The sequence below is a fragment of the Sphaerodactylus townsendi genome, linkage group LG13 (assembly GCF_021028975.2).
Source record: "Sphaerodactylus townsendi isolate TG3544 linkage group LG13, MPM_Stown_v2.3, whole genome shotgun sequence".
In the NCBI taxonomy this organism is placed as follows: domain Eukaryota; kingdom Metazoa; phylum Chordata; class Lepidosauria; order Squamata; family Sphaerodactylidae; genus Sphaerodactylus; species Sphaerodactylus townsendi.
Window position 1 is genome coordinate 35,660,786 of NC_059437.1, and position 110,322 is coordinate 35,771,107.

A 110,322-nucleotide genomic window follows, 5' to 3' on the forward strand; every position below is an offset into this window, starting at 1 on the left:
CAAAGGAAGCAATAGGCCTAGGTCTAACCCGACATGCAAGCCCATGTCCCTGTTCCCTCTATTTCACACTTCGAAAAAATGCAATTTACAGAAAAGTTCTGAGTGGTGACAGAGGAGGAAAAAAAGTAAAGGTAAACAATAGAATTTGGATTAGCACAACAACCCAGCTGGAACTGCTATGTAAGCAAGAAAAGCAGGAGCTGGAGGAGTTGGTTCCACTAAACATTAAGCTGCAAGAACGCTCTCCTGTTTATGCATATCTGGAGAAAAGGACAGTCTCTTCCCGCCCAGCATAAGACAAAGATACAGCAGACAATACAGGACAAAATCCAGATGCAAAAAGGGAAGATTCTGCCTTTAAATGTTCTGTTGGTTTTTAGAGCAAGAGGGCAGGACAAAGAGGTCTTCAGCCGTATCCCAGGGGCACCTGTTTGAGCAGGAATTAAAAAGCTTTAGCATTTACCTAGTTTGCTCTTGGTTTCTTCAATGACTTCCTGGGCAGAAGTCAAATTGCTCATGTCAGCCACAACATACTGTGCAGAGCTGGCCCCCAATTTCAGACATTTCTGGACCACCTGGACAGAAACACGGAAAGGAGAGCAAGACAACTGAAAAATATAGTTTTGCTAGATAATCCCGAAGTAAAGGTATTTTGGCAGTCCCTAAGCAAGGACGTTTAAGATTGAAAGGAATGCTGGATGTGGGGAGGGGGGACAAGGAATATGTGGGCTGTATGTGTGCAGGTTAGGGGTAAGTTAGGGACCGAGAATGCTTGAGAATCTCTGAAATTTTTACTCACTGGATTCACAACTTACCTTCTCAAGCAGGTTCTCCCTCCTTGCTGTTACCACTAGGTTAGCCCCCATCCGTGCAAACTCATAAGCGATTTGTTCCCCAATCCCCGTGCTTGACCCTGTCACCAGGACACGCTTTCCTTTCACCATTTCTGCAGGCATAGATGGAGCTAGTCAAAATGGATTCCTTCCACTGAGCGTTTGCTATATAGAAAGCAGTTCATAGACCTACCTGTGGTGTGGTTCTTTCACTGAGAACTGACATGGTACAGACTGAGACATTGGCTTGGAAGAAGATCTCTGCTGGAATCCACACTCAGTCATGAAGCTCTGAGTAGGCTTGCCAGCCCCACTCCCCAGGTCCCCTGAGTGCAGTGGGGGGAGGGAAGGTAGGATTGCCAGATCCAGGTTGAGAAATTCCTGGAGATCTGGGGAGGACAGAGACCTCAGTTGGGAACAGAGGTCCACTCCTGAAGCATCCATTTTCTCCAGGGAAACTGACGTCTGTAGTCTAGAGATAAGCTGTAATTCCAGGGGACTCCACAGGTCTTACCTGGAAATTGGTATCCCTAGTTCTGCATAATAGGCGTTACTAATGGTCTGACAGCCTACTTCACAGGACTATTTAACCCCCTACCCTATAACCTGGCTTGAGTTTCCAGCATTGTTGAGGGGAATTTGGACCGGATTTCACAAAGGGTAGCTTCTCACCCTACTGGTTACTCAGCCAAGCACATACACAGCATTTATTTTCTTCATTTAGCCTTTTTCCATTTTGGGAATCAAAGCATTTATTTTCTTCATTTAGCCTTTTTCAATTTTGGGAATCAAAGCAGCTTACATCGTTCTCCTGTCCTCAATTTTATCCTTGGATGAAAGTATATGACTGGCGCAAGGAGACCCAGAAAGCTTCCATGGCAGAGAGAAGATTCAAAATTGGGTTTCTTAGATCTTTGGTTGACACCCTAGTCACTATTCCACACTGGCTCTCTATTATGTTTCCTTCAAAGTGTACCACTTCTGCATATCAGAAACCAAATCTGATAAATGAAAAGTAGATTGTTATTCCATACCTGTATGAACTGATTCTGGCTTGTTATAGGGTGTGTGAGCTCAGTTAACAACCCTGTGGTTGCATCAGCAAAGTGCTGGCATGCCTTGCACCAAAAGCAAAAAACTCTTGTGATACACATGAACCATTTTCAGAGGCTGTCTGTGTGACTGCATGATACAATGGTGTTTAAACTGTGTTTGAAGGAAGAAATTCTGGGATTCCTCCAAACCCTCTCATAGGCCCATTACTGAGAATATGGTGGACAGGCTCCCCTGGCCTATTGCTTATAACTGATCTTTGCAATACACAATTAAAGAGGAATGTTACAATTATCCTATTTATTTAAGTCTTTAAAGCATCTTACAAACATAATTTAAAACACTCTTCATTAGGTTTTCAAGAGGATACTCACAGGAGAAACATCTTCTCCACTCTTTGAAAGAGGCACAAGAACATAAAAATATATCAAGCCAGCATCCTGTTTCACACGGTTATCAACCAGTTGGCCAGAATGACCAACAAATAGCATAGAGGCCAATATCTTTCTACTTTGAACAGGTATTCAAAGATTTATGGCCTGTTGATGCCTTGAGTCATTAAGGCCTCATTACGGTTAATGGCCACAGCTCCTCGAGTCTGTCTGATTCACTTTTACAGTCATCTATGCTAATGGCTGACATTACATCCACTGGTAGCAAATGCTACAACTTAATTACATATTGAGCAGAGGAGGATTTCTTTTTGTCCTCTGTGAATTAATTGCACATCAGTTTCTAATCAAGTGGCCAATGGGGGGCGGGAGAGGAGAGGTGTTTCCCTGTGTTGTCTTCCAGGTATTCTTGTTGCTGTTAATTTTAGGAGGATGTTATCAAGTAGGGAGCATTCTTAGTTTCTTCCAAGGGACACTGATGCCTAATGATCTCTACTTGCATAAACTCAGTTTGTGCCGCAGAAGACTTTTTGAGTAACAAGGCTGATGCAGCAAATGCAATTGCATGTTGCAGGTTTCATTGGGATTTGTGTTCTCACAAACACTTTCACCTTCACCTGCCTGATCCTAAGTTTCTGCCATTTTTATGCAACTTTTCAATCTCTGCCATTTTTATGCAACTTCAAGTTCTCAATGTCTGGGTAAGACTGAGAACCAAATTTCTGCAACTTGTTTCTGCACCATTGTATCCTCACATGGAATATACCTAGCAATCTTTCTAAGCAGGAAGAAACAGACCTCCAGGTCTGCCCACCTTTGCAGCCAGTACAGCGCCTGGATTGGCAGATTTAAAGCACTCACTGCTAAGCCAATCAGCAAGTCCTCTCGCCACCCACCATGAAAAGGAAGGGGAAACTTTCTCCTGCTCCCAATTTAGCCCCAGGTGATTCCAGGGCTGCAGTTTGTCAATATGTCTAAAAAGTGAGGAGATTTTATATAAATAAAATGCCTCTGATGAAGTGGCAAGTCACCTCAAATTCAGACACTCTACTAATGCTTTGTGTGAAAGAGGCATTGGAATAGCTTTCCTGCGTTACCTCTCAGCAATTGGCCAGCTAGTCTTGTGCACTTGCAGCCAAATGCAGGATTTGCTGTGCCTCTACAATCCTGCAGCCAAAAGTGCATTACCCTCTTATGTGATCAGATCAAAAGGTAGCAGAATACAAATCTTGTCTTCAGGCTACTACAACCTAACAAGGCAGCTTGATGCCTCCACAGAGATTTTTGCTTACCTGCAGAGAAGGATTCTGGGCTATAGAAATAGTAAGCACCAAGGCCAATGAGGAGAGGCACAAGGATCTTGAGGACAGCCATTGTTGCCTCCTGGATCTGTTGTTCACTTCAGGACTGCTCTGCTTCACCTGCGTGCTAAAAACAGACAGATCACAAGTCCAGTTTCAACATGTGCTGTTCAAACTGTGGAGCAATCTTTCCTGGGGTTGGACCTGCTCCAGCTGAGTTCAGTTTCATTATGGCTGTGGGTGTGGTCACAAGAAGAGCCAAGTTCTTGTTCTGCCAGTTCGTGTCCCAGAGGGCAGCATTCTCTTGGAAGTCACTGATGTTGTAGATCTGGTACAGATAACATGAAAAGAGTCCAGAAGAAAGCCAACAGGAAAGGAAACAACAGACATGCCCAAGAAACTATGTGTTTACCTCAGAACTTATAAGCAGGTCCTCAGCATTAACTATACTTGCATCCAGATGGTAACGATTCTCCATTTCACTGTCATTGCTACCATGACTGCAAAGGCATTTGCGCTAGAAGTGGAGCATCCACAGAGTTTTATGCACACAGGAGTTTCAGTTGCATCATCCCTACATGTTTGTGATTAAATTCCTTGATGTGTAATTTTTACTACAAAAAATATTCATGTGCATGGTGGGGCAGTCTGTTATGGATAAGGAATGCAGATGTAGGACAGGAGGTTAACTCTGCCTCCCTTTGCCATTCCCTGATTTAAAAATGGACATTCTGCTCCAGCTGTCTGAAGCCGAACGAGGGGTGGATGCCAATCTACTGGGGCTTAAAGCAGGCCGGGGGTGGGTGGGGGTGGTACACATGGGGAAAGAGAGATGCCACCTCCCCGGCCTCACTCTGTATCATTCGTTCCACATATGAAGCTGACTTAAACTGAATCAGATAATCAGTCCATCAAAGTCAGCTGTGTCTACTCAGATTGGCAGTGGATCTCCAGGGTCAGGCAGAGGTCTTTCACATCACCTGCTACTTTTAAGAAAGTACAATTTATGGTTATTCATAAAACATAACAACATAAACACAAGTAGATCTTTCATTACTTCATGTTTTTCTTTCTGATATGTTTCTCTCAAATATGATAGCTTTTCTGCCATATATAATTTTATATATAATATACCTGCCTCCAAATAATGCATCTCTAATTTAATTATTATTTGTCTTGGGTGTTTAATCCAATCTGTAATCCAAACCTGGCTGGCTGCCCGTAATAGAGCCTAATATTCGAGGCCTCCTCTTTTCTTTTCATCTTGTAAAACTCTGGATCTGATTCCGGTTTTTTTATGATTGTAGATGAATGCATTTAAATGTGATTGTCAATCCCTTAATGTTTTGTCTGAAATAAATATTGGTAGCATTTCAAACAAACAAAAAATTAGTTTCAGCAAAATGTTTATTTTAATCAATACTACTCTTCCAGACCAAGATAGTTTTAATTTCGACCATCTTTGTATGTCTTAAGTTGCTCCTTTAACCCAAAAGTCAATTTTGGGTAAACCCAGAGTCCTTTAGGGGGAGTTAGAGCTCAGATTTCCCATATAAGGCTCTATTTCCTGATGTTTGTTAGAGGCCTGCACCTGGAGCCAATCTACTTCAGAGGGCTCAGCTGTTATGAACTATTGTCTGATATTTCAGGGCTACTCTTGAAGGCTTGGCTCCTCTATTCCTTATTGAACTGTGGATTTTGCTCTGAGCAGATCTATCCCTTGTGTTATACCTGGGCTTCAGGTCCCTCTATTCCTCATTGAACTGTGCATTTTGCTCTGAGCACATCCATCCCTGGGCTTCAGGAGAGAGGGCTTAGTAAAGAAATGCAAAAATGCAAGTCCATCAGTGGTGCTACAGGACCCAGCTAGAGAGAACTGTAAAGGACCGAGACTCTGCTAGTCTTTTTTGCACAACAGGTGAGAACTATTATATGTTGATCATTGTTTCTATATTAGTTTGCCATATTTCATTGTTGTACTGCACGTTATTGTTTTTGAAATAGAGAACATATTTAAAGTTTATTTTTGTTGTATGACTGGTGGATGTTAAGGGTCACAAGGTGGGATCACACTGTCAAAAGACTTGAACTCCTTTTCCATTAATGATAATATCCCTCTTAAAATCTAAAGCCAGCGTGGTGTAGTGGTTAAGAGTGGGTGCACTCTAATCTGGAAAGTCAGGTGTAATTCCCCGCTCTGCCACTTAAGCTGTGGAGGTTTATCTGGGGAGCCAAATTAGTTGTGCACCCCAACACATGCCTGCTGGGTGACCTTGGGCTAGTCACAGTTCTTTGGAGCTCTCTCAGCCACCCCTACTTCACAGAGTGTTTGTTGTGAGGGAGGAAGGGAAAGGAGTTTGTAAGCCCCTTTAAGTCTCCTTACAGGAAAGAAGGGGGGATACATAAATACAACTCTTCTTTTAAGTTGGGTTACAGAAACAAGGCTGCCTGCAGCCTCAAAAAGGCTGTGGAGACCCGAGCCTAGAGTATGTCTTATAGTCTGGCTTACACCTCAAAAGCCATATTTTCAAAAGATAATAAGTGCATGAAAGGCTAGTAGGAAAGGAAATGGAATGGGAGAGGAACAAAATGTCATGGTGGAATGATGCAGTCCACCATAGCCTTTGTAGTTACAGTAAACGAGAGACTGAGGAGAGCTGGGTTCAAATTCCCACTCCATCATGAAATTTACTGGGTGACCTTGGCTGTTCATTCTCACTTTATTTTATTTTATTGGATTTATATCCTGCCCTATCCCCAAAGGGCTCAGTGCCGGTTACGAGCAATGAAAAAAAAGCAAGGACAGGCAGGAGGCTTAAAATGAATAAATGTGGCATGAAATATTTGGAACAGATGTTGCAAAAATTAAAACTGAAGTGAAACAGAGGGATTTAAAAAAACATGGGATATGGAGCCTGTGTGTGAGGTTTTTTTTAAAGGGGAGCTTTTTAAAAAAGGCGGGAAAATGCCAGATGCATTCCTGAGGCATTCCAATCTTGCCCCTTTACCATGCAGGGAAGGCAGCCTCATAAAAGCAGTCCTGTTTATCATGGGAATAGAACTGAAGAGGGGAGGTGTAGAAAATAGCAGTTTGACAAGTGTTTGGGGACCATCTTGACCTGGATAGTCCAGGCTAACCTAATCTTGTCAGAATTTAGAAATCAAGCAAGATCAGTCTTGGTTAGTATATGGGTGGGAGGCTACTGAGGAGATCAGGGGTCACTATAGAAAGGAGGGCAATGGGAAACCACTTCTGGAATGTCTCTTGTGTTGAAAAACTTGAGTCAATTGTAACTTGATAGGGAATTTTTTTTAAAATTTTGTTGTTGTTGCTGCTTGATCCCTGAAACAGTGCAAGATGAAATGCACTGAGCCAGTCATCTATGGCAGGGAAAGGTAGCCAAATGTTGACAAAAATATTCTGTACGTGAATTTGCTTGTTCTGATTTCACTGCTGTGTCAACAGGAATGTATTTTTTTCCTGATGTAATCGTTCCTTTTCGTTTTACCTGGGCTACAGGCCCATCTATTCCATATTTAACTGAATTTTGCTCACAGAGCAGACCCATCCCTTGTGTTTTATCTGGTCTACAGGCCAATCTATTTCTTATTTAACTGTGAAAAAAGCAACAACCAAAACGTGCTGAATTAGTCTTGTAGTTACCAAATGTGGGGAAAGCTATAACATTTCTCAATGTAGTGAGTTTTCAAACTTCTGGCTTCAAGGATTTGTCCTGCTATCAACTGTCAATTTTTATATTACAGCATTTAAAACACTCCAGCCTCTTCTTTGGAAAATAGAGTCTTCAAGGGTGAGACCCAGGTAATGAGTTGATCCAGTTCAATATTCTCCCTCAAATAACAGCCCAGCCTGGCTTTAAACAGCTGTGCCTCTCCTTATGTATTTTTACCATTTGGGCAAGCATGGATGTTTGATATAATTTGCTACTAGCATTCCCTATATAAATGGCAAACACAAAATTGCAACTTTGTCAGTAAACCTGAGAGTATCATAGAAACTCAAAATAAGAGGTATTAATTGACTCAGAAATAATGGTGCCAATCAGATCCCCCCCCACCCCCCAAATATAACTTAACCTTGCTGTCCAATGCAGTGTTAGGCTACGGTAGTCTTTATCCATTAATTTTTCACTGCAGAAATTCTGTATAGAATTGCATTGGAAGAGGTTTGGCAGGGGAATTTCTGTTCCAACCAGGCAACCATTTTAAACCAAAAACTGAAAGCTGAAGACTTACTTTTGAATCTTGAGTTTTAAATCAAACTGCTATAACTCTGACACACACAGATGGCATTTGATGTTTTAAATGCCATAGTAAACAGTTTGCACTAAATGCTCAAAAATACATTTTCCTGATTTTTTGCAAAGACCATCACTGCATTAGAGGTGTTTGGAAGTCATCTATGAACTGTGGCCTCTGTTCTGCCTCTTAAGCAGTCTGGGTGAGAGTTCTGAGAGAACTGTGACTTGCCCAGGGTCACCCAGCTGGAATGTAGAAGTGGGGAAACAAATCCAGTTCACCAGATAAGAGTCCACCGCTCATGTGGAGGAGTGGGGAATAATTTTTGTGGCCCATTTTTGTGCCTGGAGGGAAAAGAGTGCAAATCTTTGGCCCCTTCCACACATGCAGAATAATACACTTAAAAAAATTAAATACATTTTTCTTAATTTCCAAATGAAATAACAATATAAACTTACATAATAACAGTGCACTATTTGTTCTACAAATGGGGGCAGTATATTACATATTCTATCTTACATTTCTTAATTTCCCATTTTATACAACAGTATAGTGAACTTTGAAAGAGAGTGTATATATAAGGTTCTACCATTGTACATAAAACATTCAAAAATAATAAAAAGGCCCCATGGGCACATGCAGAATAATGCACTTTCAATCTGTTTCAATGCACTTTGCAGCTGGATTTTACTGTGAGGAATAGCAAAACCCACTTGCAAACAATTGTGAAAGTGCATTATTCCGCATGTGCAGATGGGGCCTTGGAGTGGAAGCCCACAGCATGGCATTTGCCATACCTTTCCTGATGTTTTTAGGAAGTGGGAGGGGCTTCTGCCCAATTGGGCTTCTGATTGGCTTTAAAAAGTTGCTTTGGTTGCAGCTGCTCTCATAGCTCAAAGACCTTTGTGGCGTGACTGGAAGCTTTGTTGTGTGTTTGCCAGAAAACGTTATGAAAACAATATTGTTTCTTTTCAACAGTAGTGGAGCTACAAGGGGCAGGAAGGGGTGCACATTGCACCATGCGCGCGCCGGGGGGAAATCGCCCCCTGACCCTTCCCCCTTCTCCCCAAGCCGCCCCGCCCCATGTCCCCACGCCCCCTCACCCCTTTGCGCCCCCTTCCACTTACCTTAGTTCAGGCTGAAAAAGTTCAGGCTGAAAATCGGACTGAAAAGGGCCTTTGAGGGAACTACACTACCCAGGAGACCTTGTGAGCCCCAAGGTCTCCTGGGTAGTGTAGTTCCTACCAAGGGTTTTTTCAGCCTGAACTGAATAGGCCCGAAGTTTTTCAGCCTGAACTAAGGTAAAAGGTGGGGGGGGGGGGGGTGCTATGGAGTGTGTGGAAAACATAGAATTTGCTCTTTGTGCAGATTCTTGAGGTCTGGGGAGGGAGGAAATGGGACTTGCCCTGGACTTGGCTAGATCCTTCTTAACTGGATTCTCCCTTTCTTTCCAGCAGCAGCATGAGGGATCATGGAAGGACAGTGTTTTGCAAAGTCTCCTGGACAGCAAGATACGGTCAGTCTGGTCCATGAAGGTGGCGGGTGTCAATGTATGCAGATATGGGTGGGTTTACATCTGGTCTCCCTCAGGCTGAACTAGAAACCAAGATTTCTGTGCTTGCATATTTCTGTTCCATGAAGGGTTCCAGCTTTTCTCTCTCTCTTCTTTTGAAAGAGAGCAGCAATTTAGAATATTTCTCTCTCCACCCTTTTTATATGGTGATAATAATTTGGCCCTTCTTTAACAGATTTTTTTGGCGGGTGGGGGAGATTCTTTATTCTGCTGCATAAGACTTGTATGAGAAGCACTGCGTTCAGATTTTGGATTTGGTGGGTTTACGTTTCAAATTTTGGGTTTGGTGGGTTTATGTTTGGCGGGTGGGGGAGATTCTTTATTCTGCTGCACAAGACTTGTATGATGAGAAGCACCTGCTTTCAGATTTTGGATTTGGTGGGTTTGTGTTTGGTGGGTGGGGGAGATACTTTATTCTGTTGCATAAGACTTGTATGATGAGAAGCACCTGCTTTCAGATTTTGGATTTGGTGGGTTTACGTCTGGCGGGTGGGGGAGATTGTTTATTCTGCTGCATAAGACTTGTATGAGACTTGTATTCTGCTGCATAAGAACTGTATTCAGATTTTGGATTCGGTGGGTTTACGTTTCAGATTTTGGATTCGGTGGGTTTACGTTTTAGATTTTGGATTATGTGCGTTTACATTGGGCGGGTGGAGGAGATTCTTTATTCTGCTGCATAAGACTTGTATGATGAGAAGCACTGCTTTCAGTTTTTGGATTTGGTGTGTTTACATCTGGCGGGTGGGGGAGATTCCTTATTCTGCTGCTTAAGAATTGTATGAGACTTGTATTCTGCTGCATAAGACCTGTATTCAGATTTTGGATTTGGTGTATTTACATTTCAGATTTTGGATTTGGTGTATTTACATTTCAGATTTTGGATTCGGTGGGTTTACATTTCAGATTTTGGATTCGGTGGGTTTACGTTTCAGATTTTGGATTATGTGCATTTATATTTGGCGGGTGGGGGAGATTCTTTATTCTGCTGCTTAAGACTTGTATGATGAGAAGCACTGCTTTCAGATTTTGGATTTGGTGGGTTTACATCTGGCGGGTGGGGGAGATTCTTTATTCTGCTGCATAAGACCTGTATTCAGATTTTGGATTTGGTGTGTTTGCGTTTCAGATTTTGGATTTGGTGGGTTTACGTTTGGCGGGTGGGGAAGATTCTTTATTCTACTGCATATGACTTGCATGATGAGAAGCACTGCCTTCAGATTTTGGATTTGGTGCCTTGAAATTTCTATTTTAAAACGCAATTTCTGTTCATGAGTTTATGGCTTTAGTCTTAATGGTAGCTGCAGTGAGCCATTTTGCATGCACATCCAGCACACAGACCATTACTTGAGGCCTAAAATAAATAAAATGGGTATTTAATTTTTGGAGGTTGTATGCAAACTCTCCTAAGTATAACCTGGATGGGCATAAACTCTGGATACAGTACAAACACCTGAAAGTTAATAGGCATGTGCTTTTGTCCTATGGAGAGGCCTCTCAGAGGAAAAGCTCATCTCTTTCCTCTCTGCACTGGAAGCATCATTCCTTTGAGCCAGTGATGGCAAACCTATGACACTTGTGTCAAAGGTGAAACACCACAGTGTTTTGGGTGACACACTAGTGTTCATCAACACATGACAATCCTCCCTGCTTGAGTTTCAGGCATTTTGGAATTATTTGACTTTTAAAAAATAAAGCAGATACCACACATGAATGGATTGCTGTTGTTTTTAAATAAATGAATTTGTAAAAAAAACTGTGTCTTTTTATTTGGGTGATGGGTGACATGGGAGCGGAGTCATATTAAGCCTTTTTCAAATTTTTGGCACCCCAAGCCCAAACAATTTGCCATCACTGTGCTAGGCAGCAGTGACTCCTTGTGGGGCAAAGAGCCTCTTATCAAAGTCCCCACACAAGGCTTTGCTTCTTCTGAAAGGGATCAGGATCACAGGTGGTTTTTGAACGGGGATAGGCAAATTGATGTCAGAGAAGCCCACCAATGCCTACTAGCCATAGTGTGCTTAGGTAATCTTTACATACACGCACATAGCAAATATCTGAAACATAGGGCTTTCATGCAGAATCAGGGGAAGGTCTTTGTGTCCATTGAGGAGAGCTGTCCCCTTGAAGGGAGCTGAACTAGATGGATGAACATGATCCAGAAGGACTCTTCGTGTTGTGTGCTGGACCTTGCAGAAGTGCAGGTTGTAGAGGTAAGTGGTGATTCCCATGGTATACATACGCAAAACCTTTAATGCTTATGAAATGTGTTGCAGTAGTGCAGGTTGTAAGGCTCAGTGGTGATTTCCATTGTATACACACGCAAAACCATTAATGCTTATGAAATTTGTTGCAGTAGTGCAGATTGTAGAACTCAGTGGTGACTTCCATTGTATACACACGCAAAATCCTTTAATGCTTATGAACTTTGTTGCAGTAGAGGTAAATGGTGCAGTAGAGGTAAACGTTATAGAGGTAAATGGTGATTTCCATTGTATACACACACAAATTTTAATTTAAATGTATTTTAACTGGATTAGATTTTAATTTTATCATTGTTTTAAGTGCGTTAAATGTTCATCAAATTTTATGCTATTTACTACTGTAAGCGGCTCTGAGCCCTTATGGGGCGTACAAATTGAAATAAAAAATTTAATAGAGGAATCTCCCCTGACTTCCACATGGCTTCATGCCTTTCCATTCCCCGATTTCTAGGTTCATATGCATTTCATAGAGGAATCTCTCTTCACTCCCACCTGGGCTCAAACCTTTCCAGTTCTGCATTTCTCCACTTGTATGCATTTCATAGAGGAATCTCCTTTGACTCCCTCCTTGGATTCTTGCCTTTCCATTCCCAGATTTCTCTGTGAAATACCATCTCATGGAGAAACCTCTTGCCTGGGCATCATGCCTTTCCAGGTCCGGATTTCTCTGTTCATATGAATTTCATAGAGGAATTTCCCTTCACTCCCACATTGACATCTTTCCTTATATTACCCGATTTCTCTTTGAACATACATGTCAAAGAAACTCTCTTTATTCTTTCTCTGCTTCAAGCACTTCCATTCCTAGATTTCTCTATGAATTTGTTTCTTGGAGAAGACCATACACTTGACGCCCAGGTGGGCTTCAAGCCCTTCCATTTCAGATTGGTTTGGGAATTATGATCTTAGAGAAGACTTGATTTGTCCCTGGGCTACATACTGATCCTGGACTTCATACCAGAGCATACCGATCCCTTGAGTATTGGGCTACAGGCCTGTCTATTTAACAGTGAATGTTGCTCAGAGCAGACCCATCCGTAGTGTTATACCGGGACTACAGGCCCCTCTGTTCCTCATTGAACTGTGAATTTTGCTCTGAGCAGATCCATCCCTAGTGTTATACCTGGGCTTCAGGCCCCTCTATTCCTCATTGAACTGAGAATTTTGCTCTGAGCAGATCATCCCTTGTGTAAAACCTGGGCTTCAGGCTCCTCTATTCCTCATTGAAAGGTGAATTTTGCTGTGAGCAGGTCCATCCCTAGTGTTAAACCTGGGCTTCAGGCCCCTCGGTTCCTCACTGAACTGTGACTTTGGCTCTGAGCAGGTCCATCGCTAGTGTTATACCTGGGCTTCAGGCCCCTCTGTTTCTTACTTTACTATGAATTTTGCTCTGGGCAGGTCCATCCCTAGTGTTATACCTGGGCTTCAAGCCCTCTATTCCTCATTGAACTGTGAATTTTGCTCTGGGCAGGTCCATCCCTAGTGTTAAACCTGGGCTTCAGGCCCCTCTCTGAGCAGGTCCATCCCTAGTGTTATACCTGGGCTTCAGGCCCCTCTTTGAGCAGATCCATCCCTAGTGTCCCCCCCCACCCCCACCCCCCCCCCCACCCCAACCCTCACCCCCACCACAACCCCAACCCCCCTCCCCCCCCCCACCCCCCCCCTCCACCCCCCCCCCCCCCCACTCCCCCCCCCCCCCACCCCCCCCCCCCCCCCCCCCCCCCCCCCCCCACCCCCCCCCCCCCCCACCCCCCCCCCCCCCCACCCCCCCCCCCCCCCACCCCCCCCCCCCCCCACCCCCCCCCCCCCCCACCCCCCCCCCCCCCCACCCCCCCCCCCCCCCACCCCCCCCCCCCCCCACCCCCCCCCCCCCCCACCCCCCCCCCCCCCCACCCCCCCCCCCCCCCACCCCCCCCCCCCCCCACCCCCCCCCCCCCCCACCCCCCCCCCCCCCCACCCCCCCCCCCCCCCACCCCCCCCCCCCCCCACCCCCCCCCCCCCCCACCCCCCCCCCCCCCCACCCCCCCCCCCCCCCACCCCCCCCCCCCCCCACCCCCCCCCCCCCCCACCCCCCCCCCCCCCCACCCCCCCCCCCCCCCACCCCCCCCCCCCCCCACCCCCCCCCCCCCCCACCCCCCCCCCCCCCCACCCCCCCCCCCCCCCACCCCCCCCCCCCCCCACCCCCCCCCCCCCCCACCCCCCCCCCCCCCCACCCCCCCCCCCCCCCACCCCCCCCCCCCCCCACCCCCCCCCCCCCCCACCCCCCCCCCCCCCCACCCCCCCCCCCCCCCACCCCCCCCCCCCCCCACCCCCCCCCCCCCCCACCCCCCCCCCCCCCCACCCCCCCCCCCCCCCACCCCCCCCCCCCCCCACCCCCCCCCCCCCCCACCCCCCCCCCCCCCCACCCCCCCCCCCCCCCACCCCCCCCCCCCCCCACCCCCCCCCCCCCCCACCCCCCCCCCCCCCCACCCCCCCCCCCCCCCACCCCCCCCCCCCCCCACCCCCCCCCCCCCCCACCCCCCCCCCCCCCCACCCCCCCCCCCCCCCACCCCCCCCCCCCCCCACCCCCCCCCCCCCCCACCCCCCCCCCCCCCCACCCCCCCCCCCCCCCACCCCCCCCCCCCCCCACCCCCCCCCCCCCCCACCCCCCCCCCCCCCCACCCCCCCCCCCCCCCACCCCCCCCCCCCCCCACCCCCCCCCCCCCCCACCCCCCCCCCCCCCCACCCCCCCCCCCCCCCACCCCCCCCCCCCCCCACCCCCCCCCCCCCCCACCCCCCCCCCCCCCCACCCCCCCCCCCCCCCACCCCCCCCCCCCCCCACCCCCCCCCCCCCCCACCCCCCCCCCCCCCCACCCCCCCCCCCCCCCACCCCCCCCCCCCCCCACCCCCCCCCCCCCCCACCCCCCCCCCCCCCCACCCCCCCCCCCCCCCACCCCCCCCCCCCCCCACCCCCCCCCCCCCCCACCCCCCCCCCCCCCCACCCCCCCCCCCCCCCACCCCCCCCCCCCCCCACCCCCCCCCCCCCCCACCCCCCCCCCCCCCCACCCCCCCCCCCCCCCACCCCCCCCCCCCCCCACCCCCCCCCCCCCCCACCCCCCCCCCCCCCCACCCCCCCCCCCCCCCACCCCCCCCCCCCCCCACCCCCCCCCCCCCCCACCCCCCCCCCCCCCCACCCCCCCCCCCCCCCACCCCCCCCCCCCCCCACCCCCCCCCCCCCCCACCCCCCCCCCCCCCCACCCCCCCCCCCCCCCACCCCCCCCCCCCCCCACCCCCCCCCCCCCCCACCCCCCCCCCCCCCCACCCCCCCCCCCCCCCACCCCCCCCCCCCCCCACCCCCCCCCCCCCCCACCCCCCCCCCCCCCCACCCCCCCCCCCCCCCACCCCCCCCCCCCCCCACCCCCCCCCCCCCCCACCCCCCCCCCCCCCCACCCCCCCCCCCCCCCACCCCCCCCCCCCCCCACCCCCCCCCCCCCCCACCCCCCCCCCCCCCCACCCCCCCCCCCCCCCACCCCCCCCCCCCCCCACCCCCCCCCCCCCCCACCCCCCCCCCCCCCCACCCCCCCCCCCCCCCACCCCCCCCCCCCCCCACCCCCCCCCCCCCCCACCCCCCCCCCCCCCCACCCCCCCCCCCCCCCACCCCCCCCCCCCCCCACCCCCCCCCCCCCCCACCCCCCCCCCCCCCCACCCCCCCCCCCCCCCACCCCCCCCCCCCCCCACCCCCCCCCCCCCCCACCCCCCCCCCCCCCCACCCCCCCCCCCCCCCACCCCCCCCCCCCCCCACCCCCCCCCCCCCCCACCCCCCCCCCCCCCCACCCCCCCCCCCCCCCACCCCCCCCCCCCCCCACCCCCCCCCCCCCCCACCCCCCCCCCCCCCCACCCCCCCCCCCCCCCACCCCCCCCCCCCCCCACCCCCCCCCCCCCCCACCCCCCCCCCCCCCCACCCCCCCCCCCCCCCACCCCCCCCCCCCCCCACCCCCCCCCCCCCCCACCCCCCCCCCCCCCCACCCCCCCCCCCCCCCACCCCCCCCCCCCCCCACCCCCCCCCCCCCCCACCCCCCCCCCCCCCCACCCCCCCCCCCCCCCACCCCCCCCCCCCCCCACCCCCCCCCCCCCCCACCCCCCCCCCCCCCCACCCCCCCCCCCCCCCACCCCCCCCCCCCCCCACCCCCCCCCCCCCCCACCCCCCCCCCCCCCCACCCCCCCCCCCCCCCACCCCCCCCCCCCCCCACCCCCCCCCCCCCCCACCCCCCCCCCCCCCCACCCCCCCCCCCCCCCACCCCCCCCCCCCCCCACCCCCCCCCCCCCCCACCCCCCCCCCCCCCCACCCCCCCCCCCCCCCACCCCCCCCCCCCCCCACCCCCCCCCCCCCCCACCCCCCCCCCCCCCCACCCCCCCCCCCCCCCACCCCCCCCCCCCCCCACCCCCCCCCCCCCCCACCCCCCCCCCCCCCCACCCCCCCCCCCCCCCACCCCCCCCCCCCCCCACCCCCCCCCCCCCCCACCCCCCCCCCCCCCCACCCCCCCCCCCCCCCACCCCCCCCCCCCCCCACCCCCCCCCCCCCCCACCCCCCCCCCCCCCCACCCCCCCCCCCCCCCACCCCCCCCCCCCCCCACCCCCCCCCCCCCCCACCCCCCCCCCCCCCCACCCCCCCCCCCCCCCACCCCCCCCCCCCCCCACCCCCCCCCCCCCCCACCCCCCCCCCCCCCCACCCCCCCCCCCCCCCACCCCCCCCCCCCCCCACCCCCCCCCCCCCCCACCCCCCCCCCCCCCCACCCCCCCCCCCCCCCACCCCCCCCCCCCCCCACCCCCCCCCCCCCCCACCCCCCCCCCCCCCCACCCCCCCCCCCCCCCACCCCCCCCCCCCCCCACCCCCCCCCCCCCCCACCCCCCCCCCCCCCCACCCCCCCCCCCCCCCACCCCCCCCCCCCCCCACCCCCCCCCCCCCCCACCCCCCCCCCCCCCCACCCCCCCCCCCCCCCACCCCCCCCCCCCCCCACCCCCCCCCCCCCCCACCCCCCCCCCCCCCCACCCCCCCCCCCCCCCACCCCCCCCCCCCCCCACCCCCCCCCCCCCCCACCCCCCCCCCCCCCCACCCCCCCCCCCCCCCACCCCCCCCCCCCCCCACCCCCCCCCCCCCCCACCCCCCCCCCCCCCCACCCCCCCCCCCCCCCACCCCCCCCCCCCCCCACCCCCCCCCCCCCCCACCCCCCCCCCCCCCCACCCCCCCCCCCCCCCACCCCCCCCCCCCCCCACCCCCCCCCCCCCCCACCCCCCCCCCCCCCCACCCCCCCCCCCCCCCACCCCCCCCCCCCCCCACCCCCCCCCCCCCCCACCCCCCCCCCCCCCCACCCCCCCCCCCCCCCACCCCCCCCCCCCCCCACCCCCCCCCCCCCCCACCCCCCCCCCCCCCCACCCCCCCCCCCCCCCACCCCCCCCCCCCCCCACCCCCCCCCCCCCCCACCCCCCCCCCCCCCCACCCCCCCCCCCCCCCACCCCCCCCCCCCCCCACCCCCCCCCCCCCCCACCCCCCCCCCCCCCCACCCCCCCCCCCCCCCACCCCCCCCCCCCCCCACCCCCCCCCCCCCCCACCCCCCCCCCCCCCCACCCCCCCCCCCCCCCACCCCCCCCCCCCCCCACCCCCCCCCCCCCCCACCCCCCCCCCCCCCCACCCCCCCCCCCCCCCACCCCCCCCCCCCCCCACCCCCCCCCCCCCCCACCCCCCCCCCCCCCCACCCCCCCCCCCCCCCACCCCCCCCCCCCCCCACCCCCCCCCCCCCCCACCCCCCCCCCCCCCCACCCCCCCCCCCCCCCACCCCCCCCCCCCCCCACCCCCCCCCCCCCCCACCCCCCCCCCCCCCCACCCCCCCCCCCCCCCACCCCCCCCCCCCCCCACCCCCCCCCCCCCCCACCCCCCCCCCCCCCCACCCCCCCCCCCCCCCACCCCCCCCCCCCCCCACCCCCCCCCCCCCCCACCCCCCCCCCCCCCCACCCCCCCCCCCCCCCACCCCCCCCCCCCCCCACCCCCCCCCCCCCCCACCCCCCCCCCCCCCCACCCCCCCCCCCCCCCACCCCCCCCCCCCCCCACCCCCCCCCCCCCCCACCCCCCCCCCCCCCCACCCCCCCCCCCCCCCACCCCCCCCCCCCCCCACCCCCCCCCCCCCCCACCCCCCCCCCCCCCCACCCCCCCCCCCCCCCACCCCCCCCCCCCCCCACCCCCCCCCCCCCCCACCCCCCCCCCCCCCCACCCCCCCCCCCCCCCACCCCCCCCCCCCCCCACCCCCCCCCCCCCCCACCCCCCCCCCCCCCCACCCCCCCCCCCCCCCACCCCCCCCCCCCCCCACCCCCCCCCCCCCCCACCCCCCCCCCCCCCCACCCCCCCCCCCCCCCACCCCCCCCCCCCCCCACCCCCCCCCCCCCCCACCCCCCCCCCCCCCCACCCCCCCCCCCCCCCACCCCCCCCCCCCCCCACCCCCCCCCCCCCCCACCCCCCCCCCCCCCCACCCCCCCCCCCCCCCACCCCCCCCCCCCCCCACCCCCCCCCCCCCCCACCCCCCCCCCCCCCCACCCCCCCCCCCCCCCACCCCCCCCCCCCCCCACCCCCCCCCCCCCCCACCCCCCCCCCCCCCCACCCCCCCCCCCCCCCACCCCCCCCCCCCCCCACCCCCCCCCCCCCCCACCCCCCCCCCCCCCCACCCCCCCCCCCCCCCACCCCCCCCCCCCCCCACCCCCCCCCCCCCCCACCCCCCCCCCCCCCCACCCCCCCCCCCCCCCACCCCCCCCCCCCCCCACCCCCCCCCCCCCCCACCCCCCCCCCCCCCCACCCCCCCCCCCCCCCACCCCCCCCCCCCCCCACCCCCCCCCCCCCCCACCCCCCCCCCCCCCCACCCCCCCCCCCCCCCACCCCCCCCCCCCCCCACCCCCCCCCCCCCCCACCCCCCCCCCCCCCCACCCCCCCCCCCCCCCACCCCCCCCCCCCCCCACCCCCCCCCCCCCCCACCCCCCCCCCCCCCCACCCCCCCCCCCCCCCACCCCCCCCCCCCCCCACCCCCCCCCCCCCCCACCCCCCCCCCCCCCCACCCCCCCCCCCCCCCACCCCCCCCCCCCCCCACCCCCCCCCCCCCCCACCCCCCCCCCCCCCCACCCCCCCCCCCCCCCACCCCCCCCCCCCCCCACCCCCCCCCCCCCCCACCCCCCCCCCCCCCCACCCCCCCCCCCCCCCACCCCCCCCCCCCCCCACCCCCCCCCCCCCCCACCCCCCCCCCCCCCCACCCCCCCCCCCCCCCACCCCCCCCCCCCCCCACCCCCCCCCCCCCCCACCCCCCCCCCCCCCCACCCCCCCCCCCCCCCACCCCCCCCCCCCCCCACCCCCCCCCCCCCCCACCCCCCCCCCCCCCCACCCCCCCCCCCCCCCACCCCCCCCCCCCCCCACCCCCCCCCCCCCCCACCCCCCCCCCCCCCCACCCCCCCCCCCCCCCACCCCCCCCCCCCCCCACCCCCCCCCCCCCCCACCCCCCCCCCCCCCCACCCCCCCCCCCCCCCACCCCCCCCCCCCCCCACCCCCCCCCCCCCCCACCCCCCCCCCCCCCCACCCCCCCCCCCCCCCACCCCCCCCCCCCCCCACCCCCCCCCCCCCCCACCCCCCCCCCCCCCCACCCCCCCCCCCCCCCACCCCCCCCCCCCCCCACCCCCCCCCCCCCCCACCCCCCCCCCCCCCCACCCCCCCCCCCCCCCACCCCCCCCCCCCCCCACCCCCCCCCCCCCCCACCCCCCCCCCCCCCCACCCCCCCCCCCCCCCACCCCCCCCCCCCCCCACCCCCCCCCCCCCCCACCCCCCCCCCCCCCCACCCCCCCCCCCCCCCACCCCCCCCCCCCCCCACCCCCCCCCCCCCCCACCCCCCCCCCCCCCCACCCCCCCCCCCCCCCACCCCCCCCCCCCCCCACCCCCCCCCCCCCCCACCCCCCCCCCCCCCCACCCCCCCCCCCCCCCACCCCCCCCCCCCCCCACCCCCCCCCCCCCCCACCCCCCCCCCCCCCCACCCCCCCCCCCCCCCACCCCCCCCCCCCCCCACCCCCCCCCCCCCCCACCCCCCCCCCCCCCCACCCCCCCCCCCCCCCACCCCCCCCCCCCCCCACCCCCCCCCCCCCCCACCCCCCCCCCCCCCCACCCCCCCCCCCCCCCACCCCCCCCCCCCCCCACCCCCCCCCCCCCCCACCCCCCCCCCCCCCCACCCCCCCCCCCCCCCACCCCCCCCCCCCCCCACCCCCCCCCCCCCCCACCCCCCCCCCCCCCCACCCCCCCCCCCCCCCACCCCCCCCCCCCCCCACCCCCCCCCCCCCCCACCCCCCCCCCCCCCCACCCCCCCCCCCCCCCACCCCCCCCCCCCCCCACCCCCCCCCCCCCCCACCCCCCCCCCCCCCCACCCCCCCCCCCCCCCACCCCCCCCCCCCCCCACCCCCCCCCCCCCCCACCCCCCCCCCCCCCCACCCCCCCCCCCCCCCACCCCCCCCCCCCCCCACCCCCCCCCCCCCCCACCCCCCCCCCCCCCCACCCCCCCCCCCCCCCACCCCCCCCCCCCCCCACCCCCCCCCCCCCCCACCCCCCCCCCCCCCCACCCCCCCCCCCCCCCACCCCCCCCCCCCCCCACCCCCCCCCCCCCCCACCCCCCCCCCCCCCCACCCCCCCCCCCCCCCACCCCCCCCCCCCCCCACCCCCCCCCCCCCCCACCCCCCCCCCCCCCCACCCCCCCCCCCCCCCACCCCCCCCCCCCCCCACCCCCCCCCCCCCCCACCCCCCCCCCCCCCCACCCCCCCCCCCCCCCACCCCCCCCCCCCCCCACCCCCCCCCCCCCCCACCCCCCCCCCCCCCCACCCCCCCCCCCCCCCACCCCCCCCCCCCCCCACCCCCCCCCCCCCCCACCCCCCCCCCCCCCCACCCCCCCCCCCCCCCACCCCCCCCCCCCCCCACCCCCCCCCCCCCCCACCCCCCCCCCCCCCCACCCCCCCCCCCCCCCACCCCCCCCCCCCCCCACCCCCCCCCCCCCCCACCCCCCCCCCCCCCCACCCCCCCCCCCCCCCACCCCCCCCCCCCCCCACCCCCCCCCCCCCCCACCCCCCCCCCCCCCCACCCCCCCCCCCCCCCACCCCCCCCCCCCCCCACCCCCCCCCCCCCCCACCCCCCCCCCCCCCCACCCCCCCCCCCCCCCACCCCCCCCCCCCCCCACCCCCCCCCCCCCCCACCCCCCCCCCCCCCCACCCCCCCCCCCCCCCACCCCCCCCCCCCCCCACCCCCCCCCCCCCCCACCCCCCCCCCCCCCCACCCCCCCCCCCCCCCACCCCCCCCCCCCCCCACCCCCCCCCCCCCCCACCCCCCCCCCCCCCCACCCCCCCCCCCCCCCACCCCCCCCCCCCCCCACCCCCCCCCCCCCCCACCCCCCCCCCCCCCCACCCCCCCCCCCCCCCACCCCCCCCCCCCCCCACCCCCCCCCCCCCCCACCCCCCCCCCCCCCCACCCCCCCCCCCCCCCACCCCCCCCCCCCCCCACCCCCCCCCCCCCCCACCCCCCCCCCCCCCCACCCCCCCCCCCCCCCACCCCCCCCCCCCCCCACCCCCCCCCCCCCCCACCCCCCCCCCCCCCCACCCCCCCCCCCCCCCACCCCCCCCCCCCCCCACCCCCCCCCCCCCCCACCCCCCCCCCCCCCCACCCCCCCCCCCCCCCACCCCCCCCCCCCCCCACCCCCCCCCCCCCCCACCCCCCCCCCCCCCCACCCCCCCCCCCCCCCACCCCCCCCCCCCCCCACCCCCCCCCCCCCCCACCCCCCCCCCCCCCCACCCCCCCCCCCCCCCACCCCCCCCCCCCCCCACCCCCCCCCCCCCCCACCCCCCCCCCCCCCCACCCCCCCCCCCCCCCACCCCCCCCCCCCCCCACCCCCCCCCCCCCCCACCCCCCCCCCCCCCCACCCCCCCCCCCCCCCACCCCCCCCCCCCCCCACCCCCCCCCCCCCCCACCCCCCCCCCCCCCCACCCCCCCCCCCCCCCACCCCCCCCCCCCCCCACCCCCCCCCCCCCCCACCCCCCCCCCCCCCCACCCCCCCCCCCCCCCACCCCCCCCCCCCCCCACCCCCCCCCCCCCCCACCCCCCCCCCCCCCCACCCCCCCCCCCCCCCACCCCCCCCCCCCCCCACCCCCCCCCCCCCCCACCCCCCCCCCCCCCCACCCCCCCCCCCCCCCACCCCCCCCCCCCCCCACCCCCCCCCCCCCCCACCCCCCCCCCCCCCCACCCCCCCCCCCCCCCACCCCCCCCCCCCCCCACCCCCCCCCCCCCCCACCCCCCCCCCCCCCCACCCCCCCCCCCCCCCACCCCCCCCCCCCCCCACCCCCCCCCCCCCCCACCCCCCCCCCCCCCCACCCCCCCCCCCCCCCACCCCCCCCCCCCCCCACCCCCCCCCCCCCCCACCCCCCCCCCCCCCCACCCCCCCCCCCCCCCACCCCCCCCCCCCCCCACCCCCCCCCCCCCCCACCCCCCCCCCCCCCCACCCCCCCCCCCCCCCACCCCCCCCCCCCCCCACCCCCCCCCCCCCCCACCCCCCCCCCCCCCCACCCCCCCCCCCCCCCACCCCCCCCCCCCCCCACCCCCCCCCCCCCCCACCCCCCCCCCCCCCCACCCCCCCCCCCCCCCACCCCCCCCCCCCCCCACCCCCCCCCCCCCCCACCCCCCCCCCCCCCCACCCCCCCCCCCCCCCACCCCCCCCCCCCCCCACCCCCCCCCCCCCCCACCCCCCCCCCCCCCCACCCCCCCCCCCCCCCACCCCCCCCCCCCCCCACCCCCCCCCCCCCCCACCCCCCCCCCCCCCCACCCCCCCCCCCCCCCACCCCCCCCCCCCCCCACCCCCCCCCCCCCCCACCCCCCCCCCCCCCCACCCCCCCCCCCCCCCACCCCCCCCCCCCCCCACCCCCCCCCCCCCCCACCCCCCCCCCCCCCCACCCCCCCCCCCCCCCACCCCCCCCCCCCCCCACCCCCCCCCCCCCCCACCCCCCCCCCCCCCCACCCCCCCCCCCCCCCACCCCCCCCCCCCCCCACCCCCCCCCCCCCCCACCCCCCCCCCCCCCCACCCCCCCCCCCCCCCACCCCCCCCCCCCCCCACCCCCCCCCCCCCCCACCCCCCCCCCCCCCCACCCCCCCCCCCCCCCACCCCCCCCCCCCCCCACCCCCCCCCCCCCCCACCCCCCCCCCCCCCCACCCCCCCCCCCCCCCACCCCCCCCCCCCCCCACCCCCCCCCCCCCCCACCCCCCCCCCCCCCCACCCCCCCCCCCCCCCACCCCCCCCCCCCCCCACCCCCCCCCCCCCCCACCCCCCCCCCCCCCCACCCCCCCCCCCCCCCACCCCCCCCCCCCCCCACCCCCCCCCCCCCCCACCCCCCCCCCCCCCCACCCCCCCCCCCCCCCACCCCCCCCCCCCCCCACCCCCCCCCCCCCCCACCCCCCCCCCCCCCCACCCCCCCCCCCCCCCACCCCCCCCCCCCCCCACCCCCCCCCCCCCCCACCCCCCCCCCCCCCCACCCCCCCCCCCCCCCACCCCCCCCCCCCCCCACCCCCCCCCCCCCCCACCCCCCCCCCCCCCCACCCCCCCCCCCCCCCACCCCCCCCCCCCCCCACCCCCCCCCCCCCCCACCCCCCCCCCCCCCCACCCCCCCCCCCCCCCACCCCCCCCCCCCCCCACCCCCCCCCCCCCCCACCCCCCCCCCCCCCCACCCCCCCCCCCCCCCACCCCCCCCCCCCCCCACCCCCCCCCCCCCCCACCCCCCCCCCCCCCCACCCCCCCCCCCCCCCACCCCCCCCCCCCCCCACCCCCCCCCCCCCCCACCCCCCCCCCCCCCCACCCCCCCCCCCCCCCACCCCCCCCCCCCCCCACCCCCCCCCCCCCCCACCCCCCCCCCCCCCCACCCCCCCCCCCCCCCACCCCCCCCCCCCCCCACCCCCCCCCCCCCCCACCCCCCCCCCCCCCCACCCCCCCCCCCCCCCACCCCCCCCCCCCCCCACCCCCCCCCCCCCCCACCCCCCCCCCCCCCCACCCCCCCCCCCCCCCACCCCCCCCCCCCCCCACCCCCCCCCCCCCCCACCCCCCCCCCCCCCCACCCCCCCCCCCCCCCACCCCCCCCCCCCCCCACCCCCCCCCCCCCCCACCCCCCCCCCCCCCCACCCCCCCCCCCCCCCACCCCCCCCCCCCCCCACCCCCCCCCCCCCCCACCCCCCCCCCCCCCCACCCCCCCCCCCCCCCACCCCCCCCCCCCCCCACCCCCCCCCCCCCCCACCCCCCCCCCCCCCCACCCCCCCCCCCCCCCACCCCCCCCCCCCCCCACCCCCCCCCCCCCCCACCCCCCCCCCCCCCCACCCCCCCCCCCCCCCACCCCCCCCCCCCCCCACCCCCCCCCCCCCCCACCCCCCCCCCCCCCCACCCCCCCCCCCCCCCACCCCCCCCCCCCCCCACCCCCCCCCCCCCCCACCCCCCCCCCCCCCCACCCCCCCCCCCCCCCACCCCCCCCCCCCCCCACCCCCCCCCCCCCCCACCCCCCCCCCCCCCCACCCCCCCCCCCCCCCACCCCCCCCCCCCCCCACCCCCCCCCCCCCCCACCCCCCCCCCCCCCCACCCCCCCCCCCCCCCACCCCCCCCCCCCCCCACCCCCCCCCCCCCCCACCCCCCCCCCCCCCCACCCCCCCCCCCCCCCACCCCCCCCCCCCCCCACCCCCCCCCCCCCCCACCCCCCCCCCCCCCCACCCCCCCCCCCCCCCACCCCCCCCCCCCCCCACCCCCCCCCCCCCCCACCCCCCCCCCCCCCCACCCCCCCCCCCCCCCACCCCCCCCCCCCCCCACCCCCCCCCCCCCCCACCCCCCCCCCCCCCCACCCCCCCCCCCCCCCACCCCCCCCCCCCCCCACCCCCCCCCCCCCCCACCCCCCCCCCCCCCCACCCCCCCCCCCCCCCACCCCCCCCCCCCCCCACCCCCCCCCCCCCCCACCCCCCCCCCCCCCCACCCCCCCCCCCCCCCACCCCCCCCCCCCCCCACCCCCCCCCCCCCCCACCCCCCCCCCCCCCCACCCCCCCCCCCCCCCACCCCCCCCCCCCCCCACCCCCCCCCCCCCCCACCCCCCCCCCCCCCCACCCCCCCCCCCCCCCACCCCCCCCCCCCCCCACCCCCCCCCCCCCCCACCCCCCCCCCCCCCCACCCCCCCCCCCCCCCACCCCCCCCCCCCCCCACCCCCCCCCCCCCCCACCCCCCCCCCCCCCCACCCCCCCCCCCCCCCACCCCCCCCCCCCCCCACCCCCCCCCCCCCCCACCCCCCCCCCCCCCCACCCCCCCCCCCCCCCACCCCCCCCCCCCCCCACCCCCCCCCCCCCCCACCCCCCCCCCCCCCCACCCCCCCCCCCCCCCACCCCCCCCCCCCCCCACCCCCCCCCCCCCCCACCCCCCCCCCCCCCCACCCCCCCCCCCCCCCACCCCCCCCCCCCCCCACCCCCCCCCCCCCCCACCCCCCCCCCCCCCCACCCCCCCCCCCCCCCACCCCCCCCCCCCCCCACCCCCCCCCCCCCCCACCCCCCCCCCCCCCCACCCCCCCCCCCCCCCACCCCCCCCCCCCCCCACCCCCCCCCCCCCCCACCCCCCCCCCCCCCCACCCCCCCCCCCCCCCACCCCCCCCCCCCCCCACCCCCCCCCCCCCCCACCCCCCCCCCCCCCCACCCCCCCCCCCCCCCACCCCCCCCCCCCCCCACCCCCCCCCCCCCCCACCCCCCCCCCCCCCCACCCCCCCCCCCCCCCACCCCCCCCCCCCCCCACCCCCCCCCCCCCCCACCCCCCCCCCCCCCCACCCCCCCCCCCCCCCACCCCCCCCCCCCCCCACCCCCCCCCCCCCCCACCCCCCCCCCCCCCCACCCCCCCCCCCCCCCACCCCCCCCCCCCCCCACCCCCCCCCCCCCCCACCCCCCCCCCCCCCCACCCCCCCCCCCCCCCACCCCCCCCCCCCCCCACCCCCCCCCCCCCCCACCCCCCCCCCCCCCCACCCCCCCCCCCCCCCACCCCCCCCCCCCCCCACCCCCCCCCCCCCCCACCCCCCCCCCCCCCCACCCCCCCCCCCCCCCACCCCCCCCCCCCCCCACCCCCCCCCCCCCCCACCCCCCCCCCCCCCCACCCCCCCCCCCCCCCACCCCCCCCCCCCCCCACCCCCCCCCCCCCCCACCCCCCCCCCCCCCCACCCCCCCCCCCCCCCACCCCCCCCCCCCCCCACCCCCCCCCCCCCCCACCCCCCCCCCCCCCCACCCCCCCCCCCCCCCACCCCCCCCCCCCCCCACCCCCCCCCCCCCCCACCCCCCCCCCCCCCCACCCCCCCCCCCCCCCACCCCCCCCCCCCCCCACCCCCCCCCCCCCCCACCCCCCCCCCCCCCCACCCCCCCCCCCCCCCACCCCCCCCCCCCCCCACCCCCCCCCCCCCCCACCCCCCCCCCCCCCCACCCCCCCCCCCCCCCACCCCCCCCCCCCCCCACCCCCCCCCCCCCCCACCCCCCCCCCCCCCCACCCCCCCCCCCCCCCACCCCCCCCCCCCCCCACCCCCCCCCCCCCCCACCCCCCCCCCCCCCCACCCCCCCCCCCCCCCACCCCCCCCCCCCCCCACCCCCCCCCCCCCCCACCCCCCCCCCCCCCCACCCCCCCCCCCCCCCACCCCCCCCCCCCCCCACCCCCCCCCCCCCCCACCCCCCCCCCCCCCCACCCCCCCCCCCCCCCACCCCCCCCCCCCCCCACCCCCCCCCCCCCCCACCCCCCCCCCCCCCCACCCCCCCCCCCCCCCACCCCCCCCCCCCCCCACCCCCCCCCCCCCCCACCCCCCCCCCCCCCCACCCCCCCCCCCCCCCACCCCCCCCCCCCCCCACCCCCCCCCCCCCCCACCCCCCCCCCCCCCCACCCCCCCCCCCCCCCACCCCCCCCCCCCCCCACCCCCCCCCCCCCCCACCCCCCCCCCCCCCCACCCCCCCCCCCCCCCACCCCCCCCCCCCCCCACCCCCCCCCCCCCCCACCCCCCCCCCCCCCCACCCCCCCCCCCCCCCACCCCCCCCCCCCCCCACCCCCCCCCCCCCCCACCCCCCCCCCCCCCCACCCCCCCCCCCCCCCACCCCCCCCCCCCCCCACCCCCCCCCCCCCCCACCCCCCCCCCCCCCCACCCCCCCCCCCCCCCACCCCCCCCCCCCCCCACCCCCCCCCCCCCCCACCCCCCCCCCCCCCCACCCCCCCCCCCCCCCACCCCCCCCCCCCCCCACCCCCCCCCCCCCCCACCCCCCCCCCCCCCCACCCCCCCCCCCCCCCACCCCCCCCCCCCCCCACCCCCCCCCCCCCCCACCCCCCCCCCCCCCCACCCCCCCCCCCCCCCACCCCCCCCCCCCCCCACCCCCCCCCCCCCCCACCCCCCCCCCCCCCCACCCCCCCCCCCCCCCACCCCCCCCCCCCCCCACCCCCCCCCCCCCCCACCCCCCCCCCCCCCCACCCCCCCCCCCCCCCACCCCCCCCCCCCCCCACCCCCCCCCCCCCCCACCCCCCCCCCCCCCCACCCCCCCCCCCCCCCACCCCCCCCCCCCCCCACCCCCCCCCCCCCCCACCCCCCCCCCCCCCCACCCCCCCCCCCCCCCACCCCCCCCCCCCCCCACCCCCCCCCCCCCCCACCCCCCCCCCCCCCCACCCCCCCCCCCCCCCACCCCCCCCCCCCCCCACCCCCCCCCCCCCCCACCCCCCCCCCCCCCCACCCCCCCCCCCCCCCACCCCCCCCCCCCCCCACCCCCCCCCCCCCCCACCCCCCCCCCCCCCCACCCCCCCCCCCCCCCACCCCCCCCCCCCCCCACCCCCCCCCCCCCCCACCCCCCCCCCCCCCCACCCCCCCCCCCCCCCACCCCCCCCCCCCCCCACCCCCCCCCCCCCCCACCCCCCCCCCCCCCCACCCCCCCCCCCCCCCACCCCCCCCCCCCCCCACCCCCCCCCCCCCCCACCCCCCCCCCCCCCCACCCCCCCCCCCCCCCACCCCCCCCCCCCCCCACCCCCCCCCCCCCCCACCCCCCCCCCCCCCCACCCCCCCCCCCCCCCACCCCCCCCCCCCCCCACCCCCCCCCCCCCCCACCCCCCCCCCCCCCCACCCCCCCCCCCCCCCACCCCCCCCCCCCCCCACCCCCCCCCCCCCCCACCCCCCCCCCCCCCCACCCCCCCCCCCCCCCACCCCCCCCCCCCCCCACCCCCCCCCCCCCCCACCCCCCCCCCCCCCCACCCCCCCCCCCCCCCACCCCCCCCCCCCCCCACCCCCCCCCCCCCCCACCCCCCCCCCCCCCCACCCCCCCCCCCCCCCACCCCCCCCCCCCCCCACCCCCCCCCCCCCCCACCCCCCCCCCCCCCCACCCCCCCCCCCCCCCACCCCCCCCCCCCCCCACCCCCCCCCCCCCCCACCCCCCCCCCCCCCCACCCCCCCCCCCCCCCACCCCCCCCCCCCCCCACCCCCCCCCCCCCCCACCCCCCCCCCCCCCCACCCCCCCCCCCCCCCACCCCCCCCCCCCCCCACCCCCCCATACAATTCCCATCAGCCTCTGTCAGCATGGTCAATTGGCCATGCTGACAGAGGCTGATGGGAATTGTAGTTCCTGAACATCTGGAGAGCCGCAGGTTCCCTACCCCTGCTGTAGTGTTTAATATATTTTGAACATCGTTATTGTATTTTTGTTTGACTTTATGTACATTTTAAAGTTTTTCCCTTTTTTTAAGGAAATGAAAAGGAGAGAGAATAAGTGCAAATCTACACGAGCCATGTGGTCAAAGGGAAAATCATGTCACTACCCTTCCAAAGCTGCTGAGCTGGTAACAATGACAAGCTGGAACAGGTCCAGAGGAGGGCAACCAAAATGGTAAAAGGTCTGGAATCCATGCCCTAGGAGAGACTTAGGGAGCTGGGTCTGTTCAGTTTGGTGAAGAGAAGGTTAAGAGGTGACATGATAGCCATGTTTAGATATTTGAAGGGATATCGTGTTGGTGAGGGGCAAACTTGTTTTCTGCTGCTCCAGAGACTAGGACCAGGAGTCATGGGTTCAAGGTGAAGGAAAAGAGATTCCACCTGAACATCAGGAAAAACATCCTGACAGTAATGGCTGTTCAACAGTGGAATGCCCTACCTCAGAGTGTGGTGGAGTCTCCTTCTTTGGAGGTTTTTAAACAGAAGCTTGATGGCCATCTGTCAGGAGTGCTTTGATTGTGTGTTCCTGCATGGCAGGGGGTTGGACTTGATAGCCATTGGGGTCTCTTCCAACTCTATGATTCTATGATTGGTTGGTGGAAAGTAGGGAAAAATCCAACTACAATGGTGCCCATATTACACACGTTCTCTCTCATCTAAGTGCCCCAACCGCTCCTACCTCCTTGCAGTTGGGGGCTAATGAAGCCAGATAAGGTTGCCAATCTCCAGATGGAGTCTGGAGGTCTCTTAGAATTACAGTCGATTTCTACACTATAGAGATCAGTTCCACTGGTGAAAATGGCTGCTTTCAAAGGTGGACTCTATGGCATCGCATCCCTGCCCTTTCTAAACTCCACCTTCCCCAGACTCTGCCTTCAAATCTCCAGGAATTTCCCAACTCAGGCTTGGCATGATAGCCACTAATTAGCCAGATGAGGTATTGGAATCAACTGTCAGATTGGGTTGGGGAAATAATTTCAATCATTATGGAACATTTGCAGTATTTCTCTATGTAACATGATTCAGGTGGAAGCATGAGGAACATTCTGACTATACATCCAAAGCCATATCTCAAAGCCAAGATAATGGTGGTGGCAGCTCTTGATTAGTGGGCCCTTATTAGATTTGTATGAACCCACCAACCTCTGAAGTCAACAATGGAACTGGGGTCTCAGTCAATTGTGACTCTGTGAGGAATGTCCAAAATGTTTCCAAAAGTATTTGTTTGTACTTTACACGCTCCTTGCAGTTAGCAATGGTTTAAAGGAGGAAAAGAAACTGGGAATTGAACTGATCATAACAAGTACAAAGTAACAAGTTTTTCCCCTCCACTTTATTACTTTTCCACAAAGGTATGCTCTTATGATCTCATAAAACAAATAATACCTAGGTTTGGAACAATACGTTCAACAGCAAGCCATGAGAACAAACTGCCCTGGGCATAGTCATGAACATATCTAGACGCGTGAGAGCTCTGTGCTTGAGACTTGACTGCTCTTTCCTCCCATCCCATGTTTTCTTCCAGCCACAAGTTGACATCTGGGCTCCAACTCAGGCAGAGAGTGCAGTGCCAACAGCTGAAATACTGGTGTGAACTTTTGGGTGGAGGGCATGCCTCCATAATTTGTATGAAGTCATTGGTTCTGGCCCTGTCTGCTTTCCTGAAGCACATGGAAGGTGCCTGGAGAGAGCCTGAGGTCAACATGTTAGAGAACCCTCTATAGCAGGGGTGGGCAACCTATGCTGCTCAAGATGTACATGGACTACAATTTCCATCAGCCCCTGCCAGCATGTCCAATTGGCCATGCTGGCAGGGGCTGATGGGAACTGTAGTCCTTGAACATCTGGAGCGGCATAGGTTGCCCACCCCTGCTCTATAGTATAATTCAGGCAGATATGGGTAGTGCTGCTGGCACCAAGTCTTGTGACAGGGACTAATCTCTGGGTTAGTATTTGGATGCCAGGTTTTCTGACAACTAAATATAACACTTCAGGCCTTTGCTCAAGTGGTCTCTGGTTCACCAAATTATCCCCTGCAATAAATCAGGGAGTCTTTAAGCTGTCTTTTCTAAAATAGCCTAATACTGCTGCTCTTTGAAACATGCAGTTGTAGACCTTCCACTCTTGGGATGATGTTTAGTGTGTGGGCATAGGAAGCAAGATTCTTAGCATGATTTCAATTAAGGGGAGAGACACTGACTCGACAGAGCACCTAAGTTCAGCCTCTGTTATCTCATTAAAGGATCTCAAGTAGCAAGAGGATATAAAGAGATTAGAACTTTGTTTAAGAATGGTATTGCGATCTATTGCAGTGTTTATTGTACATATCACCTTTTACTGCAATGCAGTGACTTCTACCTTTGTAACCTTTCCTGCGTTATTGAATGTCACGGTTTAGGAGTGCTTATTCCTACATTAGTCAGTCACATCATAATAGAATGCTCCCTTTGTTCTTATAAGGGCAAGTTTGGGAATTATTAAAACTGATTGAGTGGCTAATTAATCTAGATGCAAGACTGTAAAATGTATCGGTCTCTGTCCTATTTTGTGTATCATGGCCTGGCAATGTTGTCTGTGTAATGCTTTGTATTTTATTTTATTGAATCTGTCTGAGTAATATTGTATAGTGGTTTTTAGTAATTGGTTTTAAGATTTAACGTATGCTTTTCAAACATCTGTAGATATGACCCACAAGTCATAAGAAAAATAAATTTGTTTGCACAAGTCATAAGAAAAATAAATTTGTTTGCACAAAGTTTTGTTAACTTAGACAGTTTTTTGCTTACGCTGTTTTCAGTGGTGTAATCATTGGCCCACTGCATTGTTTTCTTGGTTAGAAATCTCTGCTGTTTGGTTGAATTGCTTCTCACATCGGTAATCTGCCTTGAGCCTCAGTGAGCAAGGCAGGCTAGAAATATAGGAAATAGTAAATGGCAGGTGTTGAGAAAGACCTATCTCTGCCTGAGAATCTGGAAAGTCACTACCAGCCAAAGGAAACAATATTGAGTTTGGTGGGCCATTCCATTCACCTGCAATACGTTCAATGCTGGCTCTTAAAATACATTCAAGACTGAACTACACAAAGTGGTGTGCATTAAGAAAGTTGCTGTGGTCCCTTTGTTGTACCTCACAATAACTATGGCAATGTTAAAGCTAAAGGATTCTTTATTGATACCTGAGTTATAGTATAACAGCTATCCGAATAGACTTTCAGGATGTAAAACCGACAGAGCAACTCAGATATACAGTAGAGGCAGGAATATGGTGGTGTGGTTGGCATCTCCTGCCATCCCCAAATGGACAATGCAAACAAGAAACAGAGTAAGTAGTGGAAGAGATTGCTGCATTTTCAGGGCTGTCCACTAGATTGGTCACTCACTGCTGCTTGCCTTGTTAATGGTGTTTGAAACATCAGTGTTGCTTTTCTTCAAACATGACATCTAAGGCAGGTTAGCAGTAGTCAATAAAAACAATAAAATATACAGAGAATTGTGAAATCTACTTATCAGCTAAGGCACACTCCGAAGCAGCTAGCCCTACTGCATCTATGATCCTCCTAGTCTTTGATTCCAGGACAGAGTAGAAGAGAGACCGTAATCTTATCAATGGACAGGTAGCAAATTTCTGGCAGGCCCCCTGCTCAGCTTTTTGTGACAAATACTGGCCATTAGTCTGATCCAGCAAAGTATTGTGTTAGCAAGTATGCAACTCTGAATATGGGTGAATTTTTCCTTTGGGAACACTCTCAAATTTTGTAAATATAATAAATGCAAAGTGGCTCATGAGAATGCTAGTGAAAGCAAGAAGTAGACCATGCTGTACAGACCAGCCTGCCCCTGCCTTATTCCGTCCCATCTTAATTCTTTTATCCTCATTGTCCAAGTGCTTGAATTCCGGCTCCTAGCTCTGGAATGACTATTGATATGTATCATGCTTTATGGCTATTTTTTTTTTCATTTTACCTATTCTACTGGTCTTGTTATAATTATATACCATCCTGTAAATCACACTATAGGAAGGCAGAATTAAAACCCACAAAATTAATAACAAACATCCAGAATAGTGAAAAAAGTATATTTTATTAATTACCTTTCTATCTAGTCCATCTTTAAAAACGTTGAGTAGCTCATACAGAGATGAGTACATCCAAATAATAAAGCATAATTTGGAAATAGAGTGGACGCCAACTGTAAGCCAGGTATTACTCAGACCACAAATGCAATTCAATCCTTCTCAAAAAGTGTTCCTTGAATATTTCTTCCATTTCTGTTTCTGGGCTTTCTGATGGAAACAGCTTCCACTTCACTGTTGAGTGGCTGTCCGTTCAGTAAAGCTTTCTGTAAATAATCAAAAGCCATGACTAGGCAGATTCTGTGCTAAAAACAAGCACCCAAGTAACAACATTTCTGCAAAAGGAAATCCTGAGCTCTGCAGCTCTCAGAAATTCATATGAACTAATTATTTTGCATAGGTCTTTGTCCAATCTTTACTCTCTTGCTAATTATTCTTGTGTTTGTCCTGAGGAAGGCAGAAAGAACCATATGGAACCCCAAAGCCTCTCCTTCCCCTACTTCTGACCTCAAACAGACATGTTCAGCAGTCACTCTGCCTTATGAGATGTTGCCCTGCCACTAGGGATAGAACTTCTCTGTCTCTTCTCTTTTTAAGGACAGCCAAAATGGTCAGGAAGAAGAATTCTGTGGCTTTTCTGTGCTTCCTATAAAACTACCACAGGCACAATCCTTATGTTAGTTCATACTGGTAGGGAAGACAGTCTTGAAATCATACAATTCAGTGATGACTTCTAAATCCTATGGGCATACAGAACTGTAGCTCCCAAACTGTAATGTTATGTTGCAATGACCCTTAGTTCTTTCACAGATTGGTTCCCAGGTGAACAAAGGTTTACTTTAATCCCCACAATTTCCATTCCAAAACCTCTCCCTTCAGTGCACTCCAAACACCACAGCCTTATTTGGAGGGAAGTCCTTCTGGGACTCTTCTGCCCCTGTAACTTCCATGGAAGATAGAATATGTGGAGTGGGACATGCCACAATCTGCAGAATGAATTTCCCTGCTCCCATCTTTTGCACTGTGCCCATAGCATTCGGCAAAATGCAGAGCATGTCAATGTTAGAACATAAGAAGTTTATAGGGAGAAAAGTAATTTTGAAGTTGTTAGAAATGGGAGAAGGCAAGCAGGAGTCTCGTGGGAGACGGTCATAGTTCAGCTTTCTCCTCTTGGCTGTTTTTTCACTGGCTATTGAAACAGATTTCTTAGCAACTCATGGGCCACAGGAGCTGGTAGCTACCAGAAGCAGCAGTGTGTTCTAAGCTCTCCTGGCAACTCTGTAAGTAGAACTGCATGTACACTGTGGCTCTGCTGGAAAGCAGAGGGTGGAACTGAGCACAGAATCTCAGCTTCCTTCGTTGTAAAAAAGCAAGAATCTAGCCTTCATAGCTGCAAAGATGCACTTCAAAGTGTATATAGAGGATACCTGCTGAAGAAGATTGCAAGTCTTTTCTTTGCTGCTGAATTTGCAATTGTTATAGGGTGCAGAATCTTACTGGTCTTTGTACATAAACACAAAGGCACTTCACTTTAAAAATCACCCTAATCTCTAGAACTGAAGCAAATATTGAACATTTGATAAAATTCCCAATTTCAGCCTTCAAATAATGGATATGAAAAATTTAACTGAGTATTCTAACTTCCATTTTTAGTGAGTTTATACCTCAAAAATGTAAGTGCTTTTGACTTTCTGCGCTCTATCAACTATCAAACAAAAAAATCTCATAAACTTCAAAGTGCTTTTATTATGAGAAGCTATCAAATATTAAATATAACTGCTCATCAACTATAATGATTTAATGAAAGGTGGCAAACTCAGATATCAAATATTTGGTAAAATGTGGTATGCAAGCACTTACCTTGAAATGTTTGCTTCTCTGGATGTGAATTTGGGTCACTGTGAGACAATCAAGGGCAACAGCTCTCCACAACGAGAATTCAGCTTCAGAAATGCAATGGGATCTGATCTTGTGGGGCCAATGTTAACTATTGCAATTGGTAGCTTCTTGTCATGGGCCGCAAGAGCAAACTTGTAAGCTGAGTACACCTACTGGGATACAAACTGACAATCCATTTATAGGCCAAAGGGGGAAGTCTAATGAAAAGTTACAGTAGTTTAGCAGGTAAGAGCACAAGAACCCAAAATCTCTGGCTTTCAAAAGAAACCAAGCTTCAAATAGGTGGTTCTCTCCTAGAACCAGCGTCCTATCTGTAACAATACGTGCCTTCCTCCCAGGATTGTTGTGTGGTCCAAATATGTGGAAAAAACCCTACTTAAACTAACTTTTAGCAAGTATTCGAATAACAGCATGACCACCTCTCTAAGTCACAATGAACATGCGTTTCTCAAGTAACACCTCCTCTTCCCCACACTACAATATGCTAGCAATCCAGCACACCGTACCTGCAATGAAGACCCTGCCACAAGGACAGAGTCAGATTCTGCCAGTCGCTGGTACACAAATTCCACTTTCTCCTTGCTGACAGTGTCCCCGAAGAATGTCACATCTGGCTTGAGATGGCCACCGCACTTATTGCAGGAGGGAACACGGAAATCCTGCACCTGCTGTTCTGTCAAGAAGACATCCCCATCAGGAGCTACTCCGTGCGCTTCAGCTCTCCACGTGGGGTTCAAGGCTTCAAAGTGCTCCTGGAGCTCAGCACGGGGCATCTGATTTCCACAGCTGACGCAAAACACCCTGCATGACAAAGACTTCAAAAAATGTCTCATCTCCACTGTGTTTAGATGCCCCAGAACAATCTAGCAAAGTGGAGCCCTTTGGAGCAGAATTCTCCCAAAGCTTCTTGAAGAACAGGCCCTGGTAACTACCTGCTTTCCACACCTCACAGCTCAGCTGCACAGAAAAAGATACATTTTAAAAACACTATAAGGCAGTGATGGCGAACCTTTTCGAGACAGAGTGCCTAAATTGCAACCCAAAACCTACTTATTTATCGCAAAGTGCCAACATGGCAATTTAACCTGAATACTGAGGTTTCAGTTTAGAAAAAACGGTTTGCTCCAAGGCGCGCATTACTCGGGAGTAAGCTTGGTGAAGCAACCGTGCAACGCTTTGAACGGGTGAATCACGACCCTAGGAGGGTTTACTCAGAAGCAGGGCCAGCCTAGATGTGTGTGTGTGGGGTGTGTGTGATTTTCCGCTCCCCCACATGACGAACTCTGTGCGCGTGTGCCCGCAGAGAGGGCTCTGAGTGCCACCTCTGGCACGCATGCCAAAGGTTCGCCACCACTGCTATAAGGCTTCTCACCATGCGACTGACATCATCTTTGCCTGCTAGTACAGAGACAGATAAAAATAGGCAAGTGTGTAGTCTAAAAAATTAACCAGACTTCATTTAACAGAAAATCAAATATTGGCACAAGAAGGAATTTATGACCACTAAAGTCGTGGCTACTAAATATTCCCCAGCAACCCAGACCTTTATTCCACACTTTTTTGAAACCCAGCAGCAGTATATTCGTGTATGCAAGGTTCTCATCAGTGCTTAAACCTCTCTTTTGAATATATTCAGGGCTGATGTGTTTAAAACATGAGAGCATATGCTGTGGTTTATTATTGCATCTGATTAGCACAGTAACAACACTCTTATCAGGGAACGCAGGTCAACGATATACACACACATTCCTATCCCATGTTTTTCAAGGAAAGTGATTTGAGTCTTTGACACACAGCTCTAGTTCGTGGGCCTATTTAAGTTCATATGACAATAATCACTCAGTGGAGAAAATGTTCTAAATTAGTGGTTCTCAGTTGGGGGTATATGTGCCACTGGTGGAACACAGAAATAGTCTAGAAGGGATGTAAAGTTTTTATAACATTTACTGAGAATTCTGAATCTCTCAGTCCCCATGTCAACCTGCAAGTGTGGCGTACTGTCTGGCTGACCCTAACTGCTGTGGATTATCCATCTATGACTTTTTGGTATTCTCCTAATAATGTTGGGCACTTGGCGTTTCTCCTAATACTCTACTTCCCCTGCCTACCATCAAGTGTCTTTGATGTGCTTTCTGCCAACCTTACCTTTCAGGTATTATCCACTGAGCTCCTGCAATTTTTTAGATCTTTAAAGCTCTCTATAAATGATAATGATTATTATAATAACAGAATACCTGTCTTGACCTTCTGAAAAAGTGAGCTTTCTGTTTCTGTCATGGTGGGAACCAGGTTTTTGGCAAAGTGATTAGCCTGACATAAGATATAAAAGGTTGGCAACCACTGATCTAGATATTTAACTGTTCTCGATCACTTATTAAATATCTAAAATGAAAGGGAGAGCATGGACAGGAGAACACAGCTTACTTATTTTCATTTATATTTATCCTACTCATCCTGCAAAGCACAACAATCCTGTTAGGTACATCAGGCTGAGACAACATATCTGAGCCAATGGTCAACAAGTGAGCTTCAGAGTACAGATTTCAACTGTGTTGTCCTTGCTTACAGTCTGGTACCCTAACCACTACATCACACAGTTGCAAAATCACACTCTTTTTTTGCCAACCACCTCCCTTGGAGCAAGACTCTGCATATCTGATGACAAACCTGTGTGTGCTGCCATGTAGCTCTGTCAGCCGCTGATTTCCAGCCTTCACATGAAGAGCATCTACATTCTGGGTCACCAACCAGTGCAGCTTCCCTACTGTCTCCCACTTCTTCAGAGTCAGGTGCGCCACGTTTGGCTGGTAAGAAGAAAACTGTGGCCAGCCCACAAAGTTTCTGGCCCAATACCGTTGACGGGCACGGGAGCTTCGGAGAAACTCAGCATGCTGGATGGGCCGCCTGTCCGTCCGGGCATAAAGGCCTACCCCTTCCGAGCGATAGTCTGGGATTCCAGACTCAGTAGAAATTCCCGCTCCAGTGATCACAAACAACCTCCGGGAGGAAAAAATAAAGTCTTGCAGCTTCTTCACTTCCAGAGGATCTGGGGGAGGACTGGCTGGAACGAAGGCGAGAGTCTGAGCAGGCTTGGCGGTTGAGTAGGAATAGCGAGGTTGAAAGCAAAGGAGGACTCGGCATCCTTCTATAGCCTTTAGGGTGCTGGCCATGCCCACGCTCATCTGGGTTATGACCAGATATGATGGGTAACATCTGTATCAGAATCCCTTTGAGAGGGGTTTTTCCACATCATATTCCAAAACCATGGGACAGGTCATGAGGATCTGGACTCCTGGAATGGAGATCTACCATTGAGGAACACTTCTGTGGGGACAGTAGGAAGGTACAGACACTCCCAGCATAAAGTTTACCAGTGATTTAAAAAGGCCACCATAATGTATGTGCCTTAAAAATTATCTTTTCCCCTGTTTTCTACCTATATGTATTTTAATGGTTAAACTGAATGTAATAATCTAAAAATCTGGGAAAAGGTATATATATTTTAATTCCAAAAATGAAAGGAAACTAAATTTTGTCAAGAACAGTGGAAGCAGTGTGTAATTAAAATGAAACAGAATAGAGTCAGCTTGTGTGGGAAGCTGACCATCTAGCCTCAACGTTTCATTCTAAACTTTTAGCTGTTCAACAATGAGGGAAGTACAGGTTGTAGGAGAAAAGTTGCATAACAAGCACAGTCAGTAGCCAGCAGCCATCAAGTTGTAAGAAAGTTGGAAGGAACAGGAGATTCCTCACTACTGAGCCTTTGGGGGGTTCGAGAGTCCCTCTAGAAAAACAGCATTGGCAAAATTCTCTCTGAATGGAGTATAGGAAATAATCCTGTGTATTCTGTTAAGACATTAAACCTGCTGAATTCAATGAGATTTACTCCCAAGCAGGTATGCATAAGATTTCAGTCTTAATTTCTGTGCTTCTATCAGGAAGGACGCTATCGCTAATTTGAAGAACTGTAACCAGTCTTAAAAACAACAACACCATCTTGGAACTCTGAAAGAGTGTTATAAGGTAAGGCTAATGAAGAAGTGCCTTAATTAATTCGATGCTGCCCTTGCTAGGAAAATAAATAGCCTCCTTACCTAACTCTTGACCTATAAACAAACCGACCCTACAAGCACGCGCATTTGGAGATTCCTTTGACCGTTCCGCACTACTATGACAGTCGCTTGCGTGCACTCCTACGATAACGTCGTCTCACACTCACCTCTATTTACATACCCAAGGGCATGACTGATCTCCGCTGCAAGCAGCAGCAGCAGCGATACAAGAGATCTGGGGAAAGCAGCTTCCGTAGGAGGAGGGGAAAGGGCTCTTGCAGGGAAAACTACAACTCCCAGAATCCATCGGCTGTAAACCCGCCGGCTGCCTGCACTCATTTGTGCAGTAAGTCAGCCTTCCTCCTATTTGTTCGAGCAGGGAGATTTTGCAGCTCTAAAGAAGGAGCGCTGTGAAGTCAGGGAGGCCGCCGTGCCCAGAGCAACTTTCGGGGCCCCGGAACGGCAGTTGCAAGGGACGGGCCATTTGTCCGGAACACCCGCAATTTGATATTGATTAGGGGTCAGTCCCATTGAGCTCAGGCGGATTTTCTTCTGAGCAGATAGGACCATGACTCACGTTGCCAAATTTTCAACCGGCCTCTGCGCTTGTGCTGTTATGAGCAGATGTTTGCAGATCTTGGCAAGTTTATTCTGGTCTTCTCCATGCCTTGTGACTGGGGGAAGAAATCACTTGTTAATTTCTGCAGATCAGTTAGCACCCCAACATACAAATACCCTCATCTTCGCCCTGTGGCTGTGGGGGAGTTAAAGCAGGGTGGTAGAGCAGTATGGCTTGCATGCAAAAGATGGTCCAAGGTTAAGATCCAATTTTAAAATGAAGCAATCGGTGATCTCCAGCAGCTGGTCTTCTGGGATTCCTATCTCACATCATGTCACTCCGTAGGTTATAACCACAGACTCGAGATTTGGATAGACTTGGGTCCCGTCTTCAATCTCCACCCCCCCCCCCCCCATTTGGGTTCTCCCACCCACTCACCATTGCTTCAGTGCATCCTTCCTGTGCCATCCTTTTCCTTTGCATTGTGGCCGTGTTTCCCTTTGAATGCAAAATGTCTAACCCAGCCCCAGGCTCCAGGGACTGTCATGCATAGAAGAATGCAGGACATAAGTGCTTTTCAGACCCTCTCTGGTAAGTGACCATGGAATTGTATAGGGTTTGTATTCTGCAGAGATGTGAATGTGATTTTAGCTTTGTGGATAACATGGCTCTCTGTAACAGAAAAGTCCATGTAACTGGGTCAAAGAAGGTAATTCTTTCTTGATAAAAAAAATTGGAGGGGGATGTGTCTAAGTGGTAGAATTTGTGTTTGAAATATGGATGGGATCATTTATTCAGTTTCTAGCACCTCCATGTTCTTATGCAGAAATCTTGGTTTCAGTCCCTGGCATTTCCCATTAAAAGGTTCTCAGGTAGCAGGACTCCACCTGGGACCCTGGAGGGTGGCTGCTAATCTGAATAGGAAATGCTGTGCTAGGATGTTTGCATTCTGCTCCTCAGTTATCCTTGTGGAAGTAGCATTGCTCCCCAGCTGTCCTGCAGCAGTGAAGTGGTTAAGCAAGAGAAAGTTCACCGGTCCGAGCACTATCTGGCATTATCTGCTGCCAGTGGAGCAAAGGCCCTGTGTCTTGTGAGCCACCAGGGGGGTTTGAGGTTGTCCAGCTTTCTTCTTTCAGGTGCCTTGAAGTTTCTTGCAAAATCGAGGCAGAGCATGAAGTTTAGGGGCTGCAGATGAGCTGCCGGTGGCTTGGTCAAGGAGAGCAGCTGATGCCGGAAGGAAGCACTGAAGAATTCTTGCCAAGTTGGCACCCTGGACCATTTTATCAATACTGCATGCAATTGACTGGCCAAGCTCCCTTGCTGTGAGAACCCAGAAGAGTTTGCGCTAAACAGTCTCTAAATAAAAATGCTTGCTTGTGCACACAATCCATTCTAGTCCTGGAAGGGCTGCTGTTTGCCTGAAAAGCCCTCTGCTGTCCTGCCTGTGGATGCTTCATTTGTCTCCCGGCTCAGGTAAGAAATTCTTCTAGTTGCTGTATGAACAAGCAGATTGCTGAGGAAGGAAGAGAGCCAAGTTGTTTTTCCTTTTGTTTGGCTGCTCAGTGGCAATGTCTGCGGTTGGATTGCTTTTCTTTTTGATCATTCCATCTATTTTTACAAAGCAAGCCGTGGGCATTTGAGAAAACTGCAGCCCCATCCTTGTATTCAAAAGATTCTTTTTAAAAAATGCATTATTTCGATGTGGGTTGTTTTTGAGAGTCTGCAGCTCCTGGAAGCTGCAGAGCGTTTTTCACTCCTGCTGGGCTAAAAATCTCAGGCTGTTCTGCTCTGTTGTTGCGACTGGGAACTGCAGTACGGAAAGGCCAGCAGCATTTTAATTGGAGTTTTGTGCCTGGGCTCCTTCAACTTTTCTCATCAGGATAATGAAGGCATCTGCCTTCTTGCTATTTACTGCTCATGTTTCAGTTGTTTCTTTGGATGGATTTTGATGGGTTGTTCTCTCTCTGAAACCAGCTGAAGCAAATTGAGTCAGTCAGAGAGAAAGGGGTTTTAAAAAAGGCTGTCCCTGCCGGGGAACTAAGATATCAAACTATAAACCCTGGAATTCGTGCCTGTAAACTAGTTTTTATTTTGTTTTATGACTTTAAACCTTTTTTTTGGAAAATATGCATGAACTTAAAATGCCTGATTTTTGAAAAAAAAATGCTGACCGCTCACTGAAGATGCTGAAGGATATTTTGGCATCCTGGTGTCTTGTTTTAAAGAGGGAGGGCTGACAGATGGATTTCCTGTTAATTTCCCTGTTGCATTTTTCCTTGGGCATATTTACATCATCGGGGCATAAATGTCAGGTCTTCCTGAGCAGAAGAATTTCTCATTAATCAGGTGGGATGGTTCTTCTGTTGCATTGGGTATAATCTCAAGGCAGACTTAATTGACTCGACTATTATACATGGAACTGTTAGGGTCGTTTATAGTCTGTAATCAGTTAGGCTCCCCAGATTAGCAAACTCTCCATGAATTCTAAAACTTAGCTAATTTGACAGCCAGAAACAACACACAATGATCAGTTAGATCCAAAAATCAACATAAAGCATCTGGATTAGAAGGACAAAATAGGAGAGTAGTCAAAGGCGTACGGAAATAATGGTGTCTTCAAAAGAGCAGGGAGGGAGGGAGGGGGCCAATTTCCAGGGCAGAGAATTCCAAAAGTTGGGCATCAAAAAGGTGCTATGCAATGGGCCAGCCTGCCACATTTCAAGTAGCAGTGGAACACAGAACAGGTTTTCATTGATCATACTTATGTAGGCCTGCCATGATCGACGGGGAATTTATGAGACATGAGTTGAGTCTCAGCCATCACTATGGATTTTGGACAGCAGTTCCAGATCTCAGAAGATGAAAGTCTGTGTTGTAATGTGCTTTTGAGCGTGTTTGTGTATGTGTGAAGCCACTAGTTTCTGGTTTTCTTCTACCTTTTCACATAGATTGATCTGTCAAAGAAACCCCGAGTGCTTCAGAGATCTCAGTGCAGTATTCCAGATCACAAAGTTCACATGCTGTGCTGGTTACGGGGTTGCTAGGACTCATTTGTACGATTGGAGAGTGGCCACATTTTGCAAGGGCAGGTCACTAGCAACACACATGTTATTTTTCAGGATAGCTTGTCTGCTATTACTAACCCTCTCATCAATTAATCCCTGATAAGCTTCAGAGAAATGTCCAATTTTCCTGGAACAAACAGTCCAACTGTTGTGCCTAATGGCTGCACTTTGAGATTCACCCTTTTCAGGGCAGGAGGTGTAGTTAAATGGCTTAGCCATCCTCTGGAGGAGGCTGCACTGGAACCCTACCTGCAATTCATGCTGCTGCTTATAGCTAGTATGGAATTGCCTGGTGGGTATCTCAAGAGAGGTGCTTCCTATTTCCCTCAATAGTTTCTACAGCGTGAACTTAGCGGCATGTGATGTTTCATAGCTAGCACTGTACATGTCTACCTTGTGCCCTCTACAGAAAACACAGGTAGGTAGCTGTTGAGAGGAGGAGGATTTTTAATGCCAGTATGTCAGACCTGGGCATTATACGGCCCGCAGGCCACATCCGGCCCGCTGGATGACCTTGACTGGCCCCCCTGCCGTTCTGGGGAGCGAGGCGCCTTTGAAAGCCCCGCAGAAGCCAGTTGCCTTGGCTGCCGGCTTCTGCGGGGCTTTCAAAAGCGCCTCACACCCCCCCCCCCCGCCTTTTGGCCCTGCCCTCCACAATATTTTCTGTTTCTTATGCGGCCCCATGGAAAAAATAATTGCCCACCCCTGCAGTATGTAGTTATCAGAAGTTGCTGGAGTGGTACTGCATGGGATGAAGGCATTTGCCTCAGTCAAATGTGAGGAATGTCATTGTCCTTTTTTACTGGAATGGGGTGATTGTCACTTGCATCCAGACTGGAAGAGTGGAACTGAGACTCCTATTTGGTGTTTTGTATCTGCAGTTCTGCTGTGGGTGTAAGATGCTGTACCCCTGATTGTTTTCAGGCTTGGGTGTTTGTGCAAGGGCCTTTTCTTCAAAGTTCCTGTCAACGTAGAGCGTCTTCTACATTGGTGTAGCCTGCTGCCAGAGCAATGTAGCCCTTGCTGCATGTGGCAAAAGGAGCCCACATGCCCCTCATTTTGCCATGGGAATGTGACGTTTAATCAGCTCTCCCAAACTGCCAGGCCCTCTCTCCAACTTTATTCTACCCCCCACCAATGGAAATAGGATTTTTCTTACCAGTGTTCCCACCAGTATGCAAATTAATGATATACCTGCCAGTTCACTGGACACTAGACTCCATGTTTCTCCAAAGATTCTTCTTCAAATTAAGATTCTAAATCTTTTCCTGACCAGCTGCTCCAAATTATCCCGGACAAAGGTGAAGCTTTTGGAATCGCACTTGAGAGAGGTTTGGGTCCAGGCAGGAGTCTCTTCGCCTCCTCTTAGTGTGGTAGGCATGAGCCAAGCACATTTATGCGAGAGCAAACAGGGCACTGTTAACACCAGCTTCATATGAAAGAAAAGTATAACTTGTGTTTGCCACCATTGATTATAAAAAGGAAAACATATTGAATAAAATATTGTCTGGCAATCACCGAGCAAAGGGAAAATAAAATGAGCAGTAAGTGCAATCCCTTTTCCCCTGGTCTTAAACTTTCTTCTCTGTGATGATGCATTTGAAAGCCGATCAAATAATCTTAAAATTAACAGATTTGTTTTAGGCCTTAAGTAGCCCTCTTTCTTTCCTAGCTATTCCTGCATTATTACTATTTTTAAATTTTCAATCCTTATAATTGTTCATTAAACTTTACATCTCTAAGATGTCTTTGTGCTCTTTGCAGTTTCTCCCTAACAAAGGACTGAGTTTCCCATTAATACCGATCAGACCAGTGGAGGGATTCAAATAATTTAACAACCGGTTCTGCCGAAGTGGTTTTGAACCGGCTGAATCCCACCACTGTATCAAACCCTTCTCATCCTTCCTAATGGAAGCTTGCTAGTCTCTCACTAGGAGATTTCTGTACCTTTATTGTTGAGGAATCCCAAGAACACAGGAAGCTTCTTTTTGTTATATGTTATGTTATATTTGTTCTTTAGATACGAACCCTCCACTCCCAGGCAAATGAAGCTAGACAGCAACCCATGAAGGTGACATTTAGTTAACCTCTGAACATAAGTGGAGTGCAGCTTAACTTAACTTTCCTGAATTTTTTTACTAAGTCACCTTGTTATCCTCTGCATTATGGATGTTTTTTGCAGGAATTTATAAACTATGTTTATGAGCTGCAACTAGTTGCAGTTGATAGCTGGTGAGAGTAGAGCAGGAGGAGATGAGAGCAGTTCTTTGGGTAGGACTTTGGTCTGGATGGGGTGTGTGGAGTGGGGGAAGCATGGGGTCTGGGCTATACTGGCTGTTCTCTTCTATTTCCCTGTCATGCCTTAACGTCTTCCATCTCTGTTATCTTACTCTAGTGTTTATGATTACGTCATAGCTTTATGCTGACTAAAATGTAAGGCATTGTAAATTAAAATTGCCATGTTGTTAATTCCATGTACTTATGTAACTTTGATTTATGAGACAGTTAAGAAATTTACTTGGTATCCTGCTTTGCTTACTTGGCATAACTTAAGAATGTGATTTGTACTGTTCACAAATTAAGAGAAAGAGTGCAATGCTGGGCCGAGAAAGGCCGTTTCTGGGAGGGCATTTTGTATAAAATGAGCACCACAAACTACAGAGCTTCTCATGGATTTTGGTGCTCTTTAAACTGAACCAATATTCCATGAAAGTTTATGCTGGTATAAAACCTGTCAGTGTTGTCAATTCATGCTGTAACAAAGTAAGACTGCAGGGCTAGGTACACTTACTAGGGAGTAAGTTCCATTGAACTCAGTGGGGTTTATTTGTACATGTTTAGGATTGCCCCGCAAGACAGCTAAGCATCTGGAATGACTTTCTATCCTTTTGAAGGATGTTTCTGGAGAATGCCATGAGAATTCTAATGAATTTTTGGGGTGTGGGAGTGTATGCACAAAAATGCAATATTTTTAAAAAGTTTAAATCGTATTGGTTTTATTGGGGTAATGCATTGTCAGAAGATCTACAAATGTAAAAAGAGCTCCGCTAATCAGAAAAAAGTGTCCGCTTAGTGCATTGATGACGAAAGTATGATGCGGACCACAACATTTTGGGTGACACATCAATGTTCACCAATACCCGACAACAACTATTCTCCCTGTTTGAGTCTGAGTCATTTTTGTAATTATTTGTCATTTCTTTGTATAATACTAGCAGTAGACATGATTGGACAGTGTTTTTAAAAGATAAAAGGATATGTAAAGAGTTGTTCCTCTTTTGTTTGAGGGGAGGGAGGGTGACATGCCAGCAGAGTCAAGTTAGGTATTTTTCTGAATTTTTGACATGCCAAGTCCAGTGATCTAGTACAACATTCTTTTTGCAGCCGTACCAAGCCAGCTGTGTTGGGGATGCTCACAAGCTTTCCCTGCTGAATACTGGCATCTAGTATTCCTAGACAGATTGCCTTGAACATGGAATCTCCATTTGACTGTCTTAGCCTGTCTTAGACTGTCTTAGTTCTTGATCCCTTCTCCTCAATGTATTTTAATTTCCTTAGAAGGCCATCTAAGTATTCAGCCACATCCTTGCATCTTATGGCAGTAAATTCCGTTGTAATTACACCTGGGGCAAAGAAGTATTTTCTTTTGTCTACCCAATGAGTGAGTTTCATTAGGCAATTCTAAATTCTTACTTTGCTGGAAAGGGATAGTTTCTATACTCTTTTACATCTCTGCCATACTTTTTAGGAAGCTCTATTGTATCTCAAACCCCCTTAGTCATCTTCTCATTTTCTTCTCAATAGCATGTGTGTTTCTGTGATTCAGCCCTTTCTTTTTGGCACTTTGCAGTTACCAGAAAGCTTATCAGTGTTTTATTGATGTACTTTTGAGATCTTTATTGCATCTCCTGTTTAATAATTAATTCTGGAAGGCTGTCAGTCTAATGTGCAAAAGAAGATTACCCATGTGTTCTGACATCCCTTGCTGAGCAGGTCTAATGCGGAGACCATAATTTGCTGAAACAGCAATCAGCAGTTTGTCTGCAGGGGACTGTATGTCCCGAGTTGACCTCATGGGAAAAAAATATTTCTTCTAGAGTTGGACTGACATTGCTTTGGAGCCTGAAGTGGGAAAGCCAAGTAGCACCTCTTGCTCCCACTAATTAACTCAGAGAAGTGATTTATCCCTTGCACAAGTCCCACTGAAATTAGGGGTGGTTGCTGCGCAAGAGCTGCAAGTCCTGTTTATTCAGTATGGTTTGCACAGGACTAGTTTGCGCTGGATTTCATACCTGGTATCAGAGCTGTCCATCTTCTTCCTTCTCCAAGCAAAACTGCCTGACTGGCTTGGCCTTGAAAAAGACATATCTCTGCATCTTTCTTTCCACCATATAGTGACATCTCATAACTTTACAATTCCCAATCTCTCTCCCTTCCCAGCTTCTGTATCTTTACAGCTGCAAAGTAGGTGGACATCAACAGTTGGGAGGGTTTTCATCCTTGTTGAATCCCTGTTCTGAGCAGGCTTCCCCTCAGTGATTTCTACCTGCTTTACTTTGGCATTTTAACTTTATTACAGTGCAGCAATGGATAATCAGAACCACTGCAAAGCAAACAACATGTCTAGTTCTGCATTCTTGCAGTGATCACAGAGGGGTCCAGGAAAACTAGACCTACCCTGCAACAGGTAAATTTGAGTCCCAACAGCACCTGAGAGACCAACAAAATTTTTGAGGTATGAGCTTTGACTCTTGGAAGCTCATACCCTGAAAATCCTGATCTCTAAGGTGCTGCTGGATTTGAATCTGGATGTTCTATTGACTACTGTCTGAAATCACCCTACAAAAAGATACCCTTTTATGTTCCCTATTGGCACTGCAGCATGAGGCCTGGAACACAGAACTCTTTGTAAGAATTGCTCAACTGAATCCAAATGCTATGAGTCTGTCCTCTTGTTCCCAGCTGTGACCAGCCAGGTTCTTCTGGGAACAAGACAAGAAGAGTGCAGTAGCCCTCAACATCTGGTCTTTAGAGGTACACTGCTTCTGAATATGGTTGTTCCATTTTTCTTGGCAAATAGTTGATAGATTGCTCTCCCATGAACAAAACTAATAATATTTTTAAGTAAAATGAAGCTACACTATCTCATTAGATCTTAGGGTCAGCCCTGGTCAATATTTGGATGGGAGGCAACCAGTGAAGTCCAGGATTGCTACACCGAGACAGGCAATGGAAAACCACCTCTGAACATTCTTGCCTTGAAAATCCTATGAGGTCACCAAAAGTTAGCTGGTACTTGATGGCACTTTCCTCCACAAGGACCAGGCCACATCTGGGAGCAGTCAGTTCCACAAGGCAAATTGTATGTTGTGTTCAGGAGTGTTCATCCTTGCCAGTCCTAAACCTATAGCAAGCCAATTTAATTGGATGACTCCTGATAAACAGTGTTTCTGGAATATGAAGGCTGCCTATTAGGCTATCCTCTGACGTCCTCCTTTCAGATGTTCCTCTTGAAGTCTGTCGGATTTCATTTCCCCCTGCGGCTGAGTGTACAGTAATCCAGCAACACCACTACAGGTTTGTAAGGAAGCCTGTTCCCCACCCAATCACATTGGGCTAGTGGGAGGTCTGATTATGGACTGGACACAATCTGACATTTTCTGCCTTCAGAGTTTGTGTGTCGCCTTTCTTTCCCAACAATTGATACTCAAAGCTTACCCGAATTCTGGAAAATCCCCACGTTGTTTGTCTTGTTAGCCATGACATGGAAGAAACTTGAAAGAAAAGTAGAAGATGATGAAGACTAGTTAAAGGAGGAAGCTATCTATCAGGGAGCCAGTCCACCCATATTAATTTTCTTACAAAGGATCCCTTGATGAGCACTAAGGGATCACTGGAACTAGTTCTGAAATCCAGTTTGTACCCACACGCTAAAGCAGTCTCCCCCCACAGAGTTTATCCTCAGATCTGGGTCAAAGGTTCTTTGGAAAATCTTCCCAGACCACATAGTTTCTGTAGAAGTTTTTATGACTCCTTGTAAAGATAAAGATGCCTTAAAATCCTCAGAATAGTCTACCTCTTCCTCCTGAGATTAACTGGTCACAGGAGGACTAAGCAGAACTAAGAAAGGAAGCTGGACCTGCAGAACGATCTAATGGATGAAATCTAAAAGGCACTAGAATTGTTTTTGTGATTATGTAGAATTTGATAATAATTCCTCTGAAAATGGGGGATTCGTTTTATCTCCATGGTTCTAAGAAGGTCCTTTGTGGTGTTCATTTGAATGTATCAGAGCTGGGGTGGTCCTGAAAATCAGACTTGAAATTGAAGTATCCCAATAAAATAGCTGGTTGCTGGGATAGAAATCATGTTGTGCTAGTAAATTTTCCCATCATGTTGTGCTAGTAAATTTTCCAGGGGCTTCTGGCTAGCCACTGCTGGAGACAAAGTCCTGAGTTAGAGAACCTTTGACCTGGGCCAGCAGAATGTGTCATATAAATGTATTGTCAAAGGCTTTCACAGCCAGAATCACTAGGGTGTTGTGGGTTTTCCGGGTTGTATGGCCGTGTTCCAGTAGCATTTTCTCCTGACTTTTCACCTGCATCTGTGGCTGGCATCCTCAGAGGATCATGTAAATGTTTAGGCCATTTTGTAAACCTTTTTCCTTCCTGCGTTTTTTCCTCAGGGGGCTTGTTTGTTTTTCTCCCCATCTCCACACCATTGTGGACGGACAGATCTTCCCTGATACACACGTACAATGCATAATTGTTTCAGTTATATCTGGCTTGTGAGCAAGCCCGCTGACCTATCCATGCTGATCCACACTACTATCACCTCCACTATTATAACATGCTCTGTGTGGGGCTGCCTTTGAAGATGTCACGGAAGTGCAGAATGTGGCAGAGAGATTCCCATCTATGGTCAGCCACATGGAACACATAACGCCAGTACTAGGTCAACTGCACTAATTGCCCGTTAGCTTCCTGGCCTAATTCAAAGTTCTTTAAAGGTATTCATGGCCTGGGACTCTCATACCTCTCAAACAACATCTTCCAGTATACTCCTCTGTGCCAGGAAGCCTTCTTCTGATGGTATTCTCATCCAATCTGTCTGGCAACAATTCAGTCAGGGGGGTTCTCTGTAATACCTTTATGCTTTTGGAATGACTTAATGAGAGTGAGTTCAGTGGGTGCCTTCACTTGTCTCATTCAGGAAGGTGTAAAAGGTTGTTCCTGGAAGCCTTCAATGGAGGGTAAATTGTTTTAAATGGTGTTTTAATCCTGCATTGGTTTTAACTTGTTGGGTTGTTATGTCTACATCTTGTAACTTCTGCTATTTTGCTAGCTGCCTTGAGTTTTCTGAGATAAGGTGGGGTAGAAATATTTTAAATAAATAAATGCAGCTATCCACCTGCAGAAAGTCTGTATTTCCATCCATTTCAAGGGAATAGGAAAAAATGGAAACCATTTTTAATGACCTAGGAATTCCTTTGTTTTCTGAGCCTTCAGCAAATGTTGTCTTGCTTTTTGCTACTATTGGCCAAGGAAGGTATGGGCTTTAGAATATGAGGTATATATTTCCACACAAAATGACAAGGTTTTGTGTATGTGTGTGTTTCAATCTCGGATGCCTAGAACAATTTCTGGGTGTTTTTTTTTAAATCAGAAGCTCCAGAATGATTTTGACTGCTCTTGAAAAAAATTAGTTCCCAACTTGTTAACTGAGTTTTCTTTTTGATTTAGGTCATGACACATAATGTTTGTGGTGACCAAAGTGGATGTGAGCGGCCATTTTTAGCAGAGGTGTCTGCTGCTGCTGCCATGAGGACTCTTTGTGGTTCCTGATTTGCACACTCTTTGCCTTGGAGGTCCATGTCTTCTGGAGATTGGGCTTGAAGACTCCACTTTTTGATCTGCCCCTCATTTCGGTATTCCTTCTTTCTTCTTGGCTCATCATGGGAGGATGTTTTTCCAGACCCAAGCCAGGTGAACAGCTCTTCAAAAATACCTCTTCTCTAATTGTCCCATGTTGCTTCTAGTTAGGCGCTGTGACTAAACTAGGTCAGGCCGCTCCACAGGGAGAGCTCTGTGGAGAATTTTAATTCTCTTCACTTTTACATGGAGGGATTAAAGCCATTGGCTAATCCACAGAAAACTTCGTTTCACTCTGGGCACAATGAATTGTAGTGACTTTAATTAAACATTCAGAGCTTAGACACTCTGGGAGGTAATACCAGAAATGTTGGAAGGGGGTATGGGGGGGTGAACTATAGTCAGCAAACAATATGGGAACTCGTCTCACACAGTTTGCAGTAGAAATTAGTTTGTATGTGGAATAGAATTTAGAGAGTGAGTGAGACTGGCACCTAGCTCTGCTGCCCTTTGAGAACTTGGTTCTTTGAATCTTTGAGGCTCCGTGGCCCTAGTCACCCTGCTTTCAAATACCAACACAATCTTACATGGATTCTTGGGGGCAGGTTTTACAGTAAAAATAGGGTTAGAACATAGGCCTTGCATAAAAAAAATTCACAACAGTTGAGTAGCTGACCAATCCATACATGTTTATATTAGTGATTTGTGGTCCACCAGCAACTTATGGAGAAATAAGGCCAAGCTATTTCTAGCTTACAGAAGGCACCTGGCGACATTTCTTCTGATCTACCAAAGGTGAGCCAGGAAGTGACCTATTTACATGTCTAAGTTTGGAGGGAAATAGGTCCAAGCTCCTACATTTCCTTGTTCGCATATTCTAACACTTTTATTTATTTAGAAGAAGAAGAAGAGTTTGGATTTATATCCCCCCTTTCTCTCCTGTAGGAGACTCAAAGGGGCTTACAATCTCCTTTCCCTTTCCCCCTCACAACAAACACCCTGTGAGGTAGGTGGGGCTGAGAGAGCTCCGAGAAGCTGTGACTAGCCCAAGGTCACCCAGCTGGCGTGTGTAGGAATGCACAGGCTAATCTGAATTCCCCAGATAAGCCTCCACAGCTCAAGTGGCAGAGCAAGGAATCAAACCCAGTTCCTCCAGATTAGATACACGAGCTCTTAATCTCCTACACCACTGCCTTTTTCACTAGGACTCAAGGTAGATTACACAGAGTGAGTCAATATAATCTATAGGAAATGATATTCAGTCAACAATACAATAGAATTCGTCTTGTAGAATCAATCAGAAAATTAAAAGCAGAATTGAAGCAAAGCATAAGTATTAACGTCACACATTAAATGATGTAAAAAGTACATAATAGGATCCTAGTTTCAGTAAGCGAAACGCAGTAGCATGGACCACTATCGCTAATAATTTATCCAATTAACTTTGTGAATCATTTAGTACCGTGCAACTCTATTGCCTGCATAGAAAAGCCCTCTTGAATCATTCAGCTTTGCATAGTTTGTGAAAGAGAGGAGAATGGAACCTTTCTGACCTCCTCAGGCAGCCATTCCACAGGATGGGGGCCAGCAGAGAAGGTATGTATATGGACAGCTGTCGATTTTGCCCGTTTGCAGGTTGGCATTTGCAGAAGACCTTGCTCAGATGAGTGAAACTGTTGTGGTGAAGCATGCGTGAGAGACAGTAGCACAGATGTGAGGATCCAAGGCCATGAAGGGCTTTGTATGTAATAGCCAATACTTTAAATTGAACTCTGTAACTGATGGACAGCCAGTTGAATGAAAGTAATGTGCATGTTCTGTCTAGCTCCAATAATGTTTCTGAATTGATTTTGAATATTTGTATAGAAGGGAGTTGTGTTGTGATAGCTCCATGCGGAGGACAATTTCCTTCTGCCTGAATTCACTTTAAGATGGTATTGCTGGTCAGTGTTACATTTTTATTCTGTCCTTTCTTTAAGGACTTCAGGGTGTCATACATTGATCTGGGCTCCTCAGTCTTAAAGCCCTGCACATCCTAGGGCCAATGTACCTTAAGAACAGTCTCCTCTCATATGAAACTGCCTGTACACTCTGGTCATCTTTGGAAACGCTGCTTCAGTTGCCTCCACCAACTGAAGCTAGACAGTTGGCAATCTGAGAAAGGGCTTATTTCTTGTGGCACCAAAAACTTTGGAATGCCCTCCCCATGGAGATCTGTCTGTGTATCAGTGTCTTTCACCAGTAGGTGAAGACTTCTTTGTTTCATCTGGCTTACCTCCAATAATGGTTCCTGGCTCTCCTTCTAGTGTTGTTGTGGTTTTTAATTGAATTATTTTATATTTTAGCTGTATTTTTAATTCCTCAAACATTTTAATGTTATGTTCACTTCCTTTTGGAACCTGATTGTGTGAGAGGCAGCGTAAAAATTAAATAAATACATAACTGACCCAAGTTCACCCAGCAAGCTTTGTAGCTTGAGTGGGAATTTTAATCTGGGTCCCTGAGATCCTAGTCCACAGCTATAACCACATGAGCTTGGGAGCTAGTGGCAGAGGAAGAACAGCGCTGGCAGCACAAAATGGAGTGGAGCAAATCCCAACATTTGGATGAAGGATCTTCCTGGCTCCCTGCCTTTTGGGGGTTCATGCTGTACCAGCTACATCCCAGTGTAGTGACAGCTGTGGTGCTGAACTTAAATATTAAACACGACATCGACTTTTAGTGCACCAGCGAATCTCCAATACTGTTCATATGAGGAATCACTATGGCTCTTTATGCATGCAGTACTTACTCCGGGGCTGTTTGCTCTGCCGTGGGGTCTCCGCATTTCTTAGTTTACACGAGAGGAAGTGCCCTACTGATTCCTGTGAACCCAGCTGCCATTTTGCTCCCTGGTTGAGAGGTTATTTGCTGCCTTTTTTTTCTTTTTTGGGAATAATTTTAATGATCTCTTGCTTCTGCAATAGGCTGAAAGTATCAACTTTTTTTTTAAAAAAGAAGCCCATTCATTTCCCAGAAATGCTGACAGAGGAGTGGGCAGAACTGGTTCCGTGTGGGAGAAGGTGGGGAGGAGTGGAAAACCCAAAGGAAGGCAAACACAGACTGGCATGTTGAAAGCTTTCAAGGGCAGAATTAACTGGCTATTTTTTATTTTCCAGGCTGTATGGCCACAGTCTGGTAGTTTTTGCTCTTAATATTTTACCTGCATCTATAGCTTGCATCTTCAGAGGCACGTCACTGGAAAATGTGTTTCTCTGTGGCATGGAGAGAAATTTGGATCAGCTATCATGACATGCATCTGAAGAGGGCGCATAGATGTTGGAGAATTATTAGGAGCAAAAACTACCAAAGCATGGCCACACCGCATGGAAAACCCAAAACATCCAGCAAACTGGTCTGCTTCGCTTTCCCTGTGCAGGCAAGGGAAAAGTCATACTTTGCCCCCTTTTGCAAACCTCAGGGCTTCTCTGATCTGTGGTGTGGTGATTTTGGGAGGAGTGGAAACATGTGTAGCCAAAAATCTGACCTGAAGGAAATGTAGGGTTACTATGAGGCAGACCACAAGTGCATAAATAACCTATGTTTTCCCTTTGCTTCTGGCCCGTGTTTTCCATATCAGAGAGACATTTGATCAGCTATTGGTTGTGCTTTCAACTGGAGTGCTTTCTTTCTTTTCTTCTTATTCCATCACACAAAGGATACAACCTGACTAGCCACACCCTAAGCCCAAAGCATTCTACACAGGATTCTGACAATGAAACCTTAACTTCTTGGCCCGAGAAATTTCCCCTCCCACCTTTTAAAATAACGTTCAGCCTGATGGAAAAGTCTAGATAAAGTTTGCATGTTGCCGTGTATTATTTTGATTGGCCTTAATAAAAGCTAATGCATGCTTTTTTTCTGGCTTTCAAATATTCCTGCCTTTTGGGGAAAATTCTGAAGTTTCTTGGGCCCCAAGAGGGTATGACTACAATTGTTCATGTCATTTGTTAATGACAGATAAGGAACATACAGCTGGCAGAACTGAACAGCCAAGCTTTTTTAATTTAGCTCCATGCCATTCACAGTGATTGCACATCCCGTTACCTCAGTTTGCCTGGGCTCTGACATGGCAGCCCCTTGCACTAAAGGATTCTATTATGGCTGAGAACCATTCACGAGGAGGTGTTGTTTGTAGGTTATGTGATCCCCCCTCCCCTGGTAAAAAGCAGCTACTGGGGCCACATTTCCAAAAGGAAACCAGCACAGGTAAGGTGAGAAAGGAATAAATTCCTATTCCCCTGGAATAAGTGGTGCAAGGGGGAAGTTAAAAGACCCTCTGGCTCAGCGCTGGTCTTCCCTTTAAGTTGCAGCCCCAGCTGCCGTTCACTTTTTAGAAATAATGTTGTGGGGGAAAAGAATCACAGAACTATGTTGTAAAATGTTGCTGCACCCCAATATTGCTTTCTTTATTTAAAGGGTTGTTATCCTAGCTTTCTGTTTGGTCATATCCCGCGGGAACAATAAATGTAGACTCCAAATTAGTGCAACTGAAACATGCTCAGAGAGAGCTGATCTAAGAAGCTGAAGCAAAGAATCCAGAGGGCCTCCTATTCCAATAATTTAGGGCCCTATCCACTTGGAAGTTCTGTATCTTTCTGCTGTTTGGATGAGTAGGGCTGCCTCTGTCCCCACAGAAGCCTTTGGACCATGCAAACACACACATGAAGCTGCCTCAGACTGGCAGTGACTCCCCAGGGTCTCGGGCAGAGGTATTTCATATCAGCTACCGCCTGAACTAGGTAGGCACTAGGACCCGAACAAAGCATTCTAAAACAAAGACTGTCCAGCATCTGGCAAATGAAGGTCCAGATTTGGATTTTTCTTTTGGTGAGACAGAGTATAGAAATACCAATGATTGAACCTGGGACCTTTTGCATTCCAAGCAGATGCTGTACCCTGAGCCATAGCCCCTCCCCATTGATTCTTCAGCAGGTATCCAACTAGGATGGGTGGAGTCATTTGCTTTCTTCTCTTGGGCAGTGCAGTCCTGATTCCACGTTCCCCAAACCTACGCATCATGCAGTGTGGCCTCTGATGGGAAGGAGCTGTGCACATGGAGAACTCTTGGTAAATGAATCTCAAGTGTAGGGTTGCAGCCTTGGGTGCCTGGCATAGGGTTGGCAAGGTTTGTGTTGTTACTTATTCATCTTGGTTGTCGTTATTTATTCATTTAAATGTTTTCTTAGCTCTGCCAGTCCTCTGTAGAAATGCAACCATAGTGACAGAATCCCTGCCTAATACACTTTTTTAAAAATGGGAAGAGCCCTAATGGAACAAAGAAAGGTTTGTTGATCTAGCATCATGTTTCCAACTGCAGCCTGCCTCTGGGTCAGTATGGAGGTGGCCACCCTGTTTCTGGCATTCTGGTATACTGCCTCTAAACCTGGATGTTCAGTTTAACAATCATTGCTAATATATCTGTTGTTAGACGTACCCTACTTCTATGAACTCGTATAATCCTTTTTAATGCTATCCCATCTTTGGTTCATGAGAAGTTATGAACATGGGTTGAAAAAAGTGCATATTTATTGTGAAGTGGTAAATGTCTCTCCTTATTACAAAGTATTCTGCAATCAGCCAATCAGTTCTCTCCCCCCCCCCCCACATTTCTGTTGGAGTAACAAAATTGGGAGTGAGGATTCTGAAACTACATGCAAACCCCATATGCCTTTTCACCTAAATATTCTACATCTCATGCAATTATTGTAATAAATAATTGCATATCAGGAATAGCAACTATTAATTGTGGGACTAAGCAAGGATACCCATTCTCTCCGCTGCTTTTTATTTTAGTATTAGAGCCTTTAACCACTAAATTAAGGTCTAACCAAGAGGATCAACCAGGATGGTTATTGCTGCAAGCTGGAAAAACGCAAATAGTATTTTGTTAGAGAGGTGGCTGATTAAAATAAGGAATGTCATAGTACTAGAAAAATTAACTAATAGAATAATACAAGGGAGAAAAAAGGAAGGTGATTTTAAGAGAATTTGGAATAATCTTGTAAAATGTTTAATTGCATTTCCAGAATTGAAAATATGCAATAATCTTTAATAAGTTGTGAACGGTCTTGGATATAGCGGGGTTTGGACAATGAAATATGACTTTAAAGTTATAGATTATATGGACTTTATAGATTATATATAGACTTTATAGTTATAGTATATGGAATCCATTGCCAATGATGGAAGTTTTCACTTTGTTTTTACTGTTAAGTTTTGATATACATTGGTATTAAACTCAATACTGATAGAGATTGAGATAATTTATTGGTTATGTAGGTGGGACTGATGGAGTGTTGTTGCTTATAATGTTTCAGGAATTTTGTGTATTGAATTTTTTGTGAACTCTTCTTTCTTTTCTTCGGTTATATTTAAAAATCAAATTAAAAAAAGTAAAGTTCCGGTGGAAGTTCAGTGGCATCATCTTTGATATGGGTCTCTACAATGCTCATTCTTTGTTTTTGCTTTCCTTTGTGGCAAGTACTAGTTGAATTGTGGAAGAAACATCTAACTTCCAATGTGTTAACGTTTGTGGCGGCTGCTTATTCTTGTACGCTTCATTCTTGTCATGTCACTAAAAATCTGCTGGTGATGCGGCATGAGCAATGAAGGGCCTCTCGTGTTGGAGGAAGGAGCTGTAGTGGAGTAGGGCTGGGCTCAGAAGGATGTGTAGTGGCAGAAGCCAAACCAGGATATGAAAATGTGGTAGAAAAAGACTGGGGAGTAGGTAGGAAAGCAAGAATGCTGCTGAACTAGCACAGGGATCTGCAACCTGCGGCTCTCCAGATGTTCATGGACTACAATTCCCATCAGCTAATTGGCCATGCTGGCAGGGGCTGATGGGATTTGTAGTCCATGAACATCTGGAGAGCCGCAGGTTGCAGACCCCTGAACTAGCATCTGTGGCTTTGCACAGCCCCACTTTCTGCCTCAGTTAGGTAACTCCTCTTTTAAAAATTGTTGTAAGTTTTTAACCACAAGCCACACAGATAAACACACATATGGTGCTATAATGCTGATTAGGTTGATGTTGATTATGATTATTGTGGTCTTAGAGAGGCAGACAATTTGGCTGAAACACTGAGGAAGGGCAAGACTGATGGAGACTGTTGCTGTGTACTTCTTTGTTTGTTGCTTTGTATTTATTTGTTTGTTGCTGTGTACTTCTGTCTTATCATTTGTTAAGTCAGGTTCCTGCTAGCCATGTTCACATCTTGCAGTGAATGCACATACATCCTGCATGCACATGCTTACATCTGTTTGCAAGAAACAGCCATGTGGCCACTTTACAGTTGAAATCAGAACCAGTACCTGAATAAGTGTGCGGTTGATCTCATACATTCATCTGTACATGTGTTGAATGTAATGTGAGAATTACCCAATACATGTACTAAAAAAAATCAAGTGTACACTGTACATGGATTGCAAGTGTGTCCACTGTAACTTGTGAACCGGCTGTTGTATGTTTGTATATAGACAGAAGCATCTTTGCAATTTCTTTAGTGTTAAGTCTTTCTTCATAATTAGTTATGTTAAAATTGGCAGTCATGAAGAGGAACAAACATACCTACTCATCAACTATTTCTGCTCTGTGTTGGGAAATAAGCTGCAGAGGGTATTCTTATTTTACAGTGCTTATATTCCTACCACAGAAGAGATCAAATAGCATCTACTAAAGCTGAACGTTTTTAAATCTGCAGGACCGGATAACTTGCACCCTACCGTTTTAAAGGAGTTCTCTGCACCATTGAGGCTGATTTTTAATAGATCTTGGAATACTGAGGATGTTCCAGAGGACTGGGAAAAAGCTGAAGCCAGTATGTCAGTGTATAAAAAGAGTAAACGGAATTCACTGGGTAAATATAAGCCAGCCCGCCTGCCGACCCACAATCTGGGAGAAAATAATGAATGGTTTAAATGAGAATTCAATCACTAAGGAATTACAGGATCTTAGGGCTGTCAACTGATTCATGAATTTTGGCAAATTAATCATCTATATATTAAATGATTGATTAATTAATTTTAAGTAAATTTTTGCAGATCACCAGAGCTTTAAGTTAAGCATATTTCTTGAAATAATGGCATTTACCATTGAACAAACAAAAGTTATTGCAAAGTTGTCTGAAGTTAATTCCATCTTTATCATTGTTTTTTTTTTGCATTCCTTGTTAAATGCCAGCAAAAAGAGACACAAAATAATAAACAGTATGTCTTTAAAGTGCAACTCTAGCAATTAAAATTTGCCTAACCTCCTTAAAATGGATCCAGTGAAAGCTTTGGTTAATTAACCTACCAGTTAAACGTTTTAGGTGCCTCTTAATGCAAATCAACCAGGTGTTGCTTGGAAAAAAAGCTTTCCCCTTGACATTTTGTAAATTATTAAACAATGAAAGTTCGGATATGGATAATAAAGGCTGCTTGGATATGGATAATAAAGGCTGCTTGAAATTGTGGCCTTCCAGTAAGGGATGTTGAAATGGCTCTGTACCCTACTTTGCCTAATGAATTAACAGTATGTGCAAATAATGCACTGCGCATCTAATGGATGGTGGACTGGATAGCTCCAGAGATGGTTGCCATACAGCTTGTGATTCTGCCTTTTTGGACAAAATTTACATATGCCGTTTAAAGCATTTCTCAGTTTTTCTGATGGTGTTAGTGTGGAGAAAGGCAGTTTTAAATATGCTTGCACTGTGTTTCTGAATCAGTCAGTTGTCACATAGGAAGTGAGACTTACAGTCACATTATAATCTTCCTGCATTTGATGATGCATGTATGATTTCTGCCTTTGTCTTGTCTCCTCAAGAGTGGCAGCAATTCTCTTTTTCTCAACCTGAGTTCCTTTTAGCTGAGCTTGGGACTTGTGGCATATATAAATAATGGGTTCTACCACTGGGTCATAGTTTAGGGTTGCCAGTCATCAAGGACATAGTACTGGGCAGAAATTTCAAGGGCCAGTTTCCAAAAGTCATTTGTACAAATACATAAGTTTAATAGCATTTGGAGGGATGACATGCCCGCACACTGTGCTACTGTTTAAAACAGAAAATCCCCCCCACCCCCACAGCAAGTCACTTCCTCAGGCTGCTGTTTCTATCTAGCTGCAAAATGCAGCCTGTTCTTCTTAGTGCCAAACTAGGTATGACTTTTCCGATGAACTGGACTTTTCACCAACCCAACTTTACTTTTACAATCAGATGGCAATTGGTAGGAACTAAGGCTATACATAGGTCCAATTTTGATTGGGACCTTGGCGTGAGGGGAGAAGGTATGTCTCCCCTTAGTTCCATTTCTGCAATCTGGAACAGCCCTGGGGGAGCTTCCGTGGTTTCAGTGGGGGCCACATGCGCAGTGTTTAGTACTCAGATTTGGCTTGTGGGGCAAAAATTGCTGACACTCCTCTCAGGAAGTGTTGACTTGGAAGTTCCAGTTGTTTGGAGTGGTCAACTGTTCACCTTACACAATACCCCATCATTTGTATTGACCGTGTAGGACCTGGACACATACAATAACATCACTTTTCCCTTCTGCTTTGGTGGCAGCAGGCACAATGCCTTGAGCAAACTCAGAAGAATCTGGATACATGGTAATAATACACCCTTCTCAAAGGCGGCTTTTCAAAAACTTGCTTAAATTGGCAATATGTATGGAATGGGGCCATGTGAGGACAGCTTGGAGGGATCCGTCCCACTGATACATGCAGCATTCTGATTAGGTTGCAGCATCAGGAACAAATTGAAGCAATGGTCCAGTTCCCTATTTTCTTCCGGGACATAATGCAAGATGTTAGCTTTTTGTCAAGTTTTACTAGCACTTAAGCAATTTTACATCTCAAAAGACACAAAGAAAAATCATCCAAAAGTACATTTTCTGTAAGAACTCCCAGTTTCATTTGCACTGAGTATTAGCACTAAAAGAAATTACCATTTGCGCTTTAACAAGGTAAGTAAAACTGGATCTTCAAAGTAGCTTTAGATAAACATCACACTTTTCTCTATCAGATCTCATTTTAATTATCCCATAGCCTTCAAATGCAATGTTTTGGCAATGAGCTACAGAACCATAAATGTCTTGGACCACATATACCTCAGTGACAGCCTCTGGTTTTTTAGAACTCATTGATATAGACCATTTATGTACCATTCCAGGTCTGTAAGGATGCACAGAAATGCACCCTCTGTGAAATTCTTTATCCTCTGGCGATTTCCCACAGCTTAAGCCTGTGTATCTTCCCAAAACAGTAAAGATATTTTAATGAAAACTGGTGGTGACCAGAGAGATGGGGAGAGGTAGAATAATTAGTGTATAGTTGCTTGCCTCAGCCCTTGGGAAGGGATAGGCTGTATATCAGTTAAATACATTATGTAATTCATAGTTAATATTACTATCTTAAAATTAATCATTACTATTGTTTTTCCATCTTATTTGCTTTTTGTGGGAAAACAGCATTATTGTTCTTTAAAATAGCTCAGTCTTTCTCAGCATTTTGTGTGCTACAACCAAATAACACAGAAATACATTTTGAAGCCTTCTAGAGAAGTTGCCTTTTAAAAAAACTATCCATTTTAGCTAACTGCATAATGATTGTGAGATTAGTTCTCCCCAGTTATGAGCCTGATTGTCATTTGGGGGCAATGGTTAATTAGTGGGGCCATCTTTGATGATACACACTTTGATTCCAGATTGGCTTTTATCGACTGAAAATCATACATCTGCTGCTAAGGAACATAAAGGGAATAGAATAAGGATAATTACTGGAGATACATTTAATACGCTGCCTTTGTTTGCTTGAACTCTCTGAAATATTGCAGTGGATTATGAAGAGAAAAACTTAGGAAAGAGAGAGAGGCCATGGGATGCATTTCAAATAGAGCAACTAATAATACAGATCAACAGCTTAATGGCCAAAGTCTATTACCAAAACACCTCCTGCTTGCCTGCTTGCCTGCTTAATAAATTAAGCTGAGCCCTTTGATCTACATGCCTTCTAAATTATACTCTTGCCAGCAAAGCATGCCAGTGATGGTTCACTCTAATGGTCTGAGGCTACTATAGGAGCAGCAGTGGCGTAGTGGTTAAGAGCAGGTACATTCTAATCTGGAGGAACAGGATAAGATTTCCCGCTCTGCCGCCTGAGCTGTGGAGGCTTATCTGGGGAATTCAGATTAGCCTGTGTACTACCACACACGCCAGCTGGGTAACCTTGTGCTAGTCACAGCTTTTCGGAGCTCTCCCAGCCCCACCCACCTCACAGGGTGTTTGTTGTGAGGGGGGAAGGGCAAGGAGATTGTAAACCCCTTTGGGTCTCCTACAGGAGAGAAAGGGGGATATAAATCCAAACTGTTCTTCTTCTTCTACTACCCCATTTCGAAAGTGAGTCAGTGAGATTTGTATGTGTGTGTTAAGTGTTGCTTCTGACTTACGGTAACCCTATATATTAATGTCCTCCAAAATGTCCTATCGCTAACAGCCTTGCTCGGGTTTCGTAAACTGAGGGTCGTGACTTCCTTTATGGAGTCAATCCATCTAATTTTGGGTCTTCCTCTTTTTCTGCTGCCTTCCAACTTTTTCTAGTGTTATTGTCTTTTCTGGTGACACCTGTCTTCCAATAATGTGATGCAAGCATGTCCACTTCAGTGTAGTCATTTTAAGTTTTAGGGCTTGTTCAGGCTTGATCTGATCTAGAAACCACTTTGTCTTTTTGGAGGTCCATGAGATCTATAAAACTCTCCTCCAATGCCACCCGTCAAATAAATCAACTTCCTGTTTGTTTTCTTCATTGTCCAACTTTCACACTCTTGCATGTGGAATACTATAGTATGAATTATCTTGACTTTCATCACTAACGACATATCCTGACGCTTAAGGATCTTTTCTAACTCCTTCATGACTGCCCTTCCCAGTCTCAATCGCCTTCTGATTTCTTGGTTGCAGCCTCCCTTTTGGTTGATGACGGAACCAAGAGATAGAACATCTTGAACTATTTCAATTTCTTCATCATCAGCCTTAAAGTTGTGTAGTTTCCCAGCATTTATGACGTTTGTCTTCATCATGTTCACCTGTAAGCCTGCTTTGGCACTTTCACTTTTAACCTTCATCAGTAGTCATTTCAAATCTTTACTGTTTTCTACCAGTAGTGGGGTGTCATTTGCATATCTCATATTAATTTTCCTTCCACCAATTTTCACTTCATCTATATCATAGGTGTTAAATTTACGGCCCTCCAGATGTTATGGACTACAGTTCCCATCATCCCCTGCCAGCATGATGCTGGTGGGGATGATGGGAACTGTAGTCCATAGCAGTTTGACACCTGTGATCTATATTATGATAAGACTAAAGAATTACTAGATAAAGGAAGACATAAACTCTAAACTAGAAATAAGAAAAAGACCTGACAGGTGCCTGATGTAATATTGCTACTGATTATGTCCATTCAGCATTTTCCTTGGTGTGAACTCTTCCCCGTTTCAGGTGGAGTCGGGCCCCAGCTGTAGGAGAAGGCGCATCTTCCTTATCTCCTGGCCTCTTCTCTGGATTGGCTAATTACCTCCCTGCCCTTGCTGCCAGCTGCGTTCCCAACATTGCTGACCCCGTGAGGTTATTCAGTCAGGCAGCTGCTTTCACTGAGTAGGGTCCATTTCTGTTCATCATACTGAACTGTATTAAGGCGATAGTGAAGCCTTCTACAGGGGAATATAGCAGACCTTTGCTGGGTGCCACTGAGACCTTCTTCAGGATTCCACAGGACCAAATTAACAAGAATTACCTCCAGGTGACTGGGAAGGACATTATCTGTAAACTGGGCAAGAGTTAATTTGTTTTAATCTTCCATTCTCATGGTATGCTATATATGATCAGCAGAAAGACAGATGTGCCTATGAAAGAATAATTTGTATGATTATATACATTGAAGACTGATTTACACCTCTAATTTCCCCCCACTTGTTTGCAACCTTGAATTAGCTATTTTCTAGAGCATGGGTGGTTGATACTATTTATTTTCCAGCCTATGGAAGTGTATTTTGCCATGCTGATACTCTCATATTCTGTAGACAGTTGATGGGGTGCAGTGACCAAGAGAGCATGAACAGAAGTCCCCAGTTCAAATCTTGCTATGAATCTACAAGCTGACCCCCTAGGGAAACTACCCTCAGCTTTGGTGATGTGGGGATGATAATGCTTGCCCAACAGAAGTATTAGTTAAATTGGCTGCGAAAATATATCTGAAGCCCTTCGAACACTTGATATATGCTCTGTAATAGTTTGTGTTGATCTTTCTATTGTGTTGAATGCTTCATTTTATAGTTCCTACTTATCTGTAGTGTTGGGTAGATGTGGAGACAGGAGGAATCATTTTTGGCCTTCATGCCTTAATGTTTTGCCACACTGTGGTGTGATCACAAAACAATACGGATGGGGAGAAGGCCATGCAGGATGTTGGGTTCTCAGTGACTGAGGAAATGAAAAACAGAGCAGATTTAGCCCTCACCCGAACAGGTGTCCTCGTTTTTCTAACATATCCCCATGTGCCAGTAGTGATCCTCAGGTTGCCACCTATGCTAGTTGCATCCCTGTCCCCACTTAGGGTAGCTCACATCGTCACCCAGAGCCTGTGCCTTTTCTGTTGTATCTCCATTTTGGAATGGTTTCCCTGACAACTTGAGGGGTGTTTTTGCAAGTCCGTTTGATTTGCCGGGGCTTTTAATGAGTGGAAGAGGGATCTATAGACTACAGGTATGTTACAGAACAGTTATTTGGGGTTTTATTTTATTCTCTGTGTTTTAAACTGTGTTTTATAAACTGCCTTGAATTAAAGGGAAAGGCAGGATATAGATATTAATCAGTGAATGGGTGCAATTGGGTAAGTTTTGCAGATACTGGGTGTCCTGGCGCTCACAAATAGGACCTGCAGCAGGAGGAGATGGGTCTCTATGGCCATAGCATCCCCAAGTGCATTTAATCTACCCCAGGAGTCCTTGCAACTGTCTCTCCAAACCCTTCCTCTGAAAACAACTTGTATATTCCTAAGATTCATTTATAAACTTTTTTAAATGTGCAGAAGAACAATGAACTTCTCTTTCAAATGTTTTTGATCATGGGAGCGATTCGACAGCAGTCTTTGCTCTCTGTTGCTTTACATGTCTATAATTCTGCAGTTGAAAACCTCAAAGTGTGCGTGGGTTTTAGAATTTGAAAAGTTTTTCTTTATTATATATTCAGGTGATAGGGTTGGAAACTGGGAAGGGAGTGAATCAATGGGTAGAGCTGGAAGAACAGGAATCTGGGAAGTCAGGAGGAAATGGTATTTGTGCAAAATGAGAGAGTTCTATCTTTGACTACCAGAAACCTCATCCTGTTTTGAGATGTTTAGGAAATATTGTCTACCTGGGATTTGTAACTTTAGTGGCTATAAGTTTTTAAAAACGAATCCTGTTTATTCAGATTCTGTGGAAATAACTTGATTTTGCATTTGAAGCTTTATTTTCTGAATTGTCACATGCTTATAACAATGTATTCTTGCTCAGAAAAATCCCTGCTATTCTAGTTGCTCTTTTTATGGTTTTCAAATGCAGGCAAGTGTTATCTTCCAAGAGATGATTTTGACTGGGGCTAATTTTGCACAGAATTTTGGATATAATGAAGGTTTCTGTTTGCTCATACAGTTGAAGTGAAAATTGAAGTTGTGCTTCCGGAGAAAGAGAGAGCCAAAGAGGACATGTCACCCAACGGGAAAGCCAGCCCTATCATCTACAAAGCCAATGGAACTTCTCGGCACTACCAATTGGAGGAGCACCCCATTGCCATGAACCCATACCGGAATCTGAAAGATGTTGTTGAAGCCTCAGTTTGTCATGTAAAGGACCTCGACAATGGGCAGTAAGTGTAGAACAACTTCTGCATGACCCTGAATAGCCAAAGGGTCGTTGTTAACTAGTAATGTGTTTGGTTTAACTAGTAATCTGTTTGGCTTGTTACGTGTATCTGTGAAACAAAGGCTTACGTATAGTAGAAAGCACTGGGTGTGTAGTATTTCTCTGCACATGGCATTCCCCTGAAAGATTTTGGTCAATGCAGACCGGCCTTCACTGAAAAGGAAATAGGGCTGATATTTTCTTCACTGCAACAAGATCCCCAAATGCAGCACTCTCAGGAGTAGTTTTAGAATTAGAAGAGAGGGTATTCAGAGGCACCATTAAGGTGGGAATGATGCTTTCTCTCTATCCCTGCTGTGACTATCGTTTTCTTGTGGTCTCTATATTTGTCTGTTGCAGCAAAAGTAAGCGGGAATCTTGCGTTGCCTTAAAGAGTAACAACGTTTTATTCTGGCAAAAGCTGGTGGGGACTGGGCATTGTTTCCCAACCTGTGGGTGGAGACCCAAAAGTGGGTTGCAAAGCCTCTGAAAGTGGGGTCTGGACCAGCCCTCCATAATGACTGCCTCTGCCTTTCCATTGCTCTCTTTTGTATGTTGGGAACCAAGACTTGACCCAAGAAACAATATCTTTCATACATTAGTTGGCACTGCATGTATGTGTTGATCAAGTAAAAAGTGCTTCCGGAGAAAGAGAGAGCCAAAGAGGACATGTCACCCAACGGGAAAGCCAGCCCTATCATCTACAAAGCCAATGGAACTTCTCGGCACTACCAATTGGAGGAGCATCCCATTGCCATGGATGGATACTACTAGAGTGAATTTCTTGGATTCTTAGGAGGTCTTAGAGGGAGCAATGGAGAAGGGAATCCTAGTTAAGGGCTGGAATGTAACACAACCATATGCAGGGGTTGAATGTCAGAATGCTTGGGGTTCATGGTAGAGGCTGCTGTATCCTTTAGTGCTGTATGTTGGTTTTTCAAAAACATCCAGTTCGCCATTGTAGAAAATGGAATGCTGAACTGAATGGGTAGCAAGATCATAGTTTTCCAACAGAATCAAAAAGCCTTGGGCCATCCCTAGATGGGTCACCTTACCAAGAAGCTTGGGAACGATTGGACTAGAGCCTCTTCAAGCTGTTAAAGGTTGCTGTAACCTGCCCCCCCATCTTACTCTAAGCACAAGTACATGCCAGTATGCCCTGATAACCCTATAACAAGAAGTGCAGGTTTGGTCAGAAATCAGCTTGGTTGTGGAATGCAGTGAACCCTGCTCTTTTAGCAGCTAATGAAAGACAAGTGTGTCTTTTCCCCTGAAAGGCGTGCAGTATTGGAAACCTTAGAGGTCCTTGTGCTTGCCCCTGCAGTTCCTCAGTGGGTGGGGTATCTTTGTCATCGCAGAAGATTTTGGCACTCAGATCCTGGGCTGAAGGTTCAATAGGTCTAGAGCCCCAAAAGGATTATCCACCCATTTGACAGTTAGGTGGCTGAGGCTAAGAAAGTATGGCTCGGCTCAAGCCGTCAAGAAAAATCAAACCATGCTCATCCATCTTTAATTTAGCAATGTTAAAAGTCCCTCTTTGATAGCTGGGAGAATTATGAGCCTGAAGGATATGCTGGTTGATGCTTTGTGTAACCCTGTTATTGGAGCTAGCATTAGATATATCCCTGATCCCTCCCAGTTTTTGTATCAGTAGAGGAGCAGAATTTATCAGGCATCTCTCAGCCGATAGTCCAACCACCAATGTTGGCATAGTAGTATAACATCCTGTAGGCAAAAGAATCCTACATTCTACCTTGGGTGCATGGACTGAGATGGGGACAATTATTTTTGCGACTTGTAGAGTTATATGGGAATGTTTTTATTTGCTTTTATGTGATAATAGCTATCTGTTTGAACTTAATAGTCCAGAGTGCATTACAGGCTCTGTTAAAACACCTGCTAATAATGTGAGTTATAAAGTTTAATCTGTCCTTAAGGAAATATTAGAGCTATTCTTTAAATTTTATCTCTATCCTTCTAGGATGCGAGAGGTAGATTTGGGCTGTGGGAAGGCCTTGCTGGTCAAAGAAAATGGGGAATTTTATGCCTTGGGCCACAAATGCCCTCACTACGGTGCCCCACTGGTGAAAGGTCAGTTTGTTCCCTCCAGAAAAATGCTTTGTTAAATATTTCCCTTGTTAAATATTTTCAGTACTTCCCTTGATGTTTTACACATCTGCAAGAATGATCCTGAGGAGGTTTGGGGAACTGTAGTGTCTGCTATTGTTCTGGGATTTCATGATTGCTCTGGAACTCCTACAAGAACATAGAATGTAGGATATCAGAGGGTAGCAGGAATTGTTCTGGGAAAGCTAAAGCCTCTTCTCACCCCATGCTGTTGTCCTGATCCAAACTGGGAAGAAAGGAGAAAAAGTCATCAGAGAATCAGGCAAGAGAGGAAACTGAAGAGGCTAGTGAAGAAGACCCTTTGAGAAAGATCTGCCAGAGTGGCTAGATCATAGGTGTCAAACTCGCGGCCCTCCAGATGTTATGGACTACAGTTCCCACCATCCCCTGCCGGCATCATGCTGGCAGGGGATGATGGGAACTGTAGTCCATAACATCTGGAGGGCCACGAGTTTGACACCTGTGGGCTAGATAGAATATCTAAAGGAAAAGCAGGAGCAGCAGCAGAAGTGGTGGACCAGAAGGGACTTCCTGTGACATAAACTCTCAGCTACCCAGTTAATGACAGATAACTGAAGACCTATTGAACGCTTCAGTAAGGCTGACTGAGATGGTGGTTAACATACCCACTTGCCCATCCTCACTTCAACTGCGTCCCTCTCAGCAGCTGGAATAGCTAATCCTCTTTGCCTCAGTTTTTCCAGGCTGCTCTAAAAGCAGCAGATTCCTTCCTCTCATGGCATTTTAGCCACCAGTTTGGTTGCCCTCACAACAGGTGAGAATATTGTAATGATGGGGCCTTTCAGAGAGATTTTCCCACAGTTGGGTGCTGAACTGCAGTGGCGTTTCTCCAGGCTTCCTCAAGACACTGCTCTCCATTTGCCTCTGTTGATTCCTCATGGTTTCATTGTGATGCCCCAAACCACCTTCGATTTGAGAAAGAATGGAGATACATCAAGGAGGCCTCTGAAAGACAAATGGATTAGGGTGTCGTGAGGAAGCCTGGCGAAAAACTGTTACACAGTTTGGCATCCAAACTGAGGAAAAAGATTAGAAGCCATACAGATCATACGCAAAGAGGACATAAAAGGATTGGCTGCTCTAGCTCGCAGGAGTGGCAGGTGCAGCAGATGAAGAGGTGCCCTTGGATGGCATCAGCTGGCCTCATGTATTGAGTTGGCACAGATAACTGCCATGTTGTTTGCTTAATTATAATCTGCCTTTCTTGTTGAGATTTAAGGTGGATTACAGAATAAGAAAACAGTTGGTGCTTCTTAAAATGGTAATCCATCTGTAAGATCAAAACACTTAATTATTAGGGCTGGATAGAACAAGCAACTCTAAATGTATTTGGGCATGAATAACTGATGGCTCAATCATAGGCTGGTCAATTAACTAACTAGAAGTTGTTTTAATTGGATTGGAGTCTAAGTGATGATTTTCTCTTCTTCTAGATGTTTTCAGTGCTTCTTTTTTATTAGTGAGGTCCGAAGCCTGATGATTTTAAATTGTCAGGTGGCTGAGGCTATAGAAAAGAATAACTTTGCTTTTCAAAAACTTCTCTGCAGGAGTTTTGTCCAAGGGACGAGTACGTTGCCCCTGGCACGGGGCTTGTTTTAATATTGGCACGGGGGATATAGAAGATTTTCCTGGCCTGGACAGTTTGCCAAAGTTTCAGGTGAGATCTCTAGATTTAAATACCAAGTTAGCAAAGCATGTCTTGACAGACTCCCAACAGTATCACATCCGGGTTGTGTACGCAGTGGGAATCTTCAAGCTTCATGCTTTTAGCAGCACTTAAATAAGACACTGGCTGTGGGGCCCCATTATTTGGAAGCTTATCATTCATAAATAGTTTAAGAATAACGGGAATACATTAAATGACTAAATACACTTTTTAAGAAAACCATTTTCTGATTGCAGGTGAAAATTGAGAAAGAGAAAGTGTACATTCGAGCTAGCAAACAGGTAAGATCATAATTCAAATCCCTGGCCAAACACACTGAATTCATTCTGGAGGTAGCCATACCATAACATTAGAGGTTATGAACATCCCATGTGACACAGTATGGTGCTGTATTTCTTATTGAGAGACAGCACATCATTTAGTTTCTCACTCTTAGACCCCAAAATGTCTTGACCTTGTGTCAGAAAAACATAAGTGTTGAAAGATCATTGATACAGTTTCCTGAATGGCTTCCAGGCTCTTCAGACACAAAGACGGACCAAAGTGATGGCTAAGTGCATCTCCTTGAGCAACTACAACATCAGCAGCACAAATGTACTCATCATAGGGGCAGGTAAGATAATTCAGCATATGCCAGCAAGATGACTGTAGCTCCAAGGTGGGCAAGTGCGGTCATAGTGAAGATATGTTAAAGGAACATCAGTGAGTTGGTAGAAAGTGCCGAGTTATGGTAATCCTGTCAAGTTTTCAAGACAAGAAACGAATAGATATGGTTTATCATTGCCTGTCTTCATAGCAACCCTGGATTTCCTTGGTGGTTTGCCATCCAAGTAATAATCAAACCTATTCAGCTTCCAACATTTGACAAGGCCCATCCGAAAAACTCAAACAAAGATGCTGAAATTCCCTCTCTCTCTCATATAAGTTGAGATGTGTGGTTTCCAGGCTGTATGGCCATGTTCTTAAAAAACTGATGTAAGTTTTTAAAGATAACCGTGAAAGATGACTCAAAGCTTATAGATTTCATTTCTTCCATAGGCCCCGCTGGATTAGTATGTGCTGAAACATTACGGCAAGAAGGTTTCTCAGACAGAATTGTCATGTGCACAATGGATAGACATTTGCCCTATGACAGACCCAAATTAAGTAAGGTTTGTATTCTCTGGCACGTTTTCCATTCCTTTGGCTGAGGGAAAGGCACCGCACGTGTTGGCTTGAATTGTAACACTGAGTTGAAAAACAGTGGAGCAGTCTTGGTTTTTGCTTTTTAAAGAGGAGTAGTTGTCATGTTTTTCGTGAGACTCAAGGAAACCTGCCACTCATGGAATTGGAAAGGGGGAGTCCTTTTTTAAAAGAATCCTGATTTCTGTGGATTACTTTCACTTGTGCCTTCCAACAATTACCAATACTCTGTACTGGAATGGGAATTATTTACTTATTTGCTTATGTAATGCCTTTATATGGCACCTTTTTGTCAAGACAGCCAAGGGAATTTCCAGTTTAACATTTTAAAAGATAAAATAAGAAGCAGTAGAAATTGTGTCTGGCCTTTGTGTGACTTTTTAGGGGTTGATAATATGAGCGCCCTGGCCCTTGCCTTCTTCTTGGGGCACAGCCCTTTCGATAGCCTGGGAAGGTGGAATAAGGATTGACTCAGTTGGTTTCTTTCAGGCCATGGATGGTCTCTCAGAAGCTGATGGCAAGAACTCCTTGGTTTGGGCCTCTGTAGAATTCATGTTTGATCCTGTTTTAGAAGGGTCTAAACATTTCTTTACCCTTGTACTGTTCAATGTCTGAGGACAAAAATGGCTTCTCATTTCAGTCAATGGATTGCCACCCCGATCAGATCGCTTTGAGACCTAAAGAATTCTTTCGTATGTATGACATTGAGGTCCTGACAGAAATGCAGGTAAATATGTATGTGAAGGGTTAGACTCAGAAGCAGGTTAGAACAGATTTTCAAGCTTGTTGAGCCTGCGGGCACTATGGGAATTTTAAGAACAGGGCTGGGAGGGGGGGGGGGGGGCACAGCTAATCACAGAATGGCTGCTGGGAAGGTGGAGGGGCTGATCATAAAATGTTGGGAGGTTCAAATCCTATCATTCTCCTTCGATGAAGGAACCCTGCAGTGACAAATGTGATGTCTCCTGCACTCTTTTGAAATACTTCCTCATCCAAGTGAAATGGCAGGAAGCCAAGGGTAGTTTACTTCCTCTGGGGAAGAGGCAAGCGGAAACTAGGAAAGATATTTACAGGCAGGATTTAAAAATGTTTTAGCTTCTTTTAAATCCTTCTTTCTCACAAATGGGGACATAAAATACCTTTTTAGATCATTGTCTGTGGGAGCCAGTGTGGTGTAATTGTTAAGAGCAGGTGGATTCTAATCTGGAGAACCGGGTTCGATTCCCCACTCTTCCACCTGAGTGGGTGAAGCTTATCTGGTGAACCAGATGCATTTTTGGAACTCTCTCTACCCCACCTACCTCACAAGATAGGGAGTTGTGGGGAGAGGAGGGAAAAGGAGCTTGTAAGCCACTTTGAGTCTCCTTACCGGAGAGAAAGGTGGGATATAAATCCAAACTCTTCTTCTTCTAGTTTATCCTTAGAACAACAATTCAATTAGATGGGTTAGGCTGGAAATGTGTGACTAGTCTAGTGTCACTTAGAAGGATTCCATGGCAGAGTGGGGATTGGAGCCTAATGTGAAACTCTTACTGCCATACTGAAGTGGCATGATAGTGTATTCAGGTATTATGTTGACTACCATAGGATAGAAAGTACATAGTTTAGTTAACATATGTAGCACAATCTGTGGTTAACCTGGAATGCTGGTGCCAAATGTCTGTGCCGGGAAGCACCTCTTCCTTGAGAAACGTCCTGTTCATGTAGCCATGCTCTGGTTTCTGGAGGCTCTGCCATTTTGAAGTGCTCATGCATGTCACAGTTGACTGACAGCTGAAATGGCAGCCAGTACAAGATTCTCATTTTGCCCTTTCTTTGCGTCTTTCTTAACTGTTTACTTGCAGCGGATACAGGATGTAGCATCCTGGCAGCTTGTCTTTCCTGGAGCAGAGCCAGGGAAAAACAGGGAGAAAAGGCATAATGTGTTCTTTAAGTCAAAATTACTAGGAGATGCTGGGAGGAGTGACAGGGCAGTAGCATCCACACACTTAAGGTGACTTGGACTGTGGCCTTTGTAGAGGTTCCCTGTAATGATCTTTGGAATTTGTTGCAGGTTGTGGCTGTAGATATCAAGAACAAGACTGCTGTCTTCAAGGATGCGTTTAAGATGGAATATAACAAATTGCTGCTGGCCACTGGAAGCACGTAAGTGCTCAGCAGAACTCATTGTGTCCCCTTAGCTATTTTTTGGTACATAAGAAAGCTTGGAGGGAAAGAAGGGGTTGTGGGGCAACCCATTACAGTGTCAGTAATGACTGTGCTGCTTGGAACTGATCGTATCCATAACTTGGTGTAATTTGATCATGGTTCATCAAATAGCCTCAGTTGGTACCATGTAGGCAGTGTCTGCAACCGGTTCTGTCGACAGACTTGCTCTGGGAGTTCTGTGCTTGGCATTTAATTGCCAAGCATGCAAGATCCCAGTTCAGAGTGGGACCATGGTGTTTCAGAGCGGGCAGCTTTAACTCTCATGTAATTTTCCCTGGAAAAGCTGCTCCAGTTTGGGAATTCCATATGTAGCTCATCTGTACACACAAGTTTCCCCAGTGGAGTAAATCGCTGCTTCTAGAACCATTTTAGATTGTGGAAATGGTACAAGGGGAATGCATAAGTCCCCTCACTTGGCTATCTATGGTCCTGATCTCAATCAGACCCTGAAGAATGAAGTTGGAAGCACAAAATTCCCAGATCTCATCTATCAGTGGGTCCCACGAAGCATGTGCAGTGACACGTGGACTCCAATGTGAAAACAGGCCTCAGTAGCCTAGGGCCAAAACAGAGGTAGCAGAAATCATGGATCTTGGCAAGTCTGTTATAAGTAAATTAAGTGTCTACATACCTATGATTTGGATTGGGACCACATGGGAAGCAAAGAGAGGATTTTAACCCTTCAACTTTACTAATCAAAACTGGGTTTGCCACTCTGTTAGCATTTTAAAGGGATAAAAAGATGTGTCATTTGGAAACCTGTATTTCCCCCCCTTAAAGTGGCTCAAAACAGTGAAAGGAGTTGGGGATTGATTAGCAAACCCAAGCAGGGCTTGGAAGGTTACATCTCCACTTTCTGTGTGGCCCAGGTCAAATCTTGGCTTCGTGCATTAGAGAGTCCGGTTTACATTTTACAGATCGGTTGAGGTCTAATTTCTGTCATATCTGTTTTGCTCCTTAGCTGTTGGACCAGAACCAGAGAGGAGTAGGTCCAAATCGATCTCTTTTTCATTGACATCCTGGGCTGCTTTGGGCAAGGCAGACTACCCTATCTGTAAAGTGGGCTTAATAAAGGCAAAAGCGGTGGGAATCTGATTTTCTTTAAGTTAAAAATTTATTACTTGGTGCAGGTTTGATTGTCAGGCTCAAACGATAGTAGAAAAGAATGTTCCCCTCCCAGTTTCCTCTGATGGCTAGCACGCTGTGCATATTCTCCATCTGCGCAAAATATTCAGCAAATGTTTGATGTTTGCTGTCAACCTCTGACATCCAGTGATGTTGCATTGATAAACACTGGACAATATCTGACAGCTGATGTTCCGCAGCAGTCAGTACTGAACAACATCTGACATTTGGCAACCAGTATTTAATATTATATGATGGCTGATTTTGTGTGTTTTCAGGCCAAAGACCCTTAGCTGTAAAGGCAAAGAAGTGGAAAATGTTTTTAATATCGGGACAGTGGAAGATGCCAATCGAGTGGTAAAGTTGGCCACCAGCAAAAATGCGGTAGTTGTGGGTGCCTCTTTCCTAGGTGAGCACTTCTGTACTGAAGGAAAATTAAAGATTCCCGGAATAGACTGTGCTCTTGTGGCCAGACCACAATTGCTTTTTCAATTACCTTATGTACTCGTGTATAAGTCTACTTTTTCAGCACATTTTTTGTGCTGAAAAAGCCCCCCTCGACTTACACGCGAGTGAGGGTCCCACTTAATTCTTGTGTGGCATTCCCCCTCTCCTGTCTTTGCTCTCTCCTGCCTTCTTCTCTGCCTCCCCCCTTCTCTGCCTCTCCCCTTTCAGCCACTTTCTCAGCCTCCTTCTCTGCTTCTCTCTCCTACCTTCTTCTCTGCCTCCCCCCTTTCAGCTGCTTTCTCTGACTCTGCCTTCTTCTTGGTGGTGGCTGGCCCCTGGCTCTCGACCTGGGTGAGCTGGACAAGCTGCGGGATGGAGAGGTTGGTGGCAGAGACCTTAGGATTGGTGAAATGGGGGATCAGTGGCAGAGACCCCCAAATAGCACCCAACCGTATCTATTTTTATTTTTGAAATTTATCAGTAGCTGCTGCATTTCCCACCTTAGACTTATACTTGAGTCGATAAGTTTTCCCAGTTTTTTGTGGTAAAATTAGGTGCCTCAGCTTATATTCGAGTCGACTTATACACGAGTATATACGGTATGTTCTGAATTCCAGCAGAAATAAATGCAATGGGGAAACACTAAACTGTAGAACACGATTGACCTATCTCTCCCTTATTTCTAGTACTGGTCATTTTGCTGTAATGATCTGAGAGGAGTCAACCACAGTTGAACAACAATCTTTGCAGAGTTACTGAGTGCCAGTAAAACATTTCCATGAGATATATCCGCAAGGTGGTTTCTCAGGCACTACATGCTAGGTGCCACTAAAGATGGTAGAAGTGGAGACAGAACGAGCATGAAGTATTGTCTTTCCCCTTCGCCTTTCCTGCATTCTAGCTATGCTCAGTAGATCTTGGTGTACTGAGGATACTGTCCCTGTGGGCTATACTGGCCTGCAAACTTATTCTGGGGCCTTCTCCATTTCTACTGCTCACTTGTGGAACAAATTTCCTTTTGTGGTCTGACAGACCCCCCTCATTGCTGACTATTAACATTATTATTTTGTTAACACTATTAACATTATTTTGTTTCAAAAGAAATTTGTCCAAGTGATTTATTTTGAGGAACAACCAATGCCTGGGCTGCTTCTATTTTTTTTTAATTAATGTTATATTTTTGTAATATGCTTTTGGTGGAATCATTGTTAGCCACCTTGGGCTCTGATGAAGAAACTGGTTTAGAAATGTTTTAAAACTAACGCACACAGGTTTGACCTGAGGGGTAAAAATCACAAAATCCACAAATCCCCATGGAAATATGTTTGAGTAATTTATCAGTGAATTGTGTTCTGATGTTCTCTATCTTAATGAAGCTGAAATTCTTTTTTAAATTAGTTTTTATTCAAATAATCTCAAAATACATGTTACAAGTGTACATTTTTTAGTATAAACGTTTACTATATCACATATCTTGTTAAATAATCATATCAATTATCTATCTACTAGAAGCCATTATATCTTATCTACTTTAATATTCAATAGGAGAAGTTATAACATTGTTATCTTCATTTATATATTTTGCCCAGAGTTCCCAGTTTTGTTTGTAAGTGTCGTAAAGCAAGTGTCTTATTTGATGAGCCATTCTGTCTAACATGTATAATTGTTGCACCTTGTCTTTCCAATCTTCTATTGTTGGTAATTTGTCTGAAATTCTGAAATGGAACTGAAATTCTGGCTGTTTTTGCAACTGATCCATAAAGTCTACATCCAGTCCCCCAAAGTTTCAAAGTGCTGGAATTCAGATGGCAATTCAAGTGTTGCCGTGGTTCATTAGTAGTTCTGTTTTCCAGGGATGGAGGTCGCAGCCTACCTAACTGAGAAGGCCCATTCTGTTTCGGTGGTGGAGCTAGAAGAAGTCCCTTTCAAGAAGTTCTTTGGGGAGAAAGTTGGGCGAGCCATCCTGAAAGTAATTACAACTATATCATTTGTTTTTCAGGGAAACATTCTGAGGGTTGATCAGACTTCTGACAATGTTCTCATGGGGCCAATTTAATGCTGTTCTTTTTTTCCCCCTTTGGATAGATGTTTGAAAACAACCATGTGAAATTCTACATGCAGACTGAAGTATCAGAACTGAGGGAACAGGATGGCAAGGTATTACGCCTGTGACAGTTGATAGGAGCAGGGTGTACCGGTGTGTACCCAGATATGGCAACTGTTCCTTTAAAACCCACAGACCACTTAGAAAATATGTATTCACTTTGTTCTTGCCAATGATGCTGATGATAAAATTAGGATGTAGCTTGCAGGTATCTTCTCCTACATATCAGCAGTGCTGGGAAGTGCGCTATTTTCTTTTCCATGTACTGCACAGAGTAGGAAAAAGAGACCGTTGTGGGCATTGCTTCTTTTGTGCACTTGGGACTATTACTTCGTTACACTGTGCATCTAGAGGCACCTTAGTTGTTACCCTAAGTAAGCAGTCTCCATTTTAGTTTGAGGAAGTTAGCTGGAGACAGATTGAGAGAGGGTAACTGGGATTGATAATCTGTGTATACCAGGATAGTCCTGAGTAGCAGTTCTCAAATGAGCAAGCGGTTGTATGGTTGAAATGGGTTTTATTAAAGAATTAAATCATACAAACAGGAAATCTCAAGCAATGACTTGAATATATGAAACTTGCAAGAGCTGACTAAGAGAAAAAGGGAGGATATCCAGAAAAAGACCAGTGTTTCCAGGAGCAAAGAAAAAGAACCCACATAAGTGGAGGTGTGCACATAGATCCAGAACACATACACAACAAATAGCTAAAGAACCAATATTTATACTCCAAAATGGGTCCTGGGACAATATGAGATAAGCTAGCAGCAAAATCAAAGAGAAAGAATCGATTACTTTTCAGGGGTTCCACCAATAAGGTAGTAGAGGCTTGATGAGTTATCAGGACCCAAGATAACATGTTGACTATTTTCTCAAATATTGATTGATTGCTGGGATGGGTGCAAATAGGTTAAGTAATGGCTTGTTCCAAGCACTGATTAAATCACCTCAGCATGACACAATAGAGATTTGTTAGCCACATTATAAAGCCAGGCACATCTTAGGGCCAGAGGAAAAGTTCAGCTATCAACCTCTTTCCTGCCCAAGCTTGACACACAAGATGGACCCTAAAACTCTCTGAGGGGACAATATTTGGCTGTTATGCCATTTTTTGGCTCCCATGTCTTTGTGGCACCCATTAGCGAGAGGAGCTGTTAAACTGTTTACCTAGTGGGTAGATCAGAGATGCTAGCTGGCACCAGGAGCCATAGAGATCAGAAGTTGGAATTATGGAGCTGAGAGAGGGGACTTTCCTTGGCTCTGCTGTAGCCTGTACGGCTTGTTAGTCTAAGAGCAGGAACTCAGATCATGAGCAGTGGGACTTCCACTGCTCCAAACGGTGCTACCTGTAGGCCAGACACAGTTGATAGTAACAACTTTCCCATCTACTCCATAGCATAGTGCACATTTGTTTAAAGACAAAGTGGTGTAAGATATGGATGTTGTATGTTTGTTAATTTCCTGAGTTTTTTTTTCTCCTCAAAGCTAAAGGAAGTTGTGCTGAAGAGCGGCAAGATTCTCCGTGCTGATGTCTGTGTCATAGGCATCGGTAGGTGTCTCTGTTCACTGTGCAGCTGTATCACTGATGGGATTGTTCTTGAATGGCTTTTAGGGCCCCCAGGATGTCCTGTTTGCAGATGGCACATTGATCACCTCTTTCAGCAAATCCCAGATCTTGAATGCATGACCTTGTGACTTGGATTGATTTCTAAGTAGAATTTCAGGAAAATTCATGATGTAATTGGCTATCATGTTTCAAAATTATAAGGATTACGCAGTCAGAGGTGATGTTGCTCACTGGAATGAGTTCACAAGATCACTTCTGAATAGGAGCTGGTCCCTAAAATTGGGGTCTTTGGGCCTGGGTGGCAACAAGGCAGGACTTTTGAGTCAGTTACAACATTTCTGTTTTCATTTGGGCAGGTGCGACTCCCGCAACAGGCTTCTTGAAGCAGAGTGGCATTAACATGGATTCCAAAGGCTTCATTGTTGTAAATAAGGTAACTCCTGTGAAAGCATTCAGGAAGGAAAGACTAAAATGAGGTGGTGGTCGGTAGAACTAACAGGATGAGCATGCAGGAACCAGAACAAAATCCGAATCAGTCAGGTCTGTGTGGGCAAATAAGAGTACAATACCCAGTGTGATCTGAAAACACCTGGCTGAAAGGCCTGGCTGTGTTCCGTGCCTAAAGAGGTTCTTGCAGTGCTCTGTGCTTCTGGAAGGAGAGGGAGATGGAATAGGAATGCATGTTTGGGCTTTTGTGGTGTTGCTTATTGTGAGTGGCAAGGTGGGAGATTCAGCTATATCCTATCACTGGTCACAGCATTTTCCCATTCCTGTTTCTGTGTGTGTGTGAGACTTGCCACTGTGTCATCTCAATTGGATGGGACTTTTCTGTGCCTTTCAGATGATGCAGACTAACTTTCCAGGCATTTTTGCAGCTGGTGACGCTGTTGCGTTTCCGCTGGCCTTGCGGAATAACAAGAAGGTGAACATCCCTCATTGGCAGATGGCCCACATGCAGGGTAGGTGCTGTTCTCTCTCTCTTCTTTTCAAAATGCTGTCCTTAATAGCAGAGCCCCTCTTTGCCACCACCCAGGGAATGAAAAGGAAGAGGCAAGGGGAATTGCACTAGTGCATTTGCAGCTTGCTGTAGATGATGGTGATTGGCTAAAGCCACACTAAGTTACCACATTTGTTTCACCGGATATGTATTTATTTTTGCATTTGTATCCTGCCTATGGGAACCAGAGCAGAGCTTTAGGCTGGTGGTAGGGCCTGGAGCTGCAATTCAATTCTCCCCCACCCCGTGAGTCTTGTGGGCCTTGCCAATCTTATTCCTTATCAGGATGATCTTAGCCAATGGGCTTCAGGTCCTGTGTAAATACTTTTGAGTACCAAATGAAGAAGGCGTTTGTGAGAGTGGATCACCACCTTTATATGTATTTCCAGTTTTCCCAGAGTACCTGGCTGGTTACCATGGGATACAGACTGCTGGACGGACAATCGGATCAAAATGTGACACCTCTTTTTTGTGGTCTAGGCTAATGCTTCTGTTTTATCCCCATTTTCCAGGACGTATAGCAGCTCTAAACATGTTGGCCCATGGGACAGAAATCAGCACAGTCCCATGCCTGTGGACAGCAATGTTTGGCAAAAGCATTCGCTACACTGGTGAGGACAGAACTGGTCACATTTTCTTGATTGAAAGATTGCAGTGAGGAAAATCCAAAAGTGTTTTTCTGTTGGAAAGGGAGAAGGCCGGCTGCAGAACACAGGGGAATGTTTAATCCTAAACGTGGAAAGTCTGTTGAGGGCAAGTGTCAGGGGGATGTTATTTATGTGATTGAGATGTGTTCCAAATTCTATGTAACTACTTAAAATAACAAATCAGTGCTGCTTGAAAGATATATGTAACCAGCCTGCTATATATAACCACAGCCATCTGTGTATCCTTGATCTCTATGGCTTCACATGCTTTGTAGGAAACTAGGCTTCCCCTGGCACCTCTGTCCCACAAAAAAATAATTACTTCCTTTATTTTGTGGGGCAGGAAGCCAGGTGGCTGTCTCACTATCTGCTCAGAGCACCTCGACTCCAAAGACTGTTTTTAACAAATTCTTAGGAAACCGGAGGGGGGCTTTCAGCGGGAAATAAAGGGGATTGTGAACGCCAGTTTCATCAGAATTGGCTTTGTCAAATATGGTTCTTCAATACCTCATCAATAAACGCTGCTGATCAATACTTCAGAGTCTGTTTATTGGCTTAAGGTTCCGAGAGCTAACAGCCAATGATGGTTGCAGTTGCTTCAGAGGGCAGAGGTTTCAAGTCAACTTTCTGTTAAAATACACTTGAAAAGGCAATGCTCACTGAATCCACTGAAACCAAAGTGACTGAATAACTTTTCCAGATACCAGAAGCAGGACTTTACTCCATTATGTAGCACTTTACCTTTCTGCAGGATTACTAAAACCAGAATAAATTATGCAGAATAATAAAATCAAGGAACAAATAGTGCAAATCAAAAGAACATACATTTGCATTATTTATACAGGTTATAATTTAGCTGTTTTCAACAAACATTACATGGAGGAAAAGGAGTATGTACAACCCTGTTTATATCTTCTTCTCTGTCTTTATGTTTCTGTTTTTTTCCCAGGCCATGGAGAAGGATTTGATGATGTAATCATTCAAGGAGACTTAGATGAACTGAAATTTGTGGCTTTTTACACCAAGTAAGTGCCTTGCATCCTCTTTTTAGGTTACTTCCATACTAGAACTGCTCTTATTCGTTCATTCAGCTTTAACAGAGAATCCACACAACATCATTGGCAATGTGTTGCATTTCAGTATTTTCCCTGTTATCCTCCAATCCTTTTTCAGACCCCATTTTGCTTCATTTCGTTTAGTTTTATTTATAATGAGGAGGGGCCAGAAACTATGCAGGACATTTCAGGTCTGCTCCTGAAACATGGAGCAAAGGATTTGACTGCACAGTAAAAAGCAGTCCTTAAAATGTCTCTTCCACCCCCACCTCCCTTCTTCCCCAAACACACATACACGCAAGATCTGTCAATGAATGTTTGATTCAGAAATGCTGGAGCCAGATGCAGGAGAGCAGAAAATAGTTAATTAAACTAGATTCAGGTGTCAAACTTGCGGCCCTCCAGATGTTATGGACTACAGCTCCCATCATCCCCTGCCAGCATCATGCTGGCAGGGGATGATGGGAGCTGTAGTCCATAACATCTGGAGGGCCGCAAGTTTGACATCTATGACATGAAGAAAAGAAGAATGTTAAAAGAGACAGTAGCACTGAGAAACCTGAAGAGTACTTTGATTTTCCATATTAGACTGCCTGGCACTGCATTTAGAGCCTGTCCCAGCATTCTCTGGGTCATGCTGGAGTTACTTCCACACAGAAAATTTGCTCCACCTTAGCTTCCTTACTATTGTACTGTTTTCAGGTACATACACATGACATTGTCCTCATTTGCGGTGTGTCCATGACTTCGCCTGTTTTGCTATGGTCTTTCCCAAACCTGCTTTGCAAAGTACAATTTCTGGGAAGAATCACAAGGCACGTTCCTTTGCAGCCATAAGGAAGGGAAGATGTGCATTTTTGCAGTTCCTGCCTGCACTAGCACCATTCCCTTTATACACACCAGAGGGATTTTTTTCAGGCTTTACAAATTGGAATTAGTCACACATTTATAGCAATATGTCAAGAACCAACTTTTCTTCAAAAGCCCTGAAAAAGCACTGCAGTCATGGCAGCCTCAGGAGACCAAGGCAAGAAAAGTGCAAGGGGAATCTTTGTTTAGATGCCCCACTACTGCTGTAAACTCCACTACATTTGCACCACAGTGGAAGGAATACAGAAGATGTAAGCTGTGTGTGAGCTACCTGGGTTTCCCTGGCAGATTTACAGATTGGGTGTGTTGTAGTTGGCTCAAGATAGAAAGGGGCCATTCACAGTAGTAAGTTCAATAACTGCTTCAGAAGATCATAACACTCCAGGTACAGGTAAGCTACTGAAATTATGTGTTGTTCTGCTGTCTAGGCGAACCCCCAAGAGATGGTCATTATACAATAAGGTGACCCCCTGCGTAGAGTCCTGGAGGTAACTTTGAACAACATCTGCCAACGAGGACTAATCAGGCTGCTGTTCTTTCAAACCAGGACACGCGGGTTGCCCATTTTCTCATTCCCTCCTGGGCCTCTGGGATGGGCCTCTGCTGTGTCTCTTAGATGCAAACTAGGTGAAATCTGTCTTGTGTTGGATCCATTTTGGAGCATGCACATTATTGCATTTAATAGAACTCTTCTTCATCCAGAATTGAAAACCGGCCCATTTCAGGCGTGTAGATATACAGATAAATCTGGCTACAAGCGAGAGAAAAACTAATGCCATTGCATTCATGCACACTGCTTTCCAAATAGCTCATTATCAGCCACACCAAACGTTGTCCAAATATATCTTGTATATTTGCTTATGCGGGCCTGTTGAACAGATTTGTGGAAGCCAGAAAACCTGCTTGCTCCAATGCTGACCAACAGCTATCGAAGGATCGTTTTGGTATATCCTTCTGTCTTATCTTCTGGGACCAATCTGGCAGCTTCTGTCTACTGAACATTTGATACCCCCAAGAGAGTTACTTTGCTGACCTGGTTTTGTATGTTGGGAAATAAGGGGGCTGCCTTCTGTTCACCTTTGCTTTCTTTCACCGTTGGCCTAATCTGGAGAAACCCGCTTACCTGGCAAGTATGTGGGAAGAGGCTGCCCTCTGCCTTCCTCTTGCTTTGTCTCTCCGTGGTGATGGTCTACTCTCCTGGACTATTTTTGCCTTGTTTAGCTGTACAATTGCAGCTATCAAGACAGTGAAGAAATTGATATTGTCTATAATCAAATGACAGCCATGTTTTTAAAATGGGGACAGTGTGTGTGCCTAACAGATGACGTTTAGCAAGAAATGGCCTGTCTTCCTCTGTGTGAGTTAGGTCGAGAGTTTACTGATTCTTACATTGGGACCTGCTTTGTTGAAAGAAAGATGTTCCAAATGCAAACAATTGCTTAGAGCACCGAAAAAGCAGCCGTGTGCAATCTGAGCCATAGTGCCCAGCATCCCTTAATGTTGTACAGGATACTTGGCTTTAACTACTGGATTGGGCACCATGGCACGGATAACCAGCTTCAGGGGTGGAAGGCACAGTCTTTTACCCTATTTATTTACTTGTATACTCTCTCCTCAGACCCAGCTAAGGATGAGTTTTGCATGGCCATAGGCTTTTTAAAAAACATCAGGGAACAGTTTTAATCACAAATTGTTTAGTGCGTTCAGTTTGCTTAGAGGAGCAGCAGTTTTTGCGGCAAAAGCAGAGGAGCAAAGAACTTTCCAGGTCGCACAACTCAATCATGTGGCTGGAATGGCTTCCACACTAATTAGTGTTCATAAGCAAGTTTGTGATTCACCAGATGCAACTGGTTCTGGTGGGTTTTTCGGGCTGTGTGGTCTGGTGGATGAGACATTCATGTGACATAAAAAAAAAATCCCACAAGTGGGGATCTTGTTCCTCGTGCAACAAGATCCACCAGACCATGGCCACACAGCCCGGAAAACCCACCAGAACCAGTTGAATCCGGCCGTGAAAGCCTTCGACAATACACCAGACGCAAGTTTACTTTTCCTTCTGGTTTGGGAGAGGGTGAAAGAGGATTCCTTCTCCTGGAAACTTAACAGCAATTAGTTCTGTAGCTCGTTTGTCCTTTCTGAGACTTGTTTGTAAGGATCAGTGCATCGGAGGGATTGCATCGGTGAAGGTCCCCTGTGACCCTCACTACGAGGCCTGCAAACTTTCCATGAAGGTGAAGGCAGATGTAATATGAAAACAGAACTCACAGTACATTATGAATATTTGACGCTGAATCATACTGAATCATCAAAGTCAGAATTGTCTGCTCAGACTGGCAGCTGCTGTTAGGTAGTGGTCTTAGGTAGTGGTCTTTCACACTGACAACTACCTGATCCCCTTAATCGGAGATGTTGGGGTTTGAACCTGGGACCTTCTGCCTGCCAAGCAGATGCTCTACCAAACTGCAGTTTGGGCCTGGCTTCCTCCCCTCTCCAGCTGAAATGCTAGACCAGGGATCTGCAACCTGCGGCTCTCCAGATGTTCATGGTCTACAATTCCCATCAGCCCCTGCCAGCGTGGCCATCTGGAGAGCTGCAGGTTGCAGACCCCTGTGCTAGACTTACATCCCAGCTAATGGGACACTGGCTTGATCATTGCTAGTGCAGTCCTATTCCCATGCATCTGGTATCCTGCCCACTTGGGGGATTTTTCTTTAATGTCACGTGAATATTTATTCACTTGTCGCTTTATCGATTTAGGGAAAAAAAGAAACTTTTAAATATGCAACATTGATCAGGTTTGCGGGTAAGGTTTCTTGGTCTTTCCTTGGGTAGTCCAAGAGAGGTCTGTCGGTAGAGTACACGTCTAATATTCTGCTTCAAGGTCACAGAACTGGTTTTTCCAGGAGAGGAATGGAGTTGAGCAAAATAAGGGTACATTGAGCAGTCCCATGCTCTAAAAATATAATGTGTTGCATTCTTGGAGATGCTTGAAGCTTGGCTTGGGCAGTGGTATATGGCACTTTAAGGCACCACTGAATAAGACACGTGTCTTGCTGTTTATGCAGAGCCAAATGCTGTGCATCTAAGGAAGAATTCTTTCCAGTTCTTCTCCTCTTTCTCTTCCTACTCCCCTGCCTTCTAACGTGTATTCTCTTTCCTTTTAGGAATGATGAGGTGGTTGCTGTGGCAAGTATGAACTATGACCCGATTGTCTCCAAGGTTGCTGATGTCATGGGAGCTGGGAGAGCTATCAGGAAAAGAGACGTGGAGTAAGTAGGAGCCCTGGAGTTGAGGCTCCCTTCTCCCACTTCCAGAGGATTAGAGTAAAGGCATTGTGCTCAGACCAATCGTGTGGCACTGATAACACGTAACTCTAAGGCAAACCCGAGCCCCTGTTCTTGCCTTAACCCTAACCCTAACTAATTATAATAGGTTAGGGTTACGGCAAGGGCAGAGGCTCAAGCTTGCCTTAGTGTTACGTTGAGTTCTAGGGCGCAGTCTGAGAATAGGGCAATGGTCAGGTTTAGGTTTCGGGTTTTTGTTACTATTTTGGGAACAATTTATGACTGAATAAATTAAATAAAAATAACAAATTAGGGTTAGGGTTATGGCAAGGGCATAAGCATAAGCATTTTATTGTCATTGTGCACGCACAATGAAATTTACAGCAGCATTCCTCGATGCACACAATTTCAGACTCATACATCATCCTCACTTTCCCCTTCCTCCACCCATCCCTACACAGCCCCAAACACATCAACACGAAGTAGGGGCTCAAGCTTGCCTTAGTGTTAACGTTGAGTTCTAGGGCACAGTCTGAGAATAGGGCAATGGTCCATTTTAGGTTTCGGGTTTTTGTTACAATTTTGGGAACAATTTATGACTGAATAAATTTAATAAAAATAACAAGTTAGGGTTAAGGAAAGGACAGGGGCTCTGCCTTGCCTTAGTGTTACGTTGTGTTCTGGGGTGCAATCCGAGAATAGGGCAATGGTCCGTTTTAGGTTCTGGGTTTTTTTACCATTGTGGGAACAATTTATGACTGAATAAATTAAATAAAAATAACAAATTCGGGTTAGGGTTAGAGAAGGTGATATCCTGAGTATGTGATAATTTATTCTCTGTGCTAGTGTTCAGTCTCATACCTCTTTCCCACCCACACTCCTTTTGGCAGGGTTCTGGTACTGTTAACAGTTGTGCCGCCAATGGAGAACTGTGCTTGCTTGAATTTCCACTCCACTGTGGGGGGTGGTAGGAAGAAGGTGATTTGGGCAATGCCTGATAAAGATGTCAGGAGTGGTGGCAGTGGGATTTCCAAAGACTGGGCACAGGCATAGTGCGTGGCACTGACCTTGCGTCTGAGAGTAGGATGAGCCCAGCCCAACAGGCAGAGATTGACAGATTTTTCAAATCCGACTTGAGATCACGGATTGCATATCACTCTAGCTTTTTTCCTGTCTCTGTGCTCATTCTTGCTCTCTGCATCTGAACTCTACCCTAAATCTCAAAACTGCCTTTCATTGTGAGAAGCCAAGACAGTAGGCATAGACACCAGCACCTCCTCTGAAAGGACTACATATCCCATGGTTCACTGCTAGTGAGGCCATTCCACTGATTAAATGAGGTGAGGCAATCTCTTTTAGAACAGAGGTGAATTCACAGGAAGCAGTCCTTTCCCTCTGACTTCCCTCTAAGTCAGAGAGGTCTTATGGGTAGAGACTCTCCTCTCTCCAACTAGTAGAAGCAGAACATATTTTACAACTTGGAAAAAAGTTACAAATAGATCCAAAGCTTGCACAATTTATACAGATCACACAGATCTTTTGCAGATCTTTTGTGTACAGCTTGTACACAGACCTACATAAGGGTTTATTTTGCAAGATAGCCATCTAGTTTGTATCAAATGTTGATTCTCTTATTCTCTCTCTCTCTCTCCTATTGCTGCTGCAATTTAAGGCTGTTCATCCGTTATGGAACGTACGTATTTTTAAGTCGGTGCCTTTTGCCTACCAACAGTGTGGAAATGACAGTTATCAGCAAAGGCACCCAGATTTGGATGTCCCTCATCACCACTTTATATCTGTGGATAGTTCATCACTTTGTCACCAATCAGCAGAGGTGTAGCAAGGGGGAAAAGCACCTGATGCACTGGTGTGTCCTCCGCCCCACCCTTTCCGCCCCCAGAATACCCTCGCCATGCCCCCACAGGGGCGCGTGCCGGGTGCATAGCTTCCTCCGTCCCCTTGGAGCTACGCCTCTGCCAGTCAGTGAGGCATGATAGCACCTCCCCTTTTGTCTTTAACTTCTTTACTGGCTCAAGAGGCCCCTGGGTCTTCCCAGAAGGGAGGGGAAATCTCCAGGATAATTTGAACATCTTTTCTTTCTGTGAACATATCTCCTGTCAGGTAAGCAAAGATCTGCTTGAAAATAGCATCTATGCTATACTATAGCGAGGGAAGGTCTATCCTGGTGGTGAGCAGACTCTATAGACTACGAAGAGAGTTGGCTTTTCCCGCCCTCAATCTGCCACAAATTATGCCCATGCACTGTGGACAGGACTGTTATATTGGTTACTGATTTGTATGGGCTTATTTGAAAGACTGGGCAACATTGGTGCTGTAAATTGAGTTTAGTACCTGAATGCAGTGATGAGAGGAGAAAGCCATGGTACTGAGAAAGAATAGCACTGCTGAAACACTCTGGAACATGTAGGAGTGAGTGAGTACATGTAGGAACTGTAAACATGCACTGACTAAATAATTGCCTGCCTCCAGCCTAATGTTAACTTGCTCAGGGGAAAATTTAGGAAACTTTCCTACAATGAAGCTTCTTTCTCTCTTTCCTGTAGAACTGGAGACATGTCCTGGCTAACAGGGAAAGGCTCATAATGACCCTGGGAGATGCTGGTTCTGTACCAACGCTATAGTAGCCAGCAGGGAGATGCGTGCCACACACTTCCATAACTTTGACAAATCTAGCATCTTCCTATGAACTTCCCCATGGGCTTTCCTCGTACTTCATCCCCTCCCAAAGGCCCGCTCTTGGGAGCATCCTTGATCAGTTGAACCTGCACCTTAGTTTCACAGAGTGGCTTCCAGAAGTCTTAAAAGCCAACCAGAGAGAAAGGCAGTCCCTTCTGTATAACTGACTTGTCGTGGCCAAGCTGAATGCTGTTTGATGTGTCCTTGGGAAAGCTCTGCATGAATTCAGCAGAGCAGTGTGGAAGAGGAGTAAATATGGTTTGCACATTCCTGGGATTAGTATAGCATAAGATGCCAGAAAGATGAAGACCTCTGAGAATTTCTCCTGGGCAGAGGAATATCTTTATGGATTGTTCTCTGGCTGGCTTCCTGGATGACTTCCATAACCTCATTATTCCTTCTCTCGATTCCATTCCTTTCATGGTTCCACGTCCAAGAGTTTGTATGCTTTTCCTGCAGTCAGGGCAGCAGGGGTCTCAATTACAATAGAGACAACCAACCTGGAAGATGCTTTGGATCCACCAGGAACAGAAGAATTGAGATAACTTCTTGAGCAAGTGTGCCTCTCTTGCAGCCGTGTAGACTGTTACGGCACATAGGTATGATCACCCATTTGGCATACATTCTGCTCCCTTCTGGCTCTCTCATCTTGTTCCCTGCTTGCCCTATATATGGGACTGTGTGTATGCAGCAGTGCTGCACAAGGAGCCTGGAATATGGACACACAGTCCAGCTTTTTTGAGCATCTGATTTTTTTGGCTCAGACCTGGATGGCCCAGGCCAACCTGATCTCATCAGATCTCAGAAGCTAAGCAGGGTTGGCCCTGGTTTGTACTTAGATGGGAGACCACCAGGAATACCAGGTGGATTGGGGCACCTGAGTTTTCTTTTCAAGGCACAGCTTGGGAAGAAGCAGCTACTGAGCACCCTTTGTCCCCACCTGCAGGAATAACCCATCTCAGGCATATGAATCTCCCATGCGATGACTGAAACAGGGCTTCCCCCGCTCACCTTGTCTAGTTTTAGCACGTGCACACATTTCGAAAGGCAGAAACCTAACAACTGCATCACTTCCTCTTTATGTGGTTGAGTTTCTGCTCTCCGCGCAACTGTAAGAGGCACTGAGAAATGGGGACTGTATTTGCCCACCCTGCATCTCCTCTGTTTGTACAACTTGATGCCACTTGCTTTGTTCAGCCTCCTGCAAGCTGTCTCACAATATTGGCTCTTTTTCTAGATTGATAATAAACTAATATATTAAACCATGCTGGACATTGTGTTGTCATTGCCACTATTTTGCACTGGCCCTGCTTCTGGGTGTTTATCATTCTCTTGGCTCGCAAATGTTTCTGATAAAGCGCCATGCTAGAAGAAGCCTTGTTTTGCAAATGGTGTCCTGTAAATGAAGATGGTTTGGGTAATACTGTGCTGCCCTTCTGCTTTTGTGGCTATCACTTCCTATGTCCTCCTGGGTCCCTTTTTAGCATCCCAGGTACACAACGGCACATGCCAGATGGGCAGAGCAGACTGCTAGCTTTTGAACGGGCTGCTGCGTTTCTACCTTTCACAGCACCGAGTTGCACGGAGGTTAGCAGGCTGAACCTGTTTGCCGCCTTTTGTTCCCTTCTGATTTTGAAAATCAAGATGCTGCTGAAAAAGGCATAAAAGCAGAACAGGATAGCTTTTCCTCTCTGCCACACCCCTCTTGCCTCTCTTGCCACACCCCTATGTAATATTTCTAGGGCTGGTTTAGCCTGAAATTAGTGCAGGATGCTAGCTAGAATCCTAGCGTGGATGCATTGTAAGCATTAGACTGAACAATCTTGCCTTAGCTCTTATTCTCAGCACAGGTAGAACATATGCCATTTGCTCCTGTGCAGGTTTACTCAGAAGTAACTCCCATTTTGTGTGTAAAAGAGTATAGGATTGTAGCCTGAATCACCCCAAGGGGAATCTAGCACAAATCTCACCATGCAGTGTTGTACTTTCAGTTGAAAAAACAGCCGGGGAAGCCCCGTACAAATGGACTTACTACTTTTTTTTTGCTGGCGACTTACTGCTTTTTTTTGCTGGTTCTCTGCCTGCAGCCAGCTGCCTGGAAGTTGAGCAGGTAAAGCTTTCTTCCCAATTTATCTCAATTTCAGGAAAAGCATTGCTTGCTAAGTTGTTTAAGCAGGCCTGCCCCAACTTGTGGTCCATGGAGCTGAACGGATTGCCCATCGCTCATGGATTAGCATCCAGCCTCCTGGGGTTGCAAAGACAGGGAGGTTGCCAGACTTTGGCAGGTGTGGGCTGCATTTGACTTGCACAGCACAAGAAAAAGGAAAAGGCTTAATTTGTTTTCTGAGCCTTTGGCAGCAGTCTTGAGTTGGAGATATAAGGTAATGAAGCATCTGATCTCATGCAAATAAATATTATAGAAACTGAGGCAGTTGAAAACTTTGCATCGTCCCTTTGTGAGCTGTTTGAAGGGAAGAAAAGCAGCACAACCAGGAAAGAAGGTGGCCACCTTACAGCGGAAGAGTTGTTTTCTCCTCCCAGAGTCCCATTTTAATCTCTTGGGTTTTACGGCTGAGTGGCAGCTGTGCCTCCCAGTAAGGTCATTAAAATAGCAGATCACTGCCTGATCCAGCTCAAGGGTGGGAGGGTGAAGTGTGGGGTGGTGGAGTGAGACCCACCCGCAAGACTATGGCTCTGCAGACTCCCCTGCCGACTCATCTTCGGAAGGGCCTGATGACATTCAGCGGCTCCCTCTTCATCAACAACAAGACTGGTGACAGTGGTGTGACGCAGACCTACAACCCAGGTATGAAAAGTGCCAGAATTGTCTTCTATGCAATCTGGGAGCAGACCACTAATGCATCCCCTCCCCAATCAAAACATGAGCATTTGTTTATTTATTTAAGCATTTCCATGTCATTTTTCTCTTTTGTGGAGACCCAAAGTAACACCCCCCCCCCCCCCCAAAAAAAAATGCTGTGTAAACACATTGGTCAAAGGGAGGAAAAGAAACAGCAGGGTTCCTCTTGCACACTTTCTCTGTTTGGTGGCAGATCTTCCTCCTAGTTCCAAGCAAAGAGCTCTCAACTGGCTTTAAGAGTACCTGTAAGGAAAAGAAAGGGCAGACATTCATCTTCAAAGTCTTCACAGCTGCTGGCTGCTGTTCCATTCTCCTTATTCTTGTAGTACCCTCTTCTGATTACAATTTTCACAAGTTGGGTTAGTTGGGAGTTGGGCCAATTTGGGTCAGGAAACCAGCGGAGTGTGGGGACTCATGGCCTTCCTCCCCTGGTTATCATGGTTACCATTCCAAATTGGGCCTCTTTGCAACACATAAGAACTTAGTTTGCAGTAGCTATAGCACATCTGTGGAGATCCCATACACACAATTCCATGCTACCAAAGGGCCAGTTCTGCATGGTATTAATTTACTCTACAATAGTCTTTTGTATGTTGATGGTTAACATATTTTCTTTCCAAGGAACTGTGATCAGCAGTGTAGTAACATCACTATTACCAGCATTGAGGTCCATGGGTCTTTTGTATTTATGTATCTTGGAGTAAAAAAAAATGCATCTGCTATCTTTTTGTGTAAGATCTGGCATCCATGCCAAAACAGACACATCAGAAGGGCATATGGTGTATTCCTTGGGTTGAATCCATTACAACAGAACAATCTTGCATTCCTGCAATTTGCTGTGAACTGGGTAAAGCACCATTCCACTCATGTGTTCATCTGTTTATTCATTGCTTTGAGACTTTAAATTGCCTTCATTACCTTGAGACATGACATTACCTTTGCCTACCTTTACTCTTAATGTCATTTTATTTGGCCCCATCGTGTACACAGGATGCCCCACACTTGAAAAAAGAGAGGTATTAACTCGTTTGGACCAAAGGTTCCCTTGAAAATACACTGGTCACTTGCTGCCACCACTCAGGACCTCCTGAGAACATTTTAAATGGCTCCCTGAGAAGTTACCCTTCCAGTTTAGTGCTAGCACAATAACAAAGTGACATCACGGAAACCCTAGAAAATATCTTATAATTAACCTGATTATGGCAGCCAGAAAATTCTTCATTAATAAATGGTTTATTATAAAAGAGAGTGGGAGGGAAAGGAAAAAGGTGTTTGAATTCCAAAAATGGTAAAAAACACAACACAGGGAAAGGCCCTCATTACCGTTTCTGTTTAGGCGATTCATTTGTGGCACAAAAGTGATGCACATTCAAATATACAGCCCCAGGCATCTTCTCAGTGGGTTGAGGATTTGAATGCCATGAAAGCCACAGCGGTACCTTGCAAAACAGCAAGAGAGGCTGGATTGAAGCAATGACTGATCCTGCAACATGTGACAATTGCACAGTAAGTCCAAGGCAAGAGCCTCTCACACACACTATTTAGTACAGGGAACTGTTCATCAGGAAGTTGTCCTGCAGGCATCTCTCTGAAACAAAAGACTACCTGCTTGTTTTATTTATTTTTAAAACTGCCTACTTTGTACATGACGAAGGGCAATATCTTAGAAGTTGGCTTATAAGTATAATTTTAAAAACCCAGCGAACTTTCCAGAGGAAACCATTTTTGAATTAAATTGAATAAAATAAAACTCTCCTAACAATACGGAAGCTTTGACAGAAAATTTGTTTTATTTCCTGGTCCTTTATTTCCTGGTCCTTTATTTCCTTTATTTCCTTTGTTTTATTTCCTGGTCAGGACAGGTGGTGCTTTCCAGTTTGCCTCTGCAAATGATGCTGTATTTCAACATCTTTTACTTCCCTTTCTGGTGCCTGTCAGAGGGACTTATGCTGGAACTTAAGGTAGATATAGATGTTAACAGTTCCTTGAGGGTTTATGTGTAGAGCTCCATTTTTGGAGCATCTTTCAGTTGATGGAGATTTTTGTTGAGAGCATCCCTACTCTCTCCACTCTGCTGGTTGATCCAAAATATTCCTGATGTTCCTCAAATGTGTAGTCTAATGAATTCTATGAGAATGTTGCAAAAGATAATGAGCAGGCACCTCTTGTACCTATGACTCATTTGCATCAGTCAAAACTCTGAGCCACAAGTATCCACAAGTGACACCAGTATGATGTAGAGCTTAGAGTGTTTTAAGATCTGGGAGGCCCAGTCTTGAATCTCCACTGTACCATAGAAGCTTGGGACAGTCTCATGTTAACCAATTTCACAGGGTTATTGTGAGGATAAAATGGAGCAGAATCCAAGCAGCTTTGACAATGTATAAACTAATACATACATTGTATGATTGGTATGTTAGAATTTGGACCTATATGGATTTAGATCTTTTAACATTTTATCTGCAGACAGATGAGTCACAGGCTGGAGAAGACACTTGGGCCCCTTCCACACATGCAAAATAATGCGTTTTCAAACCACTTTCACAACTGTTTGCAAGTGGATTTTGCTATTCCGCACAAGCTCAAAGAGCACTGAAAGCAGTTTGAAAGTGCATTATTCTGCATGTGCAGAATGAGCCTTGGATTCCTCTCAAGGACTTCTTCCAGTTTAAATTCAATATAGAGCGATGTATTTAATTCTGCTGTTCTCGCCTTCCTTTTCATGTTTCTAACAGTTATGAACTGTATCCAAAGATGAAGATTTTCTGTTTCTTTTTCTGCCATAGCTCTTGATATGGTAGTATTAGTCAACAGATTTAAATATTGTAAATAACTAGACGGATGGTGAAGTCACCTATGTCGAAGACTTATGTACCTGACAGTCTCTTGAACTGAGATGCAAATTGCATAGATCTACCCTTGTTTAATTGTAAGACGTTGGTATTTTTTATGTGGATTCACTAAGTTTTGAAATAAATTTCATTTTAAAACCAAAATAAAAATAAACTAATACATCGGTCTTGCAGACCTGTCGCAGCTGGAAATAGGATGGCTTGTTCACAGAATTCCACCATCTTCCTGATGTGGCTGATTTGCCCAAATTTGGACTTTCATCTGGGGAAGCATTGAAGCATTTTGTGCTGAGGAGGAAACACCATCTGTGCTATTAAATGTTGAACTGGTGACCTGAAGAATCTCCGGGAGGGGGCTGTGGTTTCCTGGAAAACTCCAGGAGAGGAGATTTCATAATCTTTCTGTTGTTTTTTTGGTTGAATGATGGAAGCATTTTTTCTTGTTTAAATCAAGCTGGCCTTCCCAAGACTTCTAGCTCTATCCTGCATGCTCATGGGGTGCTAATGATGCCTGTTCCTCTCTCTTAACAGAGTGACTTGAAGGACTGATGATGGAGGGAGAAAGAATATGCCACAAAACAATTTTTAATCTACAAAATAACTTTCATAGACTAGAGCTGGGGCCTAGTTCCTAGAAGCTGATATTAGAAATCAAAATAGGTTTTGCTGCAAAGAAGCCCCCTTTCTAAGATCAGTGGTCTTCACCTTACGGGTCATGACCCTCAAAGCCCCTGGAGAATTGCCTTTTGGAGGATCGAGAGTGTGTACGCCTAGAGAGCAAGGCTGTCGTGTCTCTTGCCCCGCAGAGGGGCAGTGGGATTGCAAGGCAAGGTCACTCTGAAGGGCAGAAGGTTCCTTTTAAGAACAGGAAGATTTAGATGCATGCCTCTTTACCAAAGCCTTCCTTGGTCTTCCCCCTCCTTACCCCACTCAGCCCAGCCCTGCGGACAGAGGTGGGATCCAGCAGGTTCTCACAGGTTCCCGAGAGTAGGTTACTAATTATTTGTGTGTGCCGAGAGGGGGTTACTAATTGGTGATTTTGCCATGTGATTTTTGCCTTAGTTACGCCCCTCCTCTCAGCAGTAGCGCGCAGAACTTGAAGCAGTCTAGCAGGAGGTGCACCTGCGTGCATTTGTTTCCTGCCCAAGGACCGGCGCAGTGGCTGCGTCCTTGCCACAGCCCCGCCCAGGAATGCCCCGCCCCCTGAATGCCCGGCTACGCCCCCGTCGTGCCCCTCCAGCCCCACTGATGCTACGTCACAGTTTGAATCCCACCACCATGGGAACCTGTTACTAAAATTTTTGGATCCCACCACTGCTTGTGGAGTCACCATTAACCCTTCCGTGGCAGAAATTATGCCTGTGGAAGGGAGGGGGCCGTTCGCACGGGAGCATCACTCCCCTCACCTCGTCCTCCAGCGTTGGTCTGGAGGGCTGCAAGGACCTGCCCATGCCGCCTGCCAACCTCCAGGGGTCGGAGGGCAGCATGGGTGGGTCTCAGCAGCCCTCCAGACCGATGCTGGAGGACGAGGGGGGAGGGATGGGAAAGCTGCGTCTTCAGCACGGTGCTGTTCGCACCACGCAGATGGGAAGGTGGCGCTTTCAAAAAACCTCCCTCGGAAAGGGAGGTGGAAAGCGGCGCTTTTGTGCCACTCGGGGCCGCACAGTACGGCACTGCCTGTGCGAACAGCTCCCCAGGGACTGCAGCGCTGCCTGTGCGAACAGCTCCCCAGGGACCGGTGTTTTTCCGTCCCTGGGCCGCTGTTTTTGGCTCTGTGCGGAAAGGGCCTAAAGTTCTTTGCCATTTGCATTGTAGACTTTTTCTTGCCACCAGTGCAGTTGCATAACTTCCTGTTGTAAGTGTGCTTGGAATTTAAAAATTGGGTCTTGGGTCTGCAAACACTGAAGACTACTGCCCTTGACTAATGGGCAGAGCTCTCAACTTGTATTGAGCTAATGTGGGGAAACTTCCTTTTTAACTCTTCTCTTTCTAAATCATGACCCTTTACAGTACAACCTCCTGACCACTTACTATCAGGTTCTCCTCACCGGTGCATACTTGATGATTATCTTAATGGAAGTTTTGCGTCTCTACCTCGGATACATTGGAAACTTGCAAGAAAAGGTAGGATGCTGTGTGTGTGTGTGTGTGGGGGGGGGGGTGTCCCCATTGATTTCTCTAAGAATGAAGAAATTTTGGAGCGTTTGAATCTGGGTGTTCACAGGTCAGACCCATGAATGCTGATAACATTTTCGAGCTGAAACTCAGCCGCTTAAAAATGCCAGAAGAGCCTGATTCTGACTAATGCAGTGTGTGTGTGTGTGTGGGGGGGGCACACAAGGCAATCTTACCCCCCCCACACACACACACACCTTTTCAAGTGCCGAAACAGCTGCTCTAAAATGGCGTCTGAGCCATGGATACCATAACTTTTCGTTTGGCTCCTACAGTACCATTTAATCAGAGTTCACCCTTCTAAATCCACTAAAGTCAATGGGCCTAAAAAAGCGTACCTCTGTTTAGGATGACACCGTAAGCTGCACGAACACCGACTTTTGGGTCTCTTAACCATTTTAAGGGCCAAACCAATGCTATGATTGGGGACATGTGATAGATTTCCTGACACACAGTTTATCACAGGAAGCCATTTGGATCACACTCTAGTGATAAACATCCTCTAGAGCAATTAGTGTTGGTAGAATTAAAAAAGCACTCTGATTGCTAATACCAAAGAGGGAGGATTTCTATTGCAGGGAAAACCAGGGGAAGAAAAGGGTTGCCCAGAGTCACAGTCTCAATCAGCCCCTGCCCACAGCAGTTTTTGAATGTCCCATTACAGCTCCACTCCCATATTGTTTGGAGTGATGATTTTGCTCCTGAAGAGTTTATCAGTTGGGGTTGAAGGGGAACAAGAGAGCAGAATATTCAGGGCCTCTCCTCCCAAAGCAGTTGCCTCCGATATCCCCCACTTCCATAAAATATTGTTAGTATACTAAAAATTACTACAGCTGACAAATGCCTTCAAAGAACGTTTCTAATACTGAAACCAGATTTTCAGCCAGATACAAAATCTTGAAATAAAATATATTAGGTGCCAAATAGTTGGTGACTATATGACTATTCAGAAATTAGCTGATGAATATTCAAGGTTAACATTCGCAGAGGAATGTTTTAAGGAACAAGTTGGTTTTAGCTTTATTACAGGTTTGATTTCCCTTCTTCAGTACAGCAAGTGGCTTCTGCCATCCATGAAAGTTGCATAAGGTGGCTCCCCAGTTTGGACATCCACAGCCCTTACCAATTCTTCTTTTGATTCCTGTAGATCCCGGAACTTGCCGGCTTCCTCCTGCTTTCATTCCTGATTGAACTGCCTGTCCTGCTGTTCCTTCTGACGGATAAGGGAACCATCAGACTGCCTCTGGAGACAGCCGTACATCTGATCCTCCTCCTCTTTCTCACCTCTGAGATTGCAGTTGCCTTTTTTGCACTGAAAGGGATGACCAGACAGCTGGCAATGCGATTCTACCTGAAGCAATTTGAAGAGGAGCCTCAAAAGTTGGGGAAGCCACTTCCAAGTATGAGAGGCCACCACTGAGAAGAGCACCACTGCGGTCCGTTGATTCTGGACTTGCTTTGGGGACTGCATTAGAGCAGGAACACACAGCAGGATTCCAGCTGAAACTATACCAAAGGTGGACTTCAGCAAGAATCTACAAAAACCACTGAAGCATCCTGTTCTCCCCTGTGCCAGTTTCCCCAACAGGAACATAAAGCAAATTGTTAAGAATTTATTACTACAGTAGACAAATTAAACAAAAGTTACATTATAATAACTTGGTGGGGGTTCCCAATGTGATTCCTGCAGGTGCCGCGGCACTCATCAGTGTGTTTCCTAGTGCCCACTTCCCCAAACTAAAGAGCTAATGCTGGAATTTATTTTATTGCAGCAGGTGCGCAGAAGACCCCTTCCCCACCAGGAGGCATCATCTTGGGTCTGCAGGGAGCAGTCATTCATTCACAGGAAGACATTCGGCTTGCAAACTCCCTATGGCGGCACCCCCACAAAATTCTAAAAGTACCTGCAGGATCCGTGAAGCTGGGAAACCCTTATCTATAATCTAAACTTAGCTAAATTTAGCTTAGTACTAGTGATAAATGTACTTTAAAAATCCTTGAAAGAGAAATGCTAGCTGGATATCGGTCTTATTTTAGGAATCCCAGTTTTGTAAGGAGGGACTTTGGACAAGCTTATCCAAAATTCTAGGCAGAAAGAGAGAGTCCCTTTGAATGTCTGTCATGCAGTATGTCTCACTTCAGGTCCAGCTAGAGCAGATGCTGGGTGTTCCTCCTCCTCCTTCTTCTTCTTTTTTTTGTAAACTACAGCCATGTCGGGGAGGGGGTCTGACTCAGTTTAGGACCGATTCAGGGGGGTCTGATTCTGGTCTATACCACTGGTGGAAGGAAATTTAATCTGCTGCCCTGCATTGTTTTCCTGACTTTGGCCCCCAGAAATGCTGTTTGCTCCACTGAGGTAAGACAAGCTGGCAATAGAGTGCCTGTATATTTGCAGCAGGGTTACAAGCTCTGCAGGACACTTCAAGTTACTTCCAGTTGATCCTTGAGAAGTGGGGCATAATCTGCGCTCCCCTGTCAGTAGTGCTACGGAGCTGCCTTGACTGTGTCTTTTGGAGGCTTTGCCTGCAAAAACACAAGAGGGGCAGCGTTAGATTTTGGATGCTTGTCTATTTCCAGAATTTATCCAGCCCAGGAAAGACTTCAGGAGGTGGAAACAAAGTGTCCTAGTCCCATATAGTTTAAATAGGGACAAATACTAGAAACTCAGCATCCCTTTCCCCAAAGCTAATTTTCAAGTGGGTTACAAACTGAAGTATCAAGTCAGTAGAACAAAAAGATATGGATTAAACTGAGGTCAAGAAATGGGAGAGAGGAAAGCAAGACTGATAGGTTGTAGCCCAGCTGCGAGGAGGGGGAGGGGGCCCTTTCTGCAGGGTTGTTGTTGTTGTTGGCGGCGGCTGCTGGAGAGTCGTCTTTGTATACACGATGTCTCATATACACAATAGGAAGTAACATGACACCTGAGTCACATGACAGGAAAAGGAGTCCTGCCTGTGTTAAAAAAGGAATCTTCATACTTGAGTAACTTCTCCTCATTGTCCGGCTGCTTCTTTTGTGTGCATGGGTGTCTGTCTGCTATTTAACAGAAGGTCCTTTCCCCACCCTCGCTCCACACAAACAAAAAAGGTAGCTTATGACACAACAGGTGGGGCTCTGTGACCAACTGTAGGGACCTGATCCATAGGTTGAACCCTATCTCTCTGATTCTCTAGTCAAGTCCCCCTCTGACAGTGAGGCATCACCGTTCACTTCTAACATGTAGTACGCTGTCAAAATAAAGACTATGAATTTACAACGCAAGATCTTGTTGAAAGATTTTGCAGATGCAGCCATCACACTGTACAAAAATTGGTACATAATGTAGGTCACTTGTTACCTCCTCGTACTTCTTGCTCCGATAGAACTCCGCTTTCGTATCGAGGTACAGGAGAACGAGGTCGCAAACAACTGAGGCCTAGGAGGGTACAAAAATGTTTACTTTCTGTGTGTTGTTAAATGCAGCATTAGCTAACATTTGAAATGATCTATTTGATTGCACTACATAATTTTTGAAATGTAATTATCCAAGTCAGCAAACGTGTCCCAATTGGTACACGAGTCAATGTACATACTGTGCTTGAAACTCTGAAAGGACATGTGCATACTCGGCACTGTTGGTCAAATGTGGATGATCTTGCTTAATTCCTTGCCTGCTTAATTCCTTGCTTAATTCCTGGTCAGGTTCAGCCTGAGGTTTTTTAAGTCTCTAGACTACAGATTTCCATCAACACCCCACCCGTGCCCATGTTGCTTCTTATTATGTGCTGAGCAGCAGGAAAAAACAGTATATCAAATGAACAGGGGGTGACCAGGATATTTTCTCAATTTCATAGTAATGGGGTGGATCCTGCGACTCCATTCTATGAACAGTGGTCCCTACTCTAGTAGAAATTATGCCGCAAAGCAGAATTCTAGGATCCAGAAAATCATTAGAATTTTATTCTCTTTTTCCCCTTTACCACATGAATACAATCCTGGTGGCAAACCATCTCTGTGAGTCTCTTGACTTGAAAACCCAATGGGGTTGCCAAGTCAGTTTCAACTTGACAGCACTTTACACACACGCCTTGCGCTTGCCTTGCGCTGCCTTGCGCCGCATGCACTAATGCATAGCGCACACACACCCCATCCCAGGCAGCTAAAAGACTCTTACTTAGTGGCCTCTGTATGTCTTGTCCAAAATGGCAGGCAGCATCTTTTGCTGTCCATGAGACATTTGCATACCCACTGGAGGCAAATCAGGAAGTAGGAACGTTTGTTCTGCAGTGCCCAAGATTTTTTTGGAGGGGAGGGGGGTGATTAGGAGCATACTTACAGCACTGAGAAAGGCAGCCCCTGTTCCCAAGTTGATAGCTGTAGGCACAATACTAAACTTCCCAGCCTGAGGAAGAGGTGAGGAAAGGGAATACAATGAGAGAGAAGAGAGAAAAATCACTTAAGATATTTCCTCTATTAAGATATTCTCTCTATTCAAAGGAGGTGACCAAAATGGTAAAAGGAAATGGAAATCCATGCCCTATGAGGAGAGACTTAGGGAGCTGAATACATTTAGTCTGGAGAAGATAAGGTCAAGGGGTGACATGATACATATATAAATATTTGAAGGGATGCCATGTTGAAGAGGGAGCAAGGTGTTTTCAGCTGCTCCGGAGACTAGCTTACCGAGTATTGGATTCAAACTACAAGAAAAGGGATTCCACCTTACCAAAAGGAAGAACTTTCTGACAGCAACGGCTATCTGACCAGTGGTATAGGCTGCCTCAGAGGGCAGTGGAGTCTCCTTTGAAAGTTTTTAAACAGAGGCTGGATGGCCATCCATTGGGAGTGCTTTGATTGTGTGCTCCTGCATGGCAGGGGTTTGGACTGGATGGCCCTTGGGGTCTCTTCCAACTCTATGATTCTATATTGTTGTAGGCTTTTTTGCCTAATCATGGCAAAAGTGGGACAAAAGGTATGTTCTTTCTTTATGTTACTGGCACAGTGAATCACTATTGTTCTGATTGTCTCCACTTTTGAGCTCTGAAGGCAGCTTACATCAATTTAAATCCAATATTTTAGTTGAATTGCTTTGTGTGCTGAAAGCCAAACTAAGAGGTGTGAGAATTGATTGATTGATTGATTGATTGATTGATTGATTGATTGATTGATTGATTGATTGATTGATTGGGTTTATAGACCGCCCTCCCCCGGAGGGCTCAGGGCGGTGAACACATATAGATAGAGCACAATAACAATTTAAAACCACAATTTCAATAAATACAGGCTCTAATAATTAAAATATAAACCCTATCTCGTCTTGAAGCAGCATTAAAATTAGCATTAAAACAAGAATGGGATCTGCTATCAGTTCCCTCTAACCCCAAAAGGGGAAGAGACGGTAGGATCCACCGTCCACCGAGAAGACAAGGTGAAGGCCTAAAGTCAGATTAAGGGAGGCTGGGCATCCAGCAGAGATTGTAAAAGACAAAAGGATAAAGAGGGTAGGATGCTTAGAGGATTGGAAGGGTGGAGGAGATAATTGGAAGCTGCCTCTGATAGATGTGACTGTGGAGAAGTTCCTCAGGAAACGCTAAAATTCACATCACCCATAGAGACCCATGCTGCCATCCCCCAGCAGGGCCCCTGTGGGAACAATTCAAGCATGTACCTGTCCTTGGACAGAAATGTCAAAGCGGATGCCGTAGAGTTTCAGCAGGGTCCTGTAGTGCTGGTTTAGTGGGTCCTGATAGTAGAAGGCCATTCTAAAAAGAAGCAGTGTTGATGAAAAATGCATCTGCAAAATGTGTGGAGATTAATTGCAAATGTGAGGGATCTATACTGCATGTATCACCATTAGTCCCTTTGAAAGAATGGACTTGCAGATCTTTCTTGTAACTTCAAATTGGCTGGCCCAGGGCAAGATACCACAAGATACCAGGGCAAATTGGCTGGCCCAGGGCAAGATACCACTCAGCCACACTGCTCCTATTTCTTTCCCTAGGGGTGCCACAAATCGGCCAACAACAACTGCCACCAATGACTCAGAGTATCTCCTGCATTTCCAGCTCTCTGTTCCTGCGTTCCCATTTAGTGGATTTGCCTGCTTGCCACATCTGCCCACTCCATTCCTACATGCTAGCATGTGGGCACTCGACCGCCACGTCCCAGTTTCATGCTATTGCATTCTACGAATGAAGTGGGTACCAATGCCCCTGCTCATTGCCACATTTCAAATAGCAAGATCAAATAGGTGTGGGAAGTTTCCAGGGATCGGGGTTAGAGCATTCAAAATATAAACATTTAATAAATGAATGAGAAGAATACGCATGGTCTACATAAACACATTAGGTTTAGCAAGGGTACAAAGAAAAAGTGAAACCATGCTCTCCCCTTTCCCTACACTTGACACTTGTCCCAAAAATACATGCTAGCTAGTATTACTTGAAGTTGCAGTAATTTAAAGTGACCTTAGTACCCATAATTGGAACAACACTCCCACTAATGTTGCTAATGTCTAGCTTCAATGAGCTACAGTAGACCCTCCACAGGTTACCTCAAAGCCAATGGGGGCAACTGGGAGAAGATGTCTGGTTGTCTTGCAGCCAGGCAACATAACATCTGTAGGCTGGGGGTACCTTCTTCTGTGCTGTGCTTGGGGTGCCAAAAAGATTGAAGCAGGCCCAGAGACTTCGTACAGCAATCACGCAATACTGTCTTCTGACATTGAAAATTATGCTGGAAATCAGCCCCAGTGCAAATTAAGTCCTGGTCCCTAAAATCTTGCTGGGATCATGATGGTGAGTGACATCCCCCTCCCCAAAAATCCAGCAAATGTTATTTGCACAGTGTCTCCCTCACCTGAAATTGTATTGCTTATCCAGCAGGCTGAAGGAATAGTGAGGTCTGCATTCCGAGGGAGGCTGATCCAAGTCACAGTTCCAGTCAATGCGCAGGCCGATGGCTCCCCCCTGTGTAGAACCAACAACACTGACTAAAAATTCCAGTTCGTAGCACCTGATGGGCAAATTGCACTGCTGGTTGTTGAGTGTGTTATTTACCATTAAGTCACTTTCAACTCAAGATGATCCTATGAACCAATGTCCTCAACAATGTCTTGTCATTAACAGCCTTGCTCAGGTATCACAAGTTGTGGGCCACGGCTTCCTCAATAAAGTCAATTCATCTCATTTTGGGTTTTCCTCTTTTCTTGCTGCCTTCAATTTTGTCTTTTCCAGTGATTCTTGTCTTCTCATAATGTGTCTACAGTAGCCTCAGTTCAATCAATTTGGCTTCTAGGGACATTATTTGTTTTTATTGAATACATGTTTACCCCACCTGTTTCCAGGGATTCACATGTACATGTGGCAGATTAGATGAGATCAACAGCCTGCTTCAACATGATTCCCCCCCATTCCAGCACTCCAGAGGTAAGGTAAAAACCCAGAGGTTACAAGGGAGTGGCTGTAGTACTATTGATTCTTTTCCATATATGGGGTCTTTTCACATATAGGCTTCCCCATAATTTGGGTACTAAACTTCAGTGGATTTTCTCCATACTTCCCCACTTGCCCATTTCCCACCTGTCTTCTATTTGTGGCCTGTTGTTAGACCTCCAGAGGAACTGGTTGGCTACTGTATGAGACAGGATGCTGTAGGTGGGGCACCAGTCTGATCCAGCAGGGCTCTTCTTATGTTCCCAAGAGCAGGCTGGCTGTTGGCAAGGTCAGGCAATTTACCCCATTTCCAGTCCTGCAATGAACTTACCAAGAGGGCAAGATTTGCAAAAGTCTCTCCAGCAGCCTTGATCATGTCGTGAATACGGAAGACAGGACAATAAGGACTAGAGAGGGCATCATATCTGCATCCCTTGAAGTAGGAGTCATCTGCGGTCATTAAAGTGTTGGTCCTACAAGAAGAAGAAGAAGAGTTGGATTCATATCCCCTCCTTTCTCTCACATAGGAGACTCCAAGGGGCTTACAAACTCCTTTCCCTTCCCCCCTCACAACAAACACCCTGTGAGGTAGGTGGGGCTGAGTTCTTCACACAGTTCTTCTTGTGACCAGCCCAAGGTCACCCAGCTGGTGTGTGTTGGAGTGTACAAGCTAATCTGAATTCCCCAGATAAACCTCCACAACTCAAGCGGCAGAGCAGGGAATCAATCCTGATTCCTCCAGATTAGAGTACACCTGTCTTGACCACTTCGCCACTGTTGCTCCAAGACATCAAGAAATACTTGTTTCAATAATTCACTGCTTGGTAGGGAGGAAAGATCATGCCTGGAAAAGACAGTTTCTTGATTTTGCTTGATTAATTCTGACCCTGTACTTTTGTACTGAAATTTCCCCTTGAAGCATTTCTAATGTTCTGTTCATTTGCTTCATTTAGGTCAGCAACAGTCTAGTGGGAGACTGTCCTACTGGTTTCCAAATACTACCATTTTATTGTTAGATTTGTGTTTGTGTATTCTTTTGTGTGGAGACTGATCATATTGTCCTATGTAGGCAGCAGAAGAGCACTGTTGACAGATGATGACACACATTTCTCATTGGAGGATGAGTGGTGTCAGTTTTACTCAGAAAAACCAAACCAGGTATGGGGGTTCCTCCTCCAGGTGGCCCTGATCCAAAGTGTTGCCTTTGATAAGCTAGAAAACTGGGTGCTTTCAATCACTGATCACCCCACTACTAAGTCCCAGATTTTCCAGGGCTTTTAGTCTCCAGCCTCAAACTGTTAAAGAATCTCAATTCTTACCTGGAGAAATTGAACTTAGTAAAGTTGATACTGTTTTTAATAAAGAGAGTAAAATTCTCCGCTTCAGCCAAGAGTGGTTGCCTAGATGAGAGACATAACCAACAGACCAATGACTAGAGGAGTTCATAGTAGGAATAAGACAATTTGGAGTACGGCCTGCTAGTTCTTTGCAGTCTGGGACAATAAATTAGATGACATGGTCACCAGAAAATGAAGGGATTGTTTGGATTTTTGGCTTTTCCCCGCCCCCCATAGTTCAAAATATTTTGACTTTAAAAAATTTAAGAGTACTGGCATACAGTCCCTTCATTTGGCTTTGTGATTCCTAAAGAGGCAACCAATCAGCTGCTTCTGGACAGTGGAAGAACCAGTTGCTTCCATGTTTGATTTGTTTTGGAGGTTTGGCCATCTGTCTAAAAAGGTATGGCTGCAGATCCAGTGATTTCAGCATGTTTGTGTATTTCTAAACTGTTGAAGGTGATCAGAAAGAAGAATTGCTGCTCATGGCGTGTGTACTCAACCCGTTTCTGCATCTGTAAGAGGGTTTCAAGAGAAGTGGTGCCTTTCTTGGGTTACTTTCCACTCTTCTAAAAAAAGTACTATTTTCCAGTTCAAGGACTTGGGGTAGTGGTAGTAGGTAGTGGGCTGGTAGTAGGCTGCCATATAGAAAGTTTTTATTAAGTAGGATTTCTTGAAGCAGAGCAAGAACATACCGGGGCATGGTCTGGTTTTCCACTGGACACCACCCGTAGATCTCACAAGTGCTGTGGGAGATGTTAAAATTGACACACCTCCCTGTTTTGATCCCTGCAAGAGAGCAAGACTCTACTTCAGTGCTAACTAGCTGTGTCCTTTGCATCCACCTACAAGACAGCATCCATTCAGATGAGAGGGGAAAGAGGGCACACTGGCACTTGCCAGAGGACTAAAGGCCACTGGGAGGCTATCATGCCTCCTTTCCTAGAAGACACCATTGCAAGAGGAATATCAGTCTGGATCTAGCCACACTGTACATAAGAAGCACATGCTGGGAGTTTTGGAAGAAACAGAGACAGAAGGATATGCAGGGAGTTTACTTTTCTTCTCCCTGGTGGAAAGTGCTCCAACTGCCCTGAGATTTGAAAAGGATCCCTCTCCTACCAGAAGACAAAGGCCCCTTCCGCACACGCAAAATAATGCGTTTTCAAACCACTTTCACAACTGTTTGCAAGTGGATTTTGCCATTCCGCACAGCTTCAAAGAGCACTGAAAGGAGTTTGAAAGTGCATTATTCTGTATGTGCGGAATGAGCCAAAGAGTATAAAGGAGTTCCACCCCTTTCACCTGAGCAAGACAGCTAGTGAGGAAATATCATCCCAGACCAACTGTAAATTCTAATGAGAGTTTAATTGCTATCCCCTCTCTGCCTTTCCCTTTCACTCCTTGCATGTCTTATTTTTTTAGATTGTAAGCCTGTACGTAGGGTTTGTCTTTCTTTATCAGTATAGACTGTTTTGGGAGACAACAGTCAGAAAACCAAGTTGTGATAACCAAGCACAATTACACAAACATATTAAAGGCTGTTAAGATATCTCAGGGAATTTCAGGGATGACTCTTTGTTCCTAGCACAACAGCTCCAAAATTCCCTTCCCTACACCCAGCCCTATTTCCATCAAGCAAGTGTCAGGCTGAAGATACCCTTAAGGGAGGAGGTCTGAATCAAGGAAAGATGTAACACAGTGATGGGAACCTGTACATTTGGAAGTATCTTTAACATAGGACAGAAAGGCTGGAAAAGAGAAAGAGACCAACTAAAATTATGTCAGCTCTAGCAGGGTGGAACTTCAGGGCAAGAGTCTTAGTGGTGTGAAAGATAATAGTGGGATTGGGGGTAAGAAGTGGACCAAGAGGTAAAAGGATTATATTACCGTTTCCGTGGATTACTGGCTGTCCTGCAATGCAGTCTGAATTCCCTCTGCAACTTCCATCAGGAACAGAAGGATGCTACAAAAGAGAGAAAAGTGCAACTCTTATTTACTTAGGTGGTTTGTTACTTCTTCATACATTATGCTCAAAGTAAAAAAAAAAGGTGAAATTTAAAATAAAATCAACAAACCCAGTATAGCCACCACAGAAGAAGTATAAAATAGCACAGCCACAGGTAAGGCAATGTCAGATAATGACAGGAGCACAAAACAAAATCTCCCTAACAAAACCAGCAAGGCTGTCTACAAAGCAAAAAGCCCTTTTCAGGCCAATGCAGGGTGTCTCTACCCTCCACCCTTTTTGTAGAGTTTTATACCATATTAGCTGTTATGGCATCCCCTAAGGCACAGGTGTCAAACTCGCAGCCCTCCAGACGTTATGGACTACAGTTCCCATCATCCCCTGCCAGCAACAACTGGCAGGGGATGATGGGAACTGTAGTCCATAACGTCTGGAGGGCCGCGAGTTTGACACCTATGCCCTAAGGATTCTAAAAAGCCTGATGTGACTTGTGAACAATCTCGGTCCTTGCCCTCCTCATAGAACTGTCTGTCCCCTCAGACAGGCAAATACTGTAGCAGAGCTTGTAGTGGAGATATTAGCATAACATGGAGATCGACAAAAGGCCATTCCACCCACCCTGCTGCTGCAAAAAGGCAGCTCATTCACGCTAAGAGAGAGCTACATGTTGAGAGGAAGTGACTAGCAGATGATGCACATAGGACAAATGGCTTGTGATATCCCATGCAAGAAGCCAGGAAGCTGTGCACTGCTGTTGAAAGAGCCCATGCACAGTGGAACTCTATTGCAGAATGGATGCTGAGACTTACCTCTGGGCAGGATCCTTGTACTTGCTTTGGTGTAGCTATGAGATTGGTAACCACAAAGAATACATTTTCTCCCTAGAGCGTTTTTGAAAAATGCATGTTTAGTTTTTACACAAAGGTGATTTCCACATGAGAATGGGTTTGTGTGATTGCATCATTACTGCTGCAGCAACATAGCACAGGATCAACAGGGCGTCCACATTGCAGGTTTCCCTACCTTTTCCCTATACAGACTCCATCAGCAGCTACTCCTCCTGCCACCTGATAGGCCCTTTTTAATACCCTCCCTTTCTCCCCAGTGTGAACCCAAAGTGGCTTACAGAGTTCTCCTTGCCCGCATTTATCTTCCCAACAACTCCGTGAGGTAGGTTAGGCTGAGAAAGTATGACTGATCCATGGTCACCTAGTGGACTTCTGTGGCATGAGTGGGAATTGGAACCCAGGTTACCCAGAAACTAGTCCGACATTCTTCGCCCCCTGGTTTTCTGAATCCTCAGTTTTCATTTTTAAAAAGTTTCCAGCTCCTTCTTTTGCATGGGAAAGGTAAACAAAGGGGCTAGAAACTTAATTTTTAAATAGTGAAAACTGAGAGGTCAGAGACAAATTATTATAATTATAATTGTTATAATTACTTTTCTCCCCTAAAACACAGTCCACCAGTGGCAGATGGGGCAATGACTGTGGCAGGGGACGTGTTTTGATGTGAGTGAGATCAGGGAGATTGGGACTTTCTTGTCCATGATTTCCCAGTCTGATTTCGCTGTGACCTTTTCCAAAACACTCCTGAAAAATTGGTTTGGGAAGAACTGCAAAAAGATTGGAAAAACCTTGGAGTAGGGCTGCATTGCTGTTGGGAAATGGGGAGGAAATGTGCTTTCCGGTAGAATTGAAGCTTGGGCAAATTACTCATGCATAAGTGTCCAAAGTGTTGCACTAAGAATACTAGACTGAGTTTTGTATTAAAAGCTGCCAGTTATGCTGTTACTAGGTGGTTTTCTGAAGAACATGGTAATTTCAAAGTGTCCTCTGCCATTAGTGGTCACTTCAGATGGCAGATTATCCATGCCATTACTACCGTGTATCCCCGAAAATAAGACAGTGTCTTATATTAATTTTTGCTCCCAAAGATGCACTATGTCTTATTTTCAGGGGATGTCTTATTTTTCTGCTCCACAGCTGCATGCTCTGGTTGATGGGCATGCTTCCAAATAAAAACTTTGCTACATCTTACTTTCGGGGGATGCCTTATATTTAGCACTTCAGCAAAACCTCTACTACATCTTATTTTCAGGGGATGTCTTATTTTTGGGGAAACAGGGTATGGAGCAAGATCCACTGGAGAGTCTTCAGTACAAGCCCCTAAGGTTGCCAGGTGGCCAGTATTGATCCAGGCATTTAAACATCCGGTGTTTCTCCATTTTTTCTGAACAGTAGGTGAAAATACTGGATTGTTTGAGTCAACTGGCAACGTTACCAAGCCCAAAAAGTGAAGCACAGTGTTTGGGCTTGAAGGTGGTGGTGCAGAACCCGAGAATGGTGGAGCAGCCACTGTTGCCAATTTGTGCTTGGGTTGGGTGCTTCTCCGAGCACACTGTATGTGCTGGAAGAATGTGCCCAGCTTCAACGTGTCTGGTATTTTTTAAAATAATAACTGGCAACTCTATAAGCCCTGCTGAAATGAACCAGAGCAATATTAGAACAGGGGGTTCTGCAAATAAATCAAAATATTAAATAAGAACAAGTGTTACTGGTCCACAAAAATGTCAATCTCCAGCTCTGGAGGCAAACCAGTGACTGAGGCCGGGTCAGATCTAGCCAGCCAGTTCTGATGTTGTCTGAAGCGGAAGCATACCTGAGGAGGTTTCACATAATCTGCTGCATCCCACAGTTGGTCCCCAAGCTCCTTGATGTGCGTGACCGAGATCCCTTTCAGTTTAGTGATCACAGAGAAGTGAGGATCTGAATCTTTCTCTTGGTAGCCCTTTTTGACTAGAAACACCCACCTGCAGGGCAGGGAAGACAGAAAAGAAGTCAATATACAGTCTCATGCAAACTTGCTCATGTGCTAAAATAATATGACAGAATCATGCCTTGGAGAGCCATTTCTCAGCCAAAGAAGCACCCCAGCGTGCTGCCTCTCACTCTTCAATAGCCAGAACCCACACATGAAGCTGCCTTACACTGCTTCAAGCTGCTGGTTTACCATGGCCAATATTGTCTACTGACTGGCAGTGGCTCTCTAGTGTTTGACACAGGGATCTTTCACATCATCCACTGCCTGCTCCTTTTTATAAAAGACTAGAGATATCAGGAATTTAATCGGGGACCTTCTGCATGCAGAACAGATATTTTGTCACTGAGCCCCACCCCAGGTAGCTGCGTATTTTCTGGCTCTGCTGCTGGATTGGTTTTTTGTTTGTTTTGTCTCAGCCGGAATCTTCACCTTCAAATATTTCATCAGGCAAAAACCTGACAGGAATTCTGTAGCTATTAATAGCACAGGATCACATAAAAAGAAAGGGAGAAGATAGCAATCACAGATGTAGGGGACATGCATGAAGAAATCAGGGAACTAGTGCTGCCCTCTTCCCCTTTCCTCCCCTTCCTCACTCCTTCACCTAGAGCAGCTGAGACAGTCTGAAGTCCTTCTAAGACTGCAGGCTCAGCCTTCACTCCAGGCACTGCAGTTCACAGAACCTGCTAGTAAAGCCTGTGAGTGACTTGCAGTTTTGAAGCCATCCGCCTGCCCTACCCACCAACCCTTCCTCTTACCCAAAGATATAGCCCAGTATCCCCAGCTGGATCAAGCGGTGCAACACTCCGACCTTTCTGTTCCTGGTCAGCACAAACTTCTCTGTTTTATAATCCAGAAGGCCTTGAAAGAAATTGCTCCAGGGATCCTCCATTGCTGGCCGGCTGTGAAAAAGTAGTGGATCCTGAGAGCAGCTGACAGGCACGATATCTTGGCCAGTTGCCCAGTTGGAGCTCAAAAGGCAATTAAGAAAACAAAGAAACCACAGATGTTAAAATATGTATCAGCATCTTCAAAAGCAGCAGGCAGGGAGAGGAAGGGATGTAAAGTCTGAGCACGTGGACAGGATTGGTAGAAGTTTGAGACCTATCACCTGCTGGTATGACCCTTGCCTCTAGTTGCTGCTTAAATCTACGGCAGTGAACTGGTTAGAGACAATAAATGCCTCCCTGAGAGAGAAGCGGGTCGCCCCTGCCTTGAAGTGGGCTGTGGTGCATCTCCTCCCAAAGATACCTACTCTGGGCCCAGGAATCTTTTATTTTAAATCTTGGATAGCACTTTTATACGCATGTCTCACCTATTCGTACAATCCTATGAGCTAAATCAACATTGTGACATTAGGCCTGTTACTCCCTTTCACTCTGATTTATCTCATAGGATTATTGAAAAGGTAAAATGGGATATTCCCTGCTGTTACCTCAAGTTCATTGGACGCAAATATTAGTACGACTCCTGTGCAGGTGTAGCAACTGAGATTTACAAAAACACAACTTCCCTAAATTGTAGGTGAAATGTGGTAAACTATAGGCAAGGATTAATTTTACATTTGAAGTTCAAATGTCAGCTTGACCGACACTTATTGGAGAATTTGACATTCCATTGGAGAAAGAAAAATAAAATTGCATTATGATGGTGTATCGGTCTTGAATGACTACGGTGTTCATATTAAGAACAATGCTCTCAATTTCAAGGACAAACCGCAGCTCCGTCCCCATTCTCAAGGGGGATCGGGAAAGACACTAACCATAACACATTGAGAAATCAAGAAAGTATATCTGAAATGTCTCCATCTGGATGTTTGTTGATTTGAATTCATCTGTTTACAAAAGCAGCATGGGAGGTGGAAAATGCAACGACTTTGTAATGTGCAATTAGCTGTTGAAGACTGAGATGTCAAAACAGAAAGTGAAATTCACATGCTCAACAAAACCACACAGTTCATTCAAGCACAACCTCAACAGTTTCTAGGAAGCCAGGAACAAGTAAA

General features: G+C 49.9%; 5 protein-coding genes across 19 annotated transcripts in view; 2 read left to right on the forward strand and 3 right to left on the reverse strand.

The window, feature by feature from the left end:
• The window catches only part of LOC125443160 (hydroxysteroid 11-beta-dehydrogenase 1-like protein B), a 9,364-nt gene extending 5,652 nt beyond the window's left edge, over window positions 1-3,712 (reverse strand). The window contains exons 1-3 of the mRNA XM_048515118.1: window positions 3,571-3,712; window positions 816-946; window positions 464-575 (exon numbers count right to left, since the gene is read on the reverse strand). Of these exons, the coding sequence (XP_048371075.1) occupies window positions 464-575; window positions 816-946; window positions 3,571-3,652 (325 nt within the window). The 5' untranslated portion in view covers window positions 3,653-3,712. The remainder of the gene's footprint in view (window positions 1-463; window positions 576-815; window positions 947-3,570) is intronic.
• Window positions 3,713-32,482: 28,770 nt separating this feature from the next.
• SIRT4 (sirtuin 4) lies at window positions 32,483-38,822 on the reverse strand. 7 transcript variants are annotated; one of them, XM_048514360.1, is made up of 5 exons: window positions 38,612-38,782; window positions 37,060-37,716; window positions 34,899-35,193; window positions 34,358-34,541; window positions 32,483-32,762 (listed from the first exon to the last, which is right to left on the reverse strand). In XM_048514360.1, the coding sequence occupies exons 2-4, from the start codon at window positions 37,572-37,574 to the stop codon at window positions 34,389-34,391; spliced, it is 963 nt and encodes a 320-aa protein (XP_048370317.1). In that variant the 5' UTR covers window positions 37,575-37,716; window positions 38,612-38,782; the 3' UTR covers window positions 32,483-32,762; window positions 34,358-34,388. The 7 variants fall into 7 exon arrangements, with proteins under 7 accessions (XP_048370317.1, XP_048370316.1, XP_048370312.1 ...); XM_048514359.1 differs by having other exon boundaries at window positions 32,483-32,759; window positions 34,354-34,541; window positions 37,060-37,684; window positions 38,612-38,769; XM_048514355.1 differs by having other exon boundaries at window positions 32,483-32,759; window positions 34,354-34,541; window positions 38,612-38,768.
• AIFM3 (apoptosis inducing factor mitochondria associated 3) lies at window positions 38,812-88,158 on the forward strand. 5 transcript variants are annotated; one of them, XM_048514350.1, is made up of 23 exons: window positions 38,812-39,594; window positions 40,140-40,476; window positions 49,811-50,053; window positions 57,682-57,837; window positions 64,648-64,861; window positions 66,878-66,987; window positions 68,592-68,701; window positions 68,947-68,991; window positions 69,227-69,323; window positions 69,749-69,861; window positions 70,533-70,619; window positions 71,946-72,037; window positions 73,504-73,634; window positions 75,526-75,641; window positions 75,758-75,829; window positions 77,261-77,324; window positions 77,699-77,775; window positions 78,184-78,301; window positions 78,852-78,950; window positions 79,936-80,011; window positions 84,076-84,180; window positions 85,868-85,888; window positions 86,760-88,158. In XM_048514350.1, the coding sequence occupies exons 3-23, from the start codon at window positions 50,023-50,025 to the stop codon at window positions 86,797-86,799; spliced, it is 1,974 nt and encodes a 657-aa protein (XP_048370307.1). In that variant the 5' UTR covers window positions 38,812-39,594; window positions 40,140-40,476; window positions 49,811-50,022; the 3' UTR covers window positions 86,800-88,158. The 5 variants fall into 5 exon arrangements, with proteins under 5 accessions (XP_048370307.1, XP_048370309.1, XP_048370310.1 ...); XM_048514352.1 differs by lacking the exon at window positions 85,868-85,888 and having other exon boundaries at window positions 38,813-39,594; XM_048514353.1 differs by lacking the exon at window positions 57,682-57,837 and having other exon boundaries at window positions 38,816-39,594.
• Window positions 88,159-89,532: 1,374 nt separating this feature from the next.
• LOC125443101 (transmembrane protein 17B-like) lies at window positions 89,533-96,278 on the forward strand. Its single transcript, XM_048515012.1, has 4 exons — window positions 89,533-89,698; window positions 91,610-91,713; window positions 94,615-94,728; window positions 95,927-96,278. The coding sequence occupies exons 1-4, from the start codon at window positions 89,581-89,583 to the stop codon at window positions 96,197-96,199; spliced, it is 609 nt and encodes a 202-aa protein (XP_048370969.1). The 5' UTR covers window positions 89,533-89,580; the 3' UTR covers window positions 96,200-96,278.
• A 101-nt stretch (window positions 96,279-96,379) lies between these two features.
• On the reverse strand, window positions 96,380-109,312 carry P2RX6 (purinergic receptor P2X 6). 5 transcript variants are annotated; one of them, XM_048515007.1, is made up of 12 exons: window positions 109,076-109,312; window positions 108,156-108,306; window positions 106,307-106,378; window positions 105,419-105,494; window positions 104,224-104,317; window positions 103,511-103,591; window positions 102,523-102,664; window positions 101,617-101,726; window positions 100,427-100,520; window positions 99,095-99,160; window positions 98,117-98,194; window positions 96,380-97,302 (listed from the first exon to the last, which is right to left on the reverse strand). In XM_048515007.1, exons 1-12 carry the CDS (start codon window positions 109,207-109,209, stop codon window positions 97,264-97,266), a joined length of 1,137 nt encoding a protein of 378 aa, XP_048370964.1. In that variant the 5' UTR covers window positions 109,210-109,312; the 3' UTR covers window positions 96,380-97,263. The 5 variants fall into 5 exon arrangements, with proteins under 5 accessions (XP_048370964.1, XP_048370966.1, XP_048370967.1 ...); XM_048515009.1 differs by lacking the exon at window positions 106,307-106,378; XM_048515010.1 differs by lacking the exon at window positions 103,511-103,591.
• Window positions 109,313-110,322: the final 1,010 nt, after the last annotated feature.

What these genes read in the sequence shown, in the direction of transcription:
- SIRT4 (XM_048514360.1), bottom strand. Translation starts at nt 37,574, where the DNA reads ATGAGCGTGGGCATGGCCAGCACCCTAAAGGCTATAGAAGGATGCCGA. An exon ending in CTACATGGCAGCACACACAG is followed by an intron (nt 35,194 to 37,059) that starts GTTTGTCATCAG and finishes TTTGTCATGCAG; the next exon opens with GGTGTTTTGCGTCAGCTGTG. An exon ending in TGGCAGGGTCTTCATTGCAG is followed by an intron (nt 34,542 to 34,898) that starts GTACGGTGTGCT and finishes GTATCCCAGTAG; the next exon opens with GTGTACTCAGCTTACAAGTT.
- AIFM3 (XM_048514350.1), top strand. Translation starts at nt 50,023, where the DNA reads ATGGGAGGATGTTTTTCCAGACCCAAGCCAG. An exon ending in CGGTGCCCCACTGGTGAAAG is followed by an intron (nt 66,988 to 68,591) that starts GTCAGTTTGTTC and finishes ACTTCTCTGCAG; the next exon opens with GAGTTTTGTCCAAGGGACGA. An exon ending in TGTCTGTGTCATAGGCATCG is followed by an intron (nt 77,325 to 77,698) that starts GTAGGTGTCTCT and finishes TCATTTGGGCAG; the next exon opens with GTGCGACTCCCGCAACAGGC.
- LOC125443101 (XM_048515012.1), top strand. Translation starts at nt 89,581, where the DNA reads ATGGCTCTGCAGACTCCCCTGCCGACTCATCTTCGGAAGGGCCTGATG. An exon ending in GACTTATGCTGGAACTTAAG is followed by an intron (nt 91,714 to 94,614) that starts GTAGATATAGAT and finishes GACCCTTTACAG; the next exon opens with TACAACCTCCTGACCACTTA. An exon ending in TTGGAAACTTGCAAGAAAAG is followed by an intron (nt 94,729 to 95,926) that starts GTAGGATGCTGT and finishes TGATTCCTGTAG; the next exon opens with ATCCCGGAACTTGCCGGCTT.
- P2RX6 (XM_048515007.1), bottom strand. Translation starts at nt 109,209, where the DNA reads ATGGAGGATCCCTGGAGCAATTTCTTTCAAGGCCTTCTGGATTATAAA. An exon ending in ATTATGTGAAACCTCCTCAG is followed by an intron (nt 106,379 to 108,155) that starts GTATGCTTCCGC and finishes AAAACGCTCTAG; the next exon opens with GGAGAAAATGTATTCTTTGT. An exon ending in GAAAACCAGACCATGCCCCG is followed by an intron (nt 103,592 to 104,223) that starts GTATGTTCTTGC and finishes TCTCTCATCTAG; the next exon opens with GCAACCACTCTTGGCTGAAG.